Source organism: Sus scrofa, chromosome X (assembly GCF_054392235.1).
Source record: "Sus scrofa isolate SSC_HxYL_T2T_F1_AM1 chromosome X, Sscrofa_HxYL_maternal_Yorkshire_Landrace_v2.0, whole genome shotgun sequence".
NCBI lineage: Eukaryota > Metazoa > Chordata > Mammalia > Artiodactyla > Suidae > Sus > Sus scrofa.
Window position 1 is genome coordinate 73937096 of NC_139401.1, and position 144179 is coordinate 74081274.

The following is a 144179-nucleotide window of genomic DNA, read 5'->3' on the forward strand; positions in this document are numbered from 1 at the left end:
CTTTTTAAATATATGGATTAAATTTTAAGGTAACTCAATTTAAAAAGTAATTTACTAAGAGTTCCTGTCATGGCTCAGCAGGTTAAGAACCTGACATAGTGTCATGAAGATGCAGGTTCAATCCCTGGCCTTACTCTGTGGGGTAAGGATCTTGCATTGCTGCAAGCTGCAGCTTAGATTACAGATGTGGCTTGGATATGGTGTTGCTATGGCTGTGGTGGTGGCCGACAGCTGCAGTTCTGAGTTGACCCCTAGCCTGGGAACTTCCATATGCCACAAGTGCAGCCCTACAAAGGAAAAAGAAAAAAATAGTAATTTACTTTTAGTTGCCAGGAGGAAATTTTGACTATGAAAACTACTTAATACAATGCAGTAACGATTAGTGAAACAAAACACGAGAATATTAAGTCATAATTACTAGCAGTTCTGACAACTACACCCATTATTACACGTGTTTTAATGAATTCATATTAACAACTCAGTCTCATAAATGCAGAAAATGCATGTGTGTATGCACACATACTCTTGTAGTCAAGTTCTTTTATAGTTAAGAAATATTAGGAGTTCCCTGGGGACCTAGTGGTTAAGGATCCAGTGTTGTCACTGCTGTGGCTTGGGTTCAATCCCTGGCCCAGGAACTTCAGGCTGCAGGCATGGCCAAAAAACCAAAACAAACAAACAAAAACCCAAAACACCAAAAAACAATCATGAGGATAAAGGTATTAAGGTAGCATTTCTTTTTCTTTGCAAAATGAAAAGAAAATGGCTGAAATAATCTATTTTTGATGGGCTGAAAGTTTAGAAATACTGAACAGTAGTGTATGTTAACATGTAGAGAATAACACATGAAGCCCTAAAATAAATGTTGGGTAATCCCAGGCTCCAGCACCTTTTGCTTCAGCAATGTTGGCTTTGAACAGTTACCTGGCTCTGTATCTTCACATACAGTTCCTTTGCCCAGTGCCCAGTGTACTCTCCCTACCATTTTCTTCTTAACCACGTGAGGTTTAGCACATATCACCATGTTTGCAATTTGGTTAACATAAACACTGATTCTGAAAAACTGGTCTTTCAAAGACCTCCATCAATGGCAATAAGTTTCCTTCCTCCTGCCAAAATCCATGCAAAAGCAAAAAACTCACTCACTTGGCACTTTGTTTTGATAAATACGGAAATCAGTGAATCATCTGAACAACTATTTCAAATTTTCATAAAGTATTGATTCCTCACTTTCTGCTTCGACAAAATTAAAATTTAAAACATTACATCATATAGGTGTACCTTTAAATAGAAAATATCTATGAACCAGACCTATCTTCAAGAGAATCTAAGCTAGGCTTTCCCTAAAGTGATTGTGTTGATTCGTGGTTTTTCAAACCCTTTTTAAAGCAAAAATTTCAAGTGGAATGCCAGTATATTAAAAAAAAAAGTAGCTCTGCATAACCCTAGGACTCAATCAAATATAACTGAAGTACACTGTGAGTTCTGAAGTCACTATAAAAACGTGAACACAGCAGAGACTTTGCAACCAAAACCAGATCCTTTATACTTATAAGCTCTGTACATTTTGTAATTTCCTCTTCTATAAAATAAGGATACTACCACCTGTCCTCTAGTGTTTTTTGGGGGGTTTAAGATAATACACACAAAATTCCCAGCACAAAGTCTGGCACATAGCAGATGTTCCATAAATTATCATTACAACTTCACAACTTAGATCAGTCACCTATCTTAACTGGGCAATATGTTTAATTAAGGAATAACAAAATACCAATGTTTTTTCAAAACATTCTTTGTGATTTCATTTAATAGCATTTACACAGCTGACAGGCAAAGGACAGAAATCAATTATGTCTTAATAGATTACTGCTTTAAAATTTAAATAAATGAAAATAATTAGGGTTTAACATATTAAATTATACATACAGAAGGAAGCCTTGCTTTAAGATATCAATATGCTTCCTCAAGAAAAATGGTTATAGTCAGTTTACTAGCAGAGATTCATAGTAGAAATCTTATGTTTCCTGCCTGCCTCTCTGAAGTGGATAGAGCAACACCAAGTGAAAGACGTCTTAACATAGTAGGGTAGAAAGCTATTTGATTCCAAGGGCCAACAGTAAGATTATACAATCTTTTATTATACAACATAGAAGTAAAGGTTGAAAACAAAGGTAGGTAAGAGGAAGGAAATAAAAATGTTCTAGCACCTGCCTGCCCCAGAATAAAGCATAGTGCCATACCATGATGAGAAGTGGCATTATGTACCCAACTTTCCTCTTTTTCATCTCCCAGCATCTTAATTATCCCCTGTGTATGTCTGGGAAGTAGAGTTTGGGATCACGGAAATGCAGGGAGATTACCATAATTAAGAAACACTTGTCAAGTTCTCTCATTTTACAGATATGAAAACTGAAGCCTAGAGATGAATAACCGAGTAATTCCTGAATAGAAGAACAAGAAGGAATTCAATGTCAGCTCAACTCTTACTTCTCTCTTTGCATTTTAATTTTCACAGTGAATTGCTCAGAATTGGTCCTCAAATAGCATCACATGATGAACCATAAGCAATCCTTACATGTAATACTTCTTATAAGATACAACATTCTACTAGTGAGCCAGGACATAAAGTATAACACTACTGTCAGACGATGGATAATATCTTAAAAAAAACTTGAAATATTATTAATATCTGTCAAAAAAATCAAATCCATTTGTCAACACTGGAAAAACCTCAGAGATGCTGCTATGTAATTCTGCTTTAGGATATAAAGCCACTCATAATGGAGAACATTTGTAAGGTAGCTGGCACCTTTTGTCTATAACATAGTCTCATCTGTCTAGGTAATTACAAAAGGAGACAATGTTACCAGTTCAGTTCACAACATCCCTTTCTCTACAATATGTATTATCTATTTCATTTCTTCTCAAGCTTTTTTAGGTTATAATCCCTTGGAGAAACAGATACCAGCTACAGATACTTTCCTCAGGAAAAAAAGCACATATTAATATACAAAATTTTGCATACCATTTCAAGTTTATTAAGTCCACACATGAGATCAATAAATCTCTGTTCTAGCATTCATCTCCCTCAGTATGCACTACCTTGTATCACTATTTATCCCACCTATGTGTATCCTGCCTTGAGGTTAAGAATGGGTCCTATAATCCTCTGTATGGACAGCCCAAGTGCACTGCTTAGCCTGTAGCAGAGACTCAATAAGTGTTATTAATTCTTAACAGAAGGTCATTTGCTCGTTTTTTTTTTTTTTTTTTTTTGTCCACTATGGGCTAAGTGCTATGCAAGAAAATGAGGGTTCGAAGAAAAAAAAAAAACCAATCTTCAAGGAACTCACAGTCTAATGAAAGAGACAGATAAGTAAATATTTGGTTAAAAAACCAAAAAAAACCAAAACAAAACCAAAAAAAATATCATAACGGAAGAGGGGTAGAAACATAGAGAAGCAAAAAAGAAAAGAAAAAAAGAGCATGTAGTAGGAAAGTATCCCTCAATCCTCCTTTTACTGTTTCATCAAGTTCTACTCCTGAAAGTGTTAATATTATACACATGTTGTTATTAATTCCATACTTGCAAAACATCTATATGAACATGTTACAACAAATAAATTTGGCTTTTCAATCAAGTTATTTAAAATGAGATTTGATCTAATCCAACATGAAAAATTCAATGTGTTTAACTGCCCAAAGACAGAAGTCACAATCTCCATGCTAATTCAATTGTTAGCATATTTATTCTTCTTATATACTGTAACAATGAGATTTTTTGCATTTTATACAGGTGACAAATAAATGTTATTCAAGTTTCAGTTCAAGTTATTTATTTATGAAACACAGGTCTGAATCCATATGTCATTTTCTTCCTCTATATTCAAAGGAAAAGGTCTGGATTCTACAAAAAGAACCAAAAGAACTAGTCACTGCCAGATGGTACGAACGTTAAACCTCCTCACTTTCTTTGATGGACTGAAGAGTAGTTAATAGTTCATTTTTTAAACCTAATAACTAGGATTAATACATTTAATACATTGTATGACAGATAACAGTACATTACTTTTAATTATCGTCAGGCACACACACTTTTCAGTGAAAGAAAATGAGTAACTGTCTTATTATTGGAAATCACACAGGGTAGGCTTTTAGGCAGAGCAAAGTAACTTGCATTATTAGAGTAGGAAATAAAAGCAATTTTTAGAGCTATTACCTCAAATCCTTCCAAAAGATCTGGAGAAAGAAACAGTAATTTATACTCTTTTTCTTAATACTTAACAACATGTTCAAAATTTTATAACTTAGTAAAAGCCCTTACATTTCATTTTATCTTCACAAGAGCTTTATAAGGTTGTCAGGTGAGTTAGTATGTTTACAGTAAACACTATGACAGAGCAATGTTTCTTAACATGGGATTGGAAATTGATCTTTTGACTCATAGTCCAGGGCTTGCTTTTATAATGCATTTTTTTAAAAAATCACCTAACACAACTACACTTCCATAAATTATACCCCATTAACTGGGCCTTTTAGTCATCTATTCTGTTCATGAAATGACCTATTTCTGCATTACTACAAGAGTTCACATTTTATTCTTGGTTAATCTTTGCCAGTTCAACACAAAATATGTTACCAATATTCTCAATACCCTTTACATAATTTAACCCTCTCACCAAATGTCCCTCCATATTTCAGACTTACAAACTAATGAAAGCAAAATAGGTTTAATATGAGCTATTAAAGAATTACCATTACCCATATTTTGTTATTTTGCCAAATTTCATTCAATAGCAAGATACAAAACTATTTTCTGTAATATCTGGAAGAAGGAGGAGGAATTACAAAGACATGAAAATCCTGAGGTGGTATTTCAGTTGTGAATATCTCATCCTTCTTCAATTCAAGGCTTCACAAAGCTTGGTCCCTAACCTTGACCTCATTGCTTGGTATTAACACAGGGGCAAGTGATGAATTTCCGTAGCTTAAGGGAACTATGAGTTTCCTCACGTGCTAAATCAGATTATTAACAAGCAAGCACTCAATTTAGTTCGGAGGGCTGATATTAAGCACTTTAACTCATTACCAGCCACCTCCATCCAGAAAAAGGAAGAAGTTCCACAAAAGCTATTTGCCCTCGTTATTCATTCAAAACCTATTCCTCCGCCTCCTCAAAACCTCTGACAAATTCCTGCCGCCTCTGTTTCTGCACCAGAGCCTCCTTTGATTTCTAAGAAGGACAGGGGAAGGTTCAGAAGTCTTCTCAAACCAATACCGCGACTCCTGACTCTTGCCAAAGCGGCCTCACGTACCCTGATTCTAGGAAGGCAGTGGCTACAAGGAAAACAACAAACAAACAAAAAACCCAAGCTGCTGGCGCCTACCAATTGGCGTTAGAGCCCTCACCCCTCCACAACTAGACCTAAATAGTTACTACCCGGCCCTGCGCTTCACCCCTTCCGAGAATCAGCTTTTCAGACAGGAAAGGATACTTTCTATATTCGACATGGTTCCACGACTGTTCTTGAGAGGCGAGAGTCAGGGTCAGCGGCATGGATCAGATAGCTGGGAGCTCTCAGCGGGGTTCTAGTCGGGAGGTGTGTCCTGCCAGTCTAGCTGTCCCCAATCCCACTTTCTGCTTCAAGGAAGGCCGGGGGGTGGAGCCCTCTGTGTCTGAGGGGCGGGGCTGGGGCAATGCCAAAATGGTTGCCTCTCAGAGGAGCCGTTAGAGTAAGCTGCAGTCGCTTGGGGGCGTTGGGGGACTGGAGGGCCGGAGGTTACGCCCCTCCCTCTCGTGTCCTTATCGTTCACCCTAAGGAAACCCAGCGCCTAACGGTTTTCGTCACCCAGCTGACCTTCGAGTTCTTTCTTTTGTCCTACTCCAAACTCTTGTTTAACCTTCCACCCAACCCCTTCTCTCAGATTTCGTACTATTCTTGACCCCTCACTTCTCAGAACTTAAGTCTTACGGATGAAGGGAAAAGGTATAGGGCTTTTAAAGTACATTTTTTAAAAGTTAGAATCGTATGAAATAAGAGCCTAAGGGATTAGCGGGTTTGGTAATTTTCAGTTGTGAGGTTCAGTTGAAGCTTTTAAAAAGGATCTTGATCCTTAAAAGCTTTACGTTAGACGGGAGGACAGAAAAAGGAAACCTAGGTTTAAGCGGTGAAGTTGCTGTGAAATGTATATTTGTAATAAATAGATTATTATTTTTATAATAGTGTAAAATATGAAAATTACTACAAAATATGTAATGGGCATGAAGTTAATAGAAATACTAAATAGTGATTAGCATTTATATGACTTATTAAAATATCCAAAGGTAATTTTTAGAGGCTAAACCTCTAGATTTTGGGGAAGGAAGGGGATCTTTGGCGTTGGTGTTGCTGTGTTTCAATTCAAAATTCTAGGAATTCCAAGAAAGAGTTAAGAGATACTACTTCGGGAGAAAAACTAACAAGAATAGCTATACCCTTACTGAGGAATTTTATGAGTTTGGCTTTAAAATTGTTCTTATCTTTAATTTTAAATATGTGGGAAAACGAGTAAATAATTGGCTAAACGTTTTTAGGATCATTTCCTCTTGAACCAAAATGGTTCTAAACGCTACCTTTTTACTTTTTTGTGTTGATGATTGGTAGGCTTCAGACTTGTTACCTAATTATAAACCCTTAAAACTGGAAAAAACCTTTTTGATTATAAAGTTCTGGGAAAAGAACAATCTGGAAACTGCATCCATAGATGAAACTGTATAAAGTTTTTTTTTTAAATTTTTTTCCCTCTCTCTCCCTCCATATATATCTATGTAGATATGTGGATGTTTAGGATGCAAGATTTATTTTTATGAAGACAGACAAAAGTTGGCAGATTTCATCACTTTCATCACTCTCCAGTGCTAGTTAAAAAACTGTATTTCCGAGTTGGAGAAAATTTGTTTTTGGTGAAAAGGTAACAAATATGTTTTAAAAAGTTCTTCCCTAAGTTTTTTTAATGTGTATTAACACAGCCTTTCAGTAAATCCACATATAGACAATAAAAATCCACTGGTATAGGCATTTCCAAGTTTTATGTAAAAGATTTTTAGTTACATTCTTTATAAAAAGAATAAGCCATTAAAAAGTGTTTTTAATTTTTACATGTTGTAGAACGTCTTAAGAGAGGGATATTAAGATAGGATCAGGTTCTTAGCATAATTAAGATATGAAGATATTTGTTCAGTTAGGAAATTCGTTGTCATTTTACATCTTAAGTAAAAAAAAAATCTTTGATTTTCTAACCACTTAGAAGATTAAGAAGTTGATTTTATCTTTATGGGTTCTAAGCTAATTTTGACTCCAAAAATTGCCCTCATGTTATTGCTTGAACATCTTATTTCTTAGAGTTAGATTTAGTGATTTTTCAAAAAAACTCTTAGGCACAGTAATAGAGCTATTTAAAGTATACCAAGTCATAACTACTGCTGTCGAAGGCAAGGAATTAAAATCTGTAAAAATCATAAACTTGTTTTATGGCAGAGCAAATACATCAAATTTTAATTGTTTTTATTAAATATTGAAAAGCTATAAAATAATATTTGTAAAACACTAGTACAGGATAAACAAAAGCAATACAACAAACTCCTGTGACCTGTCACACATTATGAGAGAAATGAAAAATACCATTCCCTATAAATTCCCTTGTGTACTCCTTTCCTAACCACATTCCTTTCTTTACCTCTAGAGGCAACTACTGTCTTGAATATATATAGAGAATTTCCCTCTTTTTTAAAAATAGTTTTACCATAGTATTTGCATCCCCAAACAATATGTTCTTTAGTGTTGCATATTTCTGAACGTTGTGCATAGGCATTTATACTGCTTTTTCTTCTTCTTTGACATGCTTTTGCAACCCATCATAATGTTCCTTCTATGTGTTACTATATTTAACCATAGTTCATTTTCATTTTCACTGCAGTAAAGTATTTCACTGTATGAATATAACAAAACTTATTTATCTACTCTCCTGATGATGGTTATTTAGGTCATTTCCACATTGATATTGCTTTAGTGTTATATTAACTCATACTCTGATGAAATGTTTAAGGTCAATAACTTATTTTAGTCTCCTAAACATGTATGAAATGTAGAAATGTATGGTTTATCCTGGTGGTGATTAAAGTTAACATTTTTAAAGCCGGACATATTCTTTAAAAATGTAATTTTACTCTGTCATCCTAAGCATGAATTGTTATATTCATTTTTATTTTATTTATATTTCCTATTGTTTTGGGTTATCTTAGATATTGGCTTTATTTCCTCCACTCTCCCAGATTTTGTAATAACCTCCTACCCTATCTAACCTAAATAAGCAATTGCCTTTTTCTTCTTTTAGTCTTAGAACAGGTCTGTAGTAATAAAGATTACAAGTATAAGACCTCTCAAACTGTTCTTTGGGGACTTAGTTTACTCTAAATAAAGATATTTAACTAAAACAACCCAAGCCACATATTGACAAACTCAGATTGGTAAAATTCATCTATGGAAAATTAGAAAGATGTGTTTTAAAATATCTTGAATTTTTATTGGGCTGCTTGTGTACTGGTAAAGAACCAGTACAGTCTCAAGTTCAATCAGCAGTTACTGAATACATTAAACTTTGGCATGAATAAAGCTAATGTCATAATTATAATAATGCTCCCAGGAAACTGAGTTATTTTCATGATTCTTCATTCTTAGTTCTCTAAATATTTTGCAATTCATTGCAAAATGATTTGCTTTTTAAAGTTAAAAACATTTATGAAATAATTGCAGTTGAAATCTAAGTTACGTAATTTTAAAAACTTAATTTCGGTTATTTTGTGACAGCACATTTTTGTTATTTGTTAGCAAGTAACATCAATATGATTAGAAAATTAAATAGTACATGATAGTTAATCTTTAAATGAAGAAGAAAGGAATACACCAGAAATGAGATTGGTGTAGTATTATATAGTATCTCTCAAACTTTAGTGTTCTTGTTAAAAATACAGATGATAGGGCCTTAACTCTCTAGATTCTGATAGAATGATTTTGGAGCAGGCCTCGGAAGTCTATATTTTACCTGTGTTTGTATAATGGAAATAAACATTCTAATAGAGAGTAAAATAAAAATGACATTCTAATATAGTATATGCTGCCTAAAATAACCCAATTTGGATAAAATGTCATAGTTTATAGAATGCTTCTTATACATCATTTTCTTTGATACTAAAAGTAATCAGAAGCAAACTGAGTAGGCATTATCATCCTCCTTTTACAATTAAAAAAAACACACAAAGATTAGAGAGATTATATGATTTTTCCCAAGCAAGTTTTGAGCAAATGGAGTCTGTATTCAGTTCAGGACTCTGATTCCTAATCCAGTACATTTGAATGCATACAGCAAATTGTCAAGGAGGAACCATAAATAAGACCACTTCTGCTTCTAGTTTTCTATAGCTCAAATACCCATTTATCATGAGTAAAATGAAGAACTTTTTTCCAGCTGGCTAGTAGTTTCTGTTGTTTCTGTAAGAAAAGTATTTGGTTTCTTGGAAATCCTAGAGAGGTGTAAATGAGGGTCTTTCCTATTTATGGTGGAAAAATGTTTTCCCAAGGCAGGCAAAGAATATCTTGCTGGTTTCATTGCTCTGCTATTTTTGATTTAATTTTCAAAATTTCATAGGCTAGCACTCTTCAAGTGATAGGTGAAAGAGATTAAAGCTACAGACAAGGTAATACTCTTTTAGCTGAGATAATTAGAAGTTGAAGTGGGAATAGAAGTTTAAAGACCAGAGGAATGAGTTTGAGTGTGTGCTGCCATAGGTGACCTAAAAAGTCATCCAATTCACAATTAGAAAGTGAGAGATGAGCAAAAGGAGGCAGGATGAGAAGCTGAATGTAAGTTTTATGTGACAGAAAAATAAAAAAAGTCTTGGATAATTACTGAAAATGCATCCACATATTTACCATTTCTCTAAGTGATAATGTCTACTATTTCATTGTTATTTTAATAATAAATGATGATATTTGGTGATAACGATATATAGTTATCAGAAAGATTTCTCTTGAAACCTTTATAATAACAGACCACTCAAGACTTTAAAATTTCTCTTTTCTAGGAAACCTTTTTAAAACTTGAATAATCAGCTGAAATTATATTTTGTCAGTTGATTGATTCTTAACAGGGTGATTTTGTGAGAAAGAACAAAGCATTTGCTATTATTAGAGACACTTTCCACTTCAGATGATTCCAAAATAGTTTTGAGAGTTGTATGATTCACAAGTTCTTTAATATAGGTATAACTGTTCATAGAGAAACTAATTTTATATTTTTCTTTGTTCATTATAGTTGATTTATAAGGTATTAGTTTCAGGAGTATGACTTAGCAATTCAACATTTTTATAGATTATACTCTATTTAAAGTTATCATAAAATATTGGTTATATTCCCTGTTATCTACATTACATAATTGTAGCTTATTTATTTTATGCATAGTAGTTCATACCTCTTGATCACCTATGCCTCTCTTGCCACTTCCCCAATCCCCTCCCCCTCCCCACTGGTAACTACTATTTTGTTCAATGTATCTGTGAGTCGTTTTATGTATTGAAAATTCCAGTGTGTGTGGCATATATATGCCACATCTTCTTTATCCATTCATCTGTTGATAGACACTTAGTCGGTTTCCATATCATGGCTATTGTAAATAATGCTGCTGTGAACATTGATGTGCATATATCTTTTTGAATTTTTTTTTCCCCCTTTTTTCAGATATATACTCTGGAGTGGGATTGCTGGTAGTTCTATTTCTCATTTTTTAGAAGCCTCCATATTGTTTTCCAGAGTGGCTGCACCAATTTATATTCCCATCAATAGTGTACTAATGTTCTCTTTTCTCCTCATTCTCAGAAACATTTGGTATTTGTTGTCTTTTTGAAAATGAGTCATTCTGATGGGTGTGAGGTGATATTTCATTGTTGTTTTGATTTGCATTTCCCTGATGATTAGAGATGTTGAATATCTTTTCATGCCCCTATTGGCCATCTATATGACTTTTTTTGGAAAAATGTCTTTTTAGTTCTTCTGCCTATTTTTTAATTGTATTGTATTTTTTAATATTGAGTTTTATGAGCTGTTTATATATTTTGGATAGTAACCCTTTCTTCGCATATAATTTTTCTCTCATTCAGTAGGCTGCCTTTTCATTTTGTTGTTTTCCTTTGCTGTGGAAAAGTTTTTAAGTTTAATTAGATTTCATTTATTTATTTTTCCTTTTTCCCCTTCCCTGAGTAGACAGATCCAAAAAAAAAAAAAAAAAAAAAAAAAGGTTGTTAAGACAGGTCAAAGAATATACTGTCTATGTTTTATTCTAGGAGTTTTATGTCTTATATTTAGGTCTTAAATCCACTCTGAGTTTACTTTTATATGGTATGAGAAAATGTTCTAATTTCATTCCTTTACATGTACCCGTCCAGTTTTCCCAGGACCACTTATTGAAGAGATTGTCTTTTCTCTGTTGCGTACTCTTGCCTCCTCTATTATAGATTAATTGACCAAAAGTGCATGGGTTTATTTCTGGGCTCTCTATTTTGTACTTTTGGTCTATGTGTTTGCTTTTTTGCCAGTACTATGCTATTTTGATTACTGTAGCTTTGTTGAATAGAATGAAGTCAGGGAGCATGATACTTCCAGCTTTGTTCTTTTTTTCTCAAGATTGCTTTGGCTATTCAAGGTCCTTTGTAGTTCTGTATGAATTTTAGGATTATTTTTTTTCTAGTTCTGTGAAAAATGTCATGAGTATCTGTATAGGAATTGTCTGAAATCTGTAGATTGCTTTGGGTAGTATGGACAGTTTAATAATATTAAATCTTCCAATCCACAAACACAGGATATCTTTCCATTTCTTTGTATCATCTTTATTTTCCTTCAGTGTCATAGTTTTCAGAGTGTAAGTCTTTCACTTCCTTAGTTATGTTTATTCTTAGGGTTTTTTAATGTGATTTTAAATTGAATTCTTTTCTTCCTTTGTCTTCCTCATAGCTCATTATTAGTGTATATAAAAACCACAGATATCAGTATATTAATCTTGCATCTTGTAACTTTACTGCATTCATTTATCCTAGTAATTTTTTGGTGAAGACTTTAGGGTTTTCTATATATAGTGTTATGTCATCTACAAATAAATATTTACTCCCTTCCATTTTGGCTGCTATTTATTTATTTTTCTTTTCTGATTGCTGTGGCTAGGACTTACAGTACTATGTTAAATAGGAGTGATGAGGGTGGTTATCCTTTTCTTGTTCCTAATTTTAGAGGAAAGGCTGAGAAACTCATTTTTACTAAAACTTTTTATATCTCTATTATTTTACCATCCAGAAGCTGTTTGAAGAAAGCTCTTAAAAGAAGAAAAAGCAAAATTAAGAGACTTATCAGAAGGAAAAGTGAATGCAAGGTAAAAAAGAAACAAAGCACTAGCTCTCTTAAAATATTATTCTTTGCTCCTATACCCCATTTTATTGGTCATAGTACCTATATACTTAGCTCCAGATACAGCTTTTATTTAGTGTTACTTTCTTATTACTTTTCATACAAGATAAATTTTGGAATCTCAAGTCAAAATACTGTCAAATTCATTGCCCTGGTTTTGTCTAATGATTGGTTAAAACAGAGTTATCATGCTTTGTAAATTTTTCAAGTCCTCTATAATTTAGTACATACGTTCTTTGATTTTTCTTCAAAATCAGCTATAGTGTGGCCCACAATTCTTATCTCTATATCCAAGTTTCACAACCAGCACCATAGACATTGGTCAATTATTTGATTTTGGGGTTCATCCTATATATTGTAGGGTATTTAGCAGTATCCCCCTAGATACTAGTAAAACCCCTCCAAGTTGTGACAACCAAAAATGTCTCCAGATACTGTCAAATATCCCCTGGAGGATAAAATCACCACCATTTAAGAACCGCTTCTCTAGCACTAGAATTATCTAGCACTGGCTAGACAGACACACAATGATAGGAAAATAAAATCTTTAATTTTAAGCTTACTCTTTATCTGGAATAACCATAGCAAGATCAGCATAACAATAACATCTCTAAGTTTTGAACCATTTTACTATAACTAGTGAAATTAATATCCAGGAAAGGATTTTGAAATCATTGCAAAACTTTTCACTTTGGAGGCAGTAGAAAGAGCAAGCATTTGGAATCATTCAGAGCTTGGTTTCACTTTCTGTTTCTTATACTAAATAGCCACTTATCTTGGACAAATTATTTAACCTCTAGGTGTTTCAATTTTCTCATTTGCAAAAACAGTGATAACAACATTTATTTTCTATGTCTGTTGTGAGTATTAAGGGAGATTATCCTGGAGTTCCCATTGTGGCTCAGTGGGCTAGGAATCCTGCATAGTGTCTGAGAGGATGTGGACTTACTCAGTGGGTTAAGGATCCAGCATTGCCACAAGCCGTGGCATAGATCAAAGATGCTGCTCAGATCTGGTGTTGCTGTGGCTGTGGTATAGGAGGGTAGCTGCAGCTCCAATTTGACCCCTAGCCCGGGAACTTCTGTATGCCACAGGTGTGGCCCTACAAAGAAGAAAATAAAAGAAAAAATAAGTTAAATGAAATTATCTTGATTGGTAAAATAATTTGAATAGAGGCTCTTCAACATGGTAGCTAAATAATGTACTCTCTATTCAAAACAAATGAACAAAAACCTCAGCTAAGAGGTAAACATCATCAAGAAAGGTATCTGAAACTAAAGAGAAAGCCATACTGATTGATGTAAAAGTATGCCCTTGGTGCTTTGACAGATGTAGGCATTTATATTAAGCTTTCATTGAGACAGAATTAATGTCAAGAGAAGGTCTATAGGAGTTCCCATCATGGCTCAGCAGAAATGAATCTGACTAATATCCATGAAGATGCAGGTTCAGTTCCTGGCCTCACTCAGTGGCTTAAGGATCCAGCGTTGCCATGAGCTGTGGTGTAGGTCGCAGACCTTGCTCGGACCTGGCATTGCTGTGGCTATGGCGTAGGCTGGAAGCTACAGTTCCGATTTGACCCTTGGCCTGGGAACCTCCATGTGCCTAGGACTGTACAACTGACATTATCAGTAACAGAATACTGAGCTGGATGGACTCTGAGTCTGATCCAGAATGGCTTTTATTATTCTCTTATTCAGTTGAAGGAAAGACTATCTACAGGACAAGATCAATGTTTCAGGCAAAGTCTACAAAGGGTAAATATATCAGGTTAATTGCCTTTTTGATTCGCATGGCTCTGGTCTAGAAAATTTGTCATATATTCCCAACCTTTCTGAACTTCATAGTTTTAAAGACCATTGTTGGTCAGTTGTAGCTGAGATATACTAAAAATTAACATTTTCTTTTGTATTTCTTTCCTGAAATGGGCTTTGTGTAAGGCATGTGAAGATATAGAGGGAAATATAGATCACTTGATTCAACATAAGATTAGAATAAAAGAGGCAGCCAGGTAAAAGGCAATTTCTGGCAAGAATGTAAAGAAAAAATAAGAATTTATGAAAAAATATAGAACTGTAAAGAGGCAATCCTATGGGCATTCTTTATAGTAACTTGTTCAAATAGTATTTATCACACTTACAGAACTTTTCATTGAGATAACCACTTTGACCACAACAAATCTCAAATTCCATATTTGGTTTAAAAATCATTTAAAAATTTTATTTCACAAATTATTCCAGTAATTGTGTATCTTAGTTGCCTGAAGACACAATAGAGACTTTCTATGTCAATTGGATTCATCTGACCCATTTCTAAGTCAGGTTCTAAGACAAAGCTGAATCAGAACTAGGCAATGATCCAACTACACAAAAATTTATAAACTTCTATTTCTGTTTTTCAGATACAATTCTTTGTAAAAAAGAAATCATCCAATATTTCACATCTATCTAACTGAAGTGTCACTAACTGGAGGTAAGATACAAAGTTTAAAGAGGTAAAAATTTATAAGTTGGAGAGAAAACAAGGTGTTATACAACTTACTAAATACCATGTATCAGTTTGGTGTAAAGAAGACTTTCATCTTTTTAAAATGAAAGCATAGTTGATTTACATTGTTGTGCCAATTTCTGCTGGTCACTACGCAGAAATACATATATATGCATTCTTTTTATCATTATCTTCCATTATGTTCTATCCCAAAAGATTGGATATAGTTCCCTGTGCTATACAGTAGGACATCGTTGCTTACTCATTCTAAATGTAAAAGTTTGTGTCTACCAACCCCCAATTTCCAGTCCATCCCAGTGCCTTTCCCCTCCCCCTTGGCAACCACAAGATATAGGCCCAGGAGTGGGATTGCTGGATCATATGGTAGTTAAATATTTAGTCTTCTGATTAACCTCTATACTGTTTCCCATAGTGGTTGTACCAATTTACATGCCCACCTACAGTGGAGGAGGGTTCCCTTTTCTCCACACCCTGTCTAGAATTTGTTATTTATAGCCTTATCAATGATGGCCATTCTGACCAGTATGAGGTGGCACCTCATTTTAGTTTTGATTTGCATTTCTCTAATAATAAGTGATGTTAAAAATCTTTTCATATGCTTATTGGCCATCCATATGTCTTCTTTGGAGAAATGTTTATTTAGATCTTCTGCCCATTTTTTAAAATTTTATTTTTGTTAAAGTACAATTAATTTACAATGTTGTGTCAATTTCTGCTGTACAGCATAATGACATAGTCACACATATGTATACATTCTTTTGCTCATACTATCTTCCATCATGTTCTATCCCAAGAGATTGGATATAGTTCCCTGTGCTGTACAGTGACCTCACAGTTCTTCCCATTTTTCAACTGGGTTGTTTTGCTATAGTTTTGTGATGTATGAGTCGCTTGTATATTTTGGATATTAAGCTTTTGTCAATTGCATCCTTCACAAAGATTTTCTCCCATTCTGTGAGTTGTCTTTTTGGTTTTTTTTTTTTAATTTTACCTTATTTATTTCTTATTTATTTATTTATTTTTTCCACTGGGGACCAAGTTACACATACATGTATGTATACATAGTTTTTCCTCCCATTGTTGTGTTGCGATGTAAGTATCTAGACATAGTTCTCAGTGCTGCACAACTCAACAGCAAAAAAAACAACCATCCAAGGGAAAAATGGGCAAAAGACCTGAATAACTATTCTCAAAGAAAGATATACAGATGGCCAACAAGCACATGAAAAAATGCTCAACATCGCTGATTATTAGAGAAATTCAAATCAAAACTACCATGAGATACCACCTCACAACAGTCAGAATGGCCATCATTAATAAGTCCACAAATAACAAGTGCTGGAGGGGGTGTGGAGAAAAGGGAATCCTTCTACACTGTTGGTGGGAATATAAGCTGGTACAGCCACTATGGAGAACAGTATGGAGGTACCTTAGAAATCTATCCATAGAACTTCCATATGACCCTGCAATCCCACTCTTGGGCATATATTTGGTTTTTTAAATATTTCTTTTGAAGGGCAAAATCTTTTGAATTTAATTAGATCCCATTGGTTTGTATTTGTTCTTGTCATTATTCTAGGGGATGGGTCAAATAAGATATTGCTGAAATTTATGTCAAAGAGCCTATGTTTTCCTCTAGAAAATTTATAGTATCTAGCCTTACATTTAGGTTTTTTATCCATTCTGAGTTTATTGTTGTATATGGTGTTAGAGAATGTTCTAATTTCATTCTTTTACATGTAGCTTTCCAGTTTTCCTGGCACCACTTATTGAAGAGACTGTCTTTCCTACACTGTATGTTCTTGCCTCCTTTATCATGTTGACCCAAATAGCAAATTCTTTATATCTTAACATATTAGATAATTTTGATATCAGTTAGTAACTGATCATGAATCAGTATCCAACAGAATTAGCGGTAGAAAATACTCTCTTATGAAACTCAGGTGTCTTTGGGCTGATAATGATAAAAAATCAATTTTGGTGCTAGCAAATTATCCTGATTTTATGAATGGTAATAATTACAAGTTAAGTGTCTGGTGATCCTGCAACTTTTTTCATAGTACTTTTTTCATAGTACAAGACATTTTTCATAGTACTAAAAAAGAACATGCCAATATGCAATTTAATTCTGAAAGATATGAGGTGGTACCTCATTGTACTTTGGATTTGCATTTCTCTAATAATTAGTGATGTTGAGTATCTTTTCATGTATTTTTTGGCCATCTGTCTGACTTCTTTGGAGAAAAGTCTATTTAGGTCTTCTGCCCATTTTTCAATTGGGTTGTTTGGGGTTTTTTTGTTGTTGTGTTGTATGAGTTGTTTGTGTATTTTGGAGATTGAGCCCTTGTTGTTTGCATCATTTGTGACTATTTTATCCCATTCTGTTGGTTGTCTTTTTGGGTTTTTTAATGGTTTCCTTTTCTGTACATCATCTTGTAAATTTGATTAGGTCTCATTTGTTTATTTTTGTTTTTATTTCTATTACTTTGGGAGACTGACCTAATAAAACATTTGTAGAGTTTATATCAGGCAGTGTTTTGTCTGTGTTCTCTTATAGGAGTTTGATGGTGTCATATCTTATGTTTAAGTCTGTAAGCCATTTTGAGTTTATTTTTGTGCATGATGTGACAGTGTGTTCTAGTTTCATTGATTTACATGCAGCTGTCCATTGTTCCCAGGATCATTTGCTGAAGAACCTGTCTTTTTTCCATTTTAGAATCTTGCCCCCTTTGTCAAAGATTAACTGACTGTAGGCATGGGTTCATTTCTGTGCTCTTTATTCTGTTTCGTTGATCCATATGTCGGCTTTTGTACTAGTACCACTTTGCTTTGTTTACTATAGCTTTGTAGTAGTGTCTGAAGTCTGGGAGAGTTATGCCTCATGCTTTGTTGTTTTTTCCTCAGGATTGCTTTGGAAATTCTGTTTTTTATGGCTCCATACAAATGTTTAGATTATTCGTTTTAGTTCTGTGAAAAATGTCATGGGTAATTTGATAGGGATCACATTAAATCTGTAAATTGATTTGGACAGTATGACTATTTTAACAATATTAATTCTTCCACTCCAAGAGCATGGGATATGGTTCCATTTCTTTGAGTCCTCTTTAATTTGCTTTATTAATTTTTTTTTATTTCTCAGCATATAAGCCTTTCACCTCCTTAGTTAGGTTTATTCCTAAGTATTTTTGGTTCAATTTTAAAAGGTATTGTATTTTACATTCTTTTCTGATATTTCATTGTTAGTATATAGAAATTCAACCTATTTATGAATGTCAATTGCATATCCTTCTATTTTTCTGAATCTGTTTATCAGATTGAGTAGTTTCATGTGTGGAGTCATTAGGGTTTTATACGTATAGTGTCATGTTATATGTGTACAGTGACATTTTTCCTCTTCTCTTCTTATTTGGATACCTTTAATAAGTCTACAAATAGCAAGGGCTGGAGAGGGTGTAGAGAAAAGGGAAAACAGTATTGAGGGTCCTCAGAAAACTAAAAATAGAACTACCATATGATCCCGCAATCCCACTTCTGGGCATATATCCAGACAAAACTATATTCAGAAAATACAAGCACCCCTGTGTTCATAGCAGCAAAATTCACAGTACCCAGGACATGGAAACAACCTATATGTCCATTGACAGATGAATGGATTAAGAAGATGTTGTACATATATACAGTAGAATACTGAAGTCTGGGAGAGTTATGCCTCATGCATTAAAGAGCCATTAAAAAGAATGAAACAATACCATTTGCAGCAACATGGATACAAATAGAGATATCATACTAAATGAAGTAAGTCAGAAAGAGAAAGACAAATACCATATGGTATCACTTATAACTGGAATCTAAAATATGGCACAAATGAACTTATCTACAAAACAGAAACAGACTCACAGACACAGAGGACAGAGTTGCTGTTGCCAAGTGCAAGAGGGGGAGGGAGTGGGATGGATTGGGAGTTTGATATTAGTAGATGAAAACTATTATATTTAGAATGGAAAAGCAGTGAGGTCCTACTGTACAGCACGGGGAACTATATCCAATCTCTTAGGCTAGACCGTGATGGAAAATAATATAACAAAATGATGTATATATTAAAAAGTAAAGTGTAGTTGTTACAGCAAACAAGTCCTATTTTATTATTTTTAACTATGTATGAAATATTTTAATCATATAAAGAAGTGTAGTAAGAACTTTTAAATACTGGCCCTCTCTTAAAAGGAATACACAAAAAACTATCTTCAAGCTTGTAATCATAGCAAAAATTGAGATCACAAACTTCACAGATACTGCACTGATTTTATTAAAAACCAATAGTTTCTCTTCTTCGTGGAGCAGACTTAAGGTTTTAAATACTTTTGGAGTTTTTTCTTTGTGTATAGGTTCTCCTTATAATGTCTTTGTACTAATGACTTAATAGGGTATATCTTTGTTGAATCTAATTAATCAATTAATATACATTTATGGATATCTTCTTTCCCCACAACTCTGGATGAAAAAGTAATATAAGACATGAAATCTGTCCTCAAGGAAGTTACAATTCAGTTATAGGAATAAAGCCAGCATATATTAAAGAATTAGATAAAATTAAGTATTAACTTTGCACCACTGGTTTAGAAGAGATCAGTGTTGAGTAGAATGCTCAAGGTTTTATGGAAGACATTAGACTTGATGATTGGATTAGGAAGATGTGGTATGTATACACAATGGAATACTACTCAGCCATTAAAAAGAACAAGATAATACCATTGGCAGCAACAAGGATGGAACTAGAGACTCTCATACTTAAGTGAGGTAAGTCAGAAAGAGAAAGACAGATACCATATGATATCACTTATATCTGGAATCTAATAAATGGCACAAATGAACCTTTCCACAGAAAAGAAAATCATGGACTTGGAGAATAGATTTGTGGTTGCCCGGGGGGTGGGAGGGAGTGGGATGGACTTGGAGCTTGGGGTTAATAGATGCAGACTATTGCCTTTGGAGTGGATTAGCAATGAGATCCTGCTGTGTAGCACTGGGAACTCTTTCTAGTCACTTATGATGGAACATGTAATGTGAGAAAAAAGATTGTATACATGTATGTGTAACTGGGTCACCATGCTGTACAGTAGAAAATAAAGGTAAAGAAAAATAGGATATACCAAGAGGAAAAGAAAAATAATTCTAGATATGTAGAATGATAAGATTGAAGACACAAGGGAAAGAATCAATATCTTTTTCCACTCCAGGAGTAGGCCTGTGTTGGTTTAGTCAATAACTCCACCTTAAATCTTAACTCAGAGATTATAAAACTCTAGTTTTTATGTAATTAAGTAATGTATTTCTTGTTTATTCCATAGCTTATATTCACTGGCTGAAAATACTACCAATCAAATAAGCATATCAAGGATAATATCTTAGTAATATTTTCCCAGTTAAATATGTCCTTAGTAGAGGTTAAATATGGTGATATTTAAAAGATAGTTCAGAGCTGTGTGATATTAGAATTGTTTTACAGATATCAGAACCAGATAATAAATCAGTTGCCCCTTGTTTATCGTTTGACACTATGGCATCATTACACTATTTTCCACATAAGCAAAAACAAATTGTTAGAGATTTTACTATATTACCTATAGTTGCATCACCATTTTTTTTTTCACTTTTCACTTAATATAACACAAACAAAATGATGCTACATTAAGGTCTCATTATTGCTAAAGAACTCAATGGCATACAAATAATGAGAAAATTTACAAGTTGTAAATAAAATTTAAGTTATTGGTACTGAAGTATGTATTCTTTTTATTTGTTCCCTTGAATAAATTTTAAACTAACACCACCTTATTTGATGGGATATCAACTGCCACGTGGTTATAATAGAAGAGTGAAGATGAACCCAATTTAGGCATTTGAATCAAAAGAGATACCATTTTGATTCAGGTTGATTCAGAGAATATTTTGGTAGTATGGATTATTCATTTTAGAAATTGATAACACTGCCTTACTACCCAAACAGTAGACAGGGCAAGTTCCAAATTTTAGATTGAACATGTATTTAGAATTGTTTCTCATTATTAAAGAGCCTGTAGTTGTACTTTGTATTTTTATATGTATTTTTTACTTGGGTGTTAACAAAGGAGTGAACCACCAAACGTTTTATTTTCTTACGTTCTCTGTGAAGTCTTCTTCCACCTCCCATGATATTATGTTGCATAAAACTCCCTTTATGTCTTTTATTATAAAAACATTATAAGTTTATTCACAAAATGGGAAAAACTCATGTATGTTATAGTGCTTCAAAACGTGAAGGAGAAAACTAATAGCATAAGCAACATAATGAAAAAAAGGTGTATTCTACAAAAGAGTTTCATGGAAATGGCTAAGGTTATTGAATTTCAGTTCTCTCTACCAAAATGGGTCTAAGATATGCTACTTTTATTTCCTTTCTTTTTTTTTGGTCTATCTAAAGTTAAGGAGACCATTTACAGGCTAGAATAGATTGTCATGTTTTAACCATGTGGGTATAGACTAATATAATTTGAAAATAAAATCTTATGGCATGGTATATAACTGAATAGTATTTGAACTAAGCAAAAATTTCATTTTACAAAATCAATTTATCTACTTTTAATTATATTGCTGATTTGTGAAATAATTAAAAAATGAAAAAAATCTTAGTCGTATAATATTTTTAATTAATGAAATAATTGATAGGTGGCTCTATTTATAGTGTGTCCACTCTGTAGGTCTTAAATATGACAATAGGCATTACCTGTGTGGACTAAATAACTAGATATGGTTCCTAGGCTAAGAATTTTTTCATAAACCTGCTACTGTCCTGAGATTCCAAATTTAGGTATAATGTATGATCCTACGTATATATACTTAGTGATAACTTCCAGAAATATAGTGATGACTTCCAGGCACAGTATATCTTCATTATTTACAGATTCCATATTTGCCTACTCATTAAAATCTAATTGCAACCTTAAATCAATACTTGTAATTGTTTGTTTTTGTACATTACTGACATGCATAGAGCAGTGAATATTGTGATTTGCCCAATAAATAAGGCTATTCTCTGCCTTATTTCAGCCCTTTAGTGTCACATTTTTCACATTTGGGTTTTTTTTTTTTCTTGAGATTTTGCTGCTTAAAATGGCCCTCAAGTATAGTGCTAAAATGCTGTCTAAGCATAAGAAAACTGATATACCTTATGGAGAAAATACATGTGTTAAATAAGCTTCATTCAGGCAAGAGTTATAGTGCTATTAGCTGTGAGTCGATATTAATGAATCAACTATAAATATATAGTTATATATATACTATATATATATAGTGTGTGTGTGTGTATATATATATATATATATATATATATATATATATAACAAAGTGTGATGATAAAATAGAAAAACATACAAACAAGGTTATGTATTAATTGGTTGAATAAAATGTTGTGACTGGCAGTAGCAGGAATCTAATACTTTATTTTCCCTAGGAAAAATCACTCATTACTTGCTAATTCAGTGTTTGTGGTGACTTTATGAGGTATAATTACTGCAGATAATGAGAATCAATTATATGTATTCTTTGTTGTGCTTCTGAAATCTGATGGGAAATGGGTCTTCTGTATGTTTTTAAATTATTTATTTCTGGCCAATTCATGACGTATAGCTTCTCTGAATCTTGAGTACATCTGTGGAGTTATCTTTTCATTTTGTATTTTGTATTATCAGATTTTTTAAAAATGTTCCCTTTATTCATTATGTCCTTGTTGTGGAATTAAATACAAATTATCCAAAAAGATTTAAATTTATAATGATTTGTGATTATATAAGTAAGCTGTGTCAGATGTTTTTAATATTTGTGTCATCTAATATATGTACGACTTTTGGGCATGTGTCTAAAGCAATAACAAGGCTCAGTCATATTTTGTATCTTATTTTTTTAAATTATAGTTGATTTGCAATGTTTCTTCAATTTCTGTTGTACAACAAAGTGACCCAATCCTACACAGTTCCCTGTGGTGTACAGTAGGGCCTCATTGCCCATCCATTCCACTTGTAACAGTTTGCATCCAAAAACCACAAATTGCCCATCCATCCCACTCCCTCCACCCTGGGAACTACAAGTCTGCTCTCCTTGGCCATGATCTGTTTCTGTTTTGTAGATGGGATCATCTGTGCCATATTTTAGATTCCACGAAGAAATGATATATGGTATTTGTCTTTTTCTTTCTGGCTTACTTTGCTTAGTATGATAATCTCTAATTCTTTCCATGTTGCTGCAAATGGCATCAGTTCATATTTTTTATGGCTGAGTAGTATTCCATTATACACACACACAACACACACACACACACACACACACATCTTCTTAATCCATTCATCTGTTGATGGACATTTAGGTTGTCTTGACTATTGTGAATAGTGCTGCAATGAACATAGGGGTGAATGTATCTTTTTCAATGAAACTTTTGTCCAAATATATGCCCAAGAGTGGGATTTCTTGATCATATCGTAGTTCTATATTTAGTTTTCTGAGATACCTCCATACTTTTTTTCAATTTACGTTCCCACCAACAGTGAAGGAGGGTACCCTTTTCTTCATACCCTCTCCAGCATTTGGTATTTATAGATTTATTAATTGTAACCATTCTGACTGCTGTGTGGTGGTACCTCATTGTAGTTTTGATTTGCATTTCTCTAATAATTAGTGATGTTGAGCATTTTTCCATGTACCTATTGGCCATCTGTATGTCTTATTTGATGAATGGTCTATTTAGGTCTCCTGCCCATTTTTCAGTTAGGTTGTTTGTGTTTTCTGTCATATTTTTAAAGTAAACATTTTAGTTCTCTTCTTCTCCCTTCCTAGTAGCTGACTTTCAGCATTCCAAAAGTTTTGCCCTTGGCTTTCTTAATTCCCTTATTTTACCTCTCTTGTGCCAGTTTTCCACATCTAACTAGTTCTTTGTCAGCTGAGCCCATCCTCCCAAGAAACTCGACCTTAAAAGACTAAAAAATGATAATACAGGTCTTTTTGGTCCGAAGGCTCCTAGTCTCTTCCATATAATCAAGAAATTGCCAAAGAACTATGATATTATGAAATAAAACATGAATCAGCCAAATGCCTTAGACAATCTACATGCAATTAATCAGTGTCAGTGCCCTTATATATTATTTTCATTGTCAGAAAAAAAAATGACAGCATTTCTAGGTAAAATTAAACAAGACTGAATGAAAATTCCAAATCTGTCTTAAGATAGATAACATATAAACTTCATGTATTGATATGTGAACCAATGTAATCAGTAAAATTTTTATTTTGCTTAAGCTGTTATTTTGTAAGATCCATGTGACTATGATCACGAATTTTGTAGGTGTCAAGAAATACTAAACCATTGGCAATGTGGCAATATAAAGTAAAACATGAATCTTTAAGATTCTTGTTTAACATTTACCAGCTTTAGCACCACTTTTCTGTGTTCTTGAAGGCTTAGAATAAGTAAAATACCATGACATTTTAATAATAATTATTGACTTTATAATGCTGCATATTCCCAAATTCCAGCATTAACTTAGAAGGCGTTGAGTATAAAACTAAAGTTTCCTATTGCATTAGCATCCTTAACACAAAATGGAGCATGATAGCCAGAGTTTGTTTGTTTTGCTAAGATGGGAAAGCCTGTCTGTAAAGTTTGTGGCAAGGTCCTCACTTCTGATGCTATTTTTCTTCATCAGGAAGTCTTTGGTACCTTCCTTCAGCCTGGCCTCATTTACTCTCTCAAACAGAAATCTCTCAAAATTTATTGTTGGTATGTAGATAACACTCCAGAGTTTCTAGAGTTAGCCCTGTGTTTTTAATTAAGTATAATTTATTTACAATGTCATGTTATATATTCTTTTTCAAATTCTTTTCCTTTATAGATTGTTACAAAATGTTGAGTATGGTTCCCTGTGCATTTTATTTATTTTTTTTCTGACAAAGACTTTATTTTTTTCTATTGTAGAACAAGGTGACCCAGCCACACACACATATACATTTTTCTCTCACATCATCATGCTCCATCACAAGTGACCAGACACAGTTCCCAGTGCTGTACAATAGGATCTCATTGCCTATCAACTCCAAAGGCAATAGCCTGCATCTATTAACCCCAAATTCCCAGTCCATCCTCTTCCCTTCCCCTCCCACTCCCCCCTGGCAACCACAAGTCTCTCTGTGTTCATGATTTTTTTTATCTGTGGAAAGGCCCATTTGTGCCATATGTTAGATTCCAGATATGTGCTATCATATGGTATCTGTCTTCCTCTCCCTGACCTACTTCACTTACTATGAGAGTCTCTAGTTCCATTCATGCCACTGCAAATGGCATTGCTCTGTTCTTCTTTATAGCTGAGAAGCACTCCATTGTGCACATATACCACATTTTCTTAATCCAGTCATCTGTCAATGGACATCTAGGTTGCCTCCATGTCTTGGCCACTGTGAATAGAGCTGCAATGCACATATGGGTGCATGTGTCTCTCTCAAGGAAAGTTTTGTTTGGATATATGCCCAAGTTGGTATTGCTGGGTCATATGGTAGTTCTATGTATAGTTTTCTAAGATATCTCAATACTGTTTTCCATAGTGGTTGTACCAGCTTACATTCCCACCAACAGTGCAGGAGGGTTCCATTTTCTCTACACCCTCTCCAGCATTTGTTATTTGTGGACTTATTAATGATGGCCATTCTGACTGGTGTGAGGTGGTATCTCATGGTAGTTTTGATTTGCATTTCTCTAATAATCAGTGATGTTGAGCAGTTTTTAATGTGTATCTTCTTTGGAGAAATGTCCACTCAGATCCCCTGCCTATTTTTTCAATTGAGTTGTTGGCACCTTTGCTGTTGAGTTGTATAAGTTGTCTGTATACTTTAGAGGTTAAGCCCTTGCCAGTTGCATCATTTGAAACCATTTTCCCCCATTCTGTAAGTTGTCTTTGTGGGTTTTTTAATGGTTTCCTTTGCTGTGCAAAAGCCCATCAGCTTGACTAGGTCCCATTGGTTTATTTTTGCTTTTGTTTTTGTTGCTTTGGGAGACTGACCTGAGAAAACACCTGTAAGGTTAATATCAGAGAATGCCTTGCCTACGTTCTCTTCCAGGAGTTTGATGGTGTCTTGTCCTACATTTAAGTCTTTAAGCTATTTTGAGTCTATTTCTGTGCATGGTGTGAGAATGTGTCCCGCCTCATTGATTTACATGTGGCCGACCTGTGCATTTTATATTCTGAGTCTGCCACCTATGACTTTTGGAATGTTAATTTCCTCATCTATAATATAAAAATAGTTATATTTTATTCTTACAGTTGTAAAGATTAAATGAGATAATATACAGTATTTAATATACCACAAGAAACAAAGTAATGTTCAGTAAAAGGAATTAGCATTTTATTGTCAAGAGCAGCAGCAGCAGTAGAATAATTATAATAGTAGTAATCATTCTAGTTGCTGTACTTTTTGTCATAGCAAAATGTTATGTCATAGCAAATGGGAACTCTCCAAGCAGACACTTAGCTCACTGATTGAATAATTCATGTCTCATTTGTACTGTTTGATAGTTTCTTATGGCATTTTAAGAAAAGTGAAAGTATCATGATTTTCATTATTTATAAAACTAAATAGATTGCTCCAGTGGTGGGTATGAGTGTGTGTTTTTATGTGTGTAAGTGAGTGTGTATATATATTCTTTATGGAATTTATTCCACAAATGTATTATGAAGACTTAATATAAAAAGTGTTTTATTGTGAAAATAGTAAAATTTTTATAGCACTTCAACTTTAATATAGATCTTAATATCATTTACTGTCTAAAATAACTTTAGGATTTTTCCCCTTTATTACAATGCACTTAAAGTAATACTTTCCAAAAAAAGTAAAACACAGTGTTTTTGGTTATAGTTTATTTCATTTTTTTTGAATAAGGATTTTCTTAGTTATCCTTTGTTTCATATAAGACACAAGAGCTAAATATTTTTTTAGTGGCATAGTAAATATGCATTTTTCTAAAAGATATAGTCATATATTCCATTTTATTTTTAGGAACGTTTAAGAGAATGGATGTTTAATTAAATGTTCACTGTGTATTTTCTAATTTAATCATCAAATAGCCATATGAAGTATATATTATCAATAAACCTCCATTTCATAGATAAGAAAACTAAGGTACAAAGATTAAGAAATTTGTCAGAACTAAGTTTACGAATTATAGATACAGATTTAAGCCCTGGTATGTTAGGATTCTGAGACTATCATATTCTTTCTCTACTGTATCATTCTGGTTTCAGTGTTTATTGAAGACTTATAATGTTTGATGTACATTTACATACTACATTCTCTCATTTTAAATTTCATAGCATCCATAAGGATAGATATTATACACATTTTTATAAATGAAAAACCTTAAGAATTTAAGTAATTTACTCATGATTCCATAGCTATTAAATGGCAGAGCTGGAAATTGAATTTATATCAGTTTAGTATTCCAGAACCTAAAATATATTACACCTTTTAACCCAGATAGATAATGAGAAATGACCACAATCCAGTAATTCTTTGTGTCATTAGTAATATTTCAACATGATCCCTTTTATTACAAAGTTTAAAATTTGTTGCACATTAAAAGTTTAATACTGGTTAAAATCCTGATTTTATATTCTTTAGTCCATTTGACATAGTACAGAGATAGTAATACCTGAAGAAAAATGGTTCCAGAAGTATTCTCAAATATATCAGGAGGTTCTTTTGATTTACCAAATATTTGATTATTTTAAAAGCCATTCAGTATTTTCCAGTGTTGTTAAATATGTTATGCATAGTAGTATAAATGTCTTTATGCACAATAATGAAATACCCATTAATCAAATCCAGTATAAAAGTACAAAAAAAGTACAAGAGAGAGAGAATGAATGAATGAATACCTTTATCCTTCCTGGTCTTGAAATTTGGAATCACAAATTTAAAAAAAATACTAAAACTACAACCAAGAAAAATATAAACTCTTTTAACATGCTTTTCTTTTAATTACTGTGTTTCAAGTCAATAGAATTTTCTAGATAATCTATTTAAATGCCAAAATATCTAGTACTTTGAAACATATTTGATGTCATGTTTTCATGCTTTCTAGCTTCCCGATATACTTGTTATTGTTGCATCAAACTGACATTTTCCCACCCAATAATTTAACTTTTACATATAAAAAATTTCTCAAAGTTGGATGATCATTGAAGTATATGCAAACTTTCTGACATTCTATACTTTCTGATCAAGGAAAATTATTCTGCTTGGTAGTAGAATATACTAAAATAGAAACATAATTATAACTTTCTGATCAAGGAGAATTATTCTGCTTGGCAGTAGAATATACTAAATTACAAACATAATTATAACATATAATAATAGCTTTAAAAGCATTCCAATACTAAATATAAGCTTCTTTGTACTTGGTTGGCTATTACTATTCTTTACGGTGGATTTCTTATAAAGAGTAGCAGTGAAAGGTTGAGGATAGCAAGGATTTGAAGAGTAGACTTGTTAAAATGAGACTTCTGTTTGTTTTTTTTAGTTTGTATAATGATTTTTATTTTATTCCATTATAGCTGGTTTACAGTATTCTGTCAATTTTCTACTGTACTTCTGTTTTGTTTTGTTTTTTTTAAAGCAATAAGAGGAGTATTTTATTCACATTTTGTGGCAAGTATAGGCACCTAACAATATGTTCAAGGTGGTAAAGAATAGTGGTAAAAATTGACAATGTCTACAGAGATCAAAAAAATTTTTTAGGGCCACACCCACAGCATACAGAGGTTCCCAGGCTAGGGGTCCAATCGGAGCTTTAGCCACCAGCCTATGCCAGAGCCACAGCAACACCAGATTGGAACCACGTCGGTGACCTACACCACAGGTCACAGCAACGCCAGATCCTTAACCCACTGAGTGAGGCCAGAGATCGAACCTGCATCCTTATGGATGCCAGTCAGGTTTGCTAACAGCTGAGCCATGATGGGAACTCAAAGAGATTAAAAGATTTTAAAATTTCAAGTTGAAATGAGAGAATCCACTTGGTACTAGGATAACAACAGTAAAGATAGGGTATCATAAGGAAAACAAAAAAGATTTCAAAAGTAGCGATGAGTTTATATCAAAATGTATCCATAAAGAACAGGATAGGAATTAAAATAGACTGCAAGTTATAAACACCCAAGCTGAAAAATAAAAGTAAGATTGGAAAATATGGGAAAAATCTTAAATTTAGAAAGAATAATGAAAATGCAGGTTCTCAGAGGAAAAGTCCAAAAGTTATAGGGATATAGATGCATATAGTATTCTGAACCTAGGGCTTGATTTTCTAAATAGGTCTGGAAAGCACATTTCCAAATTGAGGAGGCAAAAAAATAGGTATGAAACATGAAGTAGTGCCTTGACATTTGCCAGAATTTTATGGACTAACTGGTCAATAAACAATGAGGGAACTTCATCTTGAGGTTAGAGCACATAAAAATTGGGCACAATAATAACCATAACTACATAGTTTGATTTATCTCATAACGAGAAAAATTAGATCAGAATTACTGATGTCATATAACACTAAAAAGTCAAATGAATCAGAGCCTTTATATTTTCTAATTCTCTGTCTAATCTAAAGCAACTTTGGGAAGTCATTTTTATATGAATTAGCACATGTATGTAGCTTGCTGTGGGGCCTGCTTTAATTAGTTGAACAAGAACCATTTCTTTTTTTATTTTTTTAATTTTTTTTATTTTCCCACTGTACAGCAAGGGGATCAAGTTATCCTTACATGTATACATTGCAATTGCATATTTTCCCCCACACTTTCTTCTGTTGCAACATGAGTATCTAGACAAAGTTCTCAATGCTGCTCAGCAGGATCTCCTTGTAAATCTATTCTAAGTTGTGTCCAATAAGCCCAAGTTCCTGATCCCTCCCACTCCCTCCCCCTCCCATCAGGCAACCATAAGTCTTTTCTCCAAGTCCATGATTTTCTTTTCTATGGAGATGTTCCTTTGTGCTGGATATTAGATTCCAGTTATAAGTGATATCATATGGTATTTGTCTTTGTCTTTCTGGCTCATTTCACTCAGCATGAGAGTCTGTAGTTCCATCCATGTTGCTGCAAATGGCATTATGTCATTCTTTTTTATGGCTGAGTAGTATTCCATTGTGTATATATACCACCTCTTCCAAATTCAATCATCTGTTGATGGACATTTGGGTTGTTTCCACGTCCTGGCTATTGTGAATAGTGCTGCAATGAACATGTGGGTGCATGTGTCTCTTTTAAGTAGAGTTTTGTCCGGATAGATGCCCAAGAGTGGGATTGCTGGGTCATATGGAAGTTCTATGGATAGATTTCTAAGGTATCTCCAAACTGTTCTCCATAGTGGCTGTACCAGTTGACATTCCCACCAGCAGTGCAGGAGGGTTCCCTTTTCTTCACAGCCCCTCCAGCACTTGTTATTTGTGGACTTTATTAATGATGGCCATTCTGATGGTGTGAGGTGGTATCTCATGGTAGTTTTGATTTGCATTTCTGTTATAATCAATGATGTTGAGCATTTTTTCATGTGTTTGCTGGCCATCTGTATATCTTCCTTGGAGAACAGTCTATTCAGGTCTTTTGCCCATTTTTCCATTGATTGATTGGCTTTTTTGCTGTTGAGTTGTATAAATTGCTTATATATTCTAGAGATTAAGCCCTTGTCAGTTGCATCATTTGAAACTATTTTCTCCCATTCTGTAAGTTGTCTTTTTGTTTTCTTTTGGGTTTCCTTTGCTGTGCAAAAGCTTTTCAGTTTGATTAGGTCCCATTGGTTTATATTGGCTCTTATTTTGTTGCTTTGGGAGAATGACCTGAGAAAATATTCATGAGGTTGATGTCAGAGAATGTTTTGCCTATTTTCTCTTCCAGGAGTTTGATGGTGTCTTATCTTATATTTAAGTCTTTCACCCATTTTGAATTTATTTTCGTGCATGGTGTGAGGGTCTATTTTCATTGCTTTGCATGCAGCTATCCAGGTTTCCCAGCACCACATGCTGAAAAGACTGTCCTTATCCCATTTGATGTTCTTCCCTCCTTTGTCAAAGATTAATTGACCATAGGCGTCTGGGTTTATTTCTGGATTCTCTATTCTGTTCCATTGGTCTATATATCTGTTTTGGTACCAGTACCACACTGTCTTGATGACTGTGGCTTTGTAATATTGCCTGAAGTCTGGGAGATTATGCCTCCTGCTTGGTTTTTGTTCTTCAAAATTGCTTTGGCAATTCTGGGTCTGTTGTGGTTCCATCTAAATGTTTGGATTGTTTGTTCTAGTTCTGTGAAAAATGTCATGGGTAATTCGATAGGGATCGCATTGAATCTGTAGATTGCTTTGGGTAGTATGGCCATTTTTACAATATTAATCTTTCCAACCCAGGAAGGATCATGGAATATCTTTCCATTTATTTACATATTCTTTAATTTCCTTGATTAAAGTTTTATAGTTCTCAGCATATAAGTCCTTTACAACCTTGGTCAGGTGTATTCCCAGGTGTTTGATTTTTTTGGAGGTGCAATTTTATTTTATTTTATTTTTTAATTTTCTCTCTTTTTTAATTACTCAATGAATTTATTACATTTATAGTTGTACAATGATCATCACAATACAATTTTATAGTATTTCCATCTCACAACCCCACCACATCCCCCAAACCCCCAAACTGCCTCCTTTGGAAACCATAAGTTTTTCAAAGTCTGTGAGTCAGTATCTGATCTGAAAAGAAGTTCACTCTGTCCTTTTTTCAGATTCCACATGTCAGTGAAAGCATTTGATGTTGTTTCTCATTGTATGGCTGACTTCACTTAGCATGATAATTTCTTGGTCCATCCATGTTGCTAAAAATGCTGGTATTGCATTCCTTTTAAAAGCTGAGTAATATTCCATTGTGTATATGTACCACATCTTCTTGATCCACTCCTCTGTCAATGGACATTTAGGTTGTTTCCACATCTTTGCTATTGCAAATAGTGCTGCAATGAACATTGGAGTACATGCGTCTTTGCGAGTCATGGTTTTCTCTGGATAGATGCCCAGGAGTGGGATTGCTGGATCAAATGGGGTGCAATTTAAAAGGTATTGTATTTTGGTATTCCTTTTCTAATATTTCATTATTAGTATACAGAAATGTGACTGATTTCTGAATGTTAATCTTATATCCCACTATTTTGCTGAATTTGTTGATCAGCTCAAGTAGTTTTTGGGTTGAGTCCTTAGGGTTTTCTATATATATAGTATTATGTCATCTGCATACAGTGACAGTTTTACCTCTTCTCTTCCTATTTGGATACCTTTTATTTCTTTTGTTTGTCTGATTGCTGTGGCTAGGACTTCCAGTACTATGTTGAATAACAGTGGTGAGAGTGGGCATCCCTGTCTTGTTCCAGATTTTAATGGGAAGGCTTTCAGCTTTTCTCCATTGAGTATTATATTGGCTATGGGTTTGTCTTATGTTAAATGGCTTTGATTATGTTAAGGAATGTTCCCTCCATACCCACTTTGGTAAGAGTTTTGATTATGAATGGATGTCGGACTTTGTCAAATGCTTTCTCTGCATCTATTGATCATGGGGTTTTTGACTTTCCTTTTGTTAATGTGGTGTATGACATTGATTTGCATATGTTGAACCATTCTTGTGGACCTGGGATGAATCCCACCTTGTCCTGGTGTATGATCTTCTTTATATATTGTTGCGGTTGGAAAGCTAAAATTTTGGGGGGAATTTTTCTGTCTATATTCATCAAAGATATTAGCCTATAGTTTTCTTTTTTGGTCGTATCTTTGTCTGGTTTTTGAATTAGGGTGAATGTAGCATCATAGAATGTCTTTGGGAGTGTCCTTCTTCAATCTTTTGGAAAAGTTTAAGGAGAATGGGTTTAAGTTCCTCTTTTGTATGTTTGGTAGCATTCACCTGTGAAGCCATCTGGTCCTGGACTTTTATTTGTAGGGAGTGTTTTTTATGACATATTTAATTTCATTTTGAGTGATCAGTCTGTTCAGTTGATCTATTTCATCTTGATTCAATTTTGGCAAGCTGTAGGTCTCTAGATAGTTGTCCATTGCTTCTAGGTTGTCAAATTTATTGGCATATAGTTGTTCATAGTATTTTCTCATGGCTTTTAGTATCTATAGTATACGTTGTGACTTCTTTTCCATTTCTTATTTTATTATTTGGGTTTTTTCTCTCCTCTTCTTGGTGAGTCTAGCCAGAGGTTTGTCTACTTTGTTTACCTTTTCAAAGTACCACCTCTTGGTTTGATTGATTTTGTCTATTGTTTTTTGAATCTCTATTTTATTGATTTCCTCTTTGATCTTTATGATTTCCTTCCTTCTGCTGACTTTAGGGGTTTTTTTGTTCTTCTCTTTCTAATTCATTTTGGTGGTGGGTTACATTATCATTTTGAGATTTTTCTTCTTTTTTAAGGGATGCCTGTATTGCTATGAATTTCCCTCTGAGCACTGCTTTTGTGGCATCCCATAGATTTTGAGTAGTTGTGTCTTCATTATCATTTGTCTCAAGGTACTTTTTAATTTCCGTCTTGAGTTCCTCATTAACCCTTTGGTTGTTTAGTAGTATGTTGTTTAGTCTCCATGTAGTCAGTTTTTCTCATTGATTTTCCTGTGGTTGATTTCTGGTTTCATGCCATTATGGTCAGAGAAGACTCTTGAAATAATTTCTATACTCTTAAATTTGTTGAGGTTAGCTTTGTGCCCCAGTATGTGATCAATTCTTGAGAATGTTCCATTCGCACTTGAGAAGAAGGTATATTCTGATTTTTTTGGATGCAATGTCCTGAAAATATCAATTAAGTCTAACTTTTCTATTGTTTCCTTTAGGATCTCTGTTGCCTTATTGATTTTCTGTCTAGAGGATCTGTCCATTGATATGAGCGTGGTGTTAAAGTTTCCTACTATGGTTGTATTCCCAGCGATTTCTCCTCTTACATCTGTTGGTATTTGTTTTATGTATCTGGGTGCTCCTATAGTAGGGGCATACATATTGATGATTGTAATATCCTTTTCTTGAATGGATCCTTTAAGCATTAGATAGTGTCCTTCTTTGTCTTTCTTTATGGCCTTCATTTTAAAGTCTACTTGTCTGATATGAGTATTCCAACTCCTGGTTTCTGGTCTGGTCCATTGGCATGAAATTTCTTTTCCCATCCCCTCACTTTCAATCTTGAAGTGTCCTTTGCCCTAAGGTGCATTTCTTGTAGGCAGCAGATTGAAGGTTTTTGCTTTTTTGTCCAATCTGCCACTCTGTGTCTTTTGATTGGAGCACTTAGTCCATTGACATTTAAGGTGATGATTGATAGATATGTGTTTATTGCCATTTTAAACCTTGTTTTCCAATTGTGACTGTCTCTCTTTTCTTCTTTTATTGGTTGGATGGTTTCCATTTCTTTTATGCTTGAGTACTTTTATTTTCAGTTTTTGTGAAGGTAATGTTTGGTTTTGATTTGCGGTTGACCTATTTTTTAAGCAATTTAATCCCTTCCTATATCTGCTTGCTTTTGCCTGATAGTCATATATGCTCAGACACATCATTAAAATAAAAAAAAGAATCTATATTTTCTTATTTTCCTTCCCCACATTCTATGATTTTGATGTCTTTTTTTTTTTTCATCATCTTCATGTTTATATCTGTATGCTGGCATATTTAAGTGATTGCTTTCCAATTGTGGTATCCTCCATCCTAATTCTTCTTTTTTTCTTTTTTTTATCTCTGTCTTTTTTTAATTTAGAGAAGGCCTTTCAGTATTTCTTTTAGAATGGGTTTAGTATTGCTGTACTCTTTTAGCTTTTGGTTGTTAGAGAAATTCGTTATTTCCCTTCCTAATTTAAATGATATTCTTGCTGGATAGAGTATTCTAGGTTGCAAATTTTTTTCTTTTCAGCACTTTAAATATATCTTGCCACTCCCTTCTCTTAAAAGCAGCAAGGACCTGCAGGAAAGTGGCACAGGCTACTCCTAGTTGCAGGGCCCTAGGAAATGGTAATAAGCTCTAGGCAGATCTTCAAGGTGAGCAGAGCATTTGGCAGTAGCAGCAGCAGGTTGCGTGAGTTCCCAGGGGAGTGAGAGCAACAACAGCTTGTGTTCAATTGCAATGCCCTCTGCTGAGGTGATGGGAACCATAGGTGGTGCCTGTTCAGGGATTCCTAGTGGTAGCGGGCCAGGACCATCTCTGGAGTCAGTGCTAACTGTGGTGTTTTGCCCCCACCACCTGTAGACCATGCATGAAGCAACCCATCTTACTTAGCACACATAGGAGGTGCTGTACAGGCTGTTCCTAGTTGCAGGATCCTGGGAAGTGACAGAGATTAGTCATGTGGGTACTGCCTGGAATGATTGGCAGTGGCAGCAGCAGGGCAGGTGTGTTCCCAGGTGTGTGAGAGCACCAACAGGTGGTATTCATTCACAATGCCCTCTTCTGTGCTTCCCTTGAGGTGAATGTGGCCGCAAGTGATTTTTGTCCAGGTAACCCCAGTGGCAGTGGGCCATGCCCACATCTGGAATTAAGGATAACTGCAGTGGTTTGCTGCCACAGCCTGCATACCACACAAGAGGCACACTGTCCCACTTAGCCCATGCAGGAGGTGCTGTACCAGCTGTTCCTAGCTGTAGGGTCTTGCGAAAGGACAGTGACCAAGTGTCTGGGGGTTACCCAGAGTAATTGGTAGTGGAAGCTGCAGGAGGGGTGTGTTCCCAGGGGAGTGAGAACAACAGTGCATGGTGCTTGGTTGCAATGCCCTTTTTTTCTTTTTTTTCTACCCCTTGAGGTGACCTGGGTTGCAGGTGGAGCCCACTCACAGGCTCCCAGTGGTGGAAAGCTTCATGCTTAGCCCCCTATGTGCTTAGCCCCCTTATGCCCTTAGCCCACACAATAGGTCCCTGGCCACTTGTAGCTTGCACAATTTCCCTTAAATGAGCAAGAGGCTTCTCGCCACCCATAGCCTCTGCAGAGCTGCCCTGCCCTCTAAGCCCGTTGGCACGTGCACACTCCAGGGCAGGGAGTTTCCTATGGCAGCCCACCCCTCCTCCTCTCCCTTACCCAACAATGGTGCCTTGCCTCTCCTGTGGGTCCAGACCTTCTCCCGGGATCCCTCTGCCATGGTGCACTGCTCCTTAGCCCCTCATGCTATCCCCAGCTCTCTCCTTGGGAATGACCTTTAGAGCCAGAGTCTCAGTGCCCAGCCCCCAACCGAGCATCTCAGGCTGTGGTGTCCGGGCCAGTGGTTCAGATGGTCTGTGCAGCTCTCACTCTGCTTTGCTGTTCTCAGTCCAGCCGCTATGCTTTTCTCAGTGACTTTGATGTCCTGCCAACTCATCTGATCTTTCATCAGTTAGGTGGCTTCCCAGGATGTGGGTTCCTTTTCTCCTTCACAGCTCCCTCTTGGGAGTGCTAGTCCAGTCCTGATTCCTTTTCTCTCTCTCGTTTTCTTTTGTTCTACCCAGTTATGTCAAGAGTTTCTCGCCCCTTTTGGAGGTTTAAGTTCTGCCAGCATGCAGTTGATGTTCTGTGTGAGTCGTTTTACATGTAGATGTGTTTTTTTGATGTGTTTGTGGGAGAAGGTGTTCATGACCTCTTACTCCTCCATCATCTTGCTCCCACTCCCCATTTCAAGTTATACATTATGGTAGTACATGATATTCAAAATGAAAAGGAAGATAAGTACTCAGTCTCCAAACGTGAAGGAATCCTATAAACACAGTTGACCTTTGGAGTCTTACCTATAACATAAACCACTGATTAACACGTATTTTGTATGTTATATGTATTATATACTGCATTTTTTTATCATTTTAGGGCCACACGTGTGGCATATGGAGGTTCCCAGGCTAGGGGTCGAATTGGAGCTGTAGCTGCCAGCCTATGCCACAGCCACAGCAATGTGAAATCCAAGCCACATCTGTTACCTATACCACAGCTTATGGCAATGCCAGATCCATAACCCACTTAGCAAGACCAGGGATTGAACCTGCATCCTCATGGATACTAGCCAGGTTCATTAACCACTGAGCCACAACAGGAACTCCTATATGCTGTATTCTTAAAGTAAGCTAGAGGAAAGAACATATTTAGAAAATTATAAAGAAAATATGTTTAGAGTACTATACTGTATTGATATCAAAGTATAAATTGTCTATTTATAAGATGAATCATCCGTCAGTACCCACATTAATATTACCCTTATATAACAGAAAACACTGTAGATATTATACATGTTACTAACACCAGACATCAAAAGTGAAAACATAATGTGAATAAGAAATTCTTAGTTCCCGTCGTGGCGCAGTGGTTAACAAATCCGACTAGGAACAATGAGGTTGCGGGTTCGATCCCTGCCCTTGCTCAGTGGGTTAACGATCCGGCGTTGCCATGAGCTGTGGTGTAGGTCGCAGACGCAGCTCGGATTCAGCATTGCTGTGGCTCTGGCGTAGGCCGGTGGCTGCAGCTCCGATTTGACCCCTAGCCTAGGAACTCCATATGCCACAGGAGTGGCCCAAGAAATGGCAAAAAGACAAAAAAAAAAAAAAAAAAAAATTCTTGTTTTTATAGGTAGAAAGATTCGCACATTGATAACGAAGATGCAGCAATACGATTGCTTTCAGTAGCCTAGCCTGTACTCTAATGAATGAATCCTTATAAAATTTTTGAGGAATACAGTATTATAGACATAGTCATAATACAGTATTGAAAACATTGTTACATTTAAAAAAAGTATGTGTGATTATAGGTTGATATGCAGTTTTTACAATTGAGAGAGGTGTACTATACAGTAAGATAATTCTTTGTAAGCTAAATTATAAATAAGAAAACTAATGCATTATTAATCTTATATTAAATATCACTCATCTTATGCCTATGTAATGATAGGCTGTGTACTTCAATACAAATCTTGCACATGAGGTTCTACGTGATGAATGCTTAGACAATGATGATGACACAAAAATTTCTCAAACACTTCTTTCAGTACAGTTATTAGATTTTCACACAAACACACATATATGTAACAGATAAGTTTTTTTTGTCTTTTTTTTTTTGTCTTTTCTAGGACTGCACCCGTGGCATATGGAGATTCCCAGGCTAGGGGTCTAATCGGAACCGTAGCCACCAGCCTACACCACAGCCACAGCAATGTGGGATCTGAGCCACTTCTGCAACCTACATCACAGCTCACGGCAATGTCAGATCCTTAACCCATTGAGCAAGGCCAGGGATTGAACCCACAACATCATGGTTCCTAGTCAGATTCATTAACCACTGAGCCATGACAAGAACTCCCAGTTGTTTATTAACTCTATGTAAAGATGATTATTCACTATTTATTAAGTGTAGGTGAATCATCAGAAAGGCCTTCATCCTCATATTCTTTGTGTTGAGTAGGCTGAAGAGGAGGAGGTTGAGAAAGCGTTTTTCTTGCTGTCTCAGGAGTGTCAGAGGAAGAAGAGCTGGAGACAGTTGGAGGGGAGGCAGAGAAGCAGGTACACTTGGTGGTGTAACTTTATGGAAATGCATTGTAATTTCAGTCTTACTTTTTCCCTTTTCCATTTCTCTAAAAATGTTTCTATCTGGTTCCAATTCTTTTTCCACCATTTGCTTTAGTTTTGGTGCCTGTATCATAGAAGTGTCCATGTTGTAAGAGAAGTAAAAAGCAGTCTTGAATAATCACCACCCTTCTGCAAGTCTGTCAAAATCAATTTTAGTTTTGGCACTGCTTTTTTTCTGCATTTTCTTCCTCATCATCTGGCACTGCTTCTCAAGCACTCATCTCCATCAAGTTGTCTTCCGTTAATTCCTCTGGTGTGGTTTATATTAGCTCTTGAATTTTTCCAAGATCCATATCTTAAAACCCTTCACCCTCTACTTTTTTTTTGCCATATCCACAGTCTCTTTCAAGATTTTTCTGATTGGCTCTGTCAAAAATTCTCTGAAGTCATGCACAGCATCTGAACACAGTTTTCTCCAGCAAGAATTTATTATGTCAGGCTTGATGGATTTCATGGCTTTTACTGTACCATCAATGATAATCCTTCCAGACTTTTATGAATTTTTTCTATTGGGGTTCTCTTTCATAATGTTGACAACCCTTTCCATAGAGTACCATTTGTAATGAGCCTTAAAGGTCCTTATGCAATCCTAATCTACCAATGAATTAGAGTTGTGTTTGGGAGCAAGTAGATCATCTTGATGTCTTCATTGTTGAATTCTTGGGGTTCTGGGTTTCCAGGGACATTGGACAATGTCAAAGGAAAATTCAAAGTTAGTACCTTATTAGTAATGTACTAACTTTGGAAACAATCCTAAAAAAAAGGGTTCTCATCGTCCATGACTTCTTGTTGTACAACCAAAAAATGTACAGCTGGTGCATTTCATTTCCCTTCAAGACTCAGGGATTAGCAGCTCTATAAGATAAGGACAGTTCTGATTATAAATCTGACTACATTTGCACTAAACAGTAGAGTTAGCCTGTCACTTCCTGCCTTATATCTTCATGCTTGCTTCTCTTTCTTACTAATAAATGTCTTTTATGGCATTTTTTTTCCGGAATAGGGAACTTTTGTGTGCATTAAGAACCTATTCAGACAGGTATCCTTTCTCCTCAATGATTTTCTTAATTTTGTATTAGAGTATAGTTGAATTAGATTTCTTCTGTACAGCATAGTGACCCAAGTGTGTGTGTGTGTGTAAACTTTTCTCATCCTATCTTCCATCATGTTTTATCCAGGGATTGGATAAAGTTACCTGTGCTATATAGTAGGACTTCATTGCTTATCCATTCTAAAAGTATAGCATCTACCAACCCCAAATTCCCTTTACATCCCACTCCCTCCCCATCCCCCTTTGCAGCCACAAATCTATTCTCTATGAGAGTCCGTTTCTGTTTTGTATATAGATTCATTTGTGTCATATTTTAGATTTCACGTGCAAGTGATGTCATATGGTAAATTTCTCTTTCTGACATTTCAATTAGTATGAAAATCTCTAGTTCCGTCCATGTTGCTGCAAATGCCATTATTTTGTTCTTTTTATGGCTGAGTAGTATTCCATTATATATATTTATCACATCTTCTCAATATATTCATATGTCAGTGAACATTTAGGTTGTCTCCATGTCTTGACTATTGTGGATAGTGTTGCAATGAACATAAGTGTGCATGTACCATTGAATTATACTTTCGTCCAAATATATGCCCAAGAGTGGGATTGCTGGATCATATGGTGGTTCTATATTTAGTTTTCTGAGGAACCTCCATAATGTTTTCCTTAGTGGTTATACCAATTTACATTCCCACCAACAGTGAAGGAGGGTACCTTTTTCTCCACACCCTCTCCAGCATTTGGTGTTTGTTGACTTCTTAATGATAGCCATTCTGACTGCTGGGAAGTGGTACCTCACTGTAGTTTAGATTTGCATTTCTCTAATAATTAATAATGTTGACCATTTTTTATGTGCCCATTGGTCATCCCTATGTCTTCTTTGGAGAAATGTCTATTTAGATCTGCTGCCCATTTTTCAGTTGGCATTTTTTGTTGTTGTTGTTGAGTTGTATGAATTGTTTTTATATTTTGGAGATTAGTCCCTTGTCTTTTGCTTTGTTTGCAAAGATTTTCTCCCATTCTGTGGGTTGGATTTTTTTAATGGTTTCCTTTGTTGTACAAAAGCTTTTGAGTTTAATTAGGTCCCATTGATTTATTTGTGTCTTTATTGCCATTGTCTTTATTTATTGTTTAGAAGATGGATCAAACAAGATATTGCTGTGATTTATGTCAAAGAGTGTTTTGCCTGTTTTCCTCTAAGAGTTTTATAGTATCTGGCCTTGTATTTAGGTATTTAATCCATTTTAAATTAATTTTTGTGTATGGTGTTAGATAGTGTTCTATTTTCATTCTTTTATATGTAGCTTTCCAGTTTTCCAAGCACCATTTATTGAAGAGACTATCTTTCTTCCTGTATGTTCTTGCTTCCTTTGTCATAGATTAGTTGACAATAGGCACTTGGCTTTATTTCTGGGCTTTCTATCCTGTTCCATTGATCTCTATGTCTGTTTTTGTGCCAGTACCATATTGTTTTCATGACTGTAGCTTTGTAGTATTTTCTGTAGTCATGAACCTTGATTCCTCCACTTTCATTTTTCTTTTTTAATATAGCTTTGGCTATTCTGGGTCTCTTGTGTTTCCATACGAATTTTAAAACATTCTGTTCTAGTTCTGTGAAGAATGTCCTTGGTAATTTGATAAGGATTGCATTGAATCTATAGATTGCCTTGGGTAGTCATTTTGACAATATTGAATCTTCCAATCCAAGAGCATGGTATATCTTTCCATCTGTTTGTGTCATCTTTGATTTTTTTCAATCAGTTTCTTATAGTTCACAGTATAGCTCTTTTGTCTCTTTAGGTATTTTATATATTTTTCTCCTAGGTATTTTATTCTTTTTGATGTGATTGAAAATGGGATGGTTTCTCTGATTTCTATTTTTTCTTTTTTTTTTTGTCTTTTTAGGGTCACATCCATGGCATATGGAGGTTTCCTGGCTAGGGGTCTAATTGGAGCTGTAGGCACTGGCCACAGCTGCAGACACAGCCATAGCAACACCATATTCAAGCCCTGTCTGCAACCTACACCACAGCTCAGGGCAATGCTGGATCTTTAACCTGCTAAACAAGGCCAGAGATAGAACCTATGTCCTCATGCATGCCAGTCAGATTCATTCCCACTGAGTCACAGTGGGAATTCCTGATTTCTCTTTCTGATCTTTCATTGTTAGTACATAGAAATGCAGTTGATTTCAGTGTATTAATTTTGTAGCCTGCAACTTTGCCAAATTCATTGATGAGATCTAACAGTTTTCCGGTGATGTCTTTAAGGTTTCCTAGGTTTAGTATCATGTCATCTGCAAACAGTGACAGTTTTACTTCTTCTTTTCTAATGTGGATTCCTTTTATTTATTTTTTTTCTCTGATTGTCATGGCTAGGACTTCCAAAAATATGTCAAATTATAGTGGTAAAAGTGGATATCCTTGTCTTGTTCCTGATCTTAGGGGAAATGTTTTCAATTTTTCACCATTGAGAATGATGTTAGCTGTGAGTTTTTCATATATGGTTTTTATTCTATTGAGGTAGGTTGCCTCTATGTGCACTCTGTGTAGAGTTTTTATTAGAAACGGGTGTTGAATTTTGGCAAAAGCCTTTTCTGCATCTATTGAGATGATCATATGGTTTTTATTTTTCAGTTTGTTGATGTGATGTATCACATTGATTGATATGCAGATATTAAAGAATCCTTGCATCCCTGGGATAAATCCCACTTGATCATGGTGTATGATCCTTTTAATATATATTTGGATTTGGTTTGCTAGTATTTTGCTAGTATGTTGCTGAGGATATTTGCATCTATGTTCATCAATGATATTGGTCTGTAATTTTCTTTTTTTGTGGTATGCTTGTCTGGTTTTGGTATCAGGGTGATTCTGGACTCATAGCTTGAGAGTGTTTCTTCCTCTGCTATTTTTTAAACAGTTTTAGAAGAATAGGTATTAACTCTGAATGTTTGATAGAATTTGCCTGTGTAGCCATTGGGTTCTGGATTTTTATAAAGTTTGTAATCACATTTTCAATTTTGGTACTGGTGATTGGTCTGTGTTCATACTTTCAATTTCTTCCTAGTTCAGTCTTTGTAGATTGTATCTTTGTGATAATCTGTCCACTTCTAGGTTGTCCATTTTATTGGTATATAGTTGCTTATAGTAGTCTCTTATGATCCTTTGTATTTCTGTGGAATCTGTTGTAATTTCTCCTTTTTCATATCTAATTTTATTGATTTGAGCCCTTTCCCCTTTTTTTTTCTTGATGAGTCTAGCTAAGGGTTTATCAATTTCATTGCTCTTTTCAAAGAAACAACTTTTGTTTTCATTAATTTTATTGTTTCCTGTGTCTCTGTTCCATTTATTTCTGCTTCGATCTTTATGATTTCTTTCATTTTGCTAATTTGGGCTTTTCCGGTTCTTCCTTCTCTAATTATTTTAGGTCTAAGTTTAGGTTGTTTATTTGAGCTTTTTTCTTCTTTCCTGAGATAATATTGCATTGCTGTAAACTTCCCTTTCAGAACTGCTTTTACTGTGTCTGGGTTGTATCTTTGTCATCATTTTTCTCTATCTTTTGATTTCCTCTTTGATTTCAATGATCCACTGGTTGTTCAGTAGCATACTGTTAGGTTCCAGAAGTTTGTGAGTTTTTTTTCCTTGTGTTTGATGTCTATTCTCATAGCATTGTGGTCAGAGAAAATGCATGGGATAATTTCTACTTTTTAAAATTTACCAAGGCTTGATCTGTGGCCTAAGATATGATCTATCATGGAGAATGTTCTAAGTGCTCTTGAGAAGAATGAATATTCTGCTTATTTGGTATAGAAAGTTCTATAAACATCAGTTAAATCTGTGAGTTCCCTTCATGGCACAGTGGTTAATGAATCCGACTAGGAACCATGAGGTTGCAGGTTCAATCCCTGGCCTTGTTCAGTAGGTTAAGGATCTGGCATTGCTGTGAGCTGTGGTGTAGATTGCAGATGTGGCTTGGATCCCGCATTGCTGTGGCTCTGGTGTAGGCCAGCGGCTACAGCTCTGATTAGACCCCTAGCCTGGGAACCTCCATATGCCATGGGTGCAGCCCTAGAAAAGGCAAAAAAAAAGACGAAAAAAAAAATCAGTTAAATCTATCTGATCTAAGGTGTCATTTAATGCCTGTGTTTCCTTGTTGATTCTTTCTGGATTATCTGTGTCTTGATGTAATTGGTATGTGAAATTCCCCCACTGTTATTGTATTGCAATCAATTCTCCTTTTATGGCTGTCAACAGTTGCCTCATATATTGAAGTGCTTCTATATTAGGTACATATATATTTACAATTGTTATATGTTCTTCTTAGTTTGATCTTTTTATCATTATGTAGTGTCCTTTGTCTCTTGTGATTTTATTTTAGAGCTATTTTGTCTGATATGAATATTGCTACTCTTACTTTCCTTTGATTTCCATGTGCATGTAATAATCTTCTTACATTCCCTCACTTTCAGTCTGTGTGGGTCTGAAGTGGGTCTATTGTAAACAGCATATATATGGGGTCTTTTTTTTTAATCTTCTCAGCCAGTCTGTGTATCTTTTTATTGGAACATTTAATCTATTTACATTCAGTACGATTATGGATAATACGTATTTATTGCCATTTTGTTAATTGCTTTGGATTGCTACTTTGGGTCTTTTTTTTCCCTACCCTTCTTTATTTTCCTTGTCTTGATTTGTTGACTATCTTTATTGTTGTGTTCAGATTGCTTTTTCTTTTTTATTTGTGTGTCTATTATAGTTTTTGGTTTGTGGTTCCCATTAGATTTGGATATGACCATCTATGTGCATACAGAATTGTTTGGGTTTGCAGTTCTCTTATTTTCAAGTGCATGTTCAATGTTCTCCATGTGTCTTCTCCTTTTCTCATGCCTGCTAGTTTTTATATAATTTTTGTCAATAGGTGATTTTCTACCTTTATATTATCTTTGTTTTTACCAGTGAGTTTTCTAATTTGAAATTGTCTTATTTCTAAATGTGGCTTTTTTCTTTTCTGTTTAGAAAAGTTCCTTTAGTAGTTGTTGTCAAAATATTTTGGAGGTGATGAATTCTTTTAGCTTTTACTTGTCTGAAAAGCCTTTGATCTCTCCATCGAATCTGAATAAGAGCCTTGCTGGGTATAGTATTCTTGGTTCTGGGTTCTTTCCCTTCATCACCTTAAATATATCTTGCCACTCCCTTCTAGCTTGCAGAGTCTGTACTGAAAGATCAGCTGTTTTCCTTGTGGGGGTTCCTTTGTATGTTATCTGTTGCTTTTCCCTGTGGCATTAACTTTTTTTCTTTGTGTTTAATTTTTGTCAGTTTGATTACTATGTTTCTTGCTGTGTTTCTCTTTGGGTTTATCCTGTGTGGGATTCTCTGTGCTTCCTCAACTTGAGTGAATGTTTCCTTTCCCATATTAGGGACATTTTCAGCTGTAATCTCTTCAGATATTTTCTCTGGCCCTTTCTCTCTTCTCCTTCTGGAACTACTATGATGCAAATGTTCATACATTTGATATTCTCCCAGAGATCTCTTAGACTTTCCTCAGTTCTTTACATTCCTTTTTCTTTATTTTTTTCTGTGGAAGTAATTTCCACCACTCTGTCTTCCATGTCACTTAATCATTCTTCTGCATCCATTATCCTGCTGTTGATTCCTTCTAATGTATTCTTCATTTCAGATATTGTGCTATCCACCTTCGTTTCCTTGTTCTTTAGGTCTCCTAGCTCTTTGTTAAACATCTCTCATAATTTCTCTGTGTCTCCATTTTTTCTAAGGTCTTGGATAATGTTTGCTATCACTCTGAATTGGATACTTTTTCAGATAGATTACCTATTTCCTTTCAATTACTTGTTTTTGTGTGTTTTTGTCTTGTTCCTTTTTCTGAAAGCTATTTCTTGGTCATCTCATAATATCTTTCTATATTTGTTGTCCCCTTGATGACAGGTATGTAGATACAGCAGCTGATGCCTCATCTTCGAGTTCTCAGGGGTGGGAGTGGCCCACCTGTACCTAGATCACGTGATGGGAGCAGTACTTTTATGCTACCTCTCCTGAAGCTGGGTGGCTGTTAGGAATGGAGTCCGTGTAAGTGTTGGCAGTGGTTTATAGGTCACAGGATTGCTTTTGTGGCAGGAGGTGGGGGTTTAGGACTGGATCCTGTGACCCCTCCTGCTTCCAGATAGCTTTCAGGACATTTTCCTATAAATAGCAATGTCAGCAGTTGATCCTGCAGTCCCTCCCTTTGTTGGAGAGGCTCTAGGGACTGCTCTCTGTAGCCGGAGAGGCAGGTGTCCTGGGAGTGTTCTCTGTAGCCCCTGAGACAGGGGATGCTCCCTAATTATTGCTAAGAGGCTTTCTCTGTAGCTGTAAGGCCTGCACATTTCCAACAGTTCCTCCTCCTACTGGGCTGATGATAAAGTGTTTCCTAAAGACATTGTGAAGTAAAAATATGCACAGGCAGGCCCCTCTCCATTCCTTTGGCTAGCCATGCAACATCCACTAATTCTGTGGTCCCCTGCTTGATTGTTGTTGGCAGGGATCATGGAGCTTGTGCTATTCCCACGATCACTCTGTCAATCTGCCAGGCTGTTTGTGTCTCCCAGGCTGTGTGTGTTGTTTTCAGGTTCCTTTTGCCCCTTCACTGAGCCTTTTGGGGCTTTCCACCTGCCCATCTGACCTCCTGAGACTCTCAGAATCCTTTGTCCTGTTTCCAAGTTCACCTTCTTCACCCCTTATGAGGATTGTGGCTCTTCGCCTGCCCACCAGGCCTTTCGTGACTCCCAGGACATTTTGCACTGTTTCTGAAATAGCTTTACCATTTCAATGGGCTTTTCACATCTCTTCACCCACAAAGAAGGCCTCTTGCAGATTTCCAGGATCCTTTGCACGACTTCTGAGATATCTTTCTCTGCCCTCTAGGAAATTTTTGTCTCTGCACCCACTCCAGAAGACCCCTTACAGAATCCCAGACATTCCACCCTCTGTCCCCATGGCAAGTTGCAGCTCTGTGCCTGCCCAGAAGGCCCCTTGAGACTCCCAGGATATTTCCCTGTTTCTGAAGTAACTTTCTCTACCTTGTAGGGAAATCATGACTTTGTGCCCACCCAGGAGGCCCCTTGTGGAATTCAGCCCCTCCACCATACTTCAGAAATAACTTTTTCTACCCGCTAGGTAATTTGTGGCTCTCTGTTAGCTCAGGTGGCCCCTTGCAGTATCCTGGACAGTCTGCACTGTTTCCAAAATCATCTTCTGCCCGCTAGGCAAATTGCAGCTCTGCACCCACCAAGAAGGCTCCTTACAGCCTCAGAGAATCCTTCCTTGTTTCTAAGGTAACTTTCTCCAGCTTGTATGGAGATTGTGGCTTTGTGCCTGCACAGGAGGTCCCTTGCAGAATCCTGCCCCTCCGTACTGCTTCAGAGATAACTTTCTCCACCCCCTGGGTAATTTCAGCTGTGTGTCTGCCCTCAACGCCCTTTTCAGATTCCCAAGACCCAGGATGTTTTGTGCTGCCTCTGAAATAACTTTCTTCACCCCCTATGCAAATCGGGGCTCAAACCTTAATCTATGGTGCATACAAAGAAATTTAATTTTTTCTTGTAATGTCATTTATAAGACTTTTTCTCTGTTTCTTGGGAGAACTTTTAGCATCACTAGTCACACTTCGTATGATTTCCATGGTGTTATTCAAGGTTTACGTTATTGCACCAAACATGATGAAAAATCTTGAAATCCGAAAGAGATCACTTTTTACTGTGATATGCAATTCACTGGTGAGATAAACTATTCACATGGAGATGATTAGTGTCATACTGCCTTTTAAGTGGATACTGGCAACACTTGAACTCACCACAATAGCAATAGGAGGTGCCTATGAGATTATTACTATAGTACAATATGCACTACAGTTAATTTATGCAATTATGATTTAATACTATGACTTTATTCTTGCTGACATTTCTTTTGACTGTAAATGCCATCATGTGTGGTCGGTATTTGTGTACCTAATAAAAATTCTAATGTTTTATAATAGATTCTTTCTTATAATAGATTCTTGCTTTGTTTTGTACAGTACAGTTTCATTTTAAATCCCTTTCTTTTCTTCATGCCATTTATTAAAATGGGGAAAAGGAGGGGAGGCAAAGTGTGTGCGCATGTGTGTGTGTATAAATATATAATCTTCTATATTGCTCATAATTTAAAATATAACATTTCTTTTCTCCAACAAGGAAAATAGTATCAAGTCATTTCCTTAATTTAAAAAAAATCTTCATTAAAATTGTTATTCTCCATTGTCCATAGCATTGGTGAAGTAGGTATCTACCCACATGGTAAAAGCTCTCTAATGAGAGAAACATGTCTATTTTGTCCGCCTGTCTATGCTCAGTATATAGCATTAAGCTTGGCAAATAGAGGTGCTCAATAAAACATCTGTTGAATGAATAAAGGAATTTATGGTTCACTGCAATCTGATTTTCTCTTCAACTCCACAGAAACTGCTATTGTTATTTATCATTGTTGTTATTTATCTAACTTCCAAGTCTGATGAATATATTTTTAATCCTATAATCTTGTTTCATTTTTAAATTTTTTTTATTTTTAAAAATTTTACTGGAGTATAGTTGTTTTACATTGTTTTGTTAGTTCCAGGGTGAACAACAAGTGATTCAGATCTATATACATATATACACATATATTCATTCTTTTTCAGATTCTTTTCCCATATAGGTTATTACAGAATATTGAGTTGGGCTCCTTGTGCTCTACAGTAGATGCTTGTTGATTATTTTATATATAGTGGTATGTTGATCCCAACTTCCTAATTTATCCCTGACCACCTATGTTTCTGCCGAGACCAGCTCAGCAGGATGGGGCTGAAGAAAGGGTGCTGTGAAACTTAACGAAAAAAGTTAACATAAAACAAGACACAGAAACATTTATCTTAAGTAAAGGTGGGAACCGGCGGACTCAAGGTCTCAGGGACCAAGAGCACTGCCTTAAGAAACCACACTGCTTTTATTGTGTTTTTTAGGATTATGCCACGTGAGAAGGGGGTTGTAGGTGCAAGATATAGGTTTTTTTTTTAAGTTATTTTAAAAGTCACATAGCTGGTTGCTGATTAAGCTTTTATTCTGACCTTTAGGCATTTAACAATCATTAGCTTTTGAGGAAGCTTGGCATCAGCTGTCTATGCATAGCATCTAGAGAATCACCATTGTGCTTCTGCAGACAGGTGTGCCTATCTGCAGCAACCCAGTGTGCCTAGGTTTGCACCTTGGTTCTTCTTTGCTAATGCATATCCAGCTAATGACCCCTCATAAATCCCTTGGAGCTATGGGGCTCCTCTTTTATTCTTAAGAGGACATATCATGCTGTGCAAACGGTGTGCCAATCTGCCTAGACCAACGCATTAAGTCCTCATTCAGCTGACCCTATGAATAACTTATGCCTTTAGGTCTTTGTTCTTAAGCTTAAGTCATTCACCGTCACTGCGACTGTTTTTCAAGCAGGAGGATGGGGTAAAGGAAAGCAGGACAAGATAGAGTTTTCAGCAAAGAGGATAAGAAAATATTATAAAAATATGTCTCGTGACATGTTTCCCCTTTGGTAACCTTAAGTTTGTTTTGAAACCTGTGAGTCCATTTTGTAAATAAGTTGATTTTCATCATTTTTTTAGAGTTCTACATATAAGAGATCTCATATGACATTTGCCTTTCTCTGATTTACTTAATTTAGAATGGTAATCTCTAGCCCCATTGATATTGCTTCAAATGGCATTATTCCATTCTTTTTTATGGCTGAGTAATATTCCAATGTATATATGTACCATATCCTCTTTATCCATCCATCTGTTGTTATACATTTAGAATACTTCCATGCTTTGGCTATTGTAAATAGTGCTGCAGTGAACATTGGGGTGCAGGAATCTTTTCAAATGATGGTTTTCTCCAGATATATATGCCTAGGAGTAGGATTACTAGATCATATGGTTGTTCTATTTTTAGTTTTTTAAGGAACCTCCATACTGTTCTCCATAGTGGTTGCACAAATATACATTCCCACCAACAGTGTAAGAAGGTTCCTATTTTTCCACATCCTCTCCAGCATTTATTGTAGACTTTTTTTTTGTCTTTTTGTCTTTTTAGGGCTGCAGCCATGGCATATGGAGGTTCCCAGGCTAGGGGTCTAATTGCAGCTGCAGCCACCGGCCTATGCCAGAGCCCCAGCAACACCAGGTCCGAGCCACATCTATGACCTACACCACAGCTCACAGCAATGCCGGATCCTTAACCCACTGAGTAAGTCCAGGGATGGAACCCACAACCTCATGGTTCCTAGTCATATTTGTTTCCGCTGTGCCACAACAGGAACTCCTATTGTAGACTTTTTAATGATTACCATTCTGACTAGTGTGAGGTGTTATCCCATTGATATTTTGATTTTCACTTCTCTAATAATTATTAATGTTGCATCTTTTCATGTGCATTTTGGCCATCTATGTGTCTTCTTTGGTGAAATGAATATGTAGATCTTCTTATTTTTGGTTGGGTTGTTTGTTTATTTTTGATATGGAGCTGCATGAGCTGTTTATTTATTTTGGAGATTAATCCCTTGTCTGTCACTTAATTTGCAAACATTTTGTCCTATTCTGTGGGTTGTCTTTTCATTTTGTTTATGTTTCCTTTGCTGTGCAAAAACTTTTGCGTTTAATTTGGTCCCATTTGTTTATTTTTTTTTAATTTTCATTACTCTCGGAGGTGGATTCAAAAAGATATTGCTGCAATTTATTTATTTATTTATTTCAAAAAGTGTTCTGCCTATGTTTACCTCTAAGACTTTTATAGTGTCTAGCCTTACTTTTAGGTCCTTAATGCATTTTGAGTTTATTTGTGTGTATGGTGTTAAAGAATATTCTAATTTTATTCTTTCACATGTAGCTGTCCAGTTTTCCCAGCACCACTTATTGTGTATTTTTGCATCCTTTGTCATAGATTAATTGACCATAGGTGCTCTCTATCCTGTTCCACTTATTTGTGTTTTGTTTTTGTGCCGGTATCATACTGTCAATTACTCTAGGTTCGTATTATAATCTGAAATCAGGTAGCCTGATTCCTCCAGCTCCATTTTTTTTTGTCAAGACTGCTTTGGGTATTTGGGGTATTTTGTGCTTCCATACAAATATTTAAAATTTTGATTCTGGGACTTCCCACCACAGTGCAGTGTAAACGAATCTGACTAGGAATCATGAGGTTGAATGTTTGATCCCTGACCTTGCTCAGTGGGTTAAGAATCTGGCATTGCTGTGAGCTGTGGTGTAGTTTGCAGATGCGGCTCGGTTCTGGCATTGCTGTGGCTGTGGAGTAGGCTAGCAGCTCTGATTTGACCCCTAGCCTGGGAACCTCCATATGCTGCAGGTGTGGCCCTAAAAAGCAAAAAAAAAAAAAAAAATTGGTTCTGGAGTTCCCTGGTGGCTCAGAAGGTTAAGAATCTGCTGTTGTCACTGCTATATCACAGGTTCAATTACTCACCTGGGAATTTCCACTTGCTATAGACATTGCAAAAAGAAATCCTAGTTCAGTGACAAATACCATTAGTAAATTGATAGGAATTGCATTTAATATGTAGATTGTCTTGGGTAATATAGTCATTCTGACCAATTGCGATTTTTCTAATCCAATACATGGTATATCTTTCTACCTGTTTGTGTCATCTTCATTTTCTTTTATTAACATAGTTTTCAAAGTATAGGTCATTTTCCTCCTTAGGTAGGTTTATTCCTACTTAATTTATTCTTTTTGATGCAGTGGTAAATAGGATTGTTTCCTTAATTTCTCTTTTTGATATTTTGTTCTTAATGTATATGAATGCAAGAGAGTTCTGTATATTATTTTTTTTAACTACAACTTTACCAAATTCATTAATGATCTCTGGTAGTTTTCTGGTATGAGCTCCAGGATTTTTCTATGTATAGTATTATGGCATCTGAAAACAGTGACAGTTTTACTTCTTTTCTAATTTCGATTATTTTATTTCTCTGTTTTCTCTGATTATCATTGCTAGAAATTCCAAAAGTCTAATAAAAATGGTGAGAATGGACATCTTTGTCTTGTTCCTGATCTTAGAGGAATTGCTTTCATCTTTTCACTGTTGAGTATTATATTAGCTGTGTGTTTGTCATGCATGGTCTTTATTGTATGAACCTATGTGAGGTAGGTTCCTATGCCAACTTTCTGGAGAGTTTTTGTAATAAATGAGTGTTGAATTTTGTCAAAAGCTTTTTCTGCACCTACTGAGATGGTCATGTGGTTTTTATTCTCCAATCAGTATCACACTGATTGAATTGCAGGTATTGAAAAATCCTGGCATCCCTGGGATAAAGCCGACTTAATCACATTGTATCATCCTTTAAATGTATTGGTGGATTCAGTTTGCTAATTTGTTGAGGATTTTTGCATCTATGCTCATTAATGGTATTGGCCAGTAATATTCTTTTTGTAGCATCTTTTGTTTTGGTATCAGGGTGATGGTGGCCTAATAAAATGAGTTTGGGAATATTCCTTCCTCTCTGAATTTTGGAATAGTGTCAGAAGGATAGGTGTTAACTCTTCTCTAAATGTTTGGTAGAATTCACATGTGAAGACATCTAGTCCTGGACTTTTGAGTGTTGAATGTTTTTAAATCACAGTTTTAGTGTCAGTATTGTGATTAATTCATATTTTCTGTTTCTTCCTGGTTCAGTCTTATAAAATTGTACCTTTCTAAGGATTTATTCATTTCATCTAGGCTGTCCATTTTATTGGCATATAGTTGCTTGTAATTGTCAATTATGATTCTTTGTATTTCTTTGGTGTCAGTTATAATTTCTTCTTTTTCATTTCCAATTTTCTTGATTTGAGCCCTCTCCTTTTCTTATCAGTCTGATTAAAGGAATTTCAATTCTGTTTATCTTTTCAAAGAACCAACATTTAATTTCATTGGTCTTTTCTATTTTTGTCTCTGTTTCATTTGTTTCTAATTATTTTTATGATTTCCCTCCTTATACTAACTTTGGAGTTTGTTTTTCTCTCAGTAGTTGCTTTAGGTTAAAGTTAGGTTGTTTGAGATTTTTCTTGTCTCTTGTGGTAAGATTGTATCACTATAAACTTCCCTCTTAGAACTGTTTTTGCAGCATCCCATAGATTTTGGATTGTTGTGTTTGCATTTTCATTTTCTTCCAGTACTTTTTTATTTCCTCTTTGATTTCTTCAGTGAATCATTGGTTGTTTAGTAGCATATTGTTTAGCCTCCAGGTGTTTGGTTTTTTTTTACTTTTTTTTTCCTGTAGTTGATTTAGAAGCTTATAATATTATGCTTGATATGATTTCAACGTTCTTAAATTTACTGAGGGTTGATTTCTTGCTCAGCATGTGATCTATCCAGAAGAATGTTCCACTTGTGCTTGAAAAGAATGTATATTCTGCTACTTTCAGATGGAATGCTTTATAAATATTCATTAAGTCCATCTGGTCTGATGTGCCATTTAAGGCCTGTGTTTCCTTATTGATTTTCTGTCTGGATGATCTGTCCATTGCTGTAAGTGCGATGTTAAAGTCCCTTACTATTGCTGGGCTATTGTCAATTTCTCCTTTTATTGCTGTTAGCAGTCGTCTTATGTTTTTGAGGTGCTCCTATGTTGGGTACATATTTATTTACAATTGTTGTATCTTCTGAGATTGATTCTTTGATTAGTATGTAGTGTCCTTTTCTGTCTCTTGTAACTGTGTTTATTTTAAAGTCTATTTTGTCTGATATGGTATTGATACTCCATCATTCTTTTGATTATCATTTGCATAGAATACCTTTATCCATCCTCTCACTTTCAGTCTGTATGTTTCCCTAGATCTGAGATGGGTCTCTTGTAGACAGCATAGATATAGGTCTTGTTTTACCATCCATTCAGCCAGACTATGTTTTTTGGTTGAAACATTTAATCCATTCACATTTAAGGTAGTTATTGATATGTATTTCTTATTGCCATATTAAATTGTTTTGAATTCGTTATTGTAGATCTTTTTTCTTCCTTCCTCTTTTGTTCTTTTCCCTTGTGATTGATGACTATCTTTAGTGTTGTGTTTGGATTGCTTTTTTCTTTTTTTGTGTGTATCTGTAGTAGATTTTTTGTTTGCAGTTACAGTTAGCTTTTGATATAGCAGTCTATAGCTTTTAATATTTTTATATATATTGATATAGCTTTTAATATTTTTTCTTTGTTTTTAATTTTTGTCAATTCGATTAATATGAGTCTCAGGGTGTTCCTCCTTGGGTTAATCCTGTAAGGGACTCTGTGATTCCTGTACTTGAGTGAATCAAATCCTTTACCCACAAACTGGAAAATAAATATACCCTGGAGGTTCTCCCACAAGAATGAGAGATCTGAAGCCCATGTCTGGCTCCCTAGCCTGGAGGGTCTGGCATTAGGAGTCAGAGCCCCCAGATCATTTGGCTTTGAATATCACTGACGCTTGGGTGCAGGAGCTCCACAGGACTGGGGGAAATAGAAAATCCATTTTAGGAGGATGGACACAAGGTTTCATGTGCACTGGGGCCCAGGGAAAAGCAGTGAAGCCATAGCAACTTGGGCTAGACCAACCTGCAGGTCTTGAAGGGGCTCCTGGGGAGGTGGGGGTCAGCTGTGGCTGAAGTTTTACTAACGCTATGACAGATGGTTACATTTCTCAAAGACTTTATGATACCAAATTCCCTTTATGTCATTAACCATCCATGAAAAATAATGTTGAAAACATAATAATGCTAGTTGCTTTTAAAGATCTCAATGAGTAGGGCTATACAAATATATTGTCTTTTAACTTCCTAAATACTTTCTATTATTCACTTTATTTTACTCACAACATTATGTTACCCCTTCTCTTTGGTATTTTTTCTCATTTTATTCTCTTAATTTCTGTCTTATTTATTTCTATTTGGGGTCACTGTTTTTAAAAAATGGCATTATTATCTGCTGGGAGGTGTTGACCTAAATCAAACAGACTGCCAGACACTTCTCCAGAAAATTTGGTCTTATTTGGGATCATAAGAGAATTGCAATTTGAGATCTGCAACAATGGTAAGCCATGCACAAGTTCCCAGAGGGCAAGAAAAGGAAAGCAAAAGGAAATTTGGAGGGCTAATCAGTATAAAAGGGTTCACTCATCTCCACACCCTCTCCAGCATTTATTGTTTGTAGAATTTTTGATAATGGCCATTCAGGCTAGTGTAAGGTGGTACTTCATAGTAATTTTGATTTGCATTTCTCTAACAATTAGTGATGTTAAACATCTTTTCATGTGTTTTTTGGCCATCTGTAAGGAGAACCTCTATAAATTTTATCATTTGAGTCTTAATAATGATAAAGTGTCATTAATGTGTTTTATCAAACCAGAATATTAGGGTGTTAAACATAAAGTATAGTAAAACCAGCCAAATGGTGTAGATTTTTCAAATTACCTGGCCAGTAAAATGGGTTCTTCCATCACTATGAAGTTTAAGAGGAATTCTCCAGATAGGGATAATTGTTTTAAATTTTATTGGAGTATAGTTGACTTACAATGTTGTGTTAGTTTCAGGTCTACAGCAAAGTAATTCAGTTATACATATATTCATTCTTTTTCAGATTTTTCCACATATAGGTTATTACATAATATTGAGTAGAGTTCCTTGTGCTATACAGTAGGTCCTTGTTGATTATTTATTCAATATATAGTAGTATGTGTGTGTTAATCCCCAAATACTAATTTATCCCTCTCCCACCATCAGTTTCCTCTGTGGTAACATAGATGTGATTTCAAAATCTGAGTCTGTTTCTGTATTGTAAATAAATTCTTTTGTATCATTTTTATTAGCTTCCACACATAGTGATGTCATATATTTGTCTTTTCCTGTCCAATTTATTTCAATTAGTATGACAATCTCTGGGTCCATCCATGTTGCTGCAAATGGCATTATTTTGTTCTTTTATATGGATGAGTATTATTTCATTGTATACAAGTATCTTCTTTATCTATTCCTCTGTCAGTGGGCATTTAGGTTGCCTCCATTCCTTAGCTATCGTAAATAATTCTATAATGAATTATAGGTGCATGTATCTTTTTTAGTATTTTTTTCATTTTATTTTTATTAGGGTTATAGTTGATTTGATTTTATTTTATTTTATTTTATTTTATTTATTTATTTATTTTGTCTTTTAAGGGCCGCACCTATGGCATATGGAGGTTCCCAGGCCAGGTATCGAATTGGAGCTGTAGCAACCAACCTGTACCACAGCCACAGCAACACGGGATCTGAGCCACATCTGCAACCCACGCCACAGCTCACAGCAATGCTGAATACTTAACCCACTGAGAAAGGCCAGGGATCAGATCTGAAACCTCATGGTTACTAGTTAGGTTCGTTAACTACTGAGCCATGACAGGAACTCTGATTTAATTTTATTTTTATTAGAGTGTAGTTGTTATGATTTTCTCTGGATAGATACCCAGGAGTGGGATTGCTGGATCATATGATTTTATACTTAGTTATTTGAGAAACTTCCATACTGTTCTCTGTACTGGTTGTAACAATTTACATTCCCACCAACAGTATAGGAGAGTTCCCTTTTCTCCACACCCTCTCCAGCATTTATTGTTTGTTGACTCTTTGATGATGGCTGTTCTGACTAGTGTGAGATGATACCTCACTGAAGTTTGCATGTGCATAGTGGATAGCTACACGTAAAAAAATAAAATTAGAACATCTCTAATACCATACACAAAAATAAACTCAAAATGGATTAAAAACCTAATTTAAGGCCAGATACTATAAAACTTTTAGAGAAATACATAGAGCACCCTTTGACATAAATCACAGGAATATCTTTTTGGATCCACCTCTTAGAGTAATGAAAATAAAAACAAACATAAACAAATGGGACCTAATTAAAGCTTTTGCACAACAAAGGAAACCATAAGCAAAATCAAAAGACATTGTTAATCCATTCCAAAAGCAATAGTTTGCATCCATTAACCGCAAAGTCCCGATCCCTCCCACTCCCTCCCACTCCCCCTGGGCAACCACAAGTCTATTCTCCAAGCCCATGAGTTTCTTTTCTGTGGAAAGGTTCATTTGTGCCATTTATTAGATACAAGATATGAGTGATATCATATGGTATTTGTCTTTCTCTTTCTGACTTGCTTCACTCAGTATGAGAGTCTCTAGTTCCATCCATGTTGCTGATCCTGCTGTGTAGCACTGAGAACTATGTCTAGATAATTTAAATGCAGCACAACAATGGGAGAAATAATTATGTATACATGTATGTGTAACTGGGTCCCCATGCTGTACAGTGGGAAAGAAGTGTGTTAGGGGAAATAACAACAAAAAACAAATTTAAAAAAAAATCAAAAGACAAGCCACAGAATGGGAGAAAATATTTGCAAATGAAGTGGCCAACAAAGGATTAATCTCCAAAATATACAAACAGCTCATGCAGCTCTACATTAAACAAACAATTCAACAAAAAATGAGAAGATCTAAAAAGACATTTCTCCAAAGAAGACATATACTTGACCAAAAAGCACGTGAAAAGATGTTCAACATCATTAATTATTATGGATAATCTTTTGGAAAGGGCTTTAGCCACAGAAGTGGCAGTAGCTTCTCTTCAAGGAAAGCCTTAAGTCTAGTGTGAAAGCATACAGATTAAAACTAAAATTTATATATATATATGGAGGAATTTGTATGAAATGCATTTTCCAGACATTAGGAAATTTTTCATTGTCCATTAGGCAGTTTAAAATGTCTGAGAGTAGTATGAACAAGCTTCCCTAGATTATACTTTGGACAAGTGGAACAAGTGAGACAGTAGAACAAGTGAGATAGGCAATTGTTGTGGCCTTATTAATATTTCCCTATAAATATTGATTCATGAAGGATATCATTTTGCCAGTATACTAATGGTTTAATTCATGTACATTGGTAAGAAGTGTGAACTTTAGGGTCTCTGGTAGGATTAAGTTGTTATTTGTTCCAAACCAGAGCTTTCTCTTTTTATCAAGCCAATGATTAAGTTTTTTTTAAACAGAGGATAGTTGGAGACTAAAAGTACCCATCAGCCATCACATACAAAGTTTGGTATGAGGAAGAAGTCAAGTAGCAGTCATTACTCTTACTGCTTCATGAAGTGTTTTTTTTTTCTTCTTGTGTTTGTGTTTTCAATGAAAAACAAGAAGAAATTTAATTTTTAATTGTAGTACTATACAGCAATAATACAAAAATACTGGAATTTCATTATATTTAGAATTCTAATATTTTTTGAGTAACAGTGGATCTTGTATTGTATAGGAGCTGAATGGTATTTTCTGCTAGCAGTAAAGGTTTCTATTTCTACTGGTAGTATAATAAGAAGAAACCCAGAAATTCACAGATCCTGCCTTAGCAATTGCCTTTTCTCCCTTCAGAGTTTATCTTCCACCAACAACAAAACTTATTTATCAAAGTTTCACTTCATTATTAGCTGGCCAGACATCTGATACCCTAATGTAGAGCTACACAGCATTCTATGCTATAGCACATACTTTAGGATTAAGGATTAGGTGACTCCTCTTTATCCTTGGAATAAAAATATTTGGATTAGCTCTCTCAAATAGAAATATTTGAACAAGCACCCCATTTCTAAGTCTGTTTTAACTAAACTAATGAAGAAGAAAGGAAGAGAGAAAAGACTATGTGGCCTGTTTTAAAGAAGGTGACTTGATCTAGATTTGAGGCAGGAAGATGGAGATAGATGTCCCACATCCAGGTCTTTGGCATTGCATTAACATTAGGGGGCACCATTCATATCCTACTAATCTACGAGAATTGTGTTCCCTAAAGTTAAGCAATATATAGTCTGTGTGGGCATTTTCAAAAATGGTCTCTTTCAAAATTATGAACCCTTCACCCATTAATGCCTGGCGCAATCTGGGATTAATACTCTGAACATTCTGAGTAAGAGAGTGACTCAAGTCAGACTTAGCATGGAAAAAGGGAATTAGAGTCTTCTACAGCAGTTCTGAACCCTTAGAAAAACACATACGCAAATGTCACTTTACAGAACAATAAAATAGGATAATTTACCAGGAACTATGAAACTAGAAGTCAAAAAAAATGTAAAAACATGCCAGCTCTGAATCTGAAGGTAAATGTTTTAGATGTTGCAAATGTATGATTCATTGCATACCTGTATGCAAAGTTAAATATAAAGGGATTACAATTGTCAGATTCTTCATTAATTTACCAGCATGGTATCTTTGAATGTTGGAATAGTACTTTAAATTCCAGACACTTATTCCCATATACTGCAATGAAGTATAGAATATCCAGCCACATTTTAAACATTTAATCTAAGCTATTAGGAAAAATGCCATTTCCAGAAATTTTCTGAAAAACACTTATAGAACCAGTGAAAAAGGCTATTTGATACAATCCAAATTGTTCTGTTACAGTTGTTTTTCCATCCCCTAATCTATCTCTAACAAAATCTATTATATAATTTTATTATGTTTACTGTAATAACTATTATATATGCTTTACAATCAAAGATGAATAAGCTAAGTCTCTTGCCATTATGGAATACTGGGTATATTTCACTCTTTTCCAATTAAAAACATTGTGATTGATATTAAATGAAATGTGAGAGTTCCCGTTGTGGCTCAGTGGTTAACAAACCCAACCCAACTAGTGTCCATGAGGATGCGGGTTTGATCCCTGGCCTTGCTCAGTGGGTTAATAAGGATATGGCATTGCCGTGAGCTGTGGTGTGGATCCCAGATGTGGTTCGGATCCCCAGTTGCTGCAGCTGTGGTGTAGACCAGCAGCTACAGTTCCAATTCAACCCCTAGTCTGGGAACTTCCATGTGCTGTGGGTGCAGCCCTAAACAGACAAAAAAAAAAAAAAAAAGGAAGAAATGTAAATGACAGGAAAGCTTGCTTTGAGGGTATATATCCTCTATTAGACCATAGGTACTTTAGGGCAGGGACTGGTCCTTGTACATCCTTGAATTTCCAGTGCCTGTACTATTGTAAACTCATGCTTTCACTCAACAAGTATCTGTTGACCCTCTACTATGTGCAGGTCAGTATTTTCAATATTGTATTTGCTTGGGATATAGCAGTGAACAAAAAACCTACTCATTTTAACAATGTAGTGGTAGACAAAAATTAGGTAAATACAGAAAAACATACTGAGGAGGAAAAGTATGTGAAAGAGAAAGAGGATGTGAGAAGTATGTGGAGGCAGGGCAATGAAAATTTACAAAGTCCTAGGAAAAGTCTTACTGAGAAGATGACTTTCAAGTTACGACCTGAAAGAAGTAGGGGAGCAGCCATGTAGATCATGGTTAAAGCACATTCCAGACCAGAGAATACTCTGAGGTGTTAATGTGCCAAACATAGTTGCAGAACAGCAAAAATGCCAGTATAGCTAAAGTGGATATAAAAAGGGAGAGTATTTGATGAGCTCAGAAAAGTAATGGGGAGCCAAATCATGTAAGTCCTTGTAGGTTATAGTCAGTACTTTGCTTTTTATGTTGTGAAGTAGGAAACCACTAGAGGTTTTTGAGCAGAGGAGTGGCATAAACAGACTTCCATTTTAAAGGATTACTCTGGGTTCTGTATTGAAAAAAAAGGTTGCAAGGAAATAAAAGATAGAAGGAGGGAGACCAGAAGGAGGCTATGTGATGATCTAGGCAAAAGATGATGATAGCTTGGACCAAAGTGTGGGAATGTTGGGGTGAAAAGAAATGGATGACAGCTAGTTGATGTAGAGTTCACAGCACTTTAGATGTGAGTGAAAGAGAGGAGCCCATAATGACAGTTAATTGAGATGAAGGCAACTTGCATGAGGATATGTTTTGGGGTCTTGAATGCTTTCATGAACTCAGTTTTGGATTTGTTAAATTTGGGAAGTATATTTGTGGATAAAAGCTTGCAAGTTGGTTGGAACTCTCTGTAGTCTACAGATCTCATGGGTTCTATACTTTCATGCTAGCTTACACATACAGCCTTCAGCAACTTGTTTTTTTTAAAAAATAGGAATTCTTCCTGCTTGTATGGCAGCCTATTATCTTCCCATGTTCTTCCCCAAGTTAGCTGGTGTTCATGTTTCATTCCTGAAAGCAATTGTCTGTCCTTAGATTTCAGGCCAAAGCATTGCCCTGTGACCTTGCGCCTCTGATGGGTTCATGGAAATTTATGATTTTGTATATTATCCAGTTGATCTTATTGTTAGAGTGGGAATGATACTTTTTACAACTTTCTGCATACCAAGTGGAAGCCAGAACAACCCCTATAATGTTTTTTATTATAATAATATTATTTAGCAATATCTAAGAGCTGTGGAAAGAACATAAGAATCACTGGAAGTAAAGCAAACATAGCTATAATAGAGCACATTTATATTTTAATGTCAATGTAGTAGAGTTGTTTTAACTTGGAGGAAACTTTAAGAAACTTATCCATCTTGCTGCAAAGAGATATTTACCTGATATTCAGCAATTTCTTTAGTTTAACTTCAGTTTATTTGTCTATGAAATTAACTAAAATTGATTTAATATTTTAGTTAAAATAATATTATATGATCGTTTTGCAGTAAAATCATTTATTTCTCACCTTCCAAATGATATATGCACAGAAAGAACAAAGTGCTCCAGAGTGTGTTTCCTCAAATTTTAGTACTGGTAGGATTCAGGGCTTCTATCATTTGTTTCTACCCTATTTGTATTTTTTACTGTTGCTTAAATATTTTTAAGTGAACATGTATGATTTTTACTAAAATGAAGTCACTGTACTTAAAAAGCCAATTAAATGTATTTTGAGTAAAGATTCAATCTGTTTACTTCTTAAGAGCTTAAAAAATTGAATCTATCACAAAAATCAGCAAGATAACAATGTGAAAACCATAATACAATGTTAAAAACTTAATAATATGCTATTATTTTCCTTTGTTAAACCAGGCATTTCTGACAGTTTTATAAAATGGAATCTTAACAGGAGTTCCTGTTGTGACTCAGCAGGACTAGTATCCATGAGGACTAGTATTCATGAGGATGTGGGTTCAATCCCTGGCCATGCTCAACGGGTTAAGGATAAGGCATTGCCACAAGCTGTGGCATAGTTTGCAGATGTGGCTGAGATCTGGTATTGCTATGGCTAAGATGTAGACCAGAAGCTGCAACTCTGATTTAGCCCCTAGCTTGGGAACTTCCATATGCTGCAGGTGTGGCTCTAAAAAGAAAAAAAAAATGGAATCTTAAAGTTTTAAAGATATTAGTATCCTTTATTAGCAATATTTCTCATTGAATCTAAGTAAACATCTATGTAATTCCTAAAAGCACAGGGTTTATCAACTTTGGCACTACTGGCACTTAGGCTAGATAATTCTTTGTTGTGGGAAGTTGCCCTGTGCTTTTGTAGAATTTTTAGAACATCCTTAGCCTCTACCCACCAGGTGCCAGTAACTATCCCCCCAACCACAGTTGTGACAACCAAATATATCTCCATACATTGCCAGATATCCTCTGGGTGGCAAAATTACTCCTCATTGAGGACCACTGTGATAATGGCATTTTGGAGGAGCTATTCATTTTTTTTCCATCAGCTTTAATAACTGAAGAAAAGTTATCAGATTTTATCTCACTGACCCTATCATCTGCCATAACTGAAGGAGAACATCAACAAGCTCTTGCCCAAAATCTTCCTCTGATCTTATTATCTGAATCATTATATTTTTAATTTACTATCATATATCTTGATGTTTTCATGCTTTATTTTCCACCAATAGATTATATGAGCTAAGAGGTCAAGAATCGTTTTCTATTTCCTATGTACATCACCTAGCTTTGGACCTTACACATTATATGACTTCAGTAAATGTTTATAGATATAAATCTACCTATTATTGATAAAAGCATTGTACTAGGCCTTGAAGAATATACAAAATATCAAAAAGACTAGTCTGGTCCTTCAAGAAGCATATTAGTAGCAAAACTAAAATAAATAAATATATATAATTAATAGGAAGGGGAATATGCTAAAAGCCATAAGGCTTTTGGAAGTTGTGGCATATGGAAGTTCCCAGGCTAGGGGTCGAATCAGAGATGCAGCTGCTGGCCTACACCACAGCCACAGCAATGCAGGATCCAAGCTGCCTCTGTGACCTACACCAGGATCTAGCAATGCTGGATCCTTAATCCACTGAGCAAGGCCAGGGATCGAGCCTGCATCTTCATGGATACTAGCTGGGTTCATTTCCACTGAGCCACAATGGGAACTCCCTAAAATGTGATTTTAAATAGAATTTCTTTTAACTTTATCTGATATTTCATTGTTAATATAAAGAAATGCAACAGATTTCTGTATATTAATCTTGTACTTTGTTATCTTGCTGAATTAATTTATTCTAATTGGAATTCCCATCGTGGCTCAGTGGTTAATGAATCCAACTAGGAACCATGAGGTTTCGGGTTCGATCCCTGGCCTTACTCAGTGTGTTAAGAATCCAGCGTTGCCATGAGCTGTGGTGTAGGTTGCAGACGTGGCTCGGATCTCGCATTGCTGTGGCTCTGGCATAGGCTGGCGGCTACAGCACTAGACCCCTAGCCTGGAAACCTCCATGTGCTGTGGGAGTGGCCCCAGAAAAGGCCAAAAAAACAAAACAAAACAAAACAAAAAAACTTATTCTAATAGTCTTTGTGTGGAACTCAGTTTTCATTTCTAATGTGTTAATCTGGATAAATATAATCCACATAAAAAATATCGAGTTGCTCAATTCTTAAGAGTGCAAAGACATCCTGAGGCCAAAATGTTTTCAGTGTTGCAGGTCTGCTGCTTTAACTACCTTGTAGGGTACCTTGTTACAAAGCAGTCCATTAATTTTCTTTCATTATTGTTTGTCATTTATTTTCCACTTAACATCCATCTTTTCTTTTATATTAATCTGAGCTGGTCATTATGAACAACTCAGCCAGCTTTTAGCTTTATTTGCAGATCTATCAGCACCAGTTTTTTAATTTTCTTTCCTTGTTTTTTCTCTTGAAATGTACTTCTGATATCAATGAGAGCTTGATATTTCCTTTGCCAAATAAACACTTTAATTTACTTCACAATTCTTCTTATTAAGTCATTTATACTGGTTATCTGATATATTTTAACATCTTTATCAAGTTGTAACATTTTCTAATTCTTTGAAAACTGTTACAGATTTGAGCTTTTTGGCAATTGGGAGTTTTAAAAATTACAAAATTGAGTTAAGTCACAGCGCTTAAAAAGGTAACTAGTTTTACCTTATAATTAGGACCTAAAATGTGTCATTCTGTTTGTTTACATTATCTATCAGCAGCTTTTTTTCTTGAATATTTTTCACCAATTGAGCACTTTGTCTCTTAATAACAGAAGGTAATGGTTACCAACAAAGTCACTATGTTCAGTGAAATATGTAATGCTATGTGTGCTGTGTTTTTAAGAGAACTCTAGAAATATGAGAGTTATTTAGTAAAAATCTGTTGAATAAACAGGAGAACTGGATCATGCATATTGCGATCAGAATGTTAAAGAAATTCAAAACCATACAATATAAAATCATTGTTGAAGGTAATAGGGTACTTATTTGCCTTTTTCAAAGAGCTCCTGGGAGGCCTGAATGTTATCTTCAAATTTTTGAAAAATATTCATAATAATGAAAAATAACTTCTTTTCAACCTTCTGGGGCAGTAGAACTTGATTTAGTGGGTAAAGTTAACAGGAAGACTAATTTCAGTTCAGTATAAGAACTTCCTGACAGAGCTTTCCAAAGCTCAAATGGGTTGGTTTAGTGTGTGTTCCCTGTTTTTGGGTTGGGTTTGTGACTGCATGTTAGGGAGGACTATTACATGGAGAATTCAGTGACCACATAGATGACTGCATTGGATGGTCAATAGACCCTTTATAACTCTTAGATTATGTGATTAATACCCTTTCACTTTTATTTCTTTTTTACTTTTTCATTAAAGCTGGTTTGCAGTGTTCTGTCAACTTTCTACTATACAGCATGGTGACCTAATTACACATACATGTATACATTCTTTTTTCTCACATTATCATGCTCCATCACAAGTGACTAAACAGAGTTCCCAGGGCTATACAGGAGGATCTCATTGCTAATCCATTCCAAAGGCAATAGTCGGCATCTATTATCCCCAAGTTAGCTATCCATCCCACTCCCTTCTCCTCACCATTGGCAACCAAAAGTCTGTTCTCCAAGCCCATGAGTTTCTTTTCTGTGGAAAGGTTCATTTGTGCCATTTATTAGATTCCAGATATAAGTGATATCATATGGTATTTGTCTTTCTCTTTCTGACTTATTTCACTCAGTGTGAAAGTCTCTAGTTCCATCCATGTTGCTGCAAATGGCATCATGTTGTTCTTTTTAATGGCTGAGTAGTGTTCCATTGTGTATATATGCCACAGCTTCCTAATCCAATCCTCTGTCAATGGACATTTGGTTTGTTTCCATGTCTTGGTTATTGTGAATAGAGCTTCAGTGAACATGTGGGTGCATGTGTCCTTTTTAAAGATGGTTTTGTCTGGATATATGCCCAAGAGTGGGATTGCTGAATAATATTGTAGCTCTATGTATAGATTTCTATGATACCTCCATACTGTTCTCCATAGTGGTTGTACCAGCTTACATTCCCACCAACAGTGCAGGAGGGTTCCCTTTTCTCCAATACCCTCCAGCATTTGCTATTTGTGGACTTATTAACGATATCCATTCTGACTGGTATAACATGGTATCTTGTGGTAGTTTTGATTTGCATTTCTCTAATAATCAGTGATGTTGAGCATTTTTTCATTTGTGTGTTTGGCCATCTGAATATCTTCTTTGGAGAACTGTCTATTCAGGTCTTTTGCCCATTTTTCCATTGGATAGAGATTTTTTGCCATTGAGTTATATAAGTTGTTTGTATATTTTAGAGATTAAGCCCTTGTCAGTTGTATCACTTGAAAGTATTTTCTCCCATTCAGTAAGTGGTCTTTTTTTTTTTTTTGGTTTCCTTTGCTGTGCAAAAGCTTGTCAGTTTGATGAGGTCCCACTGGTTTATTTTTGCTTTTATTTCTGTTGCTTTGGGAGACTGACCTGAGAAAACATTTGTAAGGTTAATGTCACAGAATTGTTTGCCTATGTTCTCTTCCAAGAGTTTGATGGTGTCTTGTCTTACATTAAGTCTTTCAGCCATGTTGAGTTTATTTTTGTGCATGGTGTGAGGGTGTGTTCTAGTTTCATTGATTTGCATGCAGCTGTCCAGATTTCCCAGCAACACTTGCTGAAAAGTCTGTCTTTTTCCTATTTTGTGATCTTGCCTCCTTTGTCAAAGATTAATTGACCATAGGTATCAGGGTTTATTTCTGGGTTTTCTATTCTGTTCCATTGGTTGGTCTGTCTGTTTTGGTACCAGTACCACACTGTCTTGTATACTGTGGCTTTGTAATATTGCCTGATGGCTGGGAGAGTTATGACTCCTGCTTGTTTTTTTGTTCCTCTGAATTGCTTTGGGAATTCTGTAATACATTCTTGTTTCTCACATTTTTATTTCTGAGTTAAATTTTTTGGACATGAAATTAAGCAGTAATACATGACTTGTGGCAAAATTAAATCATGATGAAGAGCATTGTATTCTTTGATAATTAGAAGCATTGTAATAAATAGTACTATCATGTATGTTTGTACTGGCAAGACTAAATAAGAAATTAACAAATCGAGGTTCTGGTTACATTTTTCTGTGAGTGTAATGAAGCATCTGGAAAGCCAGGTACAAAGCTGTATTCTTAAAAATAGGAGGACACCTCTGAGAGGCATGCACTGGATCTCAAAGCACAAAGCACATGGGTGAGCATCCCTTACTCATTCACATCATTCTAACTCTTTGACACATCTGTAATTTTTGTTTTACATATACAGTCCTTGTGCACTGAGACTGATGATCCAGAGGTCAGTTCCAGGGAGTATACTAGGGTTGGCTGTTTGGAGACAGGCTGAGTGGCTAGGGCGTAGTATACCATGGGCTGGGGAGCAGAGCACAATAGGCAAGGGAACCCAGGTAGAGGTCTGTTCCCAGAGGTGAAGCGAGGCACCATTGTTGGGGAAGGTGAAAGGAGAAGGGGCAGAACACCATAGGAATATCTTTCTATGTGCACACATGGACTCTGGCACAGGCTACAGGAGGCAAGTTGCTTCTTAAATGGGCTATGGGCAATGGGGCACCTTGTTCTGGCTACAGGTGGCCAGGTGCCTCTTGCATGGGCTAAGGATAGCAGGATGCCTCCTGCACAGGGTAAGCATGACAGAGCACCTCTTGCATGGTCTATAGGTGGGAAGGCGGGCAAACCACCACATTCATCTCAGACTCCAGAGGTTGACATGGCCTGCCAGTACTAAGGGTTCATGAACAAGCACTACCTGTGGGCCCAGTAATTTCAGAGGTGGGCACAGAGAGGGCGTGGCAACCCCAAACCAGCCATTGTTGCTCTCACTCCCCTGGGAATGCACATACCCTGTTCCTGCCACTGCCAAACTGGGTGCTGCCTACACATGCCTGAGGGTCATTTCCTATTCCCAGGGCCCTGAAACTAGAAACCTGTACCACTTCCCTGGGGGTCCTTGTCACTGCCAAGGGACCAGCAACTAGGCACTGGCTGATAACCCTGCCCATTGCCTCCATCTTACTGGAAGCAGATTCAGCACACCTTCAAGGGGATAAAAGCCTGCACACAGTGAGTAAAGAGACAGCAAGCATCCAATCAAAGCAGCCCTCACACCAAAAATACATAGTAAGCCTTCACAAAATGCCCGGGGGCACTCTTGCATATAAATAGCCCTCCAAGACTACAGTAGTTGGTTTCCCTAAACTCACAGAATAAGAAAAATATAAGCAAAATGAAGAAGCTCAGGAACCATTCCCAGTTAAAATAACAGGAACATTCACCTTAAGGAGCAAACAATGAAACAGACCTCTGCAGTTCAATAGACAACAAGTTCAAAAAGGAGATAGTGAAAATACTAAGGCAATTAAGAGCGAATATGAAGAAATTAAGAGCAGATATGAACATTAATGCAGATTACTTTAGAAAGGAACTAAAAAATATAAGGAGGTGCCAAGAAAAATTAGGAAATTAATTTACAGAGATGCAGGCTGAGTTAAAGGCTCTGAATTAAAGAGCAGAATAGCAATGCAGAGGAACAAAGTAGCGACTTGGAAGACAGAATAATGGAAAGCACCCAATCAGGACAACAGACAGAAATCTAAATGAAAAGACGTGAGAGTAGTATAAGAGATCTATGGGATAATATAAAATGGGACAATCTATGCATAATAGGGATTCCAGAAGGAGAAGAAAAAGAAAAGGGAATTGAAAATATATTTGAAGAAATTATGTCTGAAAATTTTCCAAATCTAAAGGAAACAGATGAAGATACAGAAAACACAGAGGGTCTCAAACAATTGAACCCAAACAGGCCCACATCAAGACATATTATAATAATGGCAAAAGTGAAAGACAAAGAGAGGATTTTAAAGGCAGCAAGAGAAAAACAAAGAGTTAATTTTAAGGTAACCCCCATGAGTTTATCAGCTGATTTCTCCACAGAAACACTACAGGCCAGAAGGGAGTGGCAAGATATATTTAAAGTACTGAAAGGGAAAAATTTGCAGCCTAGAATACTCTACCCAACAAGAATATCACTTAAAATAATATGAGAAATAAAGAATTTCTCCAACAAACAAAGACTAAAAGAGTACAGCAATACTAAATCCATTCTAAAAGAAACTGAAAGAACTCCTCTAAATAAAAAGAGGAAGAAATAGGTGGGAGGAAATCACAGTTGGAATGTAATCACTTAAATAAGCCAGTATATTTCAAAAAGAAAAAAAAACCTATTTTAAAAGCAACAATAAATACAAGGAACAGCAAAAGGATAAACAGGACGATGATTAAAAAAAAGGACATCAAAATCATAAAATGTGGGAAAGGAAAGTAAGAAAATCTAAACTCTTTTTTTTAGTGTGTTTGAGCCTATATGGCTGTCAGGCTAAAGAAAACATATAGGAACAGCTTAGCATACTTAAAAAACAGGGCAACCACAAGTTAAAAACAAATATTACATTCATAAAAACAAAAAAGAAAAGGACACAGGCATAAAATAAAAGGAACAAAACAGAAAGGAACATAGGGGAAACTTGGTATCAACTGGAAAACAAGGTTTAAAATGGCAGTGAATACATATTTCTCAATAATTACCTTAAATGGCAGTGGACTGATTGCTCCAATCAAAAGACACAGAATGGAAGATTGGATAAAAAAGCAAGAGCCTGCAATATGCTGTCTACAAGAGACTTACCTTAGGGCAAAGGACACATATAGATTGAAAGTGAGGGGATGGGAAAAGATACTTCATGCCAATGGACAAGACAGAAAAGCAGGAGTTGCAATACTCATAACAGACAAAATAAACATTAAAATGAAGGCCACAAAGACAGACAAAGAAGGACACTATTTAATGATAAAAGGATCCATTCAAGAAGAGGCTATTACAATCATCAATATATATGCTGCTAATATAAAAGCACCCAGATACATACAAAAAATACTAACAGACATAAAAGGATAAATTGATAGGAATACAATAATAGTAGGAAATTTAATACCCTACTCACATCAATGGACAAATCCTCTAGATAGAAAATCCATAAGGCAACAGAGATCCTAAATTACATAATAGAAAAGTTAGACTTCATTGACATGACATCCAAAATAATCAGAATGTACAGTCTTTTCAAGTGCACATGATAGATTCTCAAGGATTAACCACATACTGGGGCACAAAACTAACCTCAACAAGTTTAAGAGTATAGAAAATATCTCAAGCATCTTCTCTGAACACAATGGCATGAAATTGGAAATCAACCATAGGAAAAGAAAGGAGAAAAAACTGACTACCTGCTCATTAAACAACATGCTACTAAAAATCCATAGGGTCAACAAGGTAATCAAAAGGAAATTAACAAATACCTTGGGATAAGTGATAATTAAAACACAATCATTCAAAATCTATGGGGTGTTGCACCAGCAGTTCTTAGAGGGAAATTTATAGCAATACAGACCTATCTCAAATAAACAACTTAACCTACCATCTAAAAGAATTTTAAAAATAAAAGAACAAATAAAACCTAAAGTCAGCAGAAGGAAAGAAGTCATAAAGATCATAGAGGAAATAAATAAAAAACAATAAAAACATCAATAAAACCAAGATCTGGTTCTTTGAAAGGGTAAACAAAACTGAAAAACCTCTGCCCAGACTCATCAAGAGGAGGAGAGAATAAGAAATGAAACAAAATAAAGGAATGAAAAAGGAGAAATCTCAGTGAATACTGCAGAAAGACAAAAAAATCACAAGATAATACTATGAACAATAATATGCCAGCAAATCTGACAATCTAGAAGAAATGGAAAATTTTCTAGAGACATACATCCTGCCAAAACTGAATTAAGAAGAAATATATCAGGTGAACAGACCCATCACTAGAAATGAAATTGAATATGTAATAAAAAGCACTCCCTAAAAACAAAAGTCCAGGACCAGATGGCTTCACAGGCAAATTCTATCAAACATACAAAGAACTTTTACTCATCCTTCTTAAACTTTTCCAAAAGGCTGAAGAAGAAGGAATGATCCCAAAGACATTCTATGAAGCTACCATGACCCTAATACCAAAACCAGACAAAGAGACTACCAAAAAAGAAAATTACAGGCTAATATCTTTGATCAATATAGATCCCCAGGGAGTTCCCATTGTGGCGCAGTGGTTAACGAATCCGACTAGGAACCATGAGGTTACGGGTTTGGTCCCTGCCCTTGCTCAGTGGGTTAACGATCCGGTGTTGCCGGTGAGCTGTGGTGTAGGTTGCAGACGCGGCTCGGATCCTGAGTTGCTGTGGCTCTGGCGTAGGCCAGTGGCTACAGCTCCGATTCGACCCCTAGCCTGGGAACCTCCATATGCCGCGGAAGTGGCCCAAAGAAATAGCAAAAAGACAAAAAAAGAAAAAATAGATCCCCAAAATTCTAAACAAAATTTTAGCCAACCAAATCCAACAACATATAAAAAGGATCATACACCATGACCAAGTGAGATTTATCCCGAATTCACAAGAATGGTTGAACATATGTAAATCAGTCAATATCATACACTACATTAACAAAAGAAAAATCAAAAACCCCATGATCATTTCAACAGATGCAGAAAAATCATTTGACATAATGCAACATCGATTAATGATGAAAACTCTTACCAAAGTGGGTATAGAGGGAATGTACATTTACGTAATCAAAGCCATTTATGACAAACCCACAGCCAATATAATATTCAATGGAGAAACCCTGGAATAAGACAAGGATGCTAAAATCTTACCACTTTTATTCAATATAGTATTGGAAGTCCTAGCCAGAGCGGTCAAACAAAAGAAATAGAAGGTATTCAATTGGAAGAGAAGAGGTAAAAGTGTCTCTACACAGGTGACATGATACTTTATATAGAAAACACTAAACTACTCAAACTGATCAATGAATTGCACACAAAAACTACTCAAACTGATCAATGAATTCCACAAAGTAGTAGGATACAAGATTCACGTTCAGAAATCAGTAGGATTTCTGTATACTAACAGTAAAATATTAGAAAAGGACTATAAAAATACAATCCCTTTTAAAATCACACCCCCCAAAATTAAATACCTATGAATAAATCTGACTAAGGACGTGAAAGACTTATATGCTGAGAACTATAAAACATTAATCAAGGAAATTAAAGAGGATTCAAAGAAATTGAAAGATATTCCATGCTCCCAAGATGGAAAAATTAATATCACAAATGTGGTCATACTACAAAGCAATCTGTAGATTCAAAGCAATCCCTATAGGATTACCCATGACATTTTTTATAGAACTAGAAGAAACAATCCAAAAATTTATATGGAACCAAAAAAAGGCCGAGAATTGCCATAGCAATCCCGAGTGGGGGGAGGAAAGGAGGCATAATTCTCCCAGGCTTATGTCAATTTTACAAAGCTACAGTAATCAAGACAGTGTGCATACAGAAAAATAGAACAGAATAGAGAAGCCAGAAATAAACCCATACACCTACTGTCAATTAATCTTCGACAAAGGAGGCAAGAATGTAAAGTGGGAAAAAGTCTCTTCAGCAGGTGGTGCTAGGAAAACTGGACAGCTGCATGTAAATCAGTGACACTAGAACACACTGTCACACATGCACAAAAATAAACTCAGAATAGCTTAAAGACTTAAACATAAGGCAAGACACAATAAGCCTCCTAGAGGAGAACATAGGCAAAATATTCTCTGACATCAATAAGTTTTTAATCTTTAAAATATCTAATGTAGCATTGTTTTACTTGGAATTTAGGATTAAGAATTGTCCCATATAAATTACTCATTTGAAAATGCTCTTAACTATAAGAGCTTTAATGATGCAACAGTAATGTTCTTGGTCTCCTGGCAACAGTATCCATGTTGTTGTAGCAAGTGAGTTGCAGGGACTGTGGGGAGATCAGTTGATGGGGAACTCTAGAGAAGAAAGTTAGTCTTCGGAGTAGGTGTTAAATTCAACAAAGTGTGCTAACAAAAGACACGGTGAGAAATCCCATAGAAAGGGAATTTTAATATTTTTAGTTTCAACTATGAGTAGACATTGAAATTACATTTTATTCAAAAGCTGATTTTATACAACTAAAATGTATACACTGAATTTCTTAGAAAATTAACTCTTTTATTAATAGTTGTGTTTATATGGCTATAGAAAATTGAACTCAATGTGCTGAAAAAAGTATTGGTAATTAATACTTTACTTTCTGTGCCTAGTCATCAGTAATAAATAGGAGATATAACTTATATGTTTATGTTGTATCAATAATTATGTTTATTCACAACTCCAAGATAGGGGAAATACAAAAACCCCCAGATTAATTAACGGGATTTATTGACATCTCAATAAATAGCCTGATAGTGAATGATTTTCAAAATTTAGCTTCAGATATTTCTAAAGTAAAGTATTAAAGGTCTGTACCTATTTTTAAGATATCAATTATGTTTAGTATATATCAGTGAAAGAAAGTTGTCACATGGTAATTATGTTTACACACCCACAGATAATGTATTTTTCTATAATCCTAAACTTCCTTTCAAGATTTTTCTTCCTAAAAAGCACTCATTAGTTATCTCTTTTATACAGTCTTTGAGTCCCTTAAAAGTGAACTATATTTTATGCTAGTAGAACAATTTAATGCAAATAAAGGTTAGACATAATAATCAAATTAATACATTTGCTATTACTAATTGTAAACTTATTGGGCTTCATCCAAGTAATTGTTTCGTCTTGGGGTTCTAGGTTTTTTGAGTTTTTTTGTTTTGGGGTTTTTTTTTTTTTTTTTTTGCTTTTTTTAGGGCTGTACCTGTGGCATATAAAAGTTCCCAAGCCAGGAGTCAAATCAGAGCTGTGGCTGCTGGCCTGCAACTACACATCAAGAGCAATGCGGGATTGCTGACCCACTGAGCGAGGCCAGTGATCGAACCCTCATCCTCATGGATAATATTTGGATTTGTTTCCACTGTGCCGCAATGGGAACTCTCGAAGTAATTCTGTTTTAAATTATCAAAGACTGAATTTTGAAATTGTATCTTTAGAGAATGCCATTGAGCTGTTTTCACTTATGACAAGTGTCCATAGATATGGGGAAAAAATACAAGGACCTAAATATTTCTAGCCAAACAGAACAGAAGCTATTAAAGTGAGGGAGGGATTCCTTATGATAGAGTTAAGGAAAAAGACACAGGGCAGCGCACTTGTTCAGAAAAAAAACTGCCTTCTGAATTTGTGTTTATGTTGACAATGATTAAGAGGTGGGGTTGGGGAGGAGTTACTCCTTTGAGCGCATCCATGGAGTTAGATGGGTGGAAGGTAGGAAAGACACAGGCAGGACACTATTTGTGGGGATGAGTTAGATGGGTGGAAGGTAGGAAAGACACAGGCAGGACACTATTTGTGGGAAGGGAGAAAAGGTAGTATTATTCCACTGGAGAAAGTTCAACACTAAAGGAAAAAAGGAAAGTAGTGGAGACATCGCCAGCCTGGGGTACATGGAACTAATGTGACTCAATACTACAGACCACCTTAAATTGTGTGAGATAGGTTGCCATGGAAATGGTTTTGCACTACAAGGTGGGTTGAGCCTGGGAGGAGAGGAAGTCTGTGAAGTAGGAGAGTGGGACTAGAGGAGTGTATGCCTTTGGACAGCAGTGGTTTAGCAGTCCTGGCAGCTATTTCAAGTGCTTGCTCTCTGTGTTCTCTTTCCTTTCTTCCTTAATTTCTTTTTTGCTTTATTCTCCCCTTATTCCTTGCTTTCTATTTTAATTTCTACATTTTTATTTCTATTTAACACCCTCCCCTTCTCCTGTGTACTTACAAACAGGCCCCCTCCAGTGCTTCACTCTAGCCCCACATCCCTGCCCCCTTTCAGTTGCTCCTTGTCTGGATGATTTGAAGGGAACAGTAGTTGGTGAAGTGAATTCCTTAGGCTGGCCAAGAGGGTTCCGTGAGGGGAGAGGAGGAGAGATGCTAACAAAGATTAAAAAAAAAAAAAAAGCTGAAGACTTTTTCAAGGCTTTTTTCCTTGAGCATTCCGGTGAGTTCCTACTTTCCTGCTCCTTCAGATAGTGTTCCTGGGTCATGTGGAAGATGTATATGGTATTCACAATAATGCTGAAGTCCCCTTCAGTCTCCAGAGAATCCTTGATCTCTTGAATGTTGGCAGGGTTATCCATAAAGGGGTAAGAGATCTGGAATGACTTGGGAAATGTTTACCTGGTTACTGGGTTTATTGTGAGGGTCTTGATGAGCTAAACAGTGTCCACCATGATCTCCCTAGGTAGCTTTAGCTTGCAGCTTGTCCAGAAAACTTCAGTCTTCTCAGTGATATCCCCACCCAGTCACTCCCTCCAAAAGGTTCTGGAGTTCTCTCTGGCCAGCTCCCCTCATGAGATTGATGGCAGTTTGGAGAGGCAGCAAGTCTTTTCATTAGGTACATTAGAAGTAAAAGAAGCCTAAATTGGTGACTGTTGAATTTGCATAGCTGTCAACCTCTACCAGCCATGTAATGAATTGAGGGAAAGCGGAAGGAGGAGGTGCTGCTGTTATCTCTCACACTTCCCACTGTAAGAGCCTGGTTAGCGCTAAAACTGAAAGTTCCTTAGAACAGTGCATGCTTTTAATGCTTAAAAGCAGCAAACATCCACAGCAGCACAAAAAATAAAAACAAGTATGTATGTGGGTTGGGGCAAAGTGGGAAGAATATAAAATTATTCAGGAATTAGGGGCAGAGGTTTCATCTCAGGGAAGGCAGTTCCTTTTAAACTTCTGAGCATCATGCCTTTATATTCAAAACTGCTCTTTTTGGGGACTTTTGTGCTCTTTTCTCTAGGTGGTTGCATGCTTATCTCAATTGTTAAGCTTTATGCTAAAAACACAAAACAAAAACCCAACTCTCTTTTAGCATGGTATCATCTGTATATAAGAACTACATGAATAAGTTATTTCCCTATTCATCAATGGCAGGAAACTGAGAATTCATGTATATTCTCAGTCAGTAATTATTAGAATGGGAAATGGAATTAAGCATAGTATTTGAAAAGAGATGGTCATAAAGTAGAAAGAATGACAGACCAGAATATAAATAATATTAGAATAGAAACTATACCCCTTCCTTGTTGTGAGTCTGAGTGGAAGCTAGAATCCTTGAACATTTCCACCATCTTTTGGTAAGGAAAAAATTATGTTCTCCTTCCTAACTCTCAGTGGCCCAAACCTAATTATAATAAGTGTGTCTTTGAACACTTTATTACACTTATAGCAGTTGAAAATTAAGTTATTATAACACATTTTAAACTAATTAAAATGTCAATTATTAAAATTGAGAAAATTAAAAAGTAAACACAAACTTCATACTTATATGAGGTATATTCATAAGAGGTTATAAATTTGAAAAATGAAAGTGAATCTTTGCAAATGAAGTAGTTTTGTGAATCAACCTAAATTGTAACTGGTTTAGCATCAGGAATAATGTGACTCATTCTTCAGAATCAAATTTGAAAATGAGTAATGCTAAAAGTAAACTGGTATTGAGAACTCCTCCCTGAATCCTTAAATGTAAACTTGTAACATCGACAATGTATTATGGAATGAGTGATACAGTGTTTTATTACTCAAGCACTGAAGTCAATAACATAAAAATTACGTGGTGGCAATAATAAAAGCATATGAGCATTCACATAGCTTAATCTTACTATGACTTCTTCATATTTTTCATGTCTATTAAAATAGCACAGACCAGTATTTCAGTTCTAAATACAACAATACATAAATTAAATATTGGATTTTTACCATTATTAAAAAATTTGGACGTGTGCTGCTTCCTTCCCTTTTATTTATTTATTTATTAATTTATTTTTATTTTCCCACTGTGCAGCAAGGAGATTGTTATCCTTACATGTATACATTACAATTACATTTTTCCCCACCCTTTGTTCTATTACAATATGAGTATCTAGACATAGTTCTCAATGCTATTCAGCAGGATCTCCTTGTAAATCTATTCTAAGGTATGTCTGATAAGTCCAAGCTCCCAATCCCTCCCACTCCCTCCCCCTCCCATCAGGCAGCCACAAGTCTCTTCTCCAAGTCCGGGATTTTCTTTTCTGAGAGATGTTCATTTGTGCTGGATATTAGATTCCAGTTATAAATGATATCATATGATATTTGTCTTTGTCTTTCTGGCTCATTTCACTCAGGATGAGATTCTCTAGTTCCATCCATGGTGCTATAAATGGCATTATGTTCTTTTTTATGGCTGAGTAGTATTCCATTGTGTATATATACCACCTCTTCCGAATCCAATCATCTGTCGATGGACATTTGAGTTGTTTTCATGTCCTGGCTATTGCAAATAGTGCTGCAATGAACATATGGGTGCATGTGTCTCTTTTAAGTAGAGTTTTGTCCGGATAGATGCCCAAGAGTGGGATTGTGGGGTCATATGGAAGTTCTATGGATAGATTTCTAAGGTATCTCCAAACTGTTCTCCATAGTGGCTGTACCAGTTTACATTCCCACCAACAGTGCAGGAGGGTTCCCTTTTCTCCACAGCCCCTCCAGCACTTGTTATTTGTGGACTTATTAATGATGGCCATTCTGACTGGTGTGAGGTGGTATCTCATGGTAGTTTTGATTTGCATTTCTCTTATAATCAACGATGTTGAGCATTTTTTCATGTGTTTGTTGGCCATCTGTATATCTTCCTTGGAGAACAGTCTATTCAGGTCTTTTGCCCATTTTTCCATTGGGTGGTTGGCTTTTTTTGCTGTTGAGTTGTATAAGTTGCTTATATATTCTAGAGATTAAGCCCTTGTCGGTTGCATCATTTGAAACTATTTTCTCCCATTCTGAAAGTTGTCTTTTTGTTTTCTTTTGGGTTTCCTTTGCTGTGCAAAAGCTTTTCGGTTTGATTAGGTCCCATGGGTTTATTTTTGCTCTAATTTCTATTGCTTTGGGAGACTGACCTGAGAAAATATTCATGAGGTTGATGTCAGAGAGTGTTTTGCCTATGTTCTCTTCTAGGAGTTTGATGGTGTCCTGTCGTATATTTAAGTCTTTCAGCCATTTGGAGTTTATTTTTGTGCATGGTGTGAGGGTGTGTTCTAATTTCATTGCTTTGCATGCAGCTGTCCAGGTTTCCCAACAATGCTTGCTGAATAGACTGTCTTTCTCCCATTTTATGTTCTTGCCTCCCTTGTCAAAGATGAATTGACCATAGCTGCCAGGGTTTATTTCCGGGTTCTCTATTCAATTCCATTGGTCTGTCTGTCTGCTTTGATACCAGTACCACACTGTTTTGATGACTGTGGCTTTGTAGTATTTCTTGAAGTCTGGGAGGGTTATGCCTCCTGCTTCGTTTTTATTTCTCAGGATTGCTTTGGCGATTCTGGGTCTTTTGTGGTTCCATCTAAATGTTTGGATTGTTTGTTCTAGTTCTGTGAAAAATGTCATGGGTCATTTGAGAGGGATTGCATTGAATCTGTAGATCGCTTTGGGGAGTATGGCCATTTTTACAATACTAATTTTTCCAATGCATGAACATGGAATATCTTTCCACTTCTTTACATCTTCTTTGATTTCTTTGATTAAAGTGTTATAGTTCTCAGCATATAGGTCCTTGACCTCTTTGGTCAGGTGTATTACAATGTATTTGATTTTTTGAGGTGCAATTTTAAAAGGTATTGTCTTTTTGTATTCCTCTTCTAATATTTCATTGCTGGTGTACAGAAATGCGACTGACTTCTGAATGTTAATCTTATATCCTGCTACTTTGCTGAATTTATTAATCAGTTCAAGTCGTTTTGGGGTTGAGTCCTTAGGGTTTTCTATGTATAGTATCATGTCGTCTGCGTACAGTGACAGTTTTACCTCTTCTCTTCCTATATGGATGCCTTTTATTTCTTTTGTTTGTCTAACTGCTGTGGCTAGGGCTTCCAAATCTATGTTGAAGAGCAGTGGTGAGAGTGGGCATCCCTGTCTTGTTCCAGATTTGAGTGAGAAGGCTTTCAGTTTTTCCCCATTGCGGATTATCTTTGCTGTGGGTTTATCATAAATGGCTTTGATTATATTCAGGAATGTTCCCTCTATACCCACTTTGGCGAGGGTCTTGATCATGAATGGATGTTGGCCTTTGTCAAATGCTTTTTCTGTGTCTATTGAGATGATCATATGATTTTTGACCTTTCTTTTGTTAATGTGGTGTATGATGCTGATTGATTTGCGTATGTTGAACCATCCTTGTGAACCTGGGATGAACGCTACCTGGTCATGGTGTATGATTTTTTTGATACGTTGTTGGATTCGGTTGGCTAAGATTTTGTTGAGAATTTTTGCATCTATATCCATCAAAGATATTGGGCGATAGTTTTCTTTTTTGGTGGTATCTCTGTCTGGTTTTGGAATGAGGGTGATGGTGGCCTCATAGAATGTCTTTGGGAGTATTCCTTCTTCTTCAACCTTTTGAAAGAGTTTAAGAAGGATGGGCACCAATTCCTCTTTATATGTTTGATAGAATTCACCTGTGAAGCCATCTGGTCCTGGACTTTTATTTGTAGGGGGTGTTTTTATGACATCTTCAATTTCATTTCTAGTGATGGGTCTGTTCAGTTGGTCTGTTTCTTGTTGATTCAGTTTTGGCAGGCTGTAAGATTCTAGAAAATTGTCCATTTCTTCCAGATTGTCAAACTTGTTGGCATGTAGTTGTTCATAGTATTCTCTTATGGTTTTTTGTCTTTCTGCTGTATCTGTTGTGATTTCTCCTTTTCCATTTCTAATTTTGTTTATTTGAGTTCTTTCTCTCCTCTTCTTAGTGAGTCTGGCCAGGGGTTTGTCAATTTTTTTTTACCTTTTTTTTTTTAAAGAACCAGCTCTTAGTTTTATTAATTTTCTCTACTGTTTTTGGAATCTCTATTTTATTGATTTCTTCTTTGATCTTTATAATTTCCTTCCTTCTGCTGACTTTAGGACTTTTTTGTTCTTCTTTTTCTAATTCGTTTAGGTGGAGGGTTAAGTTGTCCATTTGGGAGCTTTCTTCTTTTTTGAGCAAGGACTGTATTGCTATGAATTTCCCTCTGAGCACTGCTTTTGCAGCATCCCATAGATTTTGAGAGGTTGTGTCTTCATTATCATTTGTTTCAAGGTAGTTTTTAATTTCCCTCTAGATTTCCTTATTGACCCATTGGTTTTTTAGTAGCATGTTGTTTAGTCTCCATGTAGTAGGTTTTTTCTCATTTCTTTTCCCATGGTTGATTTCTAGTTTCATGGCATTGTGGTCAGAGAAGATACTTGAGATAATTTCTATGCTTCTAAATTTGTTGAGGTTAGCTTTGTGTCCCAATATGTGGTCGATTCTTGAGAATGTTCCATGAGCATTTGAGAAGAATGTGTATTCTGATTGTTTTGGATGTAGTGTCCTGAAGATATCAATTAAGTCTAACTTTTCTATTGTTTCCTTTAGGATCTCTGTTGCTTTATTGGTTTTCTTTCTAGAGGATCTGTCCATTGGTGTGAGTGGGGTATTAAAGTCTCCTACTATGATTGTATTCTCATCATTATCTCCCTTTATGTCTGTTAATATTTGTTGTATGTATCTGGTGCTCCTATATTTGTGGCATATATGTTGACGATAGTATCTCTCCTTGGATGGATCTTTTAATCATTAAGTAGTGTCCTTCTTTGTCTTTCTTTATGTCTTTTGTTTTAAAGTCTATTTTGTCTGATATGAGTGTTGTGACTCCTGCTTTCCTGTCATGTGTATTGGCATGAAATATTTTTCCCCACCCTTTCACTTTCAATCTATATGTGTCCTTTGTCCTAAGGTGAGTTTCTTGTAGGCAGCATATTGAAGGTTTTTGCCTTTTTATCCACTCAGCCACCCTGTTTCCTGTTATTGGAGCATTCAGTCCATTGACATTTTAAGTGATAATTGATAGATGATTATTTATTGCCATTTTGAACCTCGTGTTCCAGTTGATTCTATGGTTCTCCATTCTTCCTTTCTGTTTTCTGGTTGGATGGTCTCCTGTTATTATCTGCTTCAGTGTTTTTTGTTTTTTTCATTTTTTGCAAATGCAATATTTGGTTTTGGCTTGTGGTTGCCCTGTTTTTTAAGTATGCTAACCCCTTCTTATAATTGTGTGTTTTAGCCTGATGGTCCTGTAGGTTCAAACACTTCATTACTATGCTAAAATTAAGAAGAGAAACATACAAGCAAACAAACAAAAAGGGTCTATTTACTTCCTAACATCCCTTGCCCACATTTTATGATTTTGATGACTCTTTTTTATTTTTTTCTTTTTAATTTTATTTTATTTGAAGCATGTTCATGATTAAATCTGTATGCTGGCTTATTTGAGTGACTGGTCTCTGATTGTGGTTTCCTCAGTCCTAGTTCTTCTTCTTCTTTTTTTTTTCTTTTCTTTTTTCTTCCCTATCCTTCCTTTTTTTTTTTTTTTTTGTCTTTTTTTGCTATTTCTTTGGGCCGCTCCAATGGCATATGGAGGTTCCCAGGCTAGGGGTCTAATCGGAGCCGTAGCCTCCAGCCTACGCCAGAGCCACAGCAACACGGGGTCCGAGCCGTGTCTGCAACCTACACCACAGCTCACGGCAACGCCGGATCCTTAACCCACTGAGCAAGGGCAGGGACCAATCCTGCAACCTCATGGTTCCTAGTCGGATTCGTTAACCACTGCACCATGACGGGAACTCCCTTTTTTTTTTTTTTTTTTTTTTTTTGGTTTAGAGAAGCCCTTTCAGTATTTCTTTTAGCCTGGGTTTTTGTTGCTGTATTCTTTTAGTTTTTGTGGGAAAAAAAATTTTTATTTCCCCTTCTATTATAAATGATATTCTTGCTGGATAGAGTATTCTAGTTTGCATTTTTTTTTCCTTTTAGCACTTTAAATATTTCTTGCCATTCCCTCCTGGCCTGCAGTGTTTTTGTAGAGAAATCAGCTGATAATCTTATGGGGGTTCCCCTGTAGGTAACATTCTGCTTTTCTCTTGCTGCCTTTAGGATCCTCTCTTTATCACTAACTTTTGCCATTTTTATTATTATATGTCTTGGTGTGGGTCTATTTGGGTTCAATTTGTTTGGGGCCCTCTGTGCTTCCTGTATCTTGAGCTCAGTATCCTTTAGATTTGGGAAGTTTCCAGTGATAATTTCTTCAAATATATTTTCCATTCCCTTATCTTTGTCTACTCCTTCTGGAATTCCTATTATGCGTAGATTGGCCCACTTTATATTATCCCATAGGTCTCTTATATTGCTTTCCTGTTTTTTGATTTGGTTTTCTGTCTGCTGACCTGTTTGGGTGATTTCCACTATTCTATCTTCCATATCACTGATTCGTTCTTCTGCATTATTCATTCTGGTTTTTACTGCCCTTACTTCAGTTTGTATCTCTGCAAATGAATGTTCTAGTTTTTTTTTGGTTCCTCCTTATATTTTCTGGTTCCTTTCTGAGGGTGTCTGCATTACTATTCCTATCTTCTCTTCATTCCTTCAGTATTTTCACTATTTCTCTTTTGAACTCCAGGTCTGTCAGACTGCAGAGATCTGTTTCATTGTTGACTGTTTTAGGTGAGTTCTCCTGTTGGTTTGACTGGGGGTGGTTTCTCAGCTTCTTCATCTTGCTTATTGTTTTCTTTTTCCTGAGGGAGTTGTACTCTCCGTGACCGGGCAGTGTTTGCCTAGTCACTGCCATGGAATGTTTCCTGAGGGCTGGCATTGTTGGTCAGTCTTTTTTGAGGCAGTGTGGCTTTTCTGGAGTGTTGATGGGGCTAACAGGGTCTCTTTGAAGCACAGGAGGACTTGCTGAGGGCAGACAGGACTGGGAGGTCCACACCACGATTGTAGCAGCTTTTACTCGGTCAGGCCGAGCTTGCTCTGGTGTTTTTAGGCTTTGGAATTTTTGCAGGGGGTTGGCAGTGTTGGGCAGCTATTCCTCAGGAGTGCAGCACCACCTGCGGGCTGGAGCAGATAGCTGGGTCACTGAGAACCCAAGAGGCTCTTCCCCAGGGCAGCCTGACTCAGAAAGACTGTCTGAGAATTAGGCAGATCTTTTCACGGCCCAGCAAGTCTTGTTGTAGCTTTTCTGGGCTGCAGGGGGTCCTTCCTGGAGCTGGCAGTCCTATGCAGCTGATCCGCGAGAGTTCGGCTCCCCCTTGGGGCTTGAGCAGCTAGCTGGGCCACTGCCGACCCAAGAGACTCCTCCCCAGGGCAGCCCAACTCAGAAAGATTGTACGAGAATTAAGCAGATCTTTTCACGGCCCTGCCAGGCTTGTTGTAGCTTTTCTGGGGTGCGGGGGGTCCTGCATGGAGCTGGCAGTCCTGTGCCATTCCATGGAAGTACGGCTCCTCCTGAGACCTGGAGCAGCTAGCTGGGCTGCTGCAAAGCCAGGAGGCTCCTCCCCTGGGCAGCCCGACTCAGAAAGACTGTCTGAGAATTAGGCAGATCTTTTCATGGCCCAGCCAGACTTGTTGTAGATTTTCTGGGCTGCAGGGGGTCCTTCCTGGAGCTGGCAGTCCTATGCAGCTGATCTGCAAGAGCTCGGCACCCCCTGAGGGCTTTGGTAGCTACCTGGGCCACTGCGAATCCAAGAGGCTTTTCCCCAGGGCAGGCCAACTCAAAAAGACTGTCTGAGAATTAGGCAGATCTATTCACGGCCGGGCTAGGCTTGTTCTAGCTTTTCTGGGCTGCAGGCCTTTTCTCGGGGGCTGGTGGTGTTTGGTGCTGCTCTGTGGGGGTGTAGCCCCTCCAAAGGGCAAGCAGGCCTGTGCAGGGACAGCCCCTGCGGTGGTAGGCTTCAGGCAATTGTTGAGGCCAGCCCTCCTGGATGGCAGGCAGCCCCAGGTTTGGCGAGAGCATAGGGGGTGGCGGGGGTGGGGGGAGGTGATGCAGTTGGAAGCACAGCTTTCTGCTAGCTAGTGGGCTGGTAAGCTTGCTGTGGCGTGGGGAGTATTCTATGGGAACCCACCTCTTCTCTCCCCTCCCCAGCATGGGCGCAGACCAGGCTCTTCTCCCAGGTTCCCTCTGATGTGGCTTTCCACTTCCCCGCCCCTAGAATATTGCTCCCTTCCCCTGCGACAGCTTTGTTTCTAGTCTCCCAGGCAGTCTCTGCCCTGTCAAACTTGACAGACTGGTTTCTAGACCTCCCAAGCAGTCTCTGCACCACCCCACCCCGCCCCCAGCCCTTTCCTGGGGACTAACCTCCGGAGCTGAGGTCTCGGTGCCCAGCCCCCACCCAGGCGTCTCAATTTTTAGTGACTGTGCCCATAGTTTAGATGGTCCATTCAGTTCTCGATCTGCTTTTCAGAACTCCAACTTACTGCTACACTCTTCTCTGCATTTGGAGATTCCTCCAGTTCATTTGATCTTTCCCCCAGTATGTGACTTTCCAGGGTGCAGGATCTCTTTCTCCTCCGCAGTTCCCTTTCGGGAGCGCCTGCCCAGCTCAGATTCACCTTCTCTCACTCTCCTCTTTTCTCTTGTTTTACCTAGTAATGTCACGAACTTCTTGCCGTTATTGGAGTTTAGGTTCTTCTGCCAGCAATTGGTTGCTGTTCTGTGTGAGTCATTTATCCTGTAGATGTGTTTTTTTGTGTGTGTTTGTGGGAGAGGGCGAGTGTGTCCCCCTACTCTTCCGCCATCTTGTCTCCTCCCCTGCTTCCCTTTTAAATGTTTACACTTCTTCATGTAAAAAATTCATCTGTTGTCACCTTGTAACCTGAAAAATTTTGTAAGATTGCTTTATAATTAATCTTTTGAATGTAATCAGATAACAGAAAAATCCACAAGGAGGAACAAATACTTTATTATAATACACAACTTTCAGTCAAGATATTTATTTTGAGCAGATTATGTTTCCTTCTTAGAAAAGCTGATAAACACATTTAGATTATGGTATTTATAAAAAGAACTTCATAGGTTGTCCACAGAGCTTAGTGTTAGTAGTAGTTCTTATAGAGAATGAATTTCCTTTGAAATGTTATTCAACTACAATTAGAGTCAATTATTTTCTGTTTCCTTGTAAGCAAAGCCTCCAATTTAGTGGGGAAAAATAACTAAATAATCTCAATGAAAGTAAAAACTGGTTCTGTAAAATTGTTTAACTTCAGTTTTACTTTATACACTGTTCGAAATCTTCAGACCTCATATTTTTAAAATTTGAGTTAACATAGGCTTAAAAATTAGTTTGGCAGCCATAGAGAAATTGTTCTTATCAAGGTGTTGCAACTAAGATTTTTATTTAAAGATAGATTAGGATGAGGTCAACTTTAAATATATCCGCCTATATTTTCTTACGTCTTGCTACTAGTTTCACCTGCCATATACAGGCATACCTCATTTTTAGGGTGCTTCACAGATACTCTGTTTCATTACAAATTGAAGATTTGTGACAACCGTGGTTCAAACAAGTGTATTGGCATCATTTTTCCAACAGAAATTTTTCACTTTGTGTCTCTATCAAATTTTGGTAATTCTCACACTATTCCAGACTTTTTCATTATTATTATATTTGTTTGGTGAGCTATGGTGAGGTCTAACGTTATTATAGTAATTATTTGGGGCACCAACAAACACACCCATATAAGACTGTGAACTTAAGTGTCATGTATGTTCTGACTGCTCCATCAACCAGCATTTTCCCCATCTCTCTTCTTCTCCTTGGGCCTTCCTATTCCCTGAGGCACAACAATATTGAAATTAGGCCAATTAATAACCTACAGTGACCTCTAAGTGTTCAAATGAAGAACCACACATCTCTCACTTTAAATCAAAAGCTTGAAATGATTAAGTTTAGTGAGGAAGGCAAGTAGGAAGCTCAGATAGGCTGAAATCTAGGCTTCTTAGACAAAACACCTATTTGTGAATGCAAAGGAAAAGTTCTTAAAATTTAAAATGCTTCTCCAATGAAAAATGCATAAGAAATCAAAACAGCCTTATTTCTGAAAGTTCTAGTGGTCTGGATCCCATTAAACAACATTTTCAGTGTAGATGAAACAGTCTTTTACTGAAAGAAGATGCCATCTATGACTTTTATAGCTAGAGAGGAGAGGTCAGTGCCTGTAAAGTTCCAAAGGACAAGGTGACTCTCTTGTTAGGGACTAATGCAGTTGGTGACCTTAAGTTGAAACCAGTGCTCATTTGCCATTCTGCTCCTAGGGTCCTTAAGAATTATGTTGAATCTACTCTGCCCTCAATATTTTAAGCCCACCATTTAAGCCTACCATTTAGGGAAAAAGTTTATTTACAAAATATTGTGATGGTCCCTGATGGAGATGTACAACGAGATTAATGGTGTTTTCATGCCTGTTAACACAACATCCATTTTGTAGTCCATGAATCAAGGACATATTTTTACTTTCATGTCTTGTTCTTTAAGAAATACATTTTTGGAGTTCCCGTTGTGGCGCAGTGGTTAATGAATCCGACTAGGAACCATGAGGTTGCGGGTTCGGTCCCTGCCCTTGCTCAGTGGGTTAAGGATCTGGCGTTGCCGTGAGCTGTGGTGTAGGTTGCAGATGCGGCTCGGATCCTGCGTTGCTGTGGCTCTGGCGTAGGCCGGTGGCTGCAGCTCTGATTCGACCCCTAGCCTGGGAACCTCCATATGCCGTGGGAGTGGCCCAAGAAATAGCAAAAAAAAAAAAAAGGAAACTGATAACTAAAACAATAAAAAAAAAAGAAATACATTTTGTCGGGTAGTAGTTGTCATAGATAGTGGTTCCTCTGATGGATCTGGGCAAAGTAAATAGAAAACCTTTTAGAAGAATTCACTATTCTAGATGCCATTAAAGACATTAATGATTCAGGGGAAGGGGTCAAAAAATCAATATTTAACAGGAGTTTGTAATAACCAAGCCTCATGGATGGCTTTGAGGCATTCAGATTTCAGCAAGAGAACTGTAGAAGTGGTGGAAATATCAAGAGAAACTGAATTATAAGTGGAGCCCAGAGATGTGACTGAATTGCTACAATCTCATTATAAAATTTTAGTGTATGAGGAGGTCCTTCTTATGGATGAGCAAAGAGAGTGATTCCTTGAGGTGGAATCTACTCTTGAGGAAGATACTAAGACTGTTGAAATGACACCAAAGGATTTAGACAATTACATTAACATAGTTGATAAAAAAGTGGCAGAGTCTGAGAGAATTGACCCTAATTTTGAAAGAAGTTCTGTAGCAGGTAAAATGCTATCAATCAGCATTGCATGCTACAGAGAAATTGTTCATGATAGGAAGAGTCAATTGATATTGCAAACTTCACTGTCTTAAGAAATTGCCACAGGCACCCCAACCTTCAGCAATCACCCTGGGTCAGTCAGCAACCACCAACACTGAGGCAAAACCCTCCACTGGCAAAAAGATTATGATTCACTGAAGGATGAGGTGATGAATAGGATCTTTTAGCAAAAATAATTTTTAATTAATGTATTTCATTGTTTTTTAGACAGTGCTATTGCACACCTTAATAGACTACACTGTAAACATAACCTTTATATGCACTGGGAAACCAGAAAATTTAGGTGACTCACTATTGCAATATTTGCTTTATTGTAGTGTTCTGGAACCAAACCTGCAGTGTCTCTGAAGTATGCCTGTAATCTTAAATATTCTATGACATCATCTGTATGTGAAGCTATCTGTTCTAATTTAGTGGCCATTCTAGGCATTGCTTTAAGATTATATAGGTAGATGTAGTAGGCATTCAGCAAACGAAATATCCATAGTTACTGCAGACTCAAAGTAGCCGAGATATATCAGTAAATTATTAATATGTAGTGATAACTGCAAAATGCTCATGTCTTTCAAGGCAAAGTGAGTTAAAAGTGTGTTCATTTTCAATCTCAGTCCTATCAGTATTATGAATATAAGAAACAGACTTCCACTTTTAATTTGCATTCTCTGTAGTCAGGCAACCAAATCACTGGAGATCTCTGTTGTTACAGAGATCACTTTTATCCCATTAGGAGCAATTCACTTACTTTGCCTTTCACTGCTTATATTATCTCTGACTGGCATCATGCTCTTTGGGTTAGCACAATAAAAAAGCAAGAAACAAATTTTTCTGCTGGGAATTTTTTTAAGTGTTGAGAATTTTTTTTAAAAAATTAAATATGACTGATAAGATACTTTGGTTAAAAGGTTTATCTTATTCATTTCTGTATAGTTACTGCAATACTTTATTACTATTACAATTACTCCTATAGTCCCCAGCAGTTATTAAATCAAAAGAATATGGGTTGAGTAACCAACTGCCTGATTGACATCACAGCTTTATTTGTGAAAGGCAAAATGACAAAACAGTAGACATCTTACATTTTTCATCACAGAGCCAGACACAAACACTGAGCATGATCATTTATATGTTCATTGGCATCCAGATCAGATTTGAATGAGTCAAACATCAATAGGAATTTTCTCTTGGGTTAGTGTAATACTTCACTCTTTTCTTTTGACAGATTGAAAACAATGCAAGACATTTCTGTGAGATAATTACTGCTTGCGTCATGGAGTTTTTTTATTTAGTGCATTATAGTATTAATGTTGGCTAGGGTATTTCATTGTCCTATTGAATACAACATGGAAACATCAAAGTAATTTCATTTCTAATCATAATGTTTTCTTCTTGATATAAAAAATACTACTTTTTTTCTGAAATTGGTACCTGCATTTTTAAAAGGATAATGGTTGTTTGTGAGTAAGCCATATTTTAGTTAAATACTGCATTGTAATTTCTTACTATTCTCAGAGACATTAGCATTCTCTCTTGGAGACAATTGATGTGTGCCTAATTAAATATTCAGTATGTTTTTCCAGTCAGCAAATAATATTTTATATTTCTTTGGACTGATAATATGCATTGTGATCAAAATCCATTTGTCTATTTTTCTATATGTAGGTTTATGTGTACATATGTCTTAACTGTTACTAAAGCACAGGAGTCCATTTCCATATACAATAATTTATGATAGATAGTGGTTCTAGTTAGACTTATATTTTAGAATTCTTATACAAACTTTATAAATATTTTATATTAGCTTTAATATTTACTTGAGAAAATAATATTGGATTGTTAAAATATAAAAATAAAAAGCCTAGATGTTTAAAATAATGTATACTTTGACTAGAATTATCTGCATTATTTAATGTAATGCTTTAAATCAAATGGAAATGGCCAAATTGTGAGGGACTAGGTATTGCTATTGAAACTACTGTCCCTTTACTCTTCTTTCTTAGTTTCTTTTAGATTAGTGGTTCTTAAGTGTGGTTATCTTACCAGAAGCATCAACATCACCTGGGAAGTTTGTGGAAATGCAGATATTCAGGCCCTACCTCCTACCTAAATGAGAAACTCTGGAGTTCGGACTCAGAATTCTATGCTTTCTATGTTTATAGACTCTCCATGTAATCCTGATGTATGCTAAAATTATTTCTTCTGTCTTTCTCTCTGTTTGTATGTCTGTGTTTTATATATATAAATTTGTATGTCTGTTATATATATATATATATATACATATATAATTTGTAGGACTATTGGCCAGGAGTCATCAGATTACCTATATGTAACATTTATTAAATAACTCTCTTGTTACTTTCTTTTTTCTCCCTGCAGTTTTCCTGGTTGATTCCTGACTTTATTCAGTGATAAGATGAAAATTCCTGTCTTCACTGAAGGATTTTCTGAATCATCATATTAATTAAACTTTATTGCATCCTTGAAAGCAATCCTTCAAAAGTAAGTGCTAAGTCTTTTCTCTTTCTCTTTGAAAATACCATTCCAATATCAATACAAACATGAGGACAATGGCTCACTTCTTCTTGATTCCCCATATACTAATGGTAGAGGGACAATTATATTTTATTATACAGGTATCCATTCACAATCCTTTGTGAAATATTGGCTATTCACTTGTTTTGTCTTGCATTCCCAGGTGAATTTAACCAGTTGAATAATGGAAACCGCTTTGTTTTTATTTCAGTGTTTACTGGTTGGATACACTAATATTAGTTAAATTAGATGAAAAAACATGGTAACTTTAAGAATAAATAAATTGGAAGAAGGCAGAGAGTCAGAACAAGATTTATATGCTTTGTTAAAAGGCTAAACTACTGCCGATCTCCATATTTGGAGAATAATTAGAAATTTCAGATTTTATGCTTCTCTTTGGGTTTATGTGGCAAATTATTAAAGAATTCATACCTTGAATTTGAGCTTTTAGTCCACAGTTCATGCTCAATAAATACACTTCTGGTAACTAAGAACTGTACCATACCAAAGACAGAAATTTAAGCAATATGAATGGTTTTATTGGAGTTTTTTAACATTTAATATGATAGCCATCCAAAATTTATTTTAACCATGCTTTTTGGTTCAGCAACTCAAATTAAAATTTCCACAAGTTTTGTTATGTTTTTATCTTTTATATAAAGTATTTGATTCTGCTGTATGAGGTGTGACAGTTAAATGCTGAGCCAGAATCTACACATTATGATAAGTCATTATTTTAATATCATATTTGAAATTGTACTTATAGCATTATATTGATATTATACATTATGTGAAAATTAATAGTAGATGTGCCAAAGAAACAGCATTGCTCTCAAATCTTGATTATCCATGTAAACATGAGAGAAAGTGTGTAAGGATATCAAATATGTGACTAATATTTACTCCATTGTGACATATATTTCATTATATTTTGTGTTCTTATATATGTCTATTTGTGTGTATGTAACACAGATTTATTATCATCTATAGTAATGTGTGTATCACAGATGCATTTCCATAACTAGGAAAACTAAGGCTATTTTAAAAAATTCTAATTTGTGTTTCCTGTGCACGAAGCTGTAGAGGTGGTCAGTGAAATGGTAGCTCACAAATTTTTGGTTGTTAATAATGTGTTAATCCAATAGAAAAATAGCCTTGATTAAAAAAATAAGTTTATGTAGTTATGGATAAGGAAAGGTTAAAATACTCACTGGCTTTTAAAGCCCTGATTTTGACAGTTAAGTAATATTTTGCTCAATCAAGGACATGGTTTTCTCACATCCTAGCAAGATGGTGTCACTATTACCTTTTTTAACAAGAAATACCAGGCCTAAGATATTCTATATGTATATTCTTAAAGCTCTCTAGATAATTCTGAAGACCAGAAAGTTGAGTGTCATTAACAGAGGTAGTTAAGCAGCCACTGGATAGTTGTACAATTATGGTCCATTTTCCTACACTGTTTTGCTACTATAAAGTGAAGTTAAACTTTGGAGTTCTTTCTTTTCCTTGGAAGACTTTACTGTGATTCTGTCTGGGAAACAAAATTACATCCCTTCCCTTCCTCTAATATCTATGAGCAGATTCAAGATATAAGGAAAGACATGACTTCTTGATTTGAAAGATACCTTTTTGATAAAAGACTCTTGCTTTCTGGCAATTAGATAGTTATCTTAGTCATATCTTTGAATGGTTTTATTTATACAGAAAGGTCCTAGAAACTTCTCTATGGAAAATCATTTGATAGCTTCAATAATATCAGTATACCAATGTAAATGATCTCCTTTATTTTCAGATCATTTGTGACTAGAAATATAAATTAAATGGGGATTGTAGGCCCAGGATTAGGCCATTGAATTTTTAACTTTTAACTATCAACACAGGAAATTTTCCATTAAGGAAAGAAAATTTTCATATGCAAGATATTTTGCATATTAAAAAGGAATTTTGAAACTTTTTGTCTATCAATTAAAATTGCACAGCTTACATGTGATGTTTCTAAAATATATATTAGGTAAATGATTAAAGTCCCTGAAGTCTTTACATGAGACCAGCCAATGTTATGAACTGTTTTTTTCTAGACTGAGAATTTGAGGATAATCATCTTTGTTAGCTTCAAATAATTCAGTGATAACTCCAGGAAAATAAATTAGAAAATAGGCATGCCAGTTCTTACTGCATAGTCTATCCTTCTTGTAGCCTCTTATTCTTTCCATTGTCCTAAGGACATGATACAGATCATTTCACTTGATGGATGGATTAACCAAAATCCAACAGGCTTATGTTTAGTCAATTCAGTTCTTTCCTCTTTAAGAATTGATTTGGATATTGACATAGCTTATAAAACTATATGAACATTAGCAACTGATGTGGCTTAAAATGAATGTGCCATTACACATTATGTGAACCATTTCATTACATAATAAAAATGCTCTTTAATTCATATTCATGGGGATTTCATATAGAAAAACAGAATAGGCTTAATTTTATTTTAAACCTATAAATTAAATTCTCAATCTGGAAAAAAATTGTTCATAACATTGGCTAGCTTCATGTAAAGACGTTAGGGAACTTAACCATTTACCTAATATATATTTTAGAAACATCACATGTAAGCTGTACAATTTTAATTGATATAGAAAAAGTTCCAAAATTCCTTTTTAATATACAAATATATTTTGCATATGGAAATTTTCCTTCCTTAATGGAAAATTTCCTGACAAAACCATATGAACATTAGCAACTGATGTGGCTTAAAATGAGTGGGCCACAACACCTTATGTGGGCCATTTCATCACATAATAATAGGCCAGCAGCTACAGCTCCGATTTGACCCCTAGCCTGGGAACCTCCATATGCCACAGGTGCGGCCCCCAAAAAGACAAAAGACAATAAATAAATAAATAAATAATCTTTAATTCATATTCATGGGGATTTCATATAGAAAAACAGGATAGGTCTAATTATATTTTTCCACTGACAGATTTGCCTGCTCAATTTGTCTTTTGCAAAATACTTGGACTGTCAAGACTGGTTCTTCAGGAATTCCTGTTGTGGCTCAGTGGGTTAAGAATCCAACTTGTATAAATGGGATGCAGGTTTAATCCCTGGCCTCGCTCAGTGGGTTAAAGGACCTGGTATTGCCAGAAGCTGCAAGCTATGGCGTAGGTTATAGATGCAGATTGTATCTGGTGTTGCTGTGGCTGTGGTATAGGCTCGCAGCTGCAGCTCCAATATGACCCCTAGCCTGGGAACTTCCATATGCCATGTGTGTGGCCCTAAAAAGAAAAAAAAAATCCTGGTTCTACAGATGTAAAATAAAATTATTCTATACTAGTTCTATACACTAAATTCTTAATATTTAGATTCTGTTCTAATTGCTCCCTAGATAACCAAAATATGAATACTGTCTGTACAAATCTGTCTTAAGGTTTGTATAAATTTTATGTCTGGAATTCAGGAAAGGATACCTCAAAACTACATTTATAAGAAACTTTATTTACTAGATTTATTGCTTAGATAGCTTAATAGAGTATTTGAAGATCTATGTAATAACTATAATTATATTTAATTATATTAATATTGTTTATAATTTTAACATCCTAATATTACCTCAACTGTAAAATTTTCTAAGCATATCATAGTACATGTCTGCAGAGCAAAATTTTAAAACTCAAGAATCTTATGCTTTTATATATTCTTGCTCTCATTTTAGAGACAAATTTAGTAGTCTCATATGTTTTCTTTTTAATTTTAAAATAATATTCATTATTTCTTTAAACCAACATTTCTTTAAGGCTGTCAGGAACGTAGAAGAGGTGTTGCATTTTTCCTTATTCTCAAGCAATTCTAGGAATTTATACTCTAATAATGAACCTCAGTAATATTCTTTAAACTTAGAGCAGTAATATATATGAAAGTTAATAATAGAATACTCTGATGCTTTTGGTTTAAATGTGCTATATATTGCACTTAAACCTTATCCTATTCAGTCAACTGGGTCTAACACACACAGACAGAGCTATCTGATCTCACTTTAAATTCATGACAATTAACCTCAATTATGTACTATGATTATCTCATGAACAAAATTTATACCACTAAACAAATACACTCATTATAGTATTTACATGAGGAAAAACTGAGAAAGGCCACTGTTTCATATCAAAAATAATTACAACTTTAACAAATCCTTGAGAATGTCTGTTTACATACACCAATCAATGTAACATTTTTGACATAACCATCGTGGCTTTTTCACTTATAGATTTGAACACCATTAGATACATTGATAATTTACTCCCTAGTATTAGTTTATTTTTAAGGTATATTTTTTTAATTTTTCCATATGCTTTAGGTGTAACATTGATTTCAAAATGCTAATTTTCTTCTCAATACTTTGCTTCCTTTCTAGTTGATCATCTGACATCATAATGTCTGAAATCAGATTCAGCAATCTCACTTGGGATCAAGTTATGACACTGGATCAAGTGTTAAATGAAGTTATTCCAATTCATGGAAGGGGAAATTTCCCCACATTGGAGGTAAAACCAAAAGATATCATTCATGTTGTGAAAGATCAACTGATAGAGCAAGGAATTATTGTTAAAGATACCCGATTGAATGGTTCCACAGCAAGTTACATACTTGCAAGCCACAATGGAATCAGCTATAAGGATCTGGATGTTATTTTTGGTGTTGAGCTACCAAGTGATCAAGAATTTCAGGTTGTTAAGGATGTAGTTCTGGGTTGTTTGCTCGACTTTTTACCAAAAGGTGTAAAAAAGGAAAAAATCACCCTAAAGACTATGAAAGAGGCTTATGTGCAGAAGATGGTCAAAGTTTGCAATAAGCATGATCGTTGGAGTCTCATCTCTCTTTCAAATAATACTGGAAAGAATGTAGAGCTAAAGTTTGTGAATTCACTCAGACGACAATTTGAATTTAGTGTAGATTCCTTTCAAATTGTTTTGGATCCCATATTAGAGTTCTACAGTGACAAAAATGGTAAGCTAACCAAAGCATTCTATCCTGTTGTGGTAGCTGAAAGCATGTATGGAGACTTTCAAGAAGCAATGACACATTTGCAGTACAAGCTTATATCTACCAGAAAACCTGAAGAAATTAGAGGTGGTGGCCTTCTGAAGTACAGCAACTTGCTGGTTCGAAACTTTAAGCCAGCTTGTGAAGCAGAAATCAAGACCCTGGAACGTTATATGTGTTCTAGATTCTTCATTGATTTTCCTAATGTAGAAGAACAGCAAAAGAAGATTGAATCATACCTCCGCAACCATTTCATAGGTGAAGAAAAGAGCAAGTATGACTACCTCATGACCTTGCGTGGAGTTGTGAATGAAAGCACTGTTTGCCTCATGGGTCATGAAAGAAGACAGACCCTCAATATGATCACCCTTATGGCTTTAAAAGTACTTGGAGAACAGAATATCTTACCTAATACCGAAAATGTAACTTGCTTTTATCAGCCTGCTCCATACTTTGCTGCTGAGGGAGGGTACCCTGCTTATTACGTAACATCTGGACCACCACCTATTTTCTTTCAGCCATACCACCCACTGCACTTTCATGTGCCAAATGGTATGGTTTAAAAAAAACACAGCAGAAACTTCGCTTTAATTAAACACCTCTTAAAAGCAAGTTTCCAAATTCCATAAAATTTAAGATCTATATTTATTTTTATGCATTCGCCAACTATTTTTCATCAATTATAGTTTAAATCATCATAGTAAATACAATATCATCTGTGAACTGACCTCTTTAAATGATTTTCAGATTTTATTGATTAACTATATATAACAACTATCAGATGTGAACCGCTTAAAGTAATTTTCAAATCTGACTATGACTTTCAAACTTGCTGTGACAAATAAATTAGAGATGCCTGCATCTTTGGTTAAAATGTAAAAGAACAGACACATGTTTTAAAATACAGAGGTACAGTAAAGACAAATGTCAACATTTTTGTAACAATCGCTTTACTTTGTTACCTTTACTTCATTTTTTCCTAGTAAATAGTACCATTAATGAATTTTTAACACCTATCTAAAAATGTCTCATTTCAAAGACAACAGATTCAGAAGACATTAAAAGTCTGGACTGTGCAAGCATATATTTTGTTTCCCAATTGAATTGGTTAGATACAAAATACTACTACAGTTTGACGGAACACTGAAAAAATAATTCTGGAAAGTGTTTGACATTAGCAATTTATCAACTGTCAAATAAGTTGGTTAATTTATGGATCTGAAGAATAATACCATCAAGCTGGACAACCAGTACTGTGGCCACTTATACAGGCTTCTTCATTTTTCCCCAAACAACTTGAAAAGAATGAAAATGACCAACTCTAAATGTGAAAAGTTTTCTATCATTATCTGTTAAAAAGAGACTCTACATGTCAAATAGCAAAAAGAGATAAAGGTTTTAACCATGGCCTTTACCATTTTTATGGCCAATTTGACCAATATCTTAATACCTAGAGACATTCCGTGTTAGTAAGTGAAAATATTTTCATTATTATTAAATGAAGCTTGAAGTTTTTTTTTTCTTATTTTGCCCTTACCAAAGATCAGTTGCTAACCAGACACACAAGTGCCTACTCATATGTGTTTTTGCATAACGCTATGATTTATTCAACAATTGTATGTGTTCATCAGGTATCTGACTACTCACTATATCAAATATGCTGCTAGCAAATCTGCCAGTGGGATTAAAACAGTATTTTCTTCCTATAATGAAGAAAATAATCCATGACCAATATTACCTGGGATGACAGAAGGGGAGGAGCTCTCCTGAATGAATATAGATAAGATCATCAGAAATTTTCATTATTTTTACTTGCTTCTGATTTTTTATGAGTTTTCATCTCAGTTTTCATTGACCGTCACAATTTTCAATCAAAATGTGATCCAACAGCCATATTCTGAGAATTTTTCACTTACAGTGTTTAATCTGTCTTCTCTATGTTACAGTGTTGGACACAAGAAGTACACCAAAGATAGCATTTGCAAATAACCAATATTTCTGAGATGTTTTATACCACAATACCACTGGCCATCAGTATATTTTTAAAGAATTATATAAACATATATAAATACTATATATATTTCACATCCTTGAAGCTTTAAAACATTATATGGATTTGATTCCTTGCTTGGGACAAATAAAGAATGTATAAATGCTATATTAAAGAAAATTCAATAATCTATCAATGTAGTATATTGGCTAAAATTTATTAATCTTTGTGCCTTAATTATACTCTAGTTTTCAGTTAATGAGAATGATTACACACAAAACTAAAGGATTATATGCTATATTAACGGTATCAAAAATAATTCCAAAAGATACAAGAAAAGTGTTTAAGAATAAAAGAATTGTGATAGTTATGAGTCAGGTAAAGGTTCAATATTTTCCAGGGTAGCATATTATGCTAAATAGAAAAAATTTTAAATTATTTGGAAACATCTTGTCACTCATCTGATTAAAACTCCTTTCATTCAGTAGATCTATTATCTGAAAATATTCACCCAGCTTTAAAAATACGTTAAAGTGTATAATTGAGAAAAATTTTGAAGTTTTAAAGTTTGTGATGCTTTTCAAAATTATATTGACATATGAATACAGCAGTTCCATTTATAGAGGATTTTTTAGAAATAAATTAATTCTATAAATTAAATTCTATACATTAAAACAGGATTGGGAGGTATGTGGAACTGCAATTTAGTAAACATTCATATGAAGACCTTTTTGGCAAGGCTTAAAACCCAACATTTTAACCTGCTTTCAGACTCATTTTCTTTACAATGGTAAATACATGTAATGATATTTTGTTTTCAGTTCTGCTGTCATCTTAGTAGATATTTTATATGTTATAATGTTAAAATTTATATAATAAGTATTGGAAATTATATTGCTAATCCACTACTCCATTCATAAACATTTTTTCAACATGCATAACTGGAGACAGCTAATTTGTTAGGACATCAGCTCTTAAGTACTTTCTTAAGGAAACAGTTTTCCTTGAATTATTTTGAGTTTGAGCAAAAACACAATATTTAGAGTATATACTATCTGTAAACCAATCTAACACGTAAGAAGTGAACTTTAAGCTCAACACACTGCACTTTTTGTTTCGCTTTGCTTTAATACGGAGGAATGAGAAGTTATTTTTCACACAATTGTTGGTATAAGGTAGTGCTACATGAATTGTATTGCTGTTTGAAACAGCAACAGAAACTCCTTTTTGTTTAGTTTTAGCCCTTAAGAGAGCGGCAGAAATTTTACAGATAACTTTGTTGTATGTGTGCTTTTTACGACTCTTCAAAAAAAGCTCCCTATTCCAGAAAAAGAATACCATATTGATATCCCTCTCAGTACTTTAGGGCCTGAAAGTGCATAAATGGCTTTTCCAAGATTGAAGTATCTTGAGAGGACCCTCTTTGCCAAATTATCTCTTTCAGCTACAAGTTAAAAGTTATGGATTGACCAACCCTGTTAAATCCAATTCAAATAGTTTCATGATGATTTATGAAAATTCACTTTTTATAAATTCTAGACCAGTGATAGAATTTGAACTAGTCTTTAAAATTCTGATAAGTAGTTCATTTACCTTATATATAAAGTATTGACCAAGTCATACTTGGTTCTTTGGCTCAACTAGAGAACCCAGACGCCTAAGACTGAATTCTTGTTTTAGCACTGTGTGCTTCCCTGGAGCTCTCAGTGGGGGAGATTGGCTGCCATGAAAATGACAGTAGAGAGTGGTATGAGTGTTCATCACACTACTATCTTTTTCAGCAATTTCATTTTTATCATAGGATAACATTTAAAAAACCCACTTTTCTATGTAGAATGTGGTTTCAATCACAAATGAAAAAATAATATCTTCAACTTGTAAAACTAGAGTTAAAAAAGGAATTCCAAACATTTGTAGTAGTCACTTCTAAAATGTTCTCCTAAAATAAAAGCCAGTATTAGATAGCCATTGACATTTGAAATTTCTGTTTAAAAAATTTCTACAGCTTTTCACCTCTCCCCAATAAAATTTAATAGACAACCCAAATATATATTAGCAGATATCTGAATAAAGAGGATCGAAAATAATATTCTTTAAGCCTTACATGTGACCTATGGACAAAACGATGTCTACAAAAATTATTTTCTTTATGGTTTTGGGAGTTTTTTAGGGTAGCTTTGAGACACTTAAGATTAAATTCCTTCAAAAAGCAATGGCTGCACAGGCAGTGAACACCATAAAACTATTATATCATTTCAACTCCTCCAAATTTATTATCAGGTAAAATGCTTTCAGATAGTGTTAGCAAGTAAAAAATATAAATTATAACAGTTTTTAATGTGAAAAATCTACTTATTTTTAAAGCATCTAAATACATTTTTAAAATAAAAGGTACCATCTTCTTCTAACTAAATAATATATGTACTGAAGTAGAAACCATTCCAGGAAGGTTATCTGTTTTAGAAATATAAAGAACTATATTTAATGTACTGTTAATAGACTTACATGAACTTCAGTAATTATTTAGTCAAGGAGAGCACCTCTGTAGAAGGGATATACAAATTGTAATCCTGACAGTTTACAATGGACATATAGTCCATTTTTCTAAAAAGCAAGTTTTTTATAGCAATATTTTGATTTTATTTTTTTAATTGTAATAAATTTTTATTTCCCCAATACACTTCTTTTCTACTGTACAGCATGGTGACCCAGCTACAAAAACATGTATACATTTTTTTTCTCACATTATCATGCCCCATCATAAGTGACTAGACATAGTTCCCAGTACTACACAGCAGGATCTCATTGCTAACCCATTCCAAAGGCAATAGTTTGCATCTATTAACCCAAGGTACCCATCCACCCCACTCCCTCCCATCCCCCTTGGCAACCAAAAGTCTATTCTCCAAGCCGATGATTTTCTTTTCTGTGGAAAGGTTCATTTGTGCCATATATTAAACTCCAGATATGTGATATAATGTGGTATTTGTCTTTCTCTTTCTGACTTACTTCACTCAGGATGGGAGTCTCTAGTTCCATTCATGTTGCTACAAATGGCATTATTTCGTTCTTTTTTATGGCTGAGTAGCATTACATTGTGTATATTCTCCACATCTTCCTAATCCAGTCATCTGTCAATGGACATTTGGGTTGTTCCCATGTCTTGTCTATTATGAATAGTGCCACAATGAACATGTGGGTGCATTTGTCTCTTTTAAGGAAAGCATTGTCTGGATATATGCCCAAGAGTAGGATTTCTGGGTCATATGGTAGTTCTATGTATAGATTTCTAAGGTACCTCCATACTGTTCTCCATAGTGGTTGTACCAGCTTACATTCCCACCAACAGTGCAGGAAAGTTCCCTTTTCTCAACGCCCCCTCCAGCATTTCCTCCAGTTTTTCTTCCACATTTTCCTTATTTACTAAAATGACACCTCTCTGTACTCACAGTGATAAGATGCAAAAAAAAAAGTGTAGGGGCAATTTATTACTCTTCATATTACCAAAAGAGAATATAACACTGTTCCAAGTTTAGTTTTTAGTGAGAGGATAGCCTGGAAATGTCAGAATTATTGACTAAGGTAGAATTAGGTCAGAAGACCGTCCCATTCTAGAGAATAAAGTTTTCAGATTTGCTTTGTGGAAAATCCAATTTTAAGATCTCTTATTTTTCAAAATATCTCTTTAGTAAGATACACTAACAATGCTATGATTCAAAGGCCTTGATTCTAGAAGTGAACATACACTTTTCAGTTCTTTAAGAACTCTGGAGTTCTAAAGCAACAACATGTGAAAAAATCACTTCTTACTGTGTCATTCAGAGTTCAAGCTAGATATAATTATAAACTAACTTATTTTAGTACGAAATAGAATCATTTTAAAAATTATTTGATCTTGAATAATTCTCAAGAATTTTTTAAGATAAGTTGTATTTTAATATTAATTAGTATATATAAAAATTACATGTCAAACCAATTAAACTGTTTTAAAATCAATAGGCACATGTAAATTTAGATTTAATGCATAAAATTATAATTCAAAATACACAAACTTATAAAAATTTTAAATTCCTATAGAGTTAATATTATATTAAAATATAAAATTGTTCATAGATTATTCACCTTCATTATTTACACAGTATCACATTTCTTGAAAAAGTTCAGTATATTTCGTGTATTTCACTCAAAAACCTTAAGTATTTTCCAATAAATATTTGAAATAACCTGTTGGATTGTCTTAATTTTCCAGATCTCAATCTGTTATAATTGGATACTATTGTCCTATGGCTATTTTTTCCAATTTGTCTTTTAGTTCTCAATTTAAAAATAACATGCTATGCATAGAAAATTCTTACTTGTTCTTTAATATATTCTGCCATTTTAAAATAAATCCCATTACCTGCTTTAATACATAAATCCAGTTTAATCCATCCTGTTTTTTAAAAAAATTTTACTATAGTTGATTTACAATGGTCTGTCAAATTCTGCTGTACATCAAAGTGACCCAGTCATACATATACACATTATTTTTCTCACATTACCCTCCATCATGTTACATCACAAGTGATTAGATACAGTTCCCTGTGCTATACAGCAGGATCTCTTTGCTTATCCACTCCAAATGCAATAGTTTGCACCCACTAACCCCAAACTCCCAGTCCATCCCACTCCCCCTCCCCCTTGGCAACCACAAGCTGGTTCTCAACGTCCATAAGTTTGTGGGGTTTTTTCCTTCTTTAGATAGGTTCATTTGTGCCATATATTACATTCTAGATATGTGATATATGGTATTTGTCTTTCTCTTTCTGACTTACTTCACTCGGTATGAGAATCTCCAGTTCCATCCATGTTGCTGCAAATGGCATTATTTTGTTCTTTTTATGGCTGAGTAGTATTCCATTGTGTATATATATACCACATCTTCCTAATCCAATCATCTGTTGATGGACATCAGGTTGTTTCCATGTCTTGGTTATTGTGAATAGTGCTGCTATGAACATAGGCATGCATGTATCTTTTTTAACGAAAGTTTTTTTCAGGTGTGTGCTCATTAGTAGGAATCCTGGATGATCATATGGTAGTTCTATATTTAGCTTTCTGAGGTACCTCCATACTGTTTTCCACAGTGGTTGTACCACTTTACATTCCCACCAACAGTGAAGGAGAGTACCCTTTTCTCCACACCCTCACCAGCATTTGGCATTTGTAGACTTATATAGTGATAGCCATTCTGACCAGTGTAAATTGGTACCTGATTGCAGTTTTGGCTTGCATTTCTCTAATAATTAGTTATAGTTGAGCATATTTTCATGTGTTTATTGGCCATCTGTATAACTTTGGAGAAATGTCTATTTAGGTCTTTTGCCCATTTTTCGATTGGGTTGTTGGCTTTTTTGCTGTTAAATTGTTTGTATATTTCTGAGATTAAGCCCTTGTTGGTTGCATCATTGGAAACTATTTTCTCCCATTCCATGGGTTCTTTTTTTTATGGTTTGCTTTTCTGTACAAAAGCTTGTAAGTTTGATTAGGCCCCATTGGTTTATTTGTGTTTTAATTCCTATTGCCTTGGGAGACTGACCTAAGAAAACACTTATACGGTTGATGCCAGAGAATGTTTTGCCTATGTTCTCTTCTAGGAGTTTTTATGGTGTCTTGTCTTATGTTTAAGTCTTTAAGCCATTTTGAGTTTATTTTTGTGTATGGTGTGGGGGTGTTCTCTAGTTTTACTGATTTACATGCAGCTGTCCAGTTTTCCCAGCACCACTTGCTGAAAAGACTGTCTTTTTTTCCCATTTTATATTCTTGCCTACTTTGTCAAAGATTACTTCACTATAGGTGTCTGGATTTATTTCTGAGATCTCTCTTCTGTTCCACTGGTCTGTATGTCTGTTTTGGTGCCAGTACCATACTCTCTTGATTACTATAGCCTTATAATATTGTCTGAAGTCTGGGAGAGTTATGACTCCTCCTGGTTTTATTGGTTCGTTTGTTTGTTTACCCCCTCAGGACTGCTTTGGCAAATCTGGGCCTCTTTTGGTTCCATATAAATTTTTGGATTGCTTGTTCTAGTTCTATGAAAAATGTCATGGGTAATATGATAGGGATTGCATTGAATCTGTACATTGCTTTGGACAGTATGGTCATTTTAACAATATTAATTCTTCCAATCCAGAAGCATGGGATATCTTTACATTTCTTTGAATCCTCTTTAATTTCCTTGATTAACTTTTTATAGTTCTCAGCATATAAGTCTTTCACTTCCTTAGTCAGGTTTATTCCTATGTATTTGATTTTGGGGAGTGTGATTTTTAAATGTATTTTAATTTTATATTCCTTTTCTAAGATTTCATTTTTAGTATACATAAATGCAACCAATTTCTGAATGTTAATCTTATCTCCTGCTACTCTGCTGAATTCATTGATCAGTTTGAGTAGTCTTTGTGTGGAGTCCTTAGGGTGCTCCTAGACTTAATTGAAAAGTAAAGTTCCTTTTTAGAGTTTTTGTCTAATTGTTTCATCTCACACAGTCCCTTTTTAGATTGAATTAAATCAGTGTTAGTAACTTCCTTCTGGTTTGAAAAGCATTAGCAAGTATAAAGCTTTTTCTTTAATTTTCTTCTGGATGTTAAATTAATGTCTCAACCTGCAAAACACAAGGGGCAATTATCCAGATAATTCAGACCAGAAACATGTAATTTACTAATGAACAAGGAAAAGTGAACCTAAATTGTTTATGATCTAAGTCATTCAATAAGTACATTTATCCTGTATAGAACAGACCAAAAATGACTATTGGATATGAAAAAGTCCTATGGTACCATTTCACTAGATGTAAAACAATTCATCCAATAAAGAAAAAAAAATAAAATTAGATAATATGACTTCAAAGCTTAGCAAACATTAGAATTTATCTTAAAGATGTGTTTCAGGTTTCACTTAACTCAAATCCAACTCTTTAGCATTAAAGAAAATATCAGTGAAAGGAATTATAATCACCAAGTAAGAAATGAAATTGAAACATCTAAGTGTAATTACCCAGTGCCCAGGATAATTGCTGATATGATTTCCTACACTATTTCAAGACAGAGCTACATTTTAACATTACATAATTCAGCATTTTGGGAAAACAGTGAATATAGATTTATGAATACAAATATTTAAGTAATTTTATAACATAATTCACAGAACCAATTTTAATCTTTTGACCAAAAAAAATTTGAAGTGTTCCTAAGAATTTTTTTTTTGTTTCTGTAAATGAAAATTTCAAAGGTATTGATGGAGCATCTAAGAAATGACTGAAATGTCCAAAATTGAGTGAAATGCACATCTTTGCTTTCATGTTGATTATATATTAATTCATACTAGTGTTAACTCAGATTAGGGTTTTTTTTTTTTCCTTACCGTGTTATTGATCATTATATAGTTCTTTTTTTTTTTTATTTTCCCACTGTACAGCCAGGGGGTCAGGTTATCCTTACATTTATACATTGCAATTACAGTTTTTTCCCCCACCCTTTCTTCTGTTGCAACATGAGTATCTAGACATAGTTCTCAATGCTATTCAGCAGGATCTCCTTGTAAATCTATTCTAAGTTGTGTCTGATAAGTCCAAGCTCCTGATCCCTCCCACTCCCTCACCCCTCCCATCAGGCAACCACAAGTCTCTTCTCCAAGTCCATGATTTTCTTTTCTGAGGAGATGTTCATTTGTGCTGGATATTAGATTCCAGTTATAAGTGATATCATATGGTATTTGCCTTTGTCTTTCTGGCTCATTTCACTCAGGATGAGATTCTCTAGTTCCATCCACGTTGCTGTAAATGGCATTATGTCATCCTTTTTTACGGCTGAGTAGTATTCCATTGTGTATATATACCACCTCTTCCGAATCCAATCATCTGTCGATGGACATTTGGATTGTTTCCATGTCCTGGCTATTGTGAATAGTGCTGCAATGAACATATGGGTGCATGTGTCTCTTTTAAGTAGAGCTTTGTCCGGATAGATGCCCAAGAGTGGGATTGCTGGGTCATATGGAAGTTCTATGGATAGATTTCTAAGGTATCTCCAAACTGTTCTCCATAGTGGCTGTACCAGTTGACATTCCCACCAGCAGTGCAGGAGGGTTCCCTTTTCTTCACAGCCCCTCCAGCACTTGTTATTTGTGGACTTATTAATGATGGCCATTCTGACTGGTGTGAGGTGATATCTCATGGTAGTTTTGATTTGCATTTCTCTTATAATCAGCGATGTTGAGCATTTTTTCATGTGTTTGTTCATTATATAGTTCTGAGATATGTATGTAGTATTTTGGAAAGTGTTTTTCACTGCTGACAAAAAATTTAATGTTATATGAACAGTGCAGGGTATTTTTTGGTGGAAAATATTTTTAAATGAATTTTGCCATGATAGTTGTATATTATTTACCTAATAGCTCTTATTACCTGTTTCATTTACTTTGTCTCATGCTTTTGTATACTTTGTGTAAAAAAGCACTGCAGAGATTGTTATTAGATTAGATGAGTTTTTGAAATAAAATCTCTGTGAAACATTTGTGATGTACCTACTGAAAAATGGGTAAATGCCTATTATTTCATATGCTACCAAATTAATTGTCTTCAGTGTGTTCAAAAAGTATTTAGAAAGGAACTTTACCCTGGAATTTGTAGGGAATCTTCATCAATAAGTAGAAGAGGTTGACCTTTAATATATTATAGCTCTATATAATTGACTTTTACCATGTATGTAATATATTATCCTAGAGATAATCCCATTTGCGTAGCCTAAATATATCTAGAGTTTGTACTTGTTTATTCATTTCCCAAGCTTCATTTGAGTTTACATTTGTAAAATTTACTTATGTTTTCCTCCCTCTCAAGTAGATGACACCACAAGACATTGGATAAGAACATAATTGGTGAAATTAGTAATGTTAGTATCACTCAAAGAAATTAGTCAAATGATATGACATTTTCTTGAATCCTCCTACTAACACACACACACACACACACACACACACACAGCAACACCATATATTTAGCGGAGCCAGAGAGTGTCTCAGTTCAGGTCTGTGTATGCTGACTACATATCCAAACAATGATCTTATTGATAACTCTATGGAATGATGATTAGGTTAGAATACAACATGTATTAGAAAAATAAAGGACTATTTTTTTTAAAGTGATCAGAGATGGAAATTCCCATTGTGGCTCAGCAGTAATGAGACTGACTAGTATCCATGGAGAAGTGGGTTTGGTCCCTGGCCTTGCTCAGTGGGTTAAGGATCCAGCATTGCCATGACCTGTGGCATAGTTTGCAGACACGGGCCCAGATCCCGCCTTGCTGTGGCTGTGGCATAGGCTGGCAGCTACAACTCCATTTTGACCCCTAGCCTGGGAACTTCCATATGTGGTGGGTGTGGCCCTAAAAAAAAGTGATCAGAGAGATAAAATGCCATTTGATGTGGTTTTCTTGAAGTTTCTATGGTGTTAGCAACAGCGTAGTATCTCTGTAGAGGATTAAGTTTCTTATGCGAAATATAGGGTAATCTATCAGTAAATATCCTTATGTTAAAAATGGTATATTTTCTCTGAGTAATTTAAGTTATCAAATGACTAAGCCTTAAACCAAAATAGATGATGACAAGAAAAAAAAAAAACTAATCCACTGGCACAATCAGGACAGCTTTTTAATCCATTAATATTCAAGTATAAGTTGTACCTTGTCTAATACTTCAAACTTTATCAGAAATCATAGATACTATTCACACATAAAAATAGCCAACTTTAAATTTAGTAACAAATGGTGTTAAAAATAAATAAATACAAGCCAAAAACATTCCTATTTTTGTCCTACAATATTTTGCTCATAATGTATCAGTTAAAGCATGGGTAATAAAAGCTACCATTATATTAATATAGTCTACTTTATCAAGCACTGTAGCATTATTTAATTATTAAGCATAAAAATGAGATCAGTAGAAGTGAGATTCATTTACTTTGGGATCCTTGACAATGATGACATTAAAGCACTTACATATTATGAAATTTCTGATTGGCATTGGTGATTGCTGTACTTGTCCTCTCCCAACATTATGGCTAATGTTTAAAACAAAGTGAGACACATTATTGTTCTATTTGCTCTCACACCCCCCCAAATTGGTCTGGTCCTTTGTAGGAACATCTAAAATTATATATTGAATGATTTCTTCAAAGGAATACTTTATTTTTTCTTAAAACTTCAACAATATTTTCACAAATTTAAAAATAAAACTTTAAAAACATAAAAAGATGAGTATTATTATATTTTCCATCAACTCTCACATTACATGTTGTCCTTCCCAGCTGCTTCCATATTCACCTCTCATATCCTGTGTTATTACAAAATCACCATGTCTAAAACAACAATTAGTTGCCATGGAAAGAATTACAACATTAAAATATAATTTGAATAATATGATCTGACCACAAAAATTGGATTTTCTGTAGAATATACAAACACCTGTGAAATGAACTCCACACTTCTTTTAGCTCTAATAGACTCCCTCTTCTCATATACACACATTCAAGGATATGCAAATATAGTAGTATATACATGTCTTGGAGGAAAAACCACCTCTTCAGTTTCAAAGGGAGACTGAAAACTGGTACATGTGAGAATCACCTTAGGTTATAATTAAAATATTTAGTTGATTTAGTTGAGGAGTTCCCGTCATGGCTCAGTGGTTAACGAATCCGACTAGGAACCATGAGGTTGTGGGTTTGATCCCTGGCCTTGCTCAGTGGGTTAAGGATCCCGAGTTGCCGTGAGCTGTGGTGTAGGTCGCAGACGCGGCTTGGATCCTGCATTGCTGTGGCTCTGGTGTAGGCCAGTGGCTGCAGCTCTGATTAGATCCCTAGCCTGGGAACCTCCATATGCTGCGAGAGTGGCCCCAGAAATGGCAAAAAGACAATATATATATATATATATATATATATATATATATATATATATATATATATTTAGTTGAAACATCATTTTTTCCTGGGCACTCAAGAGATGGGGGATAAGACAGTGGCTGAGCCAAGAGACATTACCAGCTAATATTATAGAAAACTGTAAAATAAAGAGAGGGAGAGAGGGAGAAAGAAGCAAAGAAAGAGAAAAAAGAAAAGAAAAAAGATGAAAGAAAGGAAACCCTGGAAGTCCCCTGAGAATAGTTCTATGGGAAAATAATTATCATATACTTATAGGTTTCTGAGACCTTCATAGATTCTAAAAATGACTCAAAAATCACCTGAACAACCCTTGTTTGAGCATGTATGGCTGGGTATCCTCTTTCAAAATTCATTCAAAGATCACTGTCTCTGGACTGGTGACTTCCTTCCTCTACCCCAATGCCTAAATGAAACAGCTTTAAACATCCCCACTGGGCAAACCCTCATGGAAATTGTTAAGTATGGTTTTATCACTCATTTCCAAATACTCAAGGCCTTGTGCATTTGAATCTGGACTGTAGCACTCCCCTCCACACTTCACCTGGATTATCCATGTGTATCTCCTAATGTGATTTCCCCTCCAAAGGTTGCACTTAATAAGTCCCTCCATCAAAATGTTAATGTCCTATGGTCTCTCTTGCCAGTTTAATTTTTTAAACTTTTATTATAAGAAATATCCAGGAGTTCCCATCATGGTGCAGTGGAAATGATTCTGGCTATGAACCATGAGGTTGTGGGTTCAATCCCTAGCCTCGTTCAGTGGGTTAAGGATCCAGTTTTACTGATCTGGCATTGCTGTGGCTGTGGTGTAGGCCAGCAGCCTACAATTGGACCAATTGGACCAATAGGCTGGAAACGTCCATATGCTGCAGGTGTGGAGCTAAAAAGCAAAAAAATATCCAGGGTGAAGTCAGTAAAAATGGTGGTGTAAGGACTTACAAAAATTCAGTTATTGATAAAAAGCTATAAAAGATGCAAAAATTGTCAGAATTAACATTTTCCAGAGGCTAACAGCAACACAGAGGAAAAAGGCTGAATCTTAGTAAGAACAGAATATTTGTGGCTTTTTTTAAAAAATAGACATTTTTTCAGAGCATTTTTAGGTTCACTGAAAAATTGAGTGGAAAGTGCAGAGAGCTCCCATACATCCCCCACCACTACACATGCCTAGCCTCCTCCACTGTTAATATTTGCATCAAAATGATACTTTTATTAAAATCAATGAACCTGCATCAACATATTATAACCAGCCAAAGTTATCCTTTGAGTTCAAACATTTTTATTATTATAATAGTACTTATTTTATTATATTTTATTTTATTTCCCCAGTACATTATTTTTTTCTACTGTAGACATGGTGACCCAGCTACAAAAACATGTATACATTCTTTTTTCTCACATTATCATGCTCCATCATAAGTGACTAGCCAGAATTCCCAGTACTGCACAGCAGGATCTTATTGCTAATCCTTTCCAAAGGCAATAGTCTACGTCTATTAACCCCAAGTTCCCAATCCATCACACTCCCTCTCCCTCCTCCTTGGCAACCACAAGTCTATTCTCCAAGCCCATGATTTTCTATTCTATGGAAAGGTTCATTTGTGCTGTATATTAGATTCCAGATATGTCATCATATGGTATTTGTTTATCTCTTTCTGACTTACTTCACTCAGGATGGGAGTCTCTAGTTCCATCCATGTTGCTGCAAATGGTATTATTTTGTTCTTTTTATGGCTGAGTAGGATTCCATTGTGTATATATACCATATCTTCCTAATCCAATCATCTTTCAATGGACATTTGGGTTGTTTCCATGTCTTGGCTATTGTGAATAGTGCTACAATGAACTTGCAGGTGATGTGTCATTTTCAAGGAAAGTTTTGTCTGGATATGTGCCCAAGAGTGGGGTTTCTGGGTCATATGGTAGTTCTATGTATAGATTTCTAAGGTACCTCCATACTGTTCTCCATAGTGGCTGTACCAGCTTACATTCCCACCAACAGTGCAGGAGGGTTCCCTTTTCTCCACACCCCCTCCACTTGTTAATAAGTCCACTTGTTATTTGTGGACTTATTAATGATGCCATTCTGACTGATGTGAGGTGGTATCTCATGGTAGTTTTGATTTGCATTTCTCTAATAATCATGGGTGTTGAGCATTTTTTCATGTGCTTGTTGGCCATCTGTATATCTTCCTTGGATGAATATTTATTCAGGTCTTTTGCCCATTTTTCAATTGGGTTGTTGGTCTTTTTGATGTTGAGTTCTATAAGTTGCATATATATATATGCGCACACACACACATGCACGTGCACACATACACACACACACACACACACACACACACACACATATATATAGTCTTTTGTCTTTTTAGTCTTTTTAGTGCCACAGCTATGACATATGGTGATTCCCAGGCTAGGGGTCTAATTGCAGCTATAGCTGCTGGCCTACGCTAGAGCCACGGCAACGCAGGATCTGAGCTGTGTCTGTGACCTACACCACAGCTCATGGCAACGCCGGATCCTTAGCCCACTGAGCAAGGCCAGGGATCAAACCCACAATCTCATGGTTCCTAGTTGGATTTGTTAACAACCATGACGGGAACTCCTGCTTGTATATTTTAGAGATTAAGCCCTTGTCAGTTGCATCATTTGAAACTATTTTCTCCCATTCTGTAAGTTGTCTTTTTGTTGTCTTTTGGGTTTCCTTTGCTGTGCAAAACTTGTCAGTTTGATTAGGTCCCATTGGTTTATATTGGCTCTTATTTTGTTGCTTTGGGAGAATGACCTGAGAAAACATTTGTAAGGTTGATGTCAGAGAATGTTTTGCCTAAGTTCTCTTCCAGAAGTTTGACAGTGTCTTGTCTTATATTTAAGTCTTTCAGCAATTTTGAGTTTATTTTTGTGCTTTGTGTGAGGGTGTGTTCTAGACTCACTGATTTGCATGCAGCTATCCAGGTTTCCCAGCAATGCTTGCTGAAAAGACTATCTTTTTCACATTTGATGTTCTTGCCTCCTTTTTCAAAGATTAATTGACCATAAGTGTCTTGGTTTATTTCTGGGTTCTCTATTCTGTCTGTTGGTCTGTCTGTCTGTTTTGGTACCAGTACCACATTGTTTTGATGACTGTGGCTTTGTAATATTGCCTGAAGACTGAGAGAGTTATGCCTCCTGCTTGGTTTTTGTTCCTCAGGATTGCTTTGGCAATTCTGGGTATGTTGTGGTTCCATATAGATATTTGGGTTGTTTGTTCTAGTTCTGTGAAAAATGTCATGGGTCATTTGATAGGGATCGCATTGAATCTGTAGATTGCTTTGGGTAGTATGGCCATTTTTTCAATGTTAATTTTTTCAACCCAGGAGCATGGAATATCTTTCCATTTCTTTACATCTTCCTTAATTTCCTTGATTAAAGTTTTATAGTTCTCAGAATATAAGTCCTTTACCTCCTTGGTCAGCTGTATTCCCAAGTATTTGACTTTTTGTTCTGCAATTTTAAAAGGTATTGTGTTTCTGTATTCCTTTTCTAATATTTCATTGTTAGTATACAGAAATGTGACAGATTTCTGAATATTAATCCTATATCCTGCTACTTTGCTGAATTTGCTAATCAGTTCAAGTAGTTTTGGGTTTCGGTCCTTAGGGTTTTCTATGTATAGTATCATGTCGTCTGCATACAGTGACAGTTTCACCTCTTCTCTTCCTATTTGGATGACTTTTATTTATTTTGTTTGTCTGATTGGTCTGGCTAGGACTTCCAGTACTATATTGAGTAACAGTGGTGTAAATGGGCATCCTTATCTTGTTCCAGATTTTAGTGGGAAGGCTATCAGCTTTTCTCCATTGAGTATTATATTTGCTGTGAATTTATCATAAATGGCTTTGATTATGTTAAGGTATGTTCTCTCTATACCCACTTTGGTAAAGAGTTTTGATCACGAATGGATGTTGGACTTTTCAAATGCTTTTTCTGCATCTATTGAGATGATCATGTAGTTTTTGACTTTTCTTTTGTTAATGTTTTGTATGATGTTGATTTATTTGCGTATTTTGAACCATCCTTGTGCACCTGGGATGAATCCCACCTGGTCATGGTATTTGATATTTTTTATATATTTAATGAGATTATTTCCTATTTCCTTCTGTAAGAGTATAATAACCTTTAACTCGCCCATAAAAAACCATTTGTTTGTCACCACGAGTTTCTCATTAATCCCAGTAGAGTTCAAGATCATTGTCACTGCCTTTTTTCAGCTTTCTTTTTTTTAATTAATCACCTTATGTTTATTAAAATAGATCATGAAGCCAGCAAATCTTATGACAAAATTATGATATTTAACTATGTCAAATACAGAATCAATGATATTTAATGCATATTAAATAAGTGTAGTCTAGATCATAATTTTCATTTACCATCCCTTATTCAAGAGAAGTCCTTCAGTATCACTCTTCTTAACATACTAAGAGATTATTTTTTTCTGTTTCTGGTCCTCTATTTCAGATTCCACACTTTTCTGATTTAATGACAAGAGGTGGTTGACATCCATCTCCCTTACTCATGTCATGGTATCAAATAACCAAATTAAATTGGATTTTTGAGATCAAAATTATAATAGTAGCTACTCTATATGGCTAAATAATTATAATTTCAATCTCTTCAGGTTTCTAAGGGTTCTTCAACTAGTATGTCAGAAAAGTGATGTGAGATTGCCCTTGAATTTTGTAGAATATCTTACATGAAGAACTAGCAAAATTTAAAAGTCCTTCTCTATCTATAAAAGCCCTGCAAGCCCTTTTTTTACATAGCCTGTAAGGAGCATCCCTTCCAAATATTTGTTTTAATCAGTGTAAGTTGTTCCTAAGAGCACTGCCTATTTTCTCCAGTTTGAGAAGCATCACTGTAGGCTATTATTTGAATTTGTGATTCCTGAGCACATACCTATTTGTAGAGCTGGCAATAAATTAAAATATTTTAAGGATGATAAAACTAGTTATATATTAGAATATTTGTGATGACTAGTCCTACAATTTCTCTCATTGGGGCTACTCATGATTATTACAGCTACCCTTTATCAAGTGCATACTATGTATCAAATGATTTATAAACAATATTTTGTTTAGCCATATAGAGTATCTCCATTTTACAGATGAGGAACCTGAGGTTCAGAGAAGATCACTGTGTTGAGTTTCCACAGCTTATAACAGGTAGTTAAAGAGATAGGCAAGGTTTGATCCTTGGTCTGTCTGCTTCCAAAGGCTATGATTCTGGACTTCTTCTATAAGCCATGTTGGAGAAAAGGTGATCAGACATACCATCTCACTATAAACAGATAGAAAAATTGAATAATATATAAAAAAACTATTTTAAAACGTTGGAAAAGAGTCTCACCAGACTATGATCCCTGAAAAAAGAGAAAGAAGGTGAGGCCTAGGATTATACAACTTTCTGCCTGGGAGCACTTTCCAAACTGTTGTTTGGGGAGGAGCATTGCAAGAGAAACACAGCAGTCTCACTGAGTTGAGGAGACAAAAGACCATGTTCAGACAGCCTGAGATAGGTGGAATTTCCAGAGTGAATTTCAAGAAAGGAGAGCACTACACAGAAAAAAGGGCTCCAGAAAGATATATAGGAACCCCCTTGATCTGTTAAATACCAAACCATATATGTAGAGGTAGAATTAAATCCCATGGGCTAGGCAAGTAGTTACCAAAAACTGTTAGTCTGAATGATTCTTTTTTTTTTGAAAGTGTTATAGCAAGTTTATTAAAGTGAAAATACACTCTCAGAGGGAGAGCAGGCCACCTCATGAGTAGGGACAGGCCCTGCTTTACAGTTGGGTTTCCCTTTATATCCCCATACTGTGGACTGAAGTGAAGACCTGGCTTTTCCTGCTCAGGCCTACTGCATGTGCATGAGGGCTGAGTGTTGATCAATCTCAAGGGTATGCCTCATCTAGATGGGGCATATTCATTCCTCTAGTTGGTCTCACCATTCACCTGCTGACCTGCTGATTTGTTGGGGAAAGAGGGGTCCTATGATACACTTGCTGGTATGTTGGGGGTGTATATTTCCCCTATAGAGGCAGGGTGAGGAGTGGACCATATACCTTTCCTAGTAGGGAGTAGGAAGGAGTAGGCCAGTTTACTCAAGCTGTGATAAGGGGCATTATAATGAGATGGGTAGAGTGATAAAGGTCTGGTAATTCTTGTCTTGGCCAGAGGCTTTGAGTTCAATCTCCTTGAAGGGGGCTTGAAGCCCAACATTCTCCCAGCTTTTTCTTTAGGGCCAAGTCTTTGGCCCCTTCGAATGCCCTGGTCCTGTCTAACTACCTGCCTATTTCCCTCCGGGAACCAATATTATAAGGGAAAGTGGGTGATGACTACTCTGGCTGCTTCATGTTGAATGGGGGGCATCGTAGTGCCCTGGGTTCCCTCCAGCTGCTCTGTCAGGGCATTTCTGAAGAGGGAGGTATGGCTCCATAGGATGATATGGTGGCTTGTTCCAACATTGTCCAGATATTGACTGGTTGATATCTCTGCTGCATTATCATTTGGAGACTTGTTTGTTGTATTCCAGAAGAAACAAACTTAACAAGCAGATTAAAAAGTTAAAGCCAAAGATCAGTAAAAGAATTATCATAACTAGGTGACAAAGCAGGGATAAAAACCAGGTTATGCTTGGTAATATATTTGATTATAGTCTAAGTAGAGTCAGTGCTTAGGTTATACTGTCCAAAGGAATAGAGACAAAAAAGATCTTTCATTTTCATGAGAATAAGCATAAACTTATTCTCCTTATTGGCCAAATCAGATGTCACTGTTAATGATTTTAGCACCTTTATAGATATTAGAACATGCAAGAATTTGGGCTCATAAAAATCCTTACCTGAGATTTAACTATCTAAAGGCTGTTCTCTCAGGTTTTTTAGAGCACAGAGTGCCTCATTTCTCATTTCCACCCTGAACCCCTTTCGGGGAGTGTTGAAGTTCAGCTGTTTCAGAGGCTCAAGATTTAATCCTTGTAGAAGCAGATGACAAGTGCCAATCTCCAGTTCACAGGGCTCCTCCATGGTCATAAATTCAACCATAGTTTTTGGAAGCATTTTTTTTTGTCCATTTTGTCCCATGGTGTTAAGAATGCTCATTTCTAGGTCTGGCGAAGTTTTCATTGATAGGTCTCTCAATGTGCTATTACTCGACTAGGCCTTATTAATAGTAACCAAAAGTCTCTGGACCACCGATCTTACTAGTCTCTTATGGTCTAGGGAAATATTCTGTCTTGTTGCATTTTCTCATATCTAGAGTTACACTATTACCATCATTGTTCTCATATGGAACTATATATCATTTTATCAGGGACTCATTTGGCAATGCAAGAAATAACAATTTTGCTATCCTAGGATCACCAAACCTGAGTGCATGGTTACTTTTCTTCTTTGTTTCTTTTAATTTTACACATGAATGAAATGTTTTTCTATCATGGGCATGATCCTATGTGAATTTTAGAAATAAATCCAATTGTTGGGTTTGTAGTTAATTACCTAGCACTTTTGATTTACCTTGGTGGGTTTCTTCCCTTCAGAGCTGTTATAAGTTATCCTTTTGGTAATTTATTCCAGGAAAAATTATAATTATGTTCAGGGCACTACTGATATTTCTATGGACAAAGTCAGTATATATAATTACCTTAAAGATAAGGAACAGACTAAGCCAGATGAACTAGGGATATACTGGACCACACTTGGTGAAAACTCTTGACTTAAATTCTTATTTATGACTTTCCTAATACTGCTAGCTATATTATTATTTATTGTTTTCAAAATTGTTATTTCTTACAAGGCTGAATATCTTTGAGAATGTGGGTTTGATACCTGACCTTGCCCAGTGGGTTAAGGATCTGGCATTGCCATAAGCTGTGGTGAAGATCACAGATGTGGCTTGGATCTGGCGTTGCTGTGTCTGTGGGATAGGCCAGCAGCTGCAGCTCTGATTCAACCCCTAGCCTGGTGCCACAGGTGCAGCCATAAAAAGGAAAAAAATCTATACTAAATAATGCAACATTTATACTATCCAGCACCTATTCAAAATTCCTAGATTTGTAAAAAAAAAAAAAAAGGCAAGAAAATATGACTCATAACTAGGAGAAAAGACAGCAAACAGAGTTCCAGATGGAATTCACAAACATGGAATGTAAAATTTACTATAATATGCTCAAATATTGAAAGAAAAATATTAACATAAGGACATCACAGAAAGTTTAGTTTATTTTTCATTTATTAAATAGGAAAGAGATGTCTTTGAGGATTGTGATTTTAAAGGGAAAAAACAAATAAAAATGGAAAACAAGAGAATGCATCTGTCCTAAGATAAAAATCATCAACATTCTTCATTTTAAACATAGTTTATTATAGATTTGTAGCCTCTCCTGCAGTATTGGTGCCTTAGTAAACATCACTTCCCTTTCCAATAAGAGCCAAGAACTGTGGTAGAACTCAGCCTAAGAAGCTATATCAATTCCTTTTGGTTTATGTTAGATCACGGAGTATCTTATCAACCCTTGGTGAGGTAGAGCAGAGGAGACAACCTTGCCATCAAAGAGTTAACCATCTATTTTGAGGAACAAATCAAAATAATTACACAAATATGTGCTATTCAAGGTTGAATCTGCTAGGTTTAGGAGTATAGTCTTTGATTCTTCCTTCAGCTTACAGTCAGCCATCGGTTTACTGATTTTAATTCCTCATATATAGATCCCCTTATTTCTAACCCTGAACAACTGCTTCATTTAATGCCCTCATTATTTCTCCCCTGGACTCTTTCAATGTCTCCTAACAGGTCTTCCCTCACCTATCTTCTTTATTTTGGTCAATGTGTTTGATATAGATGAAACATAAATGACTTTCCTTAGGTTACATATTATGAGGTTGGCATTCTAGCCCAAGACTGCTGACTCCAAGTCCAGTGCTCTTTGCATTATCCCAGTGTTTCCCAAATATCAGTTATTCATACTTCACCTTTATTATTTTATTTTATTTTATTTTTGTCTTTTTACCTTTTCTAGGGCCACTCCCACGGCACATGGAGGTTCCCAGGCTAGGGGTCCAATAGGAGCCGAAGCTGTCAGCCTACACCAGAGCCACAGCAACTCGGGATCTGAGCCGCGTCTGGGACCTACACCAAATCTCACGGCAATGCCGGATCCTCAACCCAATGAGGAACGCCAGGGATCGAACCCGCAACCTCATGGTTCCCAGTCGGATTCGTAAACCACTGCGCCACAACAGGAACTCCTATTATTTTTGTTATATGTGTGAACCACACATATTACCTGTACTAATATTACCTGAAACTTTTCCTTTGAATAAACTTTTTTTTTTTGTCTTTTTGTATTTTGTTGTTGTTGTTGTTGTTGTTATTGTTGCTATTTCTTGGGCCGCTCCCGCGGCACATGGAGGTTCCCAGGCTAGGGGTTGAATCGGAGCTGTAGCCACCGGCCTACGCCAGAGCCACAGCAAGGCGGGATCCGAGCCGCGTCTGCAACCTACACCACAGCTCACAGCAACGCTGGATCGTTCACCCACTGAGCAAGGGCAGGGACCAAACCCGCAACCTCATGGTTCCTAGTCGGATTCGTTAACCACTGCGCCACGATGGGAATTCCTGAATAAACTTATTTTTTAAATTTTAATCAGTGTTCAACTACTACATTGGTAAGTAGAAATCTGTCAAGGACAAGTAGAAGCAACTGTACTTATTTTTAAACTCCATTGTTCCTTTAATTTATTTTATAGATAATATCTTACCTTGCCTTGGATGAAATTTTGGGCAACTGTTACTGTTTTTCCTGTCAGTCTTGAATAATAAAAATGTATCTTGTCACTTTAATTACAAATCAGACTCAATGACAATCTTATCAGTTATTTTGTTCATTCAAATATCCTAGGGTTCATAGTAGTCCAAACTAACGTTTCCTTAGACGCCTCTCCCCACACCAGCTCTAATCTGCATCAGGTTTGAAGTTCGTGGGTACCACGCTGATATGATGTTGGTTTTCTTTGTGTTTGTTGAGTTTTTAGCGATGAGATCATGCTGTGTAGCACTGGGAACTATATCTAGTCACTTACGATGTAGCATGATAATGTGAGAAAAAAGAATGTATACGTGTTTGTGTAACTGGGTCACCATGCTGTACAGTAGAAAATTGACAGAACACTGTAAACCAGCTATAATGGAAAAAAATAAAAATCATTATATAAAGAGGAATGGAAAAAATAAAAATTTAAGTTTAAAAACTCTTGATAAATCATGAGTGGAAAAAAAACCTGATTCACTCTGATGGGATGCTATCATTAATATATTCCTCATAGGAATGGAATAGGTATCCTAAAATGATTCAGGTCACCTTTCATCTGTGAGGTTCATATCTGTCCTAGAGTAATTGACACTCATAGCTTTGCCCCATCATAAGTGACAAGATATTTAACTACAAGTGCGGCCCTTACCTCCTTGCTGCCACACTGTTTCTTTCCTAGCTTTTAGACTATAGAGTTTTTAGATATTAATTAGATCCTAGTTTTATATCTCCTGAACTTTAGGGGACTCATAAAACTCTCTGAGTGGTGTTCCAGAAGCCCCTGTCATTAGGCCTAATGAGATGAAGGAAAAAAAATCTCATAACATTTCAACAATTTTCTCCAAAGAAATTCCTTCTCCAGGTTTCTTCATATTCAACTATTTTAAGTGCTGGAGAAGGGGTGTGGAAATAAAGGTTGTAAAACTGGTTTCTAATCACCTCCTCTATAAGCTATATATGCTTGCTTTAGAATCAACTTGAGACATATTGATACTTGTTATTTACTTCTCAAGTTTTTCATTTTGGGGGGATTGAGATTTTTTGTTTTTTGTTTTTGTTTTGTTTTGTTTTTTGGGTTTTGTTTTGTTTTGCTATTTTAGGGCCACACCTGTGGCATATGGAGGTTCCCATGCTATGGGTCGAATTGGAGCTGTAGCCACCAGCCTACACCATAGCCACAGCAACGTGGGATCCAAGCCGTGTCTGGGACCTACACCACAGTTCAGCATGACACTGGATCCTTAACCCACTAAGTGAGGCCGGGGACCAAACCCACATCCTGATGGATCCTAATCAGGTTCATTAACCACTGAGCTATGAAGGGAACTCCCATACTTCTCAAGCTTTGAGGCTTCGCTCAAAACTGGAACATAGAGAGTTTTATTACAAATACATTTAGAAACAAGTGTTATATCACTACCACAAATGTAAAACCAGAATCACTTACTATAAAGGAGAATAAATTATAAAATTAAAGGAAAGAATAAGAAAATGGTATTATTATGCTCTAAAAAATAAAAATTAAATAATGAAATATAAGCGAAAATAAATAATCTACAAAAATTCATGGTAAAATTAATTCCTTGAAGAAAAAATGGGACTATTTATGATACTTTGGTAACAAAGCAATATTCATTTAGATGTTTAACTTAAGATGAAGATGTTTCTATATCAACTAGATGATTCTGTCTTTTCTTTTTGATGATATAAACAACAAAAAAGTCAACCCACATATCAGAAAGGATAATATAATAGAGGTCTCAAAGGAAGGAAACTTAACAAATCTTAGAATTTCAAATGACTTTTTTTCTCCCTCATTCTGCATACTAGAGTCTTCCATTAAGGCCTGACCAAGCTCTCACTGGGGCAAATAATCAAAGCTGGAGTGGGGATCCTGTGGCCTTAACCATTTAGTTTTTGTTTACCTGACTCCTTGTGCTTCTCCTGGTTGTAGAAGAATGTGATGCTCTGTGTAGTCAAGCACTGTTAATATAGAACATGGGCATCTACTTCCACTGTGCTAAATCCTCGAGATTGCTTAGAAGGGAGACTACTGACCAAGACTCAAGGAAGAAAGCGTCTAGAATTTCCTCAGGGTACTCAGCAGTAAGTTCAAATGATGTTATTTTATGTATCATGCAAAATCATCCTATATACTAGTAATAGTATATGTACCACATCATGGGAAATAATTTCTTATATCATACTGTTTCAAAGACTTTATTGTTTTTTCTAAGAAGTTAAATGTGTACTTTCTGTGCTCCCACAACACCTCATATAAACTTCATTTTGAGCACTTAACACATTGCTGTAATTATTTTTATGTGCCTATCTCCTCTACCAGCTTGTATGTATTTAGAGAGCAGAACACTATTTTTTAAACTTTTATTTGTTTTAAATTAAAGTATAGTTGATTTACAATATCATGTCAGTTTCAGGCACACTACACAGTGATTCAGATATATATATATATATATATATTTTTTTTTTTTACTTCACTTACTATGATCATCTCTAAGTCCACCCATGTTGCTGCAAATGGTATTATGATGAAGTAAGTCAAACAGAGAAAGACAAATACCATTTGATATCACTAATATGTAAAAGCTAATAAAAATGATACAATAGACTTTACAAAACAGTGTCAAAGATTTTGAAACCAACTTATATTTACCAAATAGGAAACATTAGGGGGGATAGATTAGGGGGTTGGGATTGATACATACACAATACTATATGTGAAATAGATGGGTAACAAGGACTTACTGTATAGCACAGGGAGATTTATTCAATACTATGTAATACTATGTAATAACATATATGGGAAAAGAATCTGAAAAGGAATGGATGTACATATGTGTGTAGCTCATTTACTTTTCTGTATGCCTGAAATTAACAAACTTTATAAGTCAACTATACTCCAATGAATTTTAAAATTAAATAATTCCATTTTATTGATATCACATCTTCTTTATCCATTCATCTGTCAATGACATTTAGGTTTCTTCCATGTCTTGGCCACTGTAAATAGTACTGCAATGAATATTAGAGCGCATACATCTTTTTGAATGAAAGTTTCATCTGGATATATGCCCAATAGTGGGATTGCTGGATCATATAGTGGTTCCATATTTAGTTTTTTAAGGAACATTCATACTGTTCTCCACAGTGGTTGCACCCACTTACATTCCCAATAGTGTAAGAGCATTACCTTTTCTCCACATCCTCACCAGTATTTATTATTTGCAGTTTTTGTTTTTTTTTTTTTTTTGATGATGGCCATTCTGACAAGTGTGAGGTGCTACCTTATTGTAGCCTTGATTTGCAATTCTCTAATAATTAGTGGCATTAATCATCTTTTCATGTGCCTTTTGGCCATCCAGATGTCTTCTTGGAAAAAATGTCTATTTAGGACTTCTGCTCATTTTCTGATTGGGTTGTTTGTTTTCTTGATATTGAGCTCTATGAGATGTTTGTATATTTAGGAGATTAATCACTTGTTGCATCATATGCAAATATTTTCTCTATGTGGATGTCTTCTCATTTTTTTATGGCTTACATTGCTGTTCAAAAGCTTTTAAGTTTAATTTGGTCATATTTGTTTATTTTTATTTAAATTTCCATTATTCTAGGAGATGGATCCAAAAAGATATTGCTGTGATTTATGTCAAAAAATACAGGACACTATATTCTACTTACCTATGTATTCCTAGTGTCTAGCACAATGCCTCACATAAAATGGTCTCTTAACTGTTTACTGAAAAAGTGACATGAGCAATATTGCATGTTATAGAGGTAATGGTGGTTGAAGTAACAGACTTCATTAAATTAGTGTTTAAATTAGACTCTAGGCTAGTTAATGGTGATAAACCAGTGAAAACCAAGACATGGATATATTTCTGTATGAAGAGAAAAGAAATTAATAAGCAAATGAAGTGTAGATACTTGTGATAATTTGCTTATGATAACTGAAAGAGAGAGAGAATGAATCACAAAAAAAAATAACTACTCTATGTAGGATAATTGGGAAAAGTCACTTGGATTAGACCTGAATAGTCACTTAGGGCTAAGTAATTTCTTTATTTCTTTCATTTTCTTTTTTTTCTTCTTCTTTTGCTTTTTAGTGCCATGCCTGTGGCGTATGGAAGTTCCCAGGCAAGGGGTCAAATAGGAACTGCATGCTTCTGGCCTATGCCAGAGCTGCAACAACTAAGGATCTGAACTGTGTCTGCAACCCACACCACATCTTGTGGCAATGCTGGATCATTAATCCAATGAACGAGTCCAGGAATCAAACCCACATCCTCTTGGATTCTAGTCGGGTTTGTAGCCCGCTGAGCCACAATGGGAACTCCAGGAGTAAGAAATTTCAAAGATTCATCAGTACTGTGTACATTTCAAATGGTAGATGGAAGGGTGTAGTCAATGGGAAGCCATTGAAAATTATTTAGCAATACTTTCTTAGATTGTGCAAAATAAAATTCCAAGTATTTGAGACTACAATTGAGAGCAGAAGCATTTATGCATTAGTTAAGGACTGATAATAAGGAGCTAAACCAGTGTGGTGATGGTGGAAATAAAGAAGAGTACATGAATATAGAGACACTGAATTTGGCAAACATGGGACAGCATAGAAGAAAAAGCCCAGACATGGATGTTAGGAACCTGAGTTCTAGTCATGGAACTACTGTGCAACTTTGGGCAAGGCACATCTGATTTTGCCAGTTTATAAAAGAAATGGTTTAAATTCTGTACCTGACACTTCTAGGTGATCCTTAAGTCCATTTGCTTTACTTCCTACACACACCAATATACTAATTTCCATCTTATCTTGTAGTTATATGTGGCCATGTAACCTAATTATAGCTGATGAAATATGGATAGAAGTGATATTTGAAGTTATTTTTAGTTCCAGGTAATTGAAACCCTCTACTCATAATTTTTCATACTCTTTTCCCTTTCTCTACCTGGTTACTGTGGGGGAAGGTTTTTTTTGCATAACAAGCCACCTGAAAAATTAATTGCTTAAAAATGGTTTAGGCTAGGTGGTACTTGACTAGATACATTCATCATATGTTCTGGTGCCAGGTTGAATGAGGGTTACCCAATCTGGGGTGATATCATTTCAATCATCTTCTTTCTATTCCATATGGTCTTTCATGCTCTGTCAGACCAGCCTAAATTTTTCAAAGGTCAAGATTACAAGAGAATGAATAGAAATGCCCAGTGCTTTGGAGGCCTCCATGTGGAAGCATATTGTTATTTCTTCTACATTCTATTAGCAAAATCAAGCCATAGGTCCAGATCAGTATTATTTGAACCTGTGCTACTTTTTCACATTATCCCCCGCAGGGATAAATCTGCAACCTTGGTAAGGGTCTACACCTCTACACAGTATTTCAGCTTTAAAATCCTTTGGTGTGCTATTTTTGATTATTACTATGCATGTGTGCCAAGAGGTGAGCCTTGGATTTCACATGCAGCTTTATGGGATTCCCTTGCTTTGTGTGATTTCCCCTCATACTCTTAGTCCCAGTGATCTCCTTTTCTATATTCTGACTCAAAATCTGTAATTTTATTTTTTATTATTTTATTATTTTTATTTTTTGTCCTTTTAGGGCCGCAATCATGGCATATGGAAGCTCCCAGGCTAGGGTTCAAATTGGAGCTGTAGCTGCGGGCCTACATCACAGCCACAGCAACTCAGGATCTGAGCTGGATCTGTGACCTACACCACAACTCAGGGCAATGCTGGATCCTTAACCCACTGAGCAAGGCCAGGGATCAAACCCACATCCTCATGGATACTAATCAGATTTGTTATCAGGAAGTCCAAAAACTGTAATTTTAGATTCCTTGTGCTACCATGCATTTCCACTACTGGTTTAATCTCCAAGAAAAAAAATGGCAAGAAGAAATAGAGAATAACACAGTCGGTTTTTATGCCTACACTCTGTAAACCACAGGGGCGTTTCCTCTAATTCTTCTGGTCAAGGAGAAGAATATTTTTCTCTTTCTCAGTTTTAGGTGCCTATGAGGCAACTGCTTCCCCTACCTACACACACAAAAAACACACCAACAAAAACCAAACAGGAAATTTTCCCCACCATCTCATTGTCACAGCTGATTTGCACCCATATTCAGCCACTCCCATAGTCATATGAACATAAAAATTAGGCCTCTCTTGGAGAGTTTTCTATTCCTAGAAGCTGTACAGTTTCAGCATTCAAGCTAATTTTTATTTAGGCTGAGAGATATTGAAGAAAAAAAAAAGGACAATCACCATTTTATCTATCCTTCTTCAAGTTTTGAGTTCCTTCCCAATCTGCCTATTTATTTACTTTCTAGAGTCTTAACAGTGTTGCTTTATGTATTAAGCCCAGAAATTTCAGATGTAATTTGTGGGAGATATGGTGTGAAATGCACCCATTCCATCTTAATTGGAACCCTATTATTACTTTTGAGAAGTCATATACTTACTCTTTCTTTACAGATAATTTCTCTCTTTTTTATTAGAGTATAATTGATTTATAATGTTGGGCCAATTTCTGTTGTACAGCATAGTTACCCAGTCATATGTACATATAATATATATATATATAATTCCTTTATAACATGATGGAAGATGGTGTGTCTCTTTTTTTTATAAGATCTTTCTGACTTTGGAATTTTATAACTTCAATAATAAAATATAAATTTGAATTTCATTTTGTCTGTCACTCTTAGGCCTTGTACTTGTGGAATGTGAGGCTCTATAGCCTTTCTCAACAATGAAAATACTCAGCAATTACCACTTTGAATATTATATCTTAGCCATTCTTTCTACTTTTTTTCTTCCTGGAACATCCATTAGTCTTATGATAGAACTTCTTATTCTTATCTTTCATGTCTCTTAACTTCCTTTTCAAGTGTTTCATCTCTGTATCTCCCATTGCCACAATTTGAGTATCTTATATGCCAGAAATTAAGATAGGCAGTTAGCATACATTATTTTACTTAAATGCTATAACAACCTTAAATGAAGGTACTCTTATGTCTATTTTACCAATATATTAGTCTTTTTCTCTAGTTTTGTTATAGTATAACAAAATACTATAGACTAAATAGTTTAAACAAAAGAAATTAATTTTATTACAAATCCGGAGGTTGCAGCCTGAGATCAGGTACCAGAATGCTTGGTTTTTGGTAAGAACTCTCTTCATGGCTTGTGGACAATTTCATTCTTATTGTATCTTCCCATGGTGGAGAGAGTGTGACATCTTTGATGTCTCTTCTTATAAGGGCACTGATCCTATTGGAACAGGACCTCACCCTAATGACTTCATTTAATCTTAATTACTTCCTTGCTCCAAATATGATCACATTGAATGTTAGGTCTTCAACATATGAATTTGAAAGGGACACTTTAAGTCCATTTCAACCATTAAGGAAACCAAGACCTCAAAGGATAAAGTGTCTGTCCAAAATTAGAAAACTAATAAGAATTAGAGTTTTTAATAAACCAAGGTCTCCTACTGTGGTGGAATTGCAAGATTTTAGTGCAGTTATTCATATTTTTGTAAAGACTAGGACAAGCCTTGTTTAAACCTGAATTTAAACATTTTTAATTTGTTTTTTCTGCACATTAAAGTAAAATGTGCTCCTAATACATAAAATACACAAAAGTTAAAAAAAAGGAAAATCAGTACCCACAATCCCACTATCTATAAGTATTAACATTTTGGATTATTCTTTAGCATAATTTTTTTACTTCTTACTTTGCATATTTTATTTACATTGAATTCATACTTTATATATAATTTTACTTCTCATAATTTTATTTTATATTACATTGTTATTTTATGTCTTTATAAACAAAATCTTCATAGCTACAAAATATTTCATCATATAAATGTCTCATAATTTATTTAACCAATCTTTTTTTGGATGATTCATATTTTCCTATTTAACATTCTTAATAATGATGTGATAAGCAAAATTTTTTTCAGACAAATATGTCTGAACATCTGTAATTACATGCTCATGATAAATTCTTAGAATTTGAAATTTATAGTGCAAATATAGAACTACAAATTTTTTAACCATGTCTGCTCTTGAACACTTTAAGTGGTAATCACTGCATTCTTTATAATGTTAACTGCACTCCTACCCTTCAACACATGGCCATCAGGGCACAGGGTCAGTGGGACTCATGGTCAGAGCAAGAAGAAAAGTCCCATTTGTACAAGAAATCTCTGTTCCTCATCTAGCATGGCTTAAAAATGATGAGAGAGTACAAAATTATTACATCAATAAGAGGCAAAATAAGAGCCCATTGATATTGGGAAGGAGCAGTGTCAAAACTCTTCAGAGTAAGTAGGTGCAGCTAGCCCTAGAGGACACAGAATGTGGAGCCTATAGAGGAATTGGGGTCACCACCCTGACTCCCAGAAGTGGGAGATATACAGGGCAAGGGCTCTCTGATACTATCCCTATCACTCTTGTGTGATGTTGACTGAAGGTGGCGCAGCAATTAGAATATGGATGGATTATAACAGATACATGAGCCTACACATGTGGTTCAAGCCTAAGATTTTTGTTGGACTTTCAATAGCCCAGAGCTATGAACTTGTCATATGTCTGTGATGAGAATAATTCAAATCAATATGTCATCACCATTGTGGTGGCCCAATGTCACTCTGTCCCAAAAAGAAAATATAATGCTAATCAGAGGATCCACTTACCAAACTGCCCTCCTGGAATTGGAGCCTGATCCTGAGGGTCCTGGCACAACCCTAGAGATGCGCATCTTGGAGCCCTCATAGTCAGAAATCCTGGAGTTCTTTGAGGCATCTAGTCATGCTCATGTATGGAGTAGAGATTCAGAGTACCCTGAAGAGATAAAACAGAGACTAGGACCCATAAAAGTCTTATGAAGTCTTTGGGTGCCCTATTCGGATAACACTACCATTCAACTGTTCCCATCCATGAGAAAAGGACTTGGAAAATTTGAGATAGAACTCTTCAGTCCTGGATATACATGGGGCAAGGCTGGGCTCTGGACACATAGTTTGGATGGCTCTGTTGGTCCAGCAGTTCATAGGCACTAGAGGTTCTCTTTAAAAATGTCCAGAAATGCCCTGCAAAGTACAGGATACCATTTTGCTCAGATCAAAGGGAAGTACAAAAAATTGAGAGTTAGCATATGAACACTTTTAATGGTTTTGTTATAAGTCATCTTCCAGATAGATTGTAGGTATTATGACTTCTGATAACAGCATATGAAAGGGCTCAAGTTATAATCTGCTAGTTTTTCTATTAGCACCCTTTTTTCCACTACTATTTCTGCAGAATTAGGACCTTATTTCCAGCATGTGGATAGCTTGGGTGAATGTTAGAGTAGGAACAGAACTTCTCAAAAATAAATTCAGGCAATCCCATCATGGCTCAGTGGTTAATGAATGTGACTAGTATCCATGAGAATGCAGGTTTGATCCCTGGCCATGCTAGTGGGTTAAGGATCCAGGTTAAGGTTTAAGGATCCGGCATTGCCATGATCTGTGGTGTAGGTCACAGACATGGCTCGGATCCCATGTTGCTGTGGATGTGGTGTAGGCCAGCAGCTACAGCCCTGATTGGACCCCTAGCCAGGGACACTCCATATGCTGTGGGTATGATCCTCCCTAAAAAAAGGACCAAAAAATAAATAAATAAATTAAATCTTTCCCTCTTATCAAAGTTTTTTTTTTAACTTTGAAAAAAACACAAAAACTTTCCTTCTAGGAATTTAAAATATAAAAATAATAAAACTTAGCCTTGGCACATGTTTAAATAATCAACACCATGCAAGTAAGCTAAGCTCCTCATTGGTGTTTCAAATACCTATGTTAAGCTACTGACAAGGTTCTCTGAATAGGTTTATTGACTATGCATCAAGTGTTGTATTCTTTGCTATTTTTGAAGCACTCTCTAGTTTCCTCAATGCATGAACAATGCCTTCTATGTTAGTACCAGCCCAGAAGTGTGTACCATTCATACACTAAAACTATTAGCACAAACTCTGTCTTATATCTGTTTCTTCTAAACTCTTAACAGAATAAATCATGTTAGGTGTTTCCAGGAAAATCATTGTGACAAAGAATTTCCATTTTTTGGATAGTTAGCATGGTGAACTCCAGCCAAAGTATATTTATAGGTACAGATCACCTGACAAGATGATGAAGTATGCAAAGTATGTCCTGCCTCTTCATTCTAATACCTACCAGTCACATATTTCTTCCCTGTTCTCTGCCTTCCTAATCTTGTCTATTATATTCCCAGGAAAGTTTCTGTTTACCCATAATAATGGATACATACCTGGTAGAAAGAGAGTAAATCTGGGGCATCAAGAAACTTCACTCTGTATGGAAATGTTTTCTATGGCTATGCTAAAATTCTACGTGTGTATCCATACTAGTGGCTATATTCCTAGGGTAGGAGAGGAAGTGAAATTGCGCCAGTCTACCTGCCATAAGCTATGTCTTTGATTGCCAGTTAAAATATCTCTATTTGAATGTCTTCAGCCATGGTGAGGCTTAAAGTTTATGGCCATTAAAATAATCCTTAAATCCCTACCATGGCCTAGTAGGCTTAACAGTCAGCTTTTCATCTCATACCTGCTCCATTTCAGGCAATGCTCCTGCTACCTAGGTCTTCTTTTTAATTTCTTAAATGAATTATGTTTTCTCTTATTCCCAGACTTTCACATATGATGTCCTTTCTGCTTGGAATGAGCTTTTGTTTCTCTTCACCAAGTTAAAACCTACTTATTATCTCAGTTCAAAGTTAACTTTCCTGGAAAGCCTTTCCTGACCCAAGACACTATGACAGCCACCTCTGTAAATTATCTTTTTTCATCCTTATTCTTTCATAGGTTTTGCCAAAGGTTGTAATTATAAAACAATTTGTGTTACCATTTAAATAACTATAGTTTCTCCTCCTATAATGTACATTCTTTGAGGGTAGGCATTGTTAAGGAACACCACTTGTTGTTGCTCTCAATCTCCTGATAACTCACACACCCTGCCACTGCCACTGCCACTGCCAAATGCTCTGGGTACTTGCTAAATCTGCCTGGGGCTCTATACCTCTTCCCAAGGCCTTGCAACTGGGAGCAGCCTGTGCCACCTTCCTGCAGATCCTTCCTACTGTCAAGAGCTCAGCAACCAGGCACTTACTATTAGCCCTATCCATTACCTCCTTCTCCCTGGAAACACATTCAGCACACTAGGGATAACAGCCTGCTCACACCAAAGGTAGTGACAGCAAATATCCTAACTCCCATACCAAGAATAAATAGTAACCCCCCACAAAATACAAAGGGGCACTCTTGCATAGAAATAGCCCTCCAAGACTACAGTTTTGTTTTCCTAAACTCACAGAAAAAGAAAAATATAAGTGAAATGAAGAAGCTAATGAACTATCCCCAGTAAAGAACAGGAGAATTCACCTGAAGAAGCAAACAATGAAACAGACCTATGTGGTATAAAAGACACTGAGTTCAAAAGGGAGACAGTGAAAATAATGAAGGACTTAAGGGTGAATATGAAGAACTTAAGAGCAGATATAAACAGTAATGCAAGGTACCTTAGAAAGGAACTAGAAAATATAAGGTGGAACATAGAAAAATTAGAAAATTCATTTGCACAGATGCAAACTGAGCTAAAGACACTAAAGAGCAGAATGAATAATGCAGATAAATGAATTAGTGACTTGGAAGATAAAATTCTGGAAATCACCCAATCAAGACAGCAGACAGAAAACCTAATAAAAAAAACATGAAAGGAATATAAGAAATCTATGGGATAATATAAAGCAAGCCTATTTACTCATAATAGGAATTCCAGAAGGAGAATAAAAAGAAAAGGGGATTGAAAATATATCCGAAAAAATTACAGCTGAAAACTTTTTATATCTAGAGGAAACAGATATCAAGACACAGAAAACACAGGGGGATCCAAACAGGTTGAATCCAAACAGACCCACACCAAGATATTATAATACAAATGGCAAAAGTTAAAGAGAGTTTTCTAAAGGCAGCAAGACAAACACAAAGCGTTAATTATAAACCCCATAAGGCTATCAGTTGATTTTTCTACAGAAACACTACAGGCCAAAAGAGAGTGGCAAGATATATTCAAAGTTCTAAAAAGGAAAAATTTTCAGACTAGATACTCTAACAAGCCAGACTATCATTTAAAATAGAAGGAAAAATAAAGAATTTCTCCAATCAAAAAAAAAAAGCTAAGAGACTACAGCAATACTAAACCCATTCTAAAAGAAATACTGAAAGTGCTCCTCTAAATAAAAAAGAAATAAGAAGAAATAGGATGGAGAAAATCACAACTGGAAAGCAATCACTTAAGCCATTATATGGAGCTAAAAGGGGGGAAAAAAGCCTACTGTAAAAGTGGTGATAAAAACAAGGAACAGCAAAAGGATAAAGATGAAGATGTTAAAAAAAAAGGATTTCAAATTCATAGAATGTGAGGAAGGAAAGTAAGAAAATCTAGACTCTTTTTTTTTTCATGTGTTTGAGCCTATATGACTATCAGGCAAAAGTAAGCAGATATAGGAAAGTGTTAAAATACTTTAAAAACAGGGCAATAACAAATCAAAACCAAACATTGCATTCACAAAAAAAAAAGAAAAGTACACAAGCATAAAATAAAGGGAAATAATTCAACCAAAAACAAAACAAAAACAAAGGAACAAAGAGAAACATAGAATCAACTGGAAAACGAGGTTTAAAATGGTAATGAATACATATTTATCAATAATTACCTTAAATATCAATGGACTGGATGCTCCCATCAAAAGACATATGGGGCAAGTTGGATTAAAAAGCAAGAGCCTACAGTATGCTACAAGAGATTCACCCTAGAGCAAAGGACACATATAGATTGAAAGTGAGGGGATGGGAAAAGATATTTCATGCCAATGGATGAGACAGGAAAGCAGGAGTTACACTACTCATATCAGACAAAATAGACTTTAAACAAATGCCACAAAAAAGACAAAGAAGGACAGCATTTAATCATAAAAGGATTCATTCAAGAAAAGGATATTATGATTGTGAATATACATGTCACTTATATAGGAGTGACCAGATACATATGACAAATACTAACAGAAATAAAAGGACAAATTGATGGGAATACAATGACTGTAGGAGATTGTACCATGCCACTTACATCTATTGACAGGTCCTCTATACAGAAATTAATATGGCAACAGAGTTCCTAAATGACACAATAGAAAAGTTAGACATATTTAGTATTTTCAGGACACTACATACAAAACTATCATAATATACATTCCTCTCAAGTGCACATGGAACATTCTCAAGGATTAACCATATATTGGGGCACAAAACTAACCTCAAAAAATTTGAGTATAGAAATTATTTCAAGTATCTTTTCTGACCACAGTGGCATGAAACTAGAAATCAACTGCAGGAAAATAAATGAGAAAAAATTAACTACATAGAGACTAAAAACATACTACCAAAAAAAAAAACAATGGGTCAAAAATGATGTCAAAATGGAAATTAAAAAATACCTTGAGACAAATGATAATGAAAACACAATCAGGCAAAATCTATGGGACACTGCAAAAGCAGTGCTTAGAGGGAAAATTATAGAGCTACAGGCCTTCCTCAAAAAAGAAAAAAAATTTCCGACAAAATAACCCACCACTTAAATGAATCAGAAAATGAAGAACAAAACCTAAAGTCAGCAGAAGGAAGGCAATGATAAAGCAATAAAATAAAGATTCAAAAAACAATAGAAAAAAATCAATAAAACCAAAAGCTGCTTCTTTGAAAAGATATACAAAATTGACAAACCTCTGGCCAGACTCACCAGAAGAGGAGAGAAGAAACCCAAATAAACATATAAGAAACGAAAAAGGAGAAATCTCAACTGACACCACCGAAATTAAAAAAGTGTAATAGAACACTATGAACAATTGTATGCCAAAAAAAATTGACAACCTAGAAGCAATGGACAACTTTCTAGTGACTCATACCAGCCAAAATTGAAACAAGAAGAAATAGATCAACTAAAGAGACAAAACACTAGAAATGAAATTGAATATGTAATTTTAAAAAAACTTCCTATAAACAAAAGTCCAAGACCAGATGGCTTCACAGGGTAATTTTACCAAAGAATTTACACCTATCCTTCTTAAACTTTTCCAAAATGTTGAAGAAGGAACACTCCCAAAGTCTTTCTATGAAGTCACCATCACCCTAATTCCAAAACCAGACAAAGATACTACCAAAAAAGGAAATTATAGGCCAATATCTTTGATGAAAATAGACACAAAAATTCTCAAGAAAATTTTAGCAAACCAAATCCAACAACGCATAAAAAAGATCATACACCACAACCAAGTGGGATTAATCCCAGGTTCACAAGGATGGTTAAACATATGCAAAGCATCACATTAACAAAAGAAGTGTCAAAAACCACATGATCATCTCAATAGATGCAGAAAAAGCATTTGACAAAGTCAAACACCCATTCATAATAAAAACTCTAACAAGAGTGGGTATAGAGGGAACATATCTTAACATATCAAAGCCATTTATTATGAACCCACAGAAAATATAATACTCAATTGAGAAAAGCTGAAAGCATTCCCACTAAAATCTGGATCAAGACAAGGATGCCCACTCTCACCACTGTTATTCAACATAGTATTGGAAGTCCTACCCACAGCAATCAGACAAACAAAAGAAATAAAATTGTATCCAAATTGAAAGAGAAGAGGTAAAATTGTCACTATATGCAGATGACATGATACTGTATATTGAAAACCTAAGGACTCCACACAAAAACTACTCGAACTGATCAATGAATTCATCAAAGTAGCAGGATTCAAGATTAACATTCAGAAATCAGTTGCATTTCTGTATACTAACAATGAAATTCTAGAGAAGGAATACAAAAATACAATACCTTTTAATGTCCCACCCCCCAAAATTAGAAACCTGGGAATAAACTTGACCAAGGTGGTGAAAAACTTATATGCTGAGAACTATAAAATGTTAATCAAGGAAATTAAAGAGGATTCAAAGAAATAGAAAAGGTATTCTATGCTCCAGGGTTGGAAAAATTAATGTTGTAAAAATGGTCAGACTACCCAAAGCAATCTACAGATTCAATGCAATCCCTATCAAATTCCCCATGACATGTTTCACAGAACTAAAACAAACAATACAAAAATTTATATGGAATCACAAAAGGCCCAAAATGTTGAAATTATCCCATGCATCTTCTACCACAATGCTATGAAACTCTATATCAACCAGAAGAAAATAAAACCTAAAAAACTAATTCCTAGAAGCTAAACAATATGTTACTGAACAACCAATGGATCATTGTAGAAATTATAAAGGAAATCAAGAGATACTTAGAAACAAATGACGGTAAAGATAAAGCAACACAAAACCTATGGGACTCATCAAAAGCATTTCTGGTAGGGAAGGTTAAAGCAATACACTCTTATCTCAGGAAAGAAGGAAAAGCTCAAACAGCCTAAATTTACACCTAAAACATTTAGAGAAGGAAAAACAGACAAAGCCCAAAATTAGCAGAAGGATAGAAATCATAAACATCAGAGAAGAAATAAATGAAAGATAGACAAAGCAATAGAGAAGACCAATGAAACCAAAAGTTTTTCCTTGAAAATATCAACAAAATTGATAAACCTTTTGCCAGACTTATCAAGAAAAAAAAGGGAGAGGGCTCAAATCAATAAAATTTGCATTGAAAAAGGAGAAATTCCAACAGATTCCAAAGAAATACAAAGAATCATAAGATACTATTATAAGGAAATATATTCCATTAAAATGGACAACCTAGAAGAAATGGACAGAATCTTACAAAGGTACAACCTACCAAGCCTGAACCAGAAGAAATTGAAAATATGTACAGATGAGTCATAAGCAAATTGAAAATGTGATTAAAAAACTTCCAAAAAACAAAAGTCCAGGACCTGATGGCTAAACAGATGAATTCTATGAAACATAAGAGAAGAGTTAACACCTATTCTTCTGAAACTTTTAAAAAATATCAGAGGAAGGAACACTCCCAATTTCACGCTTTGAGGCCAGAATCACTCCGATACCAAAAACAGACAAGGATACCGCACACACAAAAAAAGAAAATTACAGACCAATCACTGATGAAAATAGATGCAAATATCCTCAACAAAATACTAGCAAACCAAATTCAAATATATATTAAAAGGCTCATACACCATGATCAAATGGGGTTTATTCCATGGATGAAAGGATTATTCAATATTTGCAAATCCATTGGTGTGATATACCACATCAACAAACAGAAGAATAAAAAACTTCTGATCATCTCAATAGATGCAGAAAAGGCTTTTGAAAATTTCAACACTCATTTCTGAAAAATCTCTCCATAGAGTGTACATAGAGGGAAGCTACCTCAACATAATAAAAACCATATATGAAAAACCCACAGCTGGAGTTTCTGTCATGGTGCAGCAGAAACGAATCTGACCAGGAACCATAGGTTGCAGGTTTGATCCCTGTAGTGGGTTAAGGATCCGGCATTGCCATGAGCTATGGTGTAGGTTGCAGATGTGGCTTGGGTCTGGTGTTGCTGTGGCTGTGGTGTAGGCTGGCAGCTACAGCTCTGATTCAAGCCCTAGCCTGGGAACTTCCATATGCCATGGGTGTGGCCCTCAAAAGACAAAAGACAAAAAAAAAAAAAGCTAACTTTCTAAATGGTAACAAATTGAAAATATTTCCACTAAGATTAGGACAAGACAAGGATGTCTTCTTTCACCAATGTTATTCAGCATATTTTTTGAAGTCCCAGCCACAGCAATAAGAGAAGAAAAAGAAATAAAAGGAATCTAAATTGGAAAATAAGAAGTAAAACTATCCCTGTCTGCAAATGACAGGATACTATACCTAGAAACTCCTAAAGACAGCTCCAAAAAAGTGTTAGAACTCATCAATGAGTTTGACAAATTTGAAGGCTACAAAATTAATACACTGAAATAATTGCATTTCTATATGCTAACAATGAAGGATCAGAAAGAGAAATCAGAGAAACCACCCCATTTATAATCACATCAAAAATAATAAAATACCTAGGAATAAACCTACATAAAGTGACAAAATACCTGTACTCTGAAAAGTATAAGATGTTCATTACAGAAATCAAAGATGATACAAACAAATGTAAAGATATGGACTGGAAAAATCAATATTGACAAAATGATTATATTACCCAAGGAAATCTACAGATTCAATGTAATTCCTAGCAAATTACCAAAGACATTCTTCACAGAATTATAACAGAATATTTTAAAATTTGTATGGAAACACGAGACCCCAAATATCCAAAGCAATACTGAAAAAGGAATATGAAAATGGAAGAATCAAGCTTCCTGACCTTAGATAATACTACGAAGCTACAGTCATCAAAACAATATGGTATTTGCACCAAAACAGAAATATAGATCAATGGAATAGGAAATATAGATCAATCCTAGAAATAATCCCAGGCATCTGTGGTCAACTAATCTATGACATAAGAGGAAAGAACATATAGGGGAAGAAAGATAGTCTCTTCAATAAATAATGCTGGGAAAACTGGAAAGCTACATGTAAAAGAATGAAAGTAGAATACTACCTAACTCATAATGGATTAAATACCTAAAGATAGGGCCAGATATTATAAAACTCCTGGAGGAAAACATAGACATAAAGCTCTTTGACATAATTTGCATCAACATCTTGATTGATCTACTTCCTAGAATAATGACAATAAAGACACAAATAAATGTGACCTAATTAAACTCAAAAGATTTTGCACAGCAAAGGAAACCATTAAAAAAATGAAAAGACAATCCACAGAATGGGAGAAAATTTTTGCAAACTAAGCAATAGACAGGGACTAATCTCCAAAATATACAAACAACACGTGAAACTCAACAACAAAAACACAAACAACCCAAATGAAAGATGGGCAGCAGGCCTAAATAGACATTTCTCCAAAGGTGACATATGGATGGCCAACAGGCATATGAAAAAATGCTCAACATCAGAGTTCTCATCATGGCTCAGTGGAAACAAATATGACTAGTATCCATGAGGAGGCTCATTGCTGTGAGCTGTGATGTAGGTTGCAGACATGGCTTAGATCTGGTGTTCCCGTGGCTGTCGTGTAGGCCAGCGACTACAGCTCCAATTTGATCTCTAGCCTGGGAACCTCCATATACTGTGGTTGCAGCCCTAAAAAGACCAAAAAAAAAAAAAGCTCAACATCACTAATCATTAGTGAAATGTAAATCAAAACTATAATGAGGTACCACCTCACACCATTCAGAATGGCCATCATTAACAACTCAACAAATAACAACTGCTGGAGAGGGTATGGAGGAAAAAGTACCCTCCCTCACAGTTGGTGGGAATGTAAATTGGTACAACCACTATGGAGAACAGTATGGAGGTACCTTAGCAAACTAAATATAGAACTACCATATGATCCAGCAATCCCACTGCTGGGGATATATCTGAAAAAACTTTCATTGAAAAAGATACATGTCCCTGTATATTCATTGCAGCACTATTCAAATAGCCAAGGCATGGAGACAACTTAAATGTCCATCAACAGATGAATGAATTAAGATGATGTGATATATAATATTCAGATATATCTGAATATTATGCAGCCATAAAAAAGACAAACTAGTGCCATTTACAGCAACATGGATGGAACTAGAGATTCTCATAATGAAGCTGAAAATGTTCTAAGATCAGAAACAAGACATGGAAGCCCACCCTTGCCACTTTTATACAACATAATACTAAAAGTCCTAGCCATGGCAACCAGACAGGGAAAATAAATAGAAAGAACTAAACTTGATGAAGTAAAAAACTGTTACTTTTTGCAAATGACATGACACTGCAAATAGAAAAGCCTTAAAGTTTTGGTACTAAAAACTTCTGTAATTGATGAATGAATTCAGTAAATTTATAGACTACAAAATTAATACACAGTTCTATACACTAACATGAACTAGCAGAAAAATTAAGTCATTAATTCTGTAAACAATTGCATAAAAATGAATAAAGGAGTTCCCTTCATGGCTCAGCAGTGAATGAACCCAACTGGGATTCATGAGGATGTGGGCTCAATCCCTGGTCTTGTTCAGTGCATTAAGGATCTGGCATTGCTGTGAGCTGTCGTGTAGGTTGGCACTCAGCTCAAATTTGACCCCTAGCCTGAAAACTTACATATGCCACAGGTGCAGCCCTAAAAAGCAAAATAAAATAAAATACCTAGGAATAAACCTAGTCAAGGAGGTGAAAGATCTGTACTTGGAAAACTATAAGACACTGATGAGAAAAGTGAAAATCAGGACAGAAACAAATGGAAAGATATATAGTGTTCATGGATTAAACATATCAATAGTGCTACACATGGAAATCTATAGATTCAATGCAATCACTATCAAAATGCCAATTACATTTTTCACAAGAACTAGAACAAAATATTTAAAAATTTTTATGGCAACACAAAAGACACCCAAAAGTCAAAACGATCTTAAGATCAAAGCTAGAGGTATAATGGCCCTTGGTTTAAAACTATGCTACAAAGATACAGTACTCAAATTCCTGAGGTACTGACACAGAGACAGATCCATTGATCAATGGAACATAATAGAGATTCCAGTAGTAAATGCACACTTGTATGGGCAATTAATCTTTGACAAAGAAGCAAGTATATAAAATGGGGAAAAGACAACCTCTTCAATAAAGTGTGTTGGAAAAAAATAATTTATACACCATATACAAAAATAAATTCAAAATAGATTAAAGACTTAGGTATAAAACCTGAAACCAAAAATATTTCAGATGAAAACTTAGGAATACACACTATGACATTCATCTTAGCAATATGTTTTAAAATATGCCTCCAGGCCACTCTTGCCTTTTGAAACTGACCACATTCTGTCTGTGGAATGTATATCTCCCAGGGCCTCTCTCACTTCCCAAAGAGACCCCGTGCCCAGAGGTCACTGCTCTCGCCTTTTGAGACAGACTAAACTCTGTCTGTGAAGGGTATATCTCTCAAAATAAACCTGCTTTTCATTTAAAACAAAATAAATAAAATAATAAAACAAAACAAAACAAAATGTCTCTATAGTCAAGGGGAAAAAACAAAAATAAACAAATAGGACTATATCAAATTAAAAAGCTTTTGCACAGAAAAAGAAACTATCAACATAACAAAAAGGAAATCTATTGAATGGAAGAAGTTATTTGCAAATGTTATTACTGTTAGGAGGATTAATATTCAAAATAACAAAACACCTGCAACTCAACACCAACAACAAAAGCAAATAATCCAATTAAAAAAGGGACAGATTATGAACTGTGGTGTAGTTTGCAGATGGGGCTCATATCCTAGGTTGCTATGGCAGTGGCATAGGCCAGCAGCTACAGCTCTGATTCAACCCCTAGCCTGTGAACTTCCACATGCCATGGGGGTAGCCTTAAAAAGAAAAAAAAAAAAGAAAAAAGAAAAAGAAAAGGGGGCCAGAGAAACTGAATAGACATTTTTCCAAAGACCTATGGATGGCCATTAGTCACATAAATAGATGTTTAATATCACTAATCATTAGGAAAATGCAAATCAAAACCACAATAAGGCATCACTTCACCTGTGTTCATTATCGTAAAGATAAAAAATAATAGCTGTTGGTGAGGATGTGGAGGAAAGAGGACACTTGTGTACTATTAGCAGGAAAGTAAATTGCTACAACCACTATGGAAAACGTTATGAAGATTCCTCAATAAATTAAAAATAGAACTATCATATGATCCAGCAATTTTACTTCTGGGTATTTACATAGAGAAAATAATAACACTAATTCAAAAGAGATATGAAAATAAGAGCAAGATGGTGGAGGAGTAAGAGGTCACACACAACTTTTCCCACCAATACACCAAAAAAACATTTGTGCATGTAAAACTACTCACACAGAACATCAACTGAATCCTGGCAGAAGAACTTAAACCTCCAAAAAGGGCAAGAAACTCTTGACATAACTGGGTAGAATAAAAGAAAAAGAGAGAGAGAGAGAGAAAAGGGATCAGGACAGGACGGGCATTCCTGAGAAGGATCTGTGAAAGAGAAAAGGAACCCACATCCTCAAAAGCCACCTAACTGATAGAAAGATCAGCTGAGTCGGCGGGACCTCAAAGTCACTGAGAAAAGTGCAGCTGGACTGAGAACAGCAAAACATAGTGAGAGTTGCACAGACCATCTGAACCTGGACACCACAGCCTGAGATGTTCAGGTGGGGGCTGGGTGCTGAGACTCAGGCTCTGGTGGTCAGTCCTGGGGAGACAACTGTGGCTGGTTATGTGGGGAAAGCCTGAGGGGCTAAGGAGCAGTGTGCCATGGACGGGGGGAGCAATATGCCATGGGCTGAGGAGGGGAACGCCATGGCAGAGGGAACCCAGAAGTCTGGACTTGCTGGAGAGGCAAGGCAACATTGTTGGGGAGGGAAAGAGGAGGAGGGGTGGATGCCATAGGAAATTCCCTGCACCAGAGCATGCACATGTCCATGTGCTCAGGAGGCAGGGCAGATATTTGCAGGCTCTGGGCAGCAAAAAGGCTCTTGCTCCTTTAGGGGAAATTGGGTGCTTCTGTGCAGGCTACCATTGGCCAGATACCTCTTGTGTGGGCTAAAGGCATCAGGGGGATAAGTGTGATGTGGTGCCTTTTCCACGAACTGCAGGTGGAAGGGATAGAATGTGGTGGTTGTCTCAGAGGCCAGAGGGAGGTGTGGCTTGCACCACTGGGGGACTGTGGGTGGGCTCCACCTGCAACCCAGGTCACCTCAGGAGATGGCAAAAAAGAAAAAAAGAGGGCATTGCAACCAATCACCATATGCTGTTGCTCTCACACCCCTGGATACACACCCGCCCTACAGCTGTCACTGCCATATACTCTGGGTGACCCCCAGACACTTGGTCACTGTCCTTTCTCAAGACCCTACAATTAGAAGCAGCTGGTACAGCACCTCCTGCGTGGGCTAAGTGGGACAGGGTGCCTCTTGTGCGATATGCAGGCTGTGGGGGCAAACCACTGCAGTTATCCCTAATTCCAGATGTGGGCATGGCCCACTGCCACTGGGGTTACCTGGACAAAAATCACTTGCGGCCACATTCACCTCAAGGGAAGCACAGAAGAGGGAATTGTGAATGAACACCACCTGTTGGTGCTCTCACACACCTGGGAACACACCTGCCCTGCTGCTGCCACTGCCAATCATTCCAGGCAGTACCCACATGACTAATCTCTGTCACTTCCCAGGATCCTGCAACTAGGAACAGCCTGTACAGCACCTCCTATGTGTGCTAAGTAAGATGGGTTGCTTCATGCATGGTCTACAGGTGGTGGGGGCAAAACACCACAGTTAGCACTGACTCCAGAGATGGTCCTGGCCCGCTACCACTAGGGATCCCTGAACAGGCACCACCTGTGGTTCCCATCACCTCAGCAGAGGGCATTGCAATTGAACACAAGCTGTTGTTGCTCTCACTCCCCTGGGAACTCACGCAACCTGCTGCTGCTACTGCCAAATGCTCTGCTCACCTTGAAGATCTGCCTAGAGCTTATTACCATTTCCTAGGGCCCTGCAACTAGGAGTAGCCTGTGCCACCTTCCTGCAGGTCTCTGCTTCTGTTGAGAGCCCAATGACCAGGCACTGACTGCTGACCCTACCCGTTGCCTATGTCTTCCTGAAAATACACTGAGCATCCTGGGAATAACAGCTTGCTCACACTGAAGAAAGAGATAGGAAAGATTCCAACTACTATACCAAAAATAAATAGTAACCCCACCAAAAAAAAAATACAAAGGGGCATACTTGCATAGAAGCAGCCTTACAAGACTATTGTTTGGCTTCCCCAAACTCACAGAAAAAGAAAAACATAAGCAAGATGAAGAAACCCAGAAACCATTCCCAGTTAAAGGAACAGAAGAATTCACCTAAAGCAATCAAAAATGAAATAGACCTCTGCAGTCTCACAGACTTTGACTTTAAAAGGGAGATAGTGAAACTACTGAAGGAATTAAGAGAGGATATGAAGAGGAATGCAGATTCCATTAGAAAGGAACTAGAAAATATAAGGAGGGGCCAAGGAAAACTAGAAAATTCATTTGCAGAGATACAAACTGAGCTTAAGGCAATAAAGAGCAGAACGAATAAGGTAGAGAAACGAATTAGTGATGTGGAAGATAGAATAACAGAAATCACCCAATCAGGACGGCAGACAGAAAATCAAATGAAAAAACATGAAAGCAAAGTAAGAGATCTATGGGATAATATAAAGTGGGCCAATCTATGCATAATAGGAATTCCAGAAGGAAAAGAAAAAAAAAGGGGATTGAAAATATATTTGAAGAAATTATGGCTGAAAACTCCAAATCTAAAGGATACTGATATCAAGATACAGGAAGCACAGAGGGTCCCAAATAAGCTGAACCCAAACAGGCCCACACCAAGACATATTATAATAAAAATGGCAAAAGTTGAAGAGAGGATTCTAAAGGCAGCAAGAGAAAAGCAAAGCATTAATTATAAGGGAACTCCATAAGGCTATTAGCTGATTTCTCTACAAAAACACTACAGGCCAGAAGGGATTGGCAAGATATACTCAAAATTCTAAAAGGGAAAAATATTGTGACATAGAATACTCTATCCAATTAGAATTCCATTAAAAATAGAAGGGGAAATAAAGATCTCCAGCAAACAAAAGCTAAAAGAGTACAGCAATACTAAACCCATTCTAAAAGAAATACTGAAAGTCCTTCTCTAAATTAACCAAAAAAAAAGAGAGAAAAAAGAAAAAAAGAAGAGTTAGGATGATGGAAACCACAACTGGAAAGCAATCACATAAATAAGCAGCATACAGATCTAAACATGAAGATGTAAAAAAAAAAAAAAGACATCAAAATCAAACAATGTGGGAAAGTAAGAAAATATAGATTCCTTTTATTTTTTATTATTATTTATTTATTTTTTTATTTTCCCACTGTACAGCAAGGGGATCAAGTTATCCTTACATTTATACATTACAACTACATTTTTCCCCACCCTTTGTCCTATTACAACATGAGTATCTAGACATAGTTCTCAATGCTATTCAGCAGGATCTCCTTGTAAATCTATTCTAAGTTGTGTCTGATAAGTCCAAGCTCCTGATCCCTCCCACTCCCTCCCCCTCCCATCAGGCAACCATAAGTCTTTTCTCCAAGTCCATGATTTCCTTTTCTGAGGAGATGTTCATTTGTGCTGGGTATTAGAGTCCAGTTATAAATGATATCATATGGTATTTGTCTTTGTCTTTCTGGCTCATTTTACTCAGGATGAGATTCTCTAGTTCCATCCATGTTGCTGCAAATAGCATTATGTCATTCTTTTTTATGGCTGAGTAGTATTCCATTGTGTATATATACCACCTCTTCCTAATCCAATCATCTGTTGATGGACATTTGGGTTGTTTCCATGTCCTGGCTATTGTGAATAGTGCTGCAATGAACATGCGGGTGCATGTGTCTCTTTTAAGTAGAGTTTTGTCCGGATAGATGCCCAAGAGTGGGATTGCTGGGTCATATGGAAGTTCTATGGATAGATTTCTAAGGTATCTCCAAACTGTTCTCCATAGTGGCTGTACCAGTTGACATTCCCACCAGCAGTGCAGGAGGGTTCCCTTTTCTCCACAGCCCCTCCAGCACTTGTTATTTGTGGACTTATTAATGATGGCCATTCTGACTGGTGTGAGGTGATATCTCATGGTAGTTTTGATTTGCATTTCTGTTATAATCAACGATGTTGAGCATTTTTTCATGTGTTTGCTGGCCATCTGTATATCTTCTTTGGAGAAATGTCTATTCAGGTCTTTTGCCCATTTTTCCATTGATTGATTGGCTTTTTTGCTGTTGGGTTGTATAAGTTGCTTATATATTCTAGAGATTAAGCCCTTGTCCATTGCATCATTTGAAACTATTTTCTCCCATTCTGAAAGTTGTCTTTTTGTTTTCTTTTGGGTTTCCTTTGCTGTGCAAAAGCTTTTCAGTTTGATGAGGTCCCATGGGTTTATTTTTCCTCTAATTTCTATTGCTTTGGGGGACTGACCTGAGAAAATATTCATGAGGTTGATGTCAGAGAGTGTTTTGCATATCTTCTCTTCTAGGAGTTTGATGGTGTCCTGTCGTATATTTAAGTCTTTCAGCCATTTGGAGTTTATTTTGGTGTGTGGTGTGAGGGTGTGTTCTAGTTTCATTGCTTTGCATGCAGCTGTCCAGGTTTCCCAGCAATGCTTGCTGAATAGACTTTCCTTTTCCCATTTGATGTTCTTGCCTCCCTTGTCAAAGATTAATTGAGCATAGGTGTCAGGGTTTATTTCCGGGTTCTCCATTCTGTTCCATTGGTCTGTCCGTCTGCTTTGATACCAGTAGCACACTGTTTTGATGACTGTGGCTTTGTAGTATTTCTTGAAGTCTGGGAGAGTTATGCCTCCTGCTTGGTTTTTGTTTCTCAGGATTGTTTTGGTGATTCTGGGTCTTTTGTGGTTCCATCTAAATGTTTGGATTGTTTGTTCTAGTTCTGTGAAAAATGTCATGGGTCATTTGAGAGGGATTGCATTGAATCTGTAGATTGCTTTGGGGAGTATGGCCACTTTTACAATATTGATTTTTCCAATGCATGAACATGGAATATCTTTCCACTTCTTTACATCTTCTTTGATTTCTTTGATTAAAGTGTTATAGTTCTCAGCATATAGGTCCTTGACCTCTTTGGTCAGGTGTATTACAAGGTATTTGATTTTTTGAGGTGCAATTTTAAAAGGTATTGTCTTTTTGTATTCCTCTTCTAATATTTCATTGCTGGTGTACAGAAATGCGACTGACTTCTGAATGTTAATCTTATATCCTGCTACTTTGCTGAATTTATTAATCAGTTCAAGTCGTTTTGGGGTTGAGTCCTTAGGGTTTTCTATGTATAGCATCATGTCGTCTGTGTACAGTGACAGTTTTACCTCCTCTCTTCCTATATGGATGCTTTTTATTTCTTTTGTTTGTCTAATTGCTGTGGCTAGGACTTCCAGAACTATGTTGAAGAGCAGTGGTGAGAGTGGGCATCCCTGTCTTGTTCCAGATTTGAGTGAGAAGGCTTTCAGTTTTTCCCCATTGAGTATTATATTTGCTGTGGGGATTCTTTTTATTTTAATGATGTGTTTGAGCCTATGTTACTATCAGGCAAAAGCAAGCAGAAATAGGAAGGGTTTAACATACTTAAAATACAGGGCAAACACAAATCAAAATCAAACATGACATTCACAAAAATTGAAAAGGAATGTACTCGGGCATAAAATAAATGGAAACCATAAATCCAAAAAGAAGAAAAGAGAAACAGAATCAACTGGAAAACAAGGTTTAAAATGGCAATAAATATGTATCAATAATCACCTTAAATGTCACTTGACTGAAGGCTCGAATCAAAAGACACAGAGTGGCAGAATGGATAAGAAAGCATAAACCTTCAATGTGCTGTCTACAAGAGATTCAGCTTAGGGCAAAAGACACACATAGATTGAATGTGTGGGAATGTGAAAGATATTTCATGCCAATGGACAACACAGGAAAGCAGGAGTTGCATTCCTCATATCAGACAAAATAGACTTTAAAACAAAGGCCATAAAGAACAACAAAGAAGGACACTATTTAATGGTTAAAGGATCTATTCAAGAAAAGGATATTACAATTGTTGATATATATTCCCCTAATATAGAAGCACCCACATACCTCCAACAAATATTAATAGATATATAAGGAGAATCTGATGGGAATAGAAACATGGTAGGAAGCTTTAACACCCCACTCACATCAATGGACAGATCCTCTAGACAGAAGATTGATAAGGCAACAGAGATCCTAAAGGACACAACAGAAAAGTCAGATTTGGAGTTCCCATCGTGGCTCAGTGGTTAACGAATCTGGCTAGGAACCACGAGGTTGTGGGTTTGATCCCT

The 144179-nt window shown here is 35.9% G+C and overlaps 1 protein-coding gene across 7 annotated transcripts; it reads left to right on the forward strand.

The window, feature by feature from the left end:
- Window positions 1-5672: 5672 nt before the first annotated feature.
- Window positions 5673-96423, forward strand: TENT5D (terminal nucleotidyltransferase 5D). Of its 7 annotated transcripts, XM_085006779.1 has the most exons (7): window positions 5673-5987; window positions 6813-6951; window positions 12379-12454; window positions 14891-14961; window positions 38475-38572; window positions 89043-89165; window positions 93613-96423. In XM_085006779.1, the coding sequence occupies exon 7, from the start codon at window positions 93632-93634 to the stop codon at window positions 94802-94804; it is 1173 nt and encodes a 390-aa protein (XP_084862905.1). In that variant the 5' UTR covers window positions 5673-5987; window positions 6813-6951; window positions 12379-12454; window positions 14891-14961; window positions 38475-38572; window positions 89043-89165; window positions 93613-93631; the 3' UTR covers window positions 94805-96423. The 7 variants fall into 7 exon arrangements, 6 of the variants coding, with proteins under 6 accessions (XP_084862905.1, XP_084862906.1, XP_084862907.1 ...); XM_085006780.1 differs by lacking the exon at window positions 38475-38572 and having other exon boundaries at window positions 5835-5987; XM_085006781.1 differs by lacking the exon at window positions 6813-6951 and having other exon boundaries at window positions 5863-5987.
- The last annotated feature ends 47756 nt before the right edge of the window (window positions 96424-144179 follow it).

What these genes read in the sequence shown, in the direction of transcription:
- TENT5D (XM_085006779.1), top strand. Translation starts at nt 93,632, where the DNA reads ATGTCTGAAATCAGATTCAGCAATCTCACTTGGGATCAAGTTATGACA.